The sequence below is a fragment of the Metarhizium acridum genome, assembly GCF_019434415.1.
Source record: "Metarhizium acridum strain ARSEF 324 chromosome Unknown scaffold_319, whole genome shotgun sequence".
Taxonomy (NCBI): Eukaryota; Fungi; Ascomycota; class Sordariomycetes; order Hypocreales; family Clavicipitaceae; genus Metarhizium; species Metarhizium acridum.
The window spans coordinates 95,371-236,583 of record NW_027094026.1 but is presented as its reverse complement, the minus strand read 5'-3'; the positions used below and the strand labels follow the sequence as shown (position 1 = coordinate 236,583).

At 40.5% G+C, this 141,213-nt stretch overlaps 21 protein-coding genes across 21 annotated transcripts; 15 read left to right on the top strand and 6 right to left on the bottom strand.

Annotated features, from left to right (window-relative positions):
- Positions 1–914: 914 nt before the first annotated feature.
- Positions 915–3,256, top strand: J3458_014311 (uncharacterized protein; the record flags this gene model as incomplete). The annotated part of the gene is made up of 4 exons (XM_066120487.1): positions 915–1,343; positions 1,395–1,811; positions 1,869–2,255; positions 2,313–3,256. The coding sequence occupies 4 exons, from the start codon at positions 915–917 to the stop codon at positions 2,547–2,549; spliced, it is 1,470 nt and encodes a 489-aa protein (XP_065974526.1). The 3' UTR covers positions 2,550–3,256.
- sfh5_1 (Phosphatidylinositol transfer protein sfh5) lies at positions 3,221–5,249 on the top strand. The gene is made up of 2 exons (XM_066120486.1): positions 3,221–4,234; positions 4,286–5,249. The coding sequence occupies exons 1-2, from the start codon at positions 3,720–3,722 to the stop codon at positions 4,869–4,871; spliced, it is 1,101 nt and encodes a 366-aa protein (XP_065974525.1). The 5' UTR covers positions 3,221–3,719; the 3' UTR covers positions 4,872–5,249.
- A 1,385-nt stretch (positions 5,250–6,634) lies between these two features.
- Positions 6,635–11,515, top strand: J3458_014309 (uncharacterized protein). The gene is made up of 3 exons (XM_066120485.1): positions 6,635–9,481; positions 9,565–9,944; positions 10,042–11,515. Exons 1-3 carry the CDS (start codon positions 8,377–8,379, stop codon positions 10,885–10,887), a joined length of 2,331 nt encoding a protein of 776 aa, XP_065974524.1. The 5' UTR covers positions 6,635–8,376; the 3' UTR covers positions 10,888–11,515.
- Positions 11,516–33,261: 21,746 nt separating this feature from the next.
- On the top strand, positions 33,262–35,168 carry J3458_014308 (uncharacterized protein; the record flags this gene model as incomplete). The annotated part of the gene is made up of 3 exons (XM_007817260.2): positions 33,262–33,959; positions 34,013–34,544; positions 34,597–35,168. The coding sequence occupies 3 exons, from the start codon at positions 33,262–33,264 to the stop codon at positions 35,071–35,073; spliced, it is 1,707 nt and encodes a 568-aa protein (XP_007815451.1). The 3' UTR covers positions 35,074–35,168.
- A 1,214-nt stretch (positions 35,169–36,382) lies between these two features.
- Positions 36,383–37,610, top strand: J3458_014307 (uncharacterized protein; the record flags this gene model as incomplete). The annotated part of the gene is made up of 4 exons (XM_066120484.1): positions 36,383–36,604; positions 36,681–37,189; positions 37,244–37,297; positions 37,343–37,610. 4 exons carry the CDS (start codon positions 36,383–36,385, stop codon positions 37,608–37,610), a joined length of 1,053 nt encoding a protein of 350 aa, XP_065974523.1.
- Positions 37,611–39,206: 1,596 nt separating this feature from the next.
- J3458_014306 (uncharacterized protein) lies at positions 39,207–39,659 on the bottom strand (the record flags this gene model as incomplete). The annotated part of the gene is made up of 2 exons (XM_066120483.1): positions 39,207–39,313; positions 39,380–39,659. 2 exons carry the CDS (start codon positions 39,657–39,659, stop codon positions 39,207–39,209), a joined length of 387 nt encoding a protein of 128 aa, XP_065974522.1.
- Positions 39,660–40,582: 923 nt separating this feature from the next.
- On the top strand, positions 40,583–41,494 carry J3458_014305 (uncharacterized protein; the record flags this gene model as incomplete). Its single annotated transcript, XM_007817258.1, has 2 exons — positions 40,583–40,991; positions 41,052–41,494. 2 exons carry the CDS (start codon positions 40,583–40,585, stop codon positions 41,492–41,494), a joined length of 852 nt encoding a protein of 283 aa, XP_007815449.1.
- Positions 41,495–41,506: 12 nt separating this feature from the next.
- J3458_014304 (uncharacterized protein) lies at positions 41,507–44,285 on the bottom strand (the record flags this gene model as incomplete). The annotated part of the gene is made up of 2 exons (XM_066120482.1): positions 41,507–42,550; positions 42,608–44,285. 2 exons carry the CDS (start codon positions 44,283–44,285, stop codon positions 41,778–41,780), a joined length of 2,451 nt encoding a protein of 816 aa, XP_065974521.1. The 3' UTR covers positions 41,507–41,777.
- A 4,866-nt stretch (positions 44,286–49,151) lies between these two features.
- On the top strand, positions 49,152–51,001 carry pfa5 (Palmitoyltransferase pfa5). Its single transcript, XM_066120481.1, has 3 exons — positions 49,152–49,450; positions 49,520–49,966; positions 50,039–51,001. The coding sequence occupies exons 1-3, from the start codon at positions 49,357–49,359 to the stop codon at positions 50,686–50,688; spliced, it is 1,191 nt and encodes a 396-aa protein (XP_065974520.1). The 5' UTR covers positions 49,152–49,356; the 3' UTR covers positions 50,689–51,001.
- A 209-nt stretch (positions 51,002–51,210) lies between these two features.
- Positions 51,211–54,518, top strand: J3458_014302 (uncharacterized protein). The gene is made up of 7 exons (XM_066120480.1): positions 51,211–51,781; positions 51,872–51,996; positions 52,097–52,164; positions 52,255–52,359; positions 52,414–52,791; positions 52,862–53,511; positions 53,619–54,518. Exons 1-7 carry the CDS (start codon positions 51,572–51,574, stop codon positions 54,093–54,095), a joined length of 2,013 nt encoding a protein of 670 aa, XP_065974519.1. The 5' UTR covers positions 51,211–51,571; the 3' UTR covers positions 54,096–54,518.
- Positions 54,519–57,832: 3,314 nt separating this feature from the next.
- On the top strand, positions 57,833–59,301 carry J3458_014301 (uncharacterized protein). The gene is made up of 2 exons (XM_066120479.1): positions 57,833–58,477; positions 58,546–59,301. Exons 1-2 carry the CDS (start codon positions 57,862–57,864, stop codon positions 59,214–59,216), a joined length of 1,287 nt encoding a protein of 428 aa, XP_065974518.1. The 5' UTR covers positions 57,833–57,861; the 3' UTR covers positions 59,217–59,301.
- A 182-nt stretch (positions 59,302–59,483) lies between these two features.
- J3458_014300 (uncharacterized protein) lies at positions 59,484–60,650 on the bottom strand (the record flags this gene model as incomplete). The annotated part of the gene is made up of 1 exon (XM_007817253.2): positions 59,484–60,650. One exon carries the CDS (start codon positions 60,648–60,650, stop codon positions 59,484–59,486), a length of 1,167 nt encoding a protein of 388 aa, XP_007815444.2.
- An 8,254-nt stretch (positions 60,651–68,904) lies between these two features.
- On the top strand, positions 68,905–70,202 carry J3458_014299 (uncharacterized protein). Its single transcript, XM_007817252.2, has 3 exons — positions 68,905–68,979; positions 69,050–69,145; positions 69,208–70,202. Exons 2-3 carry the CDS (start codon positions 69,074–69,076, stop codon positions 69,913–69,915), a joined length of 780 nt encoding a protein of 259 aa, XP_007815443.2. The 5' UTR covers positions 68,905–68,979; positions 69,050–69,073; the 3' UTR covers positions 69,916–70,202.
- A 2,201-nt stretch (positions 70,203–72,403) lies between these two features.
- J3458_014298 (uncharacterized protein) lies at positions 72,404–76,287 on the top strand (the record flags this gene model as incomplete). The annotated part of the gene is made up of 2 exons (XM_007817251.2): positions 72,404–72,618; positions 72,689–76,287. The coding sequence occupies 2 exons, from the start codon at positions 72,404–72,406 to the stop codon at positions 76,188–76,190; spliced, it is 3,717 nt and encodes a 1,238-aa protein (XP_007815442.2). The 3' UTR covers positions 76,191–76,287.
- Positions 76,288–91,081: 14,794 nt separating this feature from the next.
- Positions 91,082–91,637, top strand: J3458_014297 (uncharacterized protein; the record flags this gene model as incomplete). Its single annotated transcript, XM_007817250.2, has 1 exon — positions 91,082–91,637. The coding sequence occupies one exon, from the start codon at positions 91,082–91,084 to the stop codon at positions 91,610–91,612; it is 531 nt and encodes a 176-aa protein (XP_007815441.2). The 3' UTR covers positions 91,613–91,637.
- Positions 91,638–93,829: 2,192 nt separating this feature from the next.
- Positions 93,830–95,233, top strand: RPS29_1 (40S ribosomal protein S29). Its single transcript, XM_066120478.1, has 2 exons — positions 93,830–93,988; positions 94,054–95,233. Exons 1-2 carry the CDS (start codon positions 93,927–93,929, stop codon positions 94,205–94,207), a joined length of 216 nt encoding a protein of 71 aa, XP_065974517.1. The 5' UTR covers positions 93,830–93,926; the 3' UTR covers positions 94,208–95,233.
- A 713-nt stretch (positions 95,234–95,946) lies between these two features.
- On the bottom strand, positions 95,947–97,341 carry J3458_014295 (uncharacterized protein). The gene is made up of 2 exons (XM_007817248.2): positions 96,958–97,341; positions 95,947–96,899 (listed from the first exon to the last, which is right to left on the bottom strand). The coding sequence occupies exons 1-2, from the start codon at positions 97,105–97,107 to the stop codon at positions 96,318–96,320; spliced, it is 732 nt and encodes a 243-aa protein (XP_007815439.2). The 5' UTR covers positions 97,108–97,341; the 3' UTR covers positions 95,947–96,317.
- A 3,102-nt stretch (positions 97,342–100,443) lies between these two features.
- Positions 100,444–100,863, top strand: J3458_014294 (uncharacterized protein; the record flags this gene model as incomplete). The annotated part of the gene is made up of 1 exon (XM_007817247.2): positions 100,444–100,863. The coding sequence occupies one exon, from the start codon at positions 100,444–100,446 to the stop codon at positions 100,861–100,863; it is 420 nt and encodes a 139-aa protein (XP_007815438.2).
- A 1,627-nt stretch (positions 100,864–102,490) lies between these two features.
- J3458_014293 (uncharacterized protein) lies at positions 102,491–104,243 on the bottom strand. The gene is made up of 2 exons (XM_007817246.2): positions 103,663–104,243; positions 102,491–103,533 (listed from the first exon to the last, which is right to left on the bottom strand). Exons 1-2 carry the CDS (start codon positions 104,118–104,120, stop codon positions 102,867–102,869), a joined length of 1,125 nt encoding a protein of 374 aa, XP_007815437.2. The 5' UTR covers positions 104,121–104,243; the 3' UTR covers positions 102,491–102,866.
- Positions 104,244–104,249: 6 nt separating this feature from the next.
- On the bottom strand, positions 104,250–105,329 carry J3458_014292 (uncharacterized protein; the record flags this gene model as incomplete). Its single annotated transcript, XM_066120477.1, has 2 exons — positions 104,569–105,329; positions 104,250–104,412 (listed from the first exon to the last, which is right to left on the bottom strand). The coding sequence occupies exons 1-2, from the start codon at positions 104,781–104,783 to the stop codon at positions 104,250–104,252; spliced, it is 378 nt and encodes a 125-aa protein (XP_065974516.1). The 5' UTR covers positions 104,784–105,329.
- A 6,247-nt stretch (positions 105,330–111,576) lies between these two features.
- Positions 111,577–114,269, top strand: J3458_014291 (uncharacterized protein). Its single transcript, XM_007817245.2, has one exon. The coding sequence runs from the start codon at positions 111,906–111,908 to the stop codon at positions 113,346–113,348; it is 1,443 nt and encodes a 480-aa protein (XP_007815436.2). The 5' UTR covers positions 111,577–111,905; the 3' UTR covers positions 113,349–114,269.
- Positions 114,270–141,213: the final 26,944 nt, after the last annotated feature.

The following is a 141,213-nucleotide window of genomic DNA, read 5'->3' as shown; positions in this document are numbered from 1 at the left end:
GCAACTGGGTGTCTGCAGCTTTACTTTCGCGGCAGAACTTGCAACGAGAACCGGAAAGGTAGGCTACTTCGTTCCCTGCCACTTTTTGAGAGCTCGGACACTAGCTCTGATTTTTCTGTCACATTTGAAATTTCTTTGTGCTAAAGAACCATGCTTACTAGGGGTAGAAATCTTCTTGTCTGATTTGGCTGGGAATTGGCGAATTTGTCACGACCTTTTCCAGGAAATCCATAACACTACCTATCAAAAAGCTAGTTGCTAATTTCAATTCTAAACCGGCGCGGCCACAAACTGTCTCAACTACCCTGCCGAATTGATATGCGAGTACCAATCTGACCATGAGCTCCATCACGTCGCTTAACCCACAGTCTGCGGCCTGGCTTCCCCAGGAGACCAGCGTTTCCAGCAATGAAAGCGAGGTTAGCCGCTTATACCAACACTCAATGAGACTGGGCTGATCCGGAACTACTATAGTGTTCGCGCGGTACATCTGGCTACAGAGTTGGTGGCTCCGAAAATACCTGTTCCACTGCCACAAGCTTTACTGGCTCTTTGGAAGGGAGCGTGGCACTCGAACTGCTTTCGCATGTGCGACGTTGCGATGCTGAAAAGGACGCGGCTCTCTAGGAGGGAACCAAGTCCCAGACGGTTGACCAAGGTATCATTATCAACCACAGCCAGACCAGTTTGCTCGATCATCCTGCTGACAAGACTTGCAACACACAGCTGTGGTGCAAAGCCCCGAACATGCGCAGCACGACGTGTACCCGCAGGGTCAGTATAATGAACGAGCATTTTCACCTCCCCAAGCTGGTACTGGTTTGCCAAGCAGCTACTCTTGCCACTCTGCCTCAGCCCTGTTGAGCCCCAGCACCAGCGGCAGACCTAGCTACATTGGCTCTGTCTCTGGGACTATGAAGAGTCCTGATTATACCAGACTTGGGACACTGACGGAGCCGCGGAATTTCGCCCCTCAAACTTCTGGGCTTTCTGTAGCGGTGACGAGCGAACCGTCGCCAAAGTTCGACCTGAGCCTGGCAACTGGTGTTCGAAAAAACGACACCGTTTCCGCTAATGCACAGACTATCGTGCATACGACATATTACCCTCCTGGGATTGACCAGGATATTGGAAGCAGCGCAATTGTGCCATTTGCTGATCACCGCCATGCGTCTCCTCATAGCCAAATCCAGAGTTTACGCTCTGAACCCCTCAATCATTTAACGGCTACAGAATCTGGATTGCCTGTGCTCCATGATGCGCTGGACCCGCAATACTTCCCATTTCTTGAATGTGCTCGTCAGGCCGTGGCCACTAACCATGGTGTTGTGAAGCTGAAGAATGTGAGTTTTAAAGTGCTAGGACCTGAGGTTATTGTCTAATCTAGCTTGCAGATTCCTTTCGCTACGAAACGATCGGAAGTCATTGCTTTCTTGGGACGAAACTCCAAAATTCTCAATGACGCGGATGAACCTGTCCACATCATCATGGAGCGAGTGACGAGCAAGACTATGGATGCATATGTCGAGTTTGTTACCCTCGATGATGCGAATAAGGCAGTAGAGAAGCATCAACAAAATATTCTCAGCGGTCGCGTTAGCCGACTTGGCGATCGACCAGTTGAGGTGGAGCTCTCCAGCCAAGAAAGTCTAATGAAGGATTTGTTTCCTCTTGCCAAAGGCATCATATGGAACGGAGCGTCTCCTCAGTTCAAGCCGCTCAATCCCAACGAACCGTGGGAAAATTTCAAAGGCTTCGTGTCGGAAGAAGAGATGATTATGCTCGTGAAACATGTCGAGGTCCCTCATCGCGTGAGTCTCGTTGTAATTTCGGTTATTGGTCCCTCACTGATCCCTTCCTTGTTGCAGTCTCCATTCTCCAAAGACTGCCCACAGCGTCCCTACGAATGTTTGATCAGTACCCTGAAGAAGTTCCCTTGGTATGTCACGGATCGCATTACCATCAGCCAGAGGCAGGCTGTATTCAAGGCCACCTGCGAACTCGCTCGACTGCTCTCCCGTAGCATCCAGAAGCAGGATGACCAAGTCAACCTGACGCACCAGCTTTACCGGCGGCTTATAGCCACTGCCATGAAATGCCCTGGCTTTACACCCCTCATGAAGGACGATATTTCCTGTCTGGCCAACTTGTCCGATATGGAAGAGCGCCGATACAACCAGCCACGATTTGCGAGCTGCTGGCGTCATCAGTACAGCCTTGCTCCAAAACCAGGCATGCCACTTGATGTGATTGAAGTATGTTTTCTCCATCGACCAGCTTTTTGGGTCCGGTCAACACTAACGCCATCGCAGTGGTACATTGCCATGATCCGCGAGCAGACACATCGCGACATGGTGGCCCGCCCGCACGTGGAACGCACTATCCTCCTGGAAAAGGCTCAGGAGACTGACATGTACTGGGGATACTTTTGGGCTGAAGTTGGCTACATGTTTGGACCTGCGTTTGACCAAATGACTTTGTCGCAGGCAGCTCATGCAGAATTCACTGCCGTTGAGCGCATCCTCGCTCGCGCGCTGACTCCCCAGTAGTGGCTTGTATACAAACCATCGGAGACGGGGTCTTGTTGGGATGACTAATTGGTAAGTTTCTGGACAATGGGGACTTAAGGATATCGCAGGACTTGGGAACACATTGGGTTGTGGTGTTGTGACAAAAATCTTGGCCCTTGAAATTTTACGATGGTGCTGGGCTTTATCACCCCGGAAAACTTGGGCATTTTGAGAAAATGGCTGCCGTATGGGTCTCGAGGAGTTATGCTATTGCACCTGGGAGGATGTATTGGCACGGGTTTGCCCTACAGTGATTTGGCCACGATGATTGGCCTCTGGGGGAGCATGAAGCAAGGATTTCTGCCAACTAGGCTGCGATAGTCAGAGTCGGGAACAGGATTGCACTTGCTCTACAGTAGTAGTATCTCTTTTGGCAAATGAATGAAACTAGATGATGGCATAGCTGCTGCTTCTTGGGTATTAAGATGACGGTGATGGGGCGTAATTCCATTAAAGAAGGTGGTAGCGACTGGAACAGTGCGAAGGAGGACGGGTAACGCATCAACTGATGTCACCCGTGCCCGACTTAACTACCGATACTCGGCAATTACTGGACACCTCGCGTCAAGTGCTCCGTCTAGCGCTTCGTCTTCTCTATTGTTGGAAAAACAAATGCACCAGTCAATTGCGCGTCCTTTGTCATGCAATGGGCGTGGACGGGGTGACTGGACGTCGAGATTGGCTCGGGGCTAGTCGGTGAGCCGCGACGCAGCATTGCACGTTGATGAAGCCACAATTTAACGGTTCAATGTTGCGTCTGGGTCGCACTCACCCCTGGGCATGGCTGACCCACAGAAGCTTCCCCCGCCAGGTACGGGGATACCTGAAGCATGCACACAGATGGGCAGGTGTGCAGATGTACACGGGCTGGTACTGCCGGTACTCCGTACCTTCCAAGGTTGGTGTCATCAAACCATCTCCTGGTCAAACGCCAATCTATTTCTTCTCTCTGCCTTTTCTTCCTTCTTCTCATCCCCATACCTTTTTTGCCTTTTGCATTTCCAGCGACCCAGCCCTTCTGAACGGCGTATATATCTTATGGAGCACCGTTTTTAGCATCCGCCTGCCTATCTGCCACCTCGCTGATATACATCCACGGTCTTCATTCCTAACACGCCACCGTCAGCGTTAGTGTCACGCAACATCACCATGTCTGCCGAGCAAACTCCCGCCACTGAGCCCGTGGCTGCGGCCCAGGCTGCTGGCGATATGGGCACCGAGACTGCCACCGAGACTGCCACCGAAACCGCCACTGAGACTGCTGTCACTGATGCTGCGACTCCCTCTGCCACCGAAACTCCTCTCACCAAGCTGACTGCCCGTTTGCCTGACATCACCAAAAAGGCTGACCACAATGAGATGTGGGGCGTTGATCTGTCCACAGACAGTGCCCACGCTCCTACGCAAGTCATCCTCTTCAAGTTCCTTAAGGCCAACAACAATGATGTCGCTGCCGCCGAGAAGCAGCTTACTTTGGCCTTGGAGTGGCGCAAGAAGATTCAGCCAGGGAAGCTTGTGACTGAACCCTTTGACAAGAAAAAGTTTGGTGACTTGGGCTTTGTGACTGTTCACAAGGATGCCACCGGTGACAAGGAGACGGTCATTACGTGGAATATTTATGGCGCTGTAAAAGACAAAAAGGCCACCTTTGGAAATGTCGAAGAGTAAGCCAACCAACCTCTTGCCAGTCACTTGATATAGCTAACAGACAACAGCTTCATTCGTTGGCGTTCTGCGCTCATGGAGCTCGGCATCCAGAAACTCCGTCTCAATGAAATCAAGGAACCCCTTGCTTTGGACGCACCGGACACTCACCAGATGCTCCAGGTCCACGACTACCTGTCCGTCAGCTTCCTCCGCATGGACCCAGCCGTCAAGGCTGCTAGCAAGCAAACCATCGAGACCTTCTCCATGGCGTATCCGGAACTACTTGCCCACAAGTACTTTGTCAATGTGCCAGCCTTCATGGGCTGGGTGTATGGCTTTATGAAGATGTTCCTGCCCGCTGCCACATTGCGCAAGTTCCATCCCATGGCCTCGGGTACCACTCTCGCCACTGAGTTGCCAGGCATTTCAGCCTCTCTTCCCAAGGAGTATGGCGGCCGGGGCCCCAGTGTGAAAGAAGGCGAAACTGTCAAGCTGGTTGATTTGACACCAAAGGCAGAGGAGAAGAAGGTCGACGCTGCTCCCGCTGCTGAGGCTCCCGCTGCCGAGCCTGAGGCTAAGCCTGACGTTACACCTGCCGCTGACGTTGACCCCAAGGCCACGGATGAGGTGACAGAGAAGGAGACTGCCGCCTAGATGCTGACTGGTGGAGATAAGGCGACTTATCCTCTTGACGTTTGTTGTAGGTGATGACTTAGCGGTCCTTGTTTGGATGGAGATAATACCCTTTCCCGATTTGTTTGGAAGATAGATGTGGATTCCACAGCGATGCGCGACTTACCCGGCTGCCCTTGGGTGTCAAGATGGTGGGAGCAGGACTGGAGGTGCAGTCTGGTTCGACCTGCTGTTTAGCTTCGGGACGAGCGCGCAAGCGAATGTCTATTCTCGGCACTTGTTTAATTGTGCCGGACAATTAGATAGATTATATTATTTAGACGTCATGTTCTATAGCCACCTTGTGTCATGCTGTTGAAGGTGCCCAGAGGGCCATTTTCTGCTTCGTAGCATTGTTCTATCGGATGCTTCGCCCCTGTTGCAGAGTCCACGTGCCATGCGGCTGCTTGTGAATGACATATTGGTAAACAGTATTGCTAAGACTCTATTGCAGAAGTTGGTGTTTGGCTTGTTTCTGGTTTGGGCGGTGTACAAGTTGCACTCATGGGCACGTGGTGCAGTTTTGAAATCTCGGGAAGGGAGATGTGTGGAGGGAACTCGTAGCGGGCCGATACTAGATTAGAACACGAGGAGGTAGATGTATATAGTTTGACTGTGCTACGAATAAAGCGGCTTCATGAAGAGATGTTTCTGAGCTGAATCAGAGTTGAGAACCTGGGAGTTGTTTTGGTAGTGGAATAGATTCGATTACTCGGCCATGTCGCGGTGTCGACTGGTGGCGTGTGTCATGAGTCCATGACGATGGTCACTCGGGTATGGGCCCTTTTTGCTGCGGAGGATGCGAGCGATGAGTTCACTGTCCAGAAAGACATGGACTGCATTGCTGCCAGAGAAACACTGAAGCTTAAGATGGATTGGGAAGAACATGTTTAAAGCCCTCTGTCCCCCTTGGTGGAATTTTATTTGAGTATGGACGTTATTGCCAGTGAAGAAGCTTTCTGGGTTACAAAGCCGAGATGGTCGAATGCATAGGGGGTGCCGAGAACTAACAATTGCCGTATATAGATCTGATGCGTCGCAAAATGCCCGGCAACACGGCCTGGGTTGCGATTTCATGGAGTTGTGCGTGGCTACTAGCAAGTGCTGTTGCGGACGAAGCCTGCCTCGGGCATCGGGAAGGAGTGCGACCGAGGTCGTTCGTTTGTTGTTTCGACACTCGTCCTTTTATTTATTTATTCATTTCGGGGGACGGTCGGACAGGAGAAACACACCATCTTGCTGTGAGCTACGGCCCTTGTGCCTTGTTGGCGCGATGTAGCGCCTGTTGGTGCAGGATCAACAGGCGTAGCCCGACGAGGCATGGGCTCGACGGGGCACAGCGAGGTTGTCGTGATGATTGCCGCCCAAAAATCGAGCAGCAGAATATGCGCAAATATACAGAACTGACATGGGGGATTTGGCCGCAACTCTCGATTTTTTTCGGAACGCTGAACCTGCAAGATGCGCGTTGTATCTGTCAAGTGACTAGGTGATGGAAGCACAGGGTCCAGATAACCAAGGTCTCGGGACACTTGGAGACGAGATTAAACAAACAAGGTGAAATTTATGAAGGAAAACTGTGTTTGAAATAGGGTACTGGTGCAGCTTTGTGGGGTTTTTAAAGCGTGGGATGTTCACGAGCTTGCTGTACCTCATCAATGGATGCGCGCCGTGGGCTCTTGTCACTCCGCAGCAAGTCGGGTAGGTGAGGACAAGGCACAGATCAGGAGCAATTCCAATTGAGAGCCCGGTAGGCGACATGACTATGTTATTCTCATCTACAACCTAGTTTAAAAATAAATAAAATACGCCAGTCTTTGGAACTTGATACTAGCGGGAGGATGCAAACTCCAAGGCAGGGGTGATGTTGGAGTTGGAGTTCAGCTAGGACAGCCGGTGGCGCCAATAGTACCGACTCGATAAGTTCTGGGGATGGGCATTGGGGCTCCCTTTCTTTATTTGTGTGTGTGTGTCTTGGTGAAGAAGGGCTTCTGGTGGTGCCGTCTGGCGATGTGGCATTTGGAGGCGCGTGGCCAACTGCCGGACTGGGCGCTGCGGGGGGATCAATCGTGTTGATAGGGAGGTTATGAGGCATGGCAAATGACGGGGATTGATTTTTTGCTTCCAAATGTCTACTTGTTTTGTGCGGGTGCCGGAGCATAGACGGATGTTCGTCGAGGGTGAATGAGTGGGTGACGGCGTGTATGTTTCATCGCGATAGAGCAATCTCAAGCGTCGGGTTTGGGGGACTGAGGAGCAGGTGCCGAGCTGTGACTGCTCGTTGATAGTCGTCGACGTATGGGGGATATACATGTATATATGGCATCATTGATGTCTGGTTATATATACCTAGGTATGTATATCATAGATGGCAGCTGGTGGCGGTGATTCAGCTGTGGACGAGTTGCAGGCCGGAGATGCTCAGCAACAGCACGCTCAAGGCAACCAGGTTCTCGGACGGCAATGAGACTTGGATGGGCTCGCGGCCGTAGTCGTGACCTGGTCGTTGTTGGTCTTGCGGAGGTGCGTTGTTCTGTCCATGTCCATGTCTCTTGTTCACACATAAGGTCCAGCCCTCGTTAAAATAACCGGGCATCCCGTTATCCCGTTCCCACCTTTGACCAGCCAGTTTGCCCGCTTTTTCGACGGACGGGGGGACCTTCATCATCTTTCAAGTTCTGCTCAAAGCTCCTCGCATGAGCCTTGGGAGCAGAGGAGCCTTTTTCTCTCTCTCTTTCTCCTTACACACGCGCGCGCGAGCTGCTGCTTTATCGACCATCCGGGAGCGAGCCGCAACGGGACCGCCTACTGTTCTTTTCCTGCTGTCTCGCTCTCTTTTTCTTTCTGATCTGCTTCTCAGGAGCCAGCAGCCACTGTGTTCCTGACGCGGCGTTTCATGCGTGGCCCTGGTTTGCTGATCCTTTTCGGCCTTGGGAGTGGCCACTTGGAGTCTCGTGTTGCTGCTTCGCGAAAGTCGACTCTTTGACCTGAACACTGCACACTGCACTCTGCACTCTGCATTCTGCACTCTGCACACCGGACATTGGCACCAACTGTTGCATTTGCCTGTTTCGTTGAATACGGTCAACTGGTCCGCATTAAATTGGCTTTGGGTCCCGTCTCTCCCTGGCCACCAGGCGCGTCTGTTCTTGCTGCCCACCTTCAGCCATCCGCCGTCCACCATCCACATCGACCATCAGCTTTCGGCCATCAGCCATCAGCCTTTTACGCCCTTTACCCACCCATCACACTCTTTGCTGCTACGTCTTGGGCCTTTGCCCGTCTCTTGTTTGATCTTACCTTGGCCCATTGCTTGCTTGCTTGCCTGTCCACACAACCACTCCAATCCTCCTCATCCTCCACCCCTCGTCCACCTCCTCTTGCTTCTCCGGCTGCCCGTGCTGCTGGCAAGGCCCATTGACGCGGCATCCGCACATGAGCGCACCGGTTTTGTGAGCAACACGCGCCGTCCTCTTGTCTGCTGGCCATGTCTCTGTTTGCGGAGAGCAGCTTGTCCGGCGCCACGACCGACACCTCGTCGACCCTCGCGTCTTCGAGCTCGACGCCTCCGACCACCCTCTCCGACACTGACAGCCAGCACTCGGACGCCCCTAAACACGACGTAATCACCGTGGCCGACGATGCTATCCGCGCCGCGCCCGTCCAGGCCCAGGAGCCCTCGCCCTGCCAGTCGCCTCCCGCTCCGAGTCGACCACGACGCACACGTGTCTCGGAGCCCGTTTACAACCTGTCCAGGCTGAGCGGCACCGCCGACCACGGAAAAAGACGCGCCAATGGCGATGCTGTGGCCGACAAGCGCCGCCGGACCATCTCCGGAGACACCTTGGTTGGCAGCATCGAGGTTGCTGGTGACGGGTCCTCCAAGGCCCAGCATAAAGATAAAGCCCTAAAGGCAGGCATTGACGCGTTGAATCTTCAGTGGTCGCCCGAGAGCTTGCATACACCACGCACACGCCGCCAGGCTCAAGCTTCGCCGCGTCCCTTGCGGACCTCGTCGCGTCGGAATGCCGTGTCCTCCATTGCCACCACACTGACCAGCATGGGTAAGAAGGGGCGCAAGGCTGTCAACATGGGAGTCGCCAAGATGTCGCGTGAGCTGCGGCGGCTGCAAGACACCAATGAGTTCTCCGGCATCGACGACCGTCCCGTCATCCATACCATTTGGGCGAATGGCAAGTTTGTTGATCCCAATGCACCACCGCCCGAGCCAGCCCGCAAAAAGGCCAAGGTCCAAGATCCTGCCGAGGAGGACGAGTCCGACCAAGAAGAGCAGGAGCCCATCACCACCACTAAGAAGAATCGTGTCAAGAAATATCTCGACAAGGGCCTCTACGCCGGCCAGGAAATGCCCGCGGATGTGTTCAAGGGTCTCACCGCGAGTGAAAAGAAGAAGCTTGCCAGCCTGCCGGAATTGGCCCCCTCGGGCCGCGTGAATACTACCATGCCTTCTCCCATCTACACGGGCTTGCGCATGTTGATTGCTGGGCGCGATTTCAAGCTCCCCTTCAACACCTGCAACCCGCTCCCGCCTGGCCAACCCAAACCAGATGAATGGAAAAAGATGACCAAGAGTGAGTTTGTACCTCGCAACTAGTGTCAACCTGGAGGGAAAAGAGCGATATGTGAACCCATTGGCTGACAAGATAACACACAGACCGATTTATTGGTGACTCAAAGGATTATTGGCGCAAGATGCCTCACATGCACGACTTGTCAAAGTGTGTTTGCAAGCCCGAGGATGGCTGTGGTGATAACTGCCAAAATAGAATTATGCTCTACGAGTGTGATGCTGGTAATTGCAATATTGGAAAGGAGCTTTGCACCAACCGCTCATTCAGCGATCTAGCCGCTCGGCGCTCCAAGGGAGGCAAATATAGAGTTGGCGTAGAAGTGATAAAGACGCCAGATCGTGGCTACGGCGTTCGAAGCAACCGCTGCTTCAAAGCAAACCAGATCATCATGGAGTACACTGGAGAGATTATTACAGAGGAGGAGTGTGAGCGCCGCATGAATGAAGAATATAAGAATAATGAGGTGAGAGCAAAAAAACCAAAAAAGCACATGGCTCGAATGAGCTGTCTCTCTGACAATGCCGCTAACTCGTCTTTTTCTTTTCCTTTCTTTTCTACAGTGCTACTATTTGATGAGTTTCGACCAGAACATGATTATTGATGCCACTACCGGCAGCATCGCTCGATTTGTTAACCATAGCTGCAACCCCAATTGCCGCATGATCAAATGGATTGTCTCGGGACAGCCTCGCATGGCTCTTTTTGCTGGAGACCGGCCCATCATGACGGGGGATGAACTCACCTACGACTACAACTTTGACCCCTTCTCCGCCAAGAACGTGCAGAAATGCCTCTGCGGTGAACACAACTGCCGCGGAGTCCTGGGCCCGAAACCACGTGACGTGAAGCCTGCCAAGGCGGACATCAAGAAGACTGTCAAGGCAACTGTCAAGGCTGGGAAGCGCAAGCTGAAGGAGCTCATTGGAGAGGAGGAAGCCGAAAACGGGAAAGCAAAGAAGCGCAAGATTGTGCCTGCCACCGGTGTACAGCGTTCCATTTCGAATGCCAGCCTCAAGGCCGCCAAGGGTGCTGCCACGGCCTTGAAGAAGGGCGTGTCGTCCATTACGGCCAAGGGAAAGAAGACGATGGCGAACAAGTCTCCTGTCCAGAGACGCGCCAGCACGGGCGGCGCCGTCATCAAGAAGAAGACTACCACGAAGCTGGTCAAGAAGAATGGCCCTGGAGGCCGAGTTGGCCATGTTTCGTCGCGAGCTTCAAGCATGACCATAGTGGCTGTTGCTGATGAGGATGCCAAGCCTGGTAAGAAGGGCAAGGTGGTGTCTCCCGCCGGGGCTAAGCGGACGCTTACTGCGTCCAGCAAGGTCTCGCGCGTGTCGTTTAGCTCAACCGGGCGTGTTCTTAAGCCTTCGCCCAAGGCTAAGATTCGAATGGTGCCCCAGGAGTAGTCTGGAGCCAGATGAGCAGGAAGGGGAAGGCTCGGGAACGAGGGATGTGATGGGGGGAGGGGAAAACTACATGCCGGATCGATGGAGTAGCGGGCTCGAGAATTCCGTCGAATGGCCATGTTTTTTTTTCTTGTTTGCTGCTAGGAACATGTTTGGTTGAAGGGTTGTATTTGGCGCACAGGCGAATTACAGGATTTGTTGGCACTGTATAGTATATGGGTTGCTTTTGCTCAGCGGTCATGGAGGCGAACACGAGGGGGGGATATGTAGGCTTTTGAAGAATTACTTGTGTGGTTTGCTGGCCTGCTGTCCGTGTGATGGTGACTGGCATCGATTGGGTACGCTGTGGATTTTGGCTGTTTTGTTGCGGAGCTTTCCGGCTTGACTTGTGGCTGCTTCTCGGAATTTGGAGCTGCGCTGTGATGTCCACTCGTTGTTTAGTTATATCTTGTGCAAGTCTACCGTGTTGGTCATTTGATGCCCTGAAGGGCGGGCTTGTAGGCTGGATATTGGGATACTCGCCGGTTCTGCCCCGTGACTCGACGGGTAGTATCACGTTGACAGCTATGGAAGCAGATTGAATAGTGGAATTGTCCTTGATTGAAGCTATCTGGGTACGGAAAACAGGCCCTTATTTATAGATATTAAGGTCGTCTAACAGGTCACCTAAAAAGTAATCAATTTAAGGGGTTCTACGGTATCCAGCTATTGAAGGTCCGGCTTTAATGCGGTGGTAGCGCGAGCCTTCTTTTAAGGCTTTTCGTACAATTAGAAAGCAGCTATTTAAGGCGTTTTAGGGCTTATTAGAGACCCTAATAAATAGCAGCTATTTTCTATTAAAAGGGGCCTTTAGCGTTAACACACCCTTGTAAATTAGGTTAATAGCTTACTATTAAAGCTATTAATAGCTATTAAGGTAAGTTAAATTAGTTGATTTAAGCTCTTTTAATAATACTAATAATATTAATAAGCCTTAATTACTTAATAAAGCGGTTAAATTATTAGCCTATTAGGATCTTCGTTAATTTATTAGCTAAATTATTAGCGCTTTAAACGAATTTAATGTTAAAGGTCTCTTATTAATAGGCTTATTAAATTTAGCTATTATAAATATTAATATAATAAAGAGTAGTTTTAAGCCTTAAAAGATTACTATTAATAAGCTAAATTATTTATAAGTTATTATATTATATTATAGGCTTTAAATAATTTAGCTATAGGTTTAGCTATTAAAAAAGCCTTAATATTATAATAGTCTCTTTAATTATATGTGTAAAAGCTAATAATTTAGCTTTAATAAATAATATTATAACTGTATTTTACTTGCTAGCTATTTAACTAATAGGTTTATTAAATAGTTAAATTATTAAGCCTTATAATAACTTTTAGGTTTATTAATCGTTTATAAAAGCGGTATTAAAAGCTATTTAAAGCTTTAGGTTATTAGGACTTTTATTAAATTTAATTACTAGGTATCGCGTTAAATACAAGTATTTAATAACTTAATTAGCGACTTATTAGTGGATTTTTAACGAATTAAAAAGGAATTTAGCTAGCTTAGCTATTAGTTTAGCTATATTAGGTCTTCTAATAACTATAATATAATTAATAGAGCCGATTATTTATTAATATTAATAAATTTAATTAATAGTTATAATACTAGAATTAAATTCTAATTGATTTTTAGGTATTAGACTTTCTTTAAAGCTATCTCTTTTAGGGATATTAAATTTCGTAGCTAGTTTTTTAATATAGGAATTCTAATATAACTAAAGCTTATAAGTAGCTCTATCTTAAAGGACTTAAATACCTAGAAACTATTATAGCTTACTAAGGTCCTTTATATTATAGGTTAATTTAAGCTTTTAAATCATTTAATTAATAGCTTTAAAAGCTACTTAATAGTATAAAAAATTAATATTATTAACGTAAAAAAAGACTATTAATATTAAGCTATTAAAGATATAAGGGTCTTTTAAATAAGGTATTAAACCTAATAGCTTAAAGGTTTTACTAAGAGACTATTACTATAATAAGGCTAACCTTTATAACTCGTATAAGGCTTATAGTAGCCTTATTATCTAATCGGGCCTTTTAAAGCCTTTAGGAAATTTAACGTAGACTTCTTTATTAATTAGGCTATTTATAAAGGCGTTTATTACGTTAAGCTACCTAGCTTTAAGGTTAAATTTAACTGTAATAGCTATTAAGGTTTAAAATAACCTTTTAATTAAGGTTATAGCGTAGGTCTCTTTATTATTAGGTAGTTAAAGGTTACCTTATACGTATAAACGGGCCTTAAATTTATTAACGAATTCGTATTTATTATATTTATATTTAAACACCTAAGTTAATAGTAATAAGTAATATAGCCGTTTTATTTAATTAGGTTAAATAGGTTAAAAGGTCTCTTAGCTAATTAAGGTATTATATTTAGCTTAAGTAGCCTTTTTAAATTTAAGCTTATAAGAGTGCTTTTATAGCTCTTTTTAATATTAAGGTTTAGGCGGTAAGCTTCTTTTATATAGCCTTTTAAGCTATTTAATTAAAAAACTACTATAAAAGCTATTAAGAGCTCTATTAGAAATCCGTTATAACTATTAAGGCCCTTTAAATTAATTAAAAGGCTCTAATAGAGCTAGCGTTAAAAGGTCTTAATAAGAGCCGCTTATATTAGATTTAAAGTCTTTAAAAGTATTAGATTTAAATAATTAACTTTCTTTTTAATTAGCTTAAAGGCTTTAAGTGTTAACTTTAATAATAAATTATACCTTATTAATATTACTATTATTATTAGAATTAATATAGGTTAAAAATTTAAGCTATTATAGCTTTTATAGTTAAATTTAATAAATTTAGCCTTAATAAAAGGTTTTTTTATTAAAAGTTATATCTTTAACTCGTTTAACTTTTAATTTTAATGGAATTTATATATAAAAGATATTAGTTAAGTTATATTCAATAAGGTAGCTAATTTCTACGTAAGCTATTATCTTAAGAGCCTATTTTTAAATGCCTTAAAGGGCTTTCTAGGTTATTAGATAGGCCCTATAGCTATACGCAATTAAATGTGTAATATTAGGCCTGTTTAAATAACCTATATCGCGATTATTTAATTAAAGCTACTATTAAAGCTATTAGAAGAGCGTCTTTTAGTTTATATCTTATTATAGTAATAGATTATAAAGGTAGGTAATAGCTTTTTAAATCTTAGGCTATAATTTAATAGAAAGGTTAATTACTAGCTATATTATACGAGCTTTTAACTCTAGAATACCCTTAAACCTTTTAATAGGGCCGTTTTAAGCGGGTATATACGGTAATATAAGCTTATTAATAATACCTTTATAGTTAATCTAAGCCTTATAGGCTATTTAAAGGCTTTTATTATTATCTTAGTAGACTTAATAAATACCTAATTAATATTACCTTTAAATTTAAGCTTTAAATAATTAAAGGGCTAATAATAGAATATCTTAAGTAGTATTTTTAAGCTTAAAGACTATTAAAAGGCCTAAGAATTCGTCTTTAACTACTAGAGCTACTAACTTATTATTATAGCTAGGCTTAAATTAAAAAATATTAATGTAAATCCTTTAAAAGAGTCTTAGGCTTATTATTTAAGAGCTTTTATAAGAGATAACCCTTTTAGCCTTAGCTTTAAAATAGGCTTCGTAATTAATTTATATAGAGCCTTAAATCTTTAACCTAATAGTCTATTAAACTAAATATTTAAGGCTATTTACGTTTAAGTAGCCTAGCTATTAATGCTAGAGGTTAGTAAAGGCTATTTTTTAGGGTTAAGATAGCGTTAAATTAGATTAAAAGCTTTTAATTTAATGAATTTCATTGAATTTAATAATAAGCTACTTAAAGTAACGTCTTATATAGAAGATAACCTTATTATCCTTTAATATAGCTCCTATAACTAGGTTTTAATTATAGCTCTTTTCTAGAAAGCTATCTAGTAAAGCTATATTTATATAAAAGGTTAAAATAAAGGCTACTTACTTTAGCTAAAAAAGCCCTATTTATATTCGTAAAGAGACCTTTTTATAGCCTTTAATTTAAAGCTTCGTATCGCCTATAAAGGCTTCTTTAAGCTATTAAAGAACTTAATAGTCGGTAAATTAATTAAGGTTATTATAAATATATATATCTAACCTAGAATCTAGGATAAAAGAGTCCCTTAAAGGGTAAATATTCTTATAGATTAACTAGATAAATAACGCGATTACTTGCTTCACGTGATTTTACCCGTGCTTTAGTTAATTATAGCCTTTTTTATTAATTTAAGCGTTTTTAGCGTTTTTAGCGTTTTTAAGCCCTTTAAGCTACTCTTATTTTTTAACCTTTTAAGCCCTCTAATATTTAGACCTTTATAGGCTTTATTATTTATTGATTTTCTAGGCTTCTAATACTCGTAAAAAGCGTTTATTAGCTTCTCTAATTAGTGCTTATAGAAAGTATTTATAAGCTTCTCTAATTTAGTGCTATTAAGGCCTAGATTACCCTAGCGCTCGTAGAAGGCCTTTATCTTATAGAGAACCTTATTAATAAGGGCCTTTATTTTAAAGAATACCTTGTTATTATTATTATTAAGGGCCTTTAATTTAAAGAACACCTCGTTATTATTATTAAAGTTAGCCCGAAAACGCGATACTATAAGGTAGTTGGGGAACCCCGCCTACCTGTAACGCGATTAATAACGTCACGTGGAACGAGGGGTTTAGAACTATATCCCCTATATCTTATATAATTAGAAAATAGAATAAGCTTTAGTTATTATAATATAGCTACTCTTACTTTAGCTACCTAACTTCTAGTCTCTCTTATAATCTTATAATTTTTAAAGCTTCTTAAAAAGTTACTTAATTAAAATAATAGGGATAAGTACTTAAAGAACCCCTATTTCGTAGGCGCCTTTACCTTTAATAATAAAGAACCTAATAGAATTATTAAGTAACTAAAAGAATATAATAGCTTTAAGTAAAGGGAAAACACTTAAATAATTAAATAAAGCTATTATAACTCTTTAAAATTAAATCGCTTAATTAAAGGAGTTATAAGAGCTTTAAGAAAAGAAAAAGAAGCTATAAAAATTAATTCTTAGAACCACTTACTTAACGGTAAAAAAGAGATATAACTTTTATAATTTAAAGAAAAGTAATAATTAAAAAGTATAGGTTAAGAATATTAACTCTCTTTATTATTTAATAAACTCTTAAAAGTATAAGATTTAAATAAATAACTTAAATTATACTTTTAATAGAGTAAAATATAAGTATTATAAGAATTACTAGAAAATTCTCTTTACCTTAATTATATAAACTTAAAATATAAGGTAAAATAAGATTAATACCTTAATAAATAACTAGTAAATTAAAAGGAAAACGTTAAGAATAATTAAAATACGTTTTAAGATTAAACCCTTATACTTTTAAAAGACGCGAAAAATTATAAGGCTTAAATAGCTATATAGTTAAAATAAGTAAAGTAACGCGAAAATTAAAGCCTTATAAACTTTAATATTTACTTAAATTTATTAAAGAAATACCTAAAAAAAGCTAACGAAAAGTTATAAGCGCTTACTCTTTTTATTAAGTTATAACTTAAACTTTAAGATTATATAAACCTATATACCTTTATCTTTAAAAAAACTTAAGAAAAAGTAATTTAAATTACTTAATAATTTTAAGATATTATATTAAAGAGAAATAAGTGAAAGGTTAACTTATCTTAATTAAAAATCTCTTTAAAGATACTCTAATAAGAAAGAAGTAACTTATTAAAGGCTTACCTTAATAATAAGAGATTCTTATAATTAAATCTTTATAATTAAAACCTAAACTTAATTAGGTAAGAAAGGCTACGTTATTATAATTATAATAATAAGAATTACCTTTAACCCGCTTATAATAAACTACTTAAAAACAATTAAAATAGTTAAGAAAACGCTTAAAGGCTAAAGTAGCTACTTTTACTTTAGCTTTACGCTAAAAAGTACTAATAAGCTAGTACTTTAATATAAAGGTTATTATATATAGGCGTAATACTATAAAAACTCACGTTAATCTTAATAGTTATATAATACTTAACCTTATTAGTATTAACTTTATAAGGTAATAAGAACTACGCTAAGTAAAGGTAATAGCCCCTATTTTACAGTTAATTAAAACCCTTATAATTCCCTAATATAATATATATAAAGTACCTATTTAAGCTACTAACTCTTATAGGTGTAAGCGTACCTTAAAATTATTATATATTATTATTAAAAGGGACCTAAACCTAAAGGGAAACCTTATCTTAATAGGGATATATATACTAGCTAAATAAAAGATATATATAGTTATATATAGCTAGGAATAGTAATATAAGTCTTAAAAAGGGGGTTTCTTATTAAATAATCCCTATAAATTTACTAAGAAGTACTAGAATATAGCTTAAATTTATGTTATTATTAGTATACCTAAGAAAGACTTTCTTACCTTAAGAGGTAAAGAGCTAGTAAAAGGGTATAATTTTATAAATAATATTCTAATAGAGCTTTATAGCTTTAAGAATATCTTTATAAATAGTTATTTTAAGACCTTATTATTATATAAGAATATAAATTATAATATTAACCTTTTACCTAGTATTACGCTACCTTATAAACTTATTTACCTATTATTTTAAGCTAAGTTAAAGAAGCTTTACTAGTATATTAATAAGAACCTAGCAAGTAAACGAATAAGACCTTTAAAAAGCCTAATTAAGGTATTAATCTTATTTATACTTAAGAAGAATAAAACCCTAAGATTATATATAAATTATAGGGGATTAAATAAAGTAACTTAAAAGAGTTATTACGTATTACCCTTAATTTAAAAGTTACTTAATAGATACTAAAAGGTTAAGTTCTTCTTAAAGATTAATATTAAGAATACCTATTATAGAATATAAATAAAAGAGAGAAATAAGTAAAAGATAGCCTTTTAAATCTATTATAGGTACTATAAATACTTAATTATACCCTTTAGCCTTATAAACGCGTCTATTACTTTCTAGAACTATATCTATTAAGCCTTATAAGGGCTAATTAATACTATTTATATAGTATATTTAAATAATATTTTAATCTTCTTAAAAATAAAAGAGAAATATACCTCTTATATTACCTAAATATTAGAATAAATATAGGTAATTAAGCTATTTATAAAGCTATTTAAGTATATCTTTTATTAAACCTTTATAGAATTTCTAGGGTTTATTCTATTAATTAATAGCCTTTTAATAGATTTAAAACAAGTATAAACTATTTAAGAATAAAAAGAATTAATTACGTATTATAAGGTATAAGTATTTCTAGAATTCTATAACTTTTACTAATAATTTATATAAGGTTACTTTAAAATAATAGTACTCTTAAACGCCTTATTAAAGAGAAGTTAAAATAGTAAAAAGCCTAATTACCTAACCTTTATAATTAAAGAATAATTAGCGTTTAACTATTTAAAGAATACCTTTATAAGGGCCTCTCTCCTTTAATATTATAACTTAAGTAAGGTAATTTAAATTAAGATAAGCGCGTTTAACTTTATAATAATTAGAATTCTCTTATAATTAAGTAAAGAGAAGTAATATTACCCTATTATATTCTAGTCTTAAAAGTTTATTAATATAAAAAGAAATTATAGAATATTAAACTAAAAACTATTTATTATAATAAAATTATTTAAATACTAGTAATATTATATAAAAGGGGTAATAAACCTAGTTAAGATTTTATTAGATTATTATAACCTTTAAATATTTATAAGATAGCTTAAGTTAAACGAGTATTAGGCTTATTAGTATATATTTTTATTACCCTTTAACTTTATTATTAAGTATTAATTTAATAAGAGTAATCTAGTAAATAAGCTATTAAAGTAATCTAATTATAAAGGTAAAGCTATATTTAATAGAGAGCTATTATTAGACTTATAAAAGAAGCTAATAATTATTTAAGAAGAAGTAAAGAATACCCTAAGAAACTATAAAAACTATAATAAGAAGCTAACGTTTAATTAAATATATAAAGCCTTAAGGCCTTTAAGAGAGGGGTATTTAGCTTATATAAGCTAAGTAATTACTATAAGTCTAGTAATTATTACTTGTTTTACTAATAAATTTAAGGAGAAAGTAAGTATAATAAGTATAATTACGTAAAGCTAAGTAAAGTATATTATAAGGTAATAGTTAATTTATAAGAATAAACTAGCTATATTACTTAAAGAACTCTTACTTTAAGCTTAAAGCTATAACTTAAATATATAAAAGTAATTTACTAGTAAGCTAATAGTAAAATAAAGAGAAAAGAAAAATTAAATAAGAGATAAGAGTAATCTTTTATTATATAAGAATAAAGTAATTATACCTTAAGATTTAAAGATACGTTAAAAGTTACTTAAGCTATATTATAATAACTTACTAGTAGGTTACTTTAAAATAGAAAGAATTTTAGAACTATTATAATATAACTTTTATTAGCTATATATATAAGGTAAAGTAAAAGATTATATTATAAGTTATATAGTTTATTAAGAGGTAATAATTTAATAGTATTACTTATATAACGCGCTTAAATTACTATTAATTTTACGGTAATCTTAGGTTAAAATATTAATAGACTTTATAATAAAGCTACCTAAGATAAAGTACCTTAAGTAAAGCGTTAATATAATACTAGTAATAGTAGATTAATTTATTAAGTATTCCCTTTTTCTAGTAATTAATACTATTATTAATGCTATAAAACTAGTAAAACTCTTCTATTATAAGGTTAAACTTTAATTTAACGTATTAAAAGGTATTATCTTTAATAAAGAGCTAGTATTTACTAGCTAATTTTAATTAAACCTTTATTACTTATTTAAGATAAAAAGAAGGCTTTTAATAGCTTTTTACCTATAAATAAATAAGTAAATAAAAAGAATAAACTAAACTATAAAGTATTATTTACGCTATTTTATTATAAGTAATTAGCTAATATAAGTGTAATTATTATTATAAGCTTAATTCACTTATAATAATATAAAGAGTAGTATAATAGGTTACTCACTTAACTATAGCTTAATAGGGTATAACTTAAAGTTTCGCTTTTATCTTAAGGTTAAGGCTTATTAAAAGAGAGTATTTACTATAAAAACCTATATAATTAAACTTAAGAAAGTATAGGAATAACTTTAAATTAACTAGTAAAAAGCTATAAAATTCTAAGCGAAGTATTATAATTAATAGTATATACCCCTTACCTTATATAAGAGAGACTTAATAGGCTTAGCTATAAAGAATATTAAATTTAAGGTAAAGAAATAAAAGCTTATTCCCTATTATATTAAACCTTTTTAAATTCTAAAAACTATTAAAAAATAAATATACTATTTAATACTATTAGAATAATATAATTACCTTTATAACGTCTTTTATATTAGCCTATTAAAGCTATAAAAAAGGTAAGGAAATACTAGTAAAAACTTGCTTTTAATACTAGACCTTAAAGAGAATAATAAAGAGTATAAAGTTAAAGAAGTTAAGAATTAAAGAGAGTTTTAAGAAGATATCTATTACCTAGTAAAGTAAAAGGAATAGCTCTTAAAGTATAATTAATAGGTAATTATTAAAGATATAGCTAATATACTTAAGGTAATTATTACGTTTTAATAAAATAAAAATAAATAAAAAGCTAATAAAACGTTATAAGAAAACTATAAGTAAAAGACTATTATATGAAAATTAAACGGTTATACTCTTATTATTATTAATTTTATTTATATTAACTTTTAAGCTAATAAACTATTAAATAAAAAATAAATGAAATAGCACTTAAAGTATAAGAAGAATTAATAAAAAAGCACTTAAAGCGCTATTTTTAAGTAGATTATTATTAAATTTATTAGTAGTAATTACCTTCTTTATACTATTATAAAGGTAATAAATTACTATTATTTAGGTAATATAACCTAAGTTAAATAAACGTAAACGTAAGACTTAAGTCGCTTTTTATTTATTAAAGACTTAATTATAATCTACCTAATAATAATTAATAAGTGAAATAATAAGAAGTTACTAGTAAAGAAGTTTACTTATATTACTAAATTATAAAGAAGAAATTTAAGCAATTAAAAGCTACTCTTAAGCTATTATATACTAATAATAGGCACTTTAAGCGGATTAAAAGAAGAGAATTAACTAGTAAATATATTATAATAAATTAAGGAAAAACGCACTTATAAGCTCTTTATTATATTAGTTAGCTTATAGGCGATATAATAGGCGCTTTTAGTATAGTTAAAGCTATAAATAATTCCTAGTAAAAGCTAGGTAAAGCGTACGCGAGTTACGCGCGAAAAAATATAACTAGTATTATTATTATTACTATTATTCTTATCCTTTAAAACTAAGGTAATTATAAGCTATTAAAGGTAGCCTAAAAGGCGTAAAAGATTAACTATATCTTTAGCTATAATAGAAATAAGCTATATAAACGTTAATAAAGATATAGTAAAACTATAAGAAAACTCTTTAAAGTTATAAACTAATTAAATTACACGTATTAACGCGCGTAATATATTATTAATAGCGCTTAAAGAGGCTAGTATTTAGGCTTAAGTTACTATTAAAAGTATAGGAAATTTAAAGGAGTTTAAGCTTCTTTAAAAAGCTATAATAATAAGCGTTTACTATTATACGTAGGTAATACATGTAAAAATAACGCTTAATATTAATATTTACTATTTTGATAGTAAATAATAAGCGATTAACTTAATAAAATAAGGTTTCTTAAGTGAAAAAAGGGAATTAAATAAGTAAAATAAGAAAGAATAAGGTAAGTAGTAATATTTAAAGAAGAAATAATTAGTGAAAGTGCGAAGAGGCTACACTAATTTATACATATAATTAATCGCGTGGTAATATAATTAACCTTAACTAAACGTTTAAATTATTTATATATTAATTAATAATACACTACTATACAACTAATAAGCAACTATTAAGGCTATCTAATACCTAGTTAAAGTAAAGGGAGATAATTATAAGGTAATTAAGGAACTTTACTCACTTATAACGCGATTAATAACGTTACGTGAAATAGAGGCTTCAAGACTATATCCCTTATATCTCGTATAACTAGAAAATAGAATAAGCTTTAGTTATTATAATACAGCTACCCCTACTTTAGCTACCTAACTTCCAGTCCCTCTTATAGTCTTACAGATGCCTTTTATTTTCAGGTTTTCCTGCTACTTTTAATTAATTTAATTAGAAGCTTATTAACGGGCTTAATTGACTTTTACCTTAATAGACGGGTCTAATAGCTTCTATTAAATTTAAGCTTTAATTTTAGCGTTAAGCTTTTATATTAGATCTCTAAGAGGCTCGTTTAGGTATAAATACTTACGATAATAGCATTTCTAACCGCAGAGGCACTTTAGAGCCGTCTTTAACCTTTTATTTCTAGGTTAGCTAGGTGCCTGTAATGCATTTAGGGTCTCTAATAATAATAGGCTTTCTTAGAAGGTAGAGGATAAAAAACCGCTCTTACCTTTCGTAGCCTTTTAACGCTAGTAATACTATTTATATAGATTACTAATTTAAAAGCCGTCTAGAATCTTATTTATTTAACTTTTCTTATTAAGGTTTAAGAGGTTTAAGATATAATTATTCTAGTAGCTTAAAAATATAGGGCTAATTAAAGCTATTATAGCTATAAAATCTAGGGTTAATTAAAGCCCTTTCGTATTAAGTAGGTTAATTTAATAAGCTTCTACTAGTACCTTCTACTAGCTTATAATTTAAGCCTTAATTTTCATACGATTAACGCTCTTTAATACTAATTTATATTTTAATAGAACCTCTCTTTTATATTCCTATAATATAAGCTATAGCTAAGCTTATAGTAGCTTTAATTACCTTAAAACGTTATCTTTAATAGCTATTATATTATAATAACTATTAATAGTCTTTATAATAAATTACTAAGTAATTAAAAGGGCTTTTTAATACCTTTAATAGGCTTAAATATTAACTTAATAGTTATTTATAAGGAATTTAAGCCTCTTAAATTAAACCTTATTAAGGTTTATAATCGTTATAGCCTTAGGGTTAATATTACTAGGTTAGGGTTTTTTTAGAGGGATAATAGTTACCTTATTAGGCTATTAAGGGTTAATTAAATACTAAATACCTTAATTAATAGCGTACTTCTTAACGATAAAAATCTATTAAAACTAGCTTTCTAAACCTATTAGAGTTACTAATAAAGGATCTTTAATATCTATAGCTAGGTTAGTTAAGTCTTTTATTAAAGACCTTAAATGTGTTATAATTTAACGTTAAAATATCTTAAATTTAGTGGTAAACTAGGCTTATAATTATTACGTTAATAGCTATAAAAGCAGATTAAATAGTGGAATTATCCTTAATTAAAGCTATCTAGGTACGGAAAATAGGCCCTTATTTATAGATATTAAGGTCGTTTAATAGGTTACCTAAAAAGTAATTAATTTAAGGGGTTCTATGGTATTTAGCTATTAAAGGTTCGGCTTTAATGTGGTAGTAGCGCGAGCCTTCTTTTGAGGCTTTTCGTACAATTAGAAAGCAGCCATTTGAGGCGTTTTGGGGCTTATCGGGGACCCCGATGAATAGCAGCCATTTTCCATTGAAAGGGGCCTTTGGCGTTGACAGGTAGACCTGATACCCTTGGTGACGGTCTTGTCAACTACCCGTCAGCGAGTTGCCAAGAAGCACCCCGTATGTAATTGGTGGGTGGATGGGATACAGTGACGGTGTTTTGCCCTCGGTGTTGGTAATCTGATGGACGAAATAAACCCACGGCCGTCCTAAACCAAACAACCTTCCAGCGCTCCTATCCCAAACCCAACCCACCCCCTCAGTCAGTTGTCGACCTCATGTCGCTCCAAACGCATCCAGCTACACTTTGGCGTCTAACGGCGGTGTGCTATTTGCACGTTGTGGCTGACAGAATCTGAAAGTGGCTGGTTATACGGAAGACTTATGCTGGTGGACGATGGATTAGCCGGCGAAAAGACGGGGACTGCACCCGTTTGTTCCACGTAGGACAGCAACATGTTTTTCATGAATGGTGGATTATAAAACCATATGTGGAGGAACGCCGTGAACAAAATATGACGCAGCTATAACTCGGTACGTTGCCTTTGTAATTGGGAGTATAATACCAAGTTGGAAAGGAAGGTAACTTATTAAAGCCAACTTCCCCCCACCACCACCAAAAAAAAAAAGAAAAATGTCCAAGTCAATCATATAGATCAAGTCAACAACCACTGTCCGGAGTGTGCGGGAAACAGCAGATTATGCAGCAGGCTGGTAACGGCCGTGACTTCTCCTTTCTCAACGACACACGATATGCTTTTGTTGCTCGGCCCTACCCACCAGACCAAATTAGTTGTTCTCAGTATTCCGCGCCTCCTGTAAAATTCATACACAATTCCTTGAGATACCATGGCGATATTAATGCTGTTGTTCCCCAGCGTCGACAGAGCAATGCCAGGGTTGTGAATTGCACGCGCATCCTCGACCGTCACGACAGCCTTGTCCGTAAACACGCTCACACTTCCGCGACGGCGCAAGTCTCCAACAATGTCCTCAAGATAATTTTCCACAAGTGCGTATCCTTCTATTGTATTGACTCGAGAAGGAAACATCCTAGAGCGGAGTGACTCCGAGATGCACCCTGCGCTGGTGGGTTGTCTCCATGTCCAGTTTCCACTTGTCCATGCCGTGAAAATGTTGGCAAGGAAGCGGTGCATACGGAATCGCTCGAATGGCTCCACTTAGATTACGAGCATGTTTCGCTTTACTGTTGGCATGACTGAATTCCCGGGAGACGCAAACGCCACCAAATCTGGTTCCGGGAGTGCTTCCCTGGAAACATCGTGCTGCTCTTGCGCGTGGGGACGGGGATTTTGTTTGCCGTGACTTGTTGAACGGGTTTTTTGTGTAAATTCTCTGGATGTTGAGATGACGGACCTGTTTTCTCCATGGTAGCCGTCGAAAACATGCATAGGCTGGCGAATTGGCTTGCAAAGTTCTTGGATCAAAAAGGAACAACAGGAATGCTTGATATTTGTTTCGTGTGAGGTCATCTTCTAGAGGGATTGCAATGAGTTATTTCGGCGCATTATCTCGCTGTTTGATGCTTTTGCACAGCGAACTTGTCTCTCGATTCGGGAGATCTGAATTAGGGACGGTTTCAGGAACCTTGTGCTGCGAAGCAGGAGAAGAACGAGTTTGTTTCTCATATGCTTCGCTGTCTTGCCTTGAACGAGACACGGGTAGCACATGAGACGGATTGCTGATTATGAATGATGCGTGATATGACGTCCTGGTGCAGCAACAAACGAAAAGGCGCATCACATAATGTGGAAGAAACGTTCAATCTAGTCGTACTTATGTGGATCTACTGACGCAACAGCGCCGTTTTCTTCAACTGGGGTTTTTTGTCGCTGTAGTTATCCCGACAGTTTTACCAATGCCACTGCAATTGTCGCTTAGAACATAACCAAGGACCATGTTTATCTTGTAGATTAATCAATTATCTCACGAATGACTTGAATTCAACAGCGGCGTCTAGTCTCGCAAAACACCCGCCTAGTCGCCGCAATGCTGCTCAGCAGCGGCAAGGGCGTTGGCCAAAGTCTGACATGTAACATGTTTGTCCTCAATGCCAACACTTGTGCGGACTAGATGCTCCCAGACGCCAAACTGAGCTGCCCACTCCAACTCCTTGTAATGAGCCAGCACTGTGTAGGGACAAGCGAGAGTAAAATTTGTCCCGCGAAACTCGGAGCCTTGATCATCTCGAGAGCGCCGTGAAAGGCCACGGCAGCGGAAGGGTGGATGAAGCGGATGGATAGCAAGACCAGTCTCCATGGCCAGCACCGGGCCGCCTAAGCCTATCGTATTATGTATCGATGCTGTGAAGGACTTCCCTTGGGGTAAAGGGCTTCCCCCACAAGCCTATGATCCCGTAGCATCCCCGCAACGTGCTCGGGAAGAGAAACGCCTGCCGCCTTTTCATAGATTAGTTAGTACGCCGACCATTTTTCATTTAGCTCTTTCCACTTACGTGTTGCTCGCCAGGTGGGTACTGGGTCTCCGAATGGGATCGATGATGGTGGGAATCTGTACCTTCACTCAACAAGTCTTGTTGGGTTTCACAGGTGATGAACAGGTAGGCAAGATGGGCGTTGGTCCTAAGGGGAAAAGAGTAGCAACTTCTGGTGTTGCAACTTTTGAGGTTGAATTGCTATATATATGCGTTTATCCAGAGGACATCTTCTCTGTCGCCTGCGCGCTTTCACTAGGAGTAAAGAGAGCGGTATAGCGCGTGTCACCAAGACGGAGTTGGCAGCATATACATATGATACTTCTATAGTTAAGCAAGAGGGAGGTCTTTTTACGTCGGAAAATGCCCAGGCCTACTTCAGATGAGGTTATCCAAACGAAAAACCTCCCCGATCTTCTGTCTCCCGATCTGGATGCCAAGATCGAGAAATGGTACCTTTGTCGATCTTCATTGGCACTATTGCGGTAGTGTCAGGAGCCACGGTGACACATGGGTCTCGCGCCGGGCTCAATTCCCCGTTTTTGGTCTCAGTTGCCTTTTCAGCTATGTGATGTAACCGTTATACAATGATTACGGTGGACGATAAGTGTCAGAGGCGGTAAAGGCAAATTTTCCGTCTCTCTCTAAAAAATTATGAATACATGCTTCGTTGAATGATGCCGGCCTATGACGCAACATTTTCGAAGAAATCAAGTCCATGTTCGTCGCCACGGCTGGAACCTGCACTGCATTGATATCGATATTGCAGGCTTGGACTGCTTTCGTCGGCAGCTTGAAGCCCCCAAGGGACATGTCTGTCTTTATGCGATGGCTTGTACATACATCCCGTGTTACTTGTAATTAAGACCCGTTGGAATCTAGCTCCGGATCGGCCGTCCTGTTGTAAGCACTGCCGGAACCACGCTCGTACGGCCCTATTTCGTGGTCTCGGGAGGCGGCGCACTTATTGACCGATTACGACTAATACGCGTGTGGTAGCTCCCTGTATACGGACTTGTGAATGAGAGACCACGACAGCGCTCTGGATAGGCCGCTGAGTGCGAGAGGCAAGCCTACGGGTGAAAGACTCCAGATGTAGCATGAATACAGCATTCGGGGCGATGCAGAGAGATGTACAACTTCAACGTGGAAGTAGAGGCCAGTCAAATTCTGCGTGATCGCAGTGTACCTGCTGCGTTAGACACGTCTGCTTGACGTTCCGCGGTTGTCCTGCGTAAATTATGGCCTGGCAGTCCGTAGTCGGGGTTTCGTTTAGACCAACCATGTGCAAGGTAGTGAAGAGTTACATGACTGGGACCATTTATTCCAAATCATTGTACACGAGCTGCTGTTGCCTGAAGTCGCTTTGCATTTACCGGTTGCACACGCACGGCTCTGATACATCGGCACGTTTCGCAAGAACTATCATATCTTACTAGGACTGCCTGCAATTACAGCCCCGTATTGCTCTAGTATGAAGATTTTCAGAAGAAGTTGAGTTTTGGGCATCCTAGCGGGACTCTGCAAACGAAATGCAGTCAGTTACGGGGTCCAGACTGCAAACTCGAGACCGCAGAGTACGTGAGAATTTGTAGTGAATAAATGGGCTCTATGATCCATATTACGCCAGTTTACGAGTAATACGTCTCTGGCGAAGCTGTATGTCTTGTCAAAGATGCATCTCCTGTAGATTCGAGCAACAAGCCTGCCATTTCGGAATATCAGCTCGCACTTCGGATGCCATAGAAAGGGTATTAATAAATGTAGCGGACGGCCACTTCCAGAGATTACTTTTAATCTAGATTAGGAGGGCATTCTCTTAGAACAGAACAGCTGCAAAGTACGGCCCAACGATTCCATCTCCGGACCATATTAGACTCGCCTTCGTTACCCGAGGGCGTAAAATCTTTCTATTATGGACTTCTCAGTCAACAAGAGGCGGCCAACAGACCAAAAAAAAAAAAAAAAAAAAAAAAAAAAAAAATTAAGTGACAACGCCCAACCAATCAGATATTCTCCATGATTGGCAACATGAAGTGCTAGATATGCTGCCTTCTTCATACCATCAAGCGGCAGATGAAGTCATCGTGCATCGTTTTCCTCAATCGGGCATTTCGATGGGGCCGCAGCATCCGCAATTATTCTTGCATCATAAGAATTGAAAATTGGTTGAAGGAACAGTGCAGAAGATGCTTCGGATTATTTTCTTACGACTAGGAAACATCACAGTTCCCTGGAAACTGCCAAACAAACTCAGACATCCCCGATCTACTTGGCCCGATATATTTCAATTTGTCAGATATTCAGAGAGCGTCTCAGATCTCGAGGCCGTTCGGTGACAGATGACGCGACCTGAATGTTTGAAGCAGGTTGGGAAGGAGCCAATGCGAGCCAAGTGCCGATGGCGGAAATATCATCGTACCTGAAGCAGTTCTTCTTGTCCGACTCCATGAAATAGCACCTGCGCAACATGGATTTCAAGCGCCGCGAGATGACATTCTACCTATGGAATTGATCGAACCTTATTTTTGACATCTATATAAGATTAGACAAAATTGTGCCGCCGGAATGCTTAGAGGATGCTATTTTGTATAGAAGACGTCGCGGGTCAGCTCGATGAGGCAGATGAGGAGGACGTGTTGGCTGATGTGGATATTGTGACACCGCAGAAGCTAGAATATATTTGGACCTGGACTATGTCTGTTCCTGTGCCAATCCAGCGATGAGCTCATAACTTCTTCGGGAGAAAGTCGCAAACCAGATGCATCAGCGCTATGCTCTTGGGATGGGAACTTGACATATTCGAGCCAGACCAGCTTGGCTTATAGATATTGGTATTCATGAGAACACCGAATACTCTGGTTCCACTCTGCTCCGAGAAATCCAAATAGGCGGCGACGGCCATGCTTGGTGTGCTCGAGGCAGGAGGGGGCTTTGTTCTGCTTGATCCTGAGCTTCCAGAGTCTCGACTCCAGACGGTGCTTGAACAGACGGACTCAGACATACTCCTTTCTTCCGCTGAAAATGCCAAGCTCAGTTGACGTCTTTCAGCGAGGGTCATTGAAATTGGTCCATATTTGTACGAAGCCCCTGAGTCCAGTCCGGTCTGGCAGGCCAAGTCACTGTCATCTTCAACTGTGATGTTTGCAGTGCTCATGTATGGCAGTACTGGTGTGACAAAGGGGGTATTTTTGTTCGAGTCTCGGCCATCATCTAGATCTTATTGGATTGAACAGCAACACCAGACTCTTGAACTTTGCGGCGTACGCATTCGACATTGCGGTCCACGATATACTCGCCACCCTGAATTGCTGGAGATTGCTTGCGTATTCCGTCAAACAAAGATCGCAAGCACAATCTAGTAAGCGCTGTCATTGATATGAGAGCTACAATACTTGACCTCACGCCAACCGTTGCCCGCTTTCTAGACCCTCATAAAAAGCCTGACTTGAAGATAATTGTCTTTGCTGGCGAGGCCGTTGAAGCTGAAGAATGCAGACGAAGGCGGGGGAAAGGTCGCGTCATTAATTGTTATGGACCTGCTAAATGTCACTATTGCGTGGTCAACAGCACATCGTCGAGTCCCGAGGAAGCTGCGGGAATAGGAAAAGGAGCTGGCGCGGTGACTTGGGTGCTTGACACTGAAGACTCCGATAGTCTAGCGGCTCTTGGACGCAAAGGGGAGCTCTTGATTGAAGGACCAACCGTTGAACAAGGTCATATAAGGGATACTACGAAGACGGCTACAGCATTCATTAACGACCCAAAATTCCAACTCTGTGGGTCATTGGGTCACAACGGACGTCGAGGACGCCTTTATAAGGCAGGCGATTTCGGTATAACGAAGACGCAACTTTGACTTTCGTCGGCCGAAAAGATGCAAAAGTCAAGATTCGCGGCCGGCGAGTCGAGCTAGGGGAGATCGAAATGTCTGTTCAAGAGTTGATGCATAGCACCAAGCCGGTTGTGGTAGAGGTGATATAATCCGCAACGGACAGTTTGGATCCAATTGACAGAATTCTTCCATGTCGACAACCTCTTGGATGAAGATGGCCAGCCCACTGTGGCTAGGGTCTTTCCTACTACTGCTCAATTTAAGGACAAGTTGGCAAAGCGCCTACCGAACTACATGGTGCCGACTGTGTTGGTTGATTTAAGGCTCCCGATTCTCAGGAGTGGCTCGCCATGATCCGGCGGGACATGGAGGCGGCTCTAGAAACCACCCTCTTTGGCCGCTGGCAGACATGCTGGGCAATCAGAGAGTACGTCACGATGGTCATCAAGGAGGGGAATGGGTGGAGAAACTCCTTTGCGTTTGAAGGTTGCCTTGTGAAAGAGCGCCGAGTGCTTTTCTAGAGGAGGGTTTCTACCCGTGCCTGATTCGGCGACGGCTGCAGCATCTTTTGAGATTTCAAGTAAGTTGAATATTTTCTCGCGAAGGCCAATTTCGAAGGTTGGTGAGTGTTGAATGGAGCATTGAAGAAACTCCATAGTATGAATCCCGTTGGATTATAACACACATCATGCATTTCCTAGCTTAGTTATCATCCCATATCAACCGGCCCTTGTGAAATGGCGTGTCTTCTTCTTATATTCTTAATCTCTGTTCCTGAAAGGATAAAAGAAAGCTACCGGTAAATGGTCCCTTTATAGTCAATATGCTCCCATTCAGCGAAAAGTGCTAGTCTTATGGAGTACTTGTTTAGGCACGTCCTATCATCCATGCTATTGATAAGGTAAGGAAGACGGGGAAACAATTCTTCAGCCTCTCGATATTGTTGAGGCAAGTGGTTATCGTAAAGATTCCATTGATCGGCGACCGAGCTCTAAGGAAGGTCGGAATCCATTTTGCACAAGCATCGGAAAGCTACGTTATCACGCGCTTTCTTAATTGGTAGTTCAAGACGGTTATTCCAGGCAAGTAGCCGTGAAGGAAAAAGCCATCAAGCGCCGCTGCATAAGAGCCTTACGGACACAAGCGTCCCTCGGACTTGACATCATCGCAGTCACGGGGCCAGTTGGATCAGAAAGTTATTACATCAGAAAGTAGCATTATAAAAACATAAGTGAAGGTCAGCATGAATGGCTTTTACATCATAAATCGGTTGAATCATAATGTGGTATAAAACATCATAACCTGCTACACCGCAGCCGTTACGCATCTTGAAGTTTGGCCTGTATGGGACAATACATGTGACTGTGCTACGACATAGTCATGGCTCCATTTAAACATGCCATCATGCTGCATCATGGCAGGGCAGTGGCACGGAATATTGACATCCTGAACCACGGGAACCCTGAGCGGCTTGACGAGGGGAATACTGGTCTAAGACACGGGTGGCAGTTGGACGGATGGAGGCAACGGTCTGGTTTGTTTTAGCACACTAACTTATATGCTGTAAAGTCGAGTGTGACTGCGCTCCACCCATTCGATTGATTCGACTGAAGCTGTCTATCCCGAACCCAGGTACCACCGGTAGAAGAGACACCTCTGGCAGACTAACGCAGATCTGAGAAACACTTCGAATTGAAGGCTGAAGTTAATGGCAATTATTTGTATCCATGGAGAGACTTTCTTCGTCTTTTCTTGGCCACGAACGAGGGTTCAACATCATCTAAATTCTCATCCTCGAATCCAAGTAGATTCTTTGCAAAACCTTTCCGCTCTCTCCAATCTGTATCTCGTCGGGAAATATTGCTGGGCCAGCGGGCTGGCAGGGTCACAGCTGCCGAAATCGGTAGGAATATAACGACAAAACTCGGCATGAAAGGCCTTCCGGCAAACTGTAGATGTTGTGAGACGTCGTGTAGTTGGAATGCGGTGATGCGGCGTCTTGGCTTTATAAAGTAGTAATAAGTTCGTCTGAAGTTTGATTTAGGGAGATAACGACAGCATATTCGCGATTTCGGCATCTGATCGATGGGAAGAATCTGCTGCCCTTGGCAATGCGAAGATGTAGAAGCACCCAGCTTGGACTAGAGTCCCCAGAGTGACGCTTCCAAGCGTACCCGTAATCCCGACAAGGAGGACGTAGGCGATTGGGCTTGGTTTGATCTTTCCATTGTGAGGAAATATATAAGCTTAGATCGGGGTAAAAATTGAAATGAATGGACAGAGGCTGAAGAACGGCATAGTGAGGAGGGCAGTTGATTATGGGTGTCACAGGGTTGCACGAGGGCTATTATGATCACGAGACCTTAGGGCACGAGGCTCACCGACTTTCTTGTATATATAGAACTCCCTGGTCATCTAGGCTTTGAAGAAAACCAAAGAACTTTAATACCAAAGACTATTATAAGATGAATTGAGCTAGAGCTCCAAGCCCTCCTTAAGCCCTTGTCACATACCCGACCCAGAGAACCGTGACGAACCAAGAGAGATTGTTTGTATTATAACATCAATAGTGTGCAGAGCTTGACGATTTCGAAATGAAATAAGAATGGCTGTTGAAAGCTTTGGGCCCTTCATACGTCCGGAGATGGATTTGTAACTACTGCATGTATCGACTTTTCCTCTATGACAGCGTTTTTGACACAGGATACTCGTTTCCGACACGGCGGCGTGTTTGCTCAAGGATGAAGATATTACTGGAGCTGGAGACTACGCTATTAGTTTGGGTTGGTTTGTTAACTTTGGCTTGCCATCAACCACTGCACCCACAAACCTCCAATGAGCTGGGCCAAAATTTTGAAGGTCCTGTATCTTGACAACGATGGGGTGCGTAGGAGTTACCGGGCACATTTCAGAGGACGTACTCCGTGATCTTACTGCACAGCCATTCTCCTTGGGTGCCGCCTGACAGGGATGGCCTGAATCGGACCCTTGCCGCCAAACTCGAATGTATAATGTGTGCTCCGCAGCTGAGGCAGAATATGCTGCAGCCAGTAGGAATAGTGCCCAGCCGGATGAGTTCCCCAGCCCTGGTGAGGTTTCAGGCTTGTGGTACACACCGGAACTGGGATCATGATGCGGAGTATCGAGATAAGGCCATTGGCGGCACTTAGTACTGGTTATGCATCTGGCCAGATCAAGATATATCGAAAACCAAGACCCGCCGCGAAGAAAGTGCTCCAATTAAGAAACGTGATGTCACGGCAAAGGACATTATACCCCGCCTTCTTCACAAATGTGTTGATCATGGGAACTGCTGGTAAAGAGTTTCCGTGATTTGCAGTCCCAGTCTTCAGTCTCGGCCACGTATATCCACAACAGCTTGTCTTTTAAGCGTTGAATAGGTGCTGGATACTTGTGCACAGTTATGGCGAAGCCAAGCGTACCGTTGTTTCCGGACAGAGCTTCAGGCCCAGCTATTCAGCTGGGCAACGACACGACGAGTTCTAGCCCAGTTCCTTCCATGACAGAAGAAATTTCCGATCAGACGGCATCCACGAATCGACTGAGACCATACCAATCCCTTTACACAAAATCATGGAGCACACAGTTCGGCCAGCCATATACTGCTGGTTTGACCAAGAATCGTCTCCTGCTCTGGTCTACAATCACCTTTGCGTTAGGTCTTGTAGCTGCACTTTATCTCGCCAGAGTTGAGGATACTCGTCCATCCTCTCAAGTTTCATGCCTTGCCTCTAATAATATACCATTCGTGGTTGAGGGTTCCCATGGATGGGAGCAAAAGACTGTGCCCTGGAATCCAAGACTGAAATACACGCCTTCTGCAGTAGCAACCCCGCAGACGGCCGATCAAATCAAGGCCATCGTATCTTGTGGTATCAGAAACGGAGTGCGAGTCAGTGCCAAAAGTGGAGGCCACAGCTTCGGATCGTTTGGTTTTGGAGGCGAGGATGGACACTTGGTTATCGCCTTGGACCAGCTGAATGCCGTCACGGTACATACAGATGGTACAGCCAGAATCCAACCTGGTGCTCGGCTGGGACATGTTGCCACAGAGCTATACAAGCAGGGGAAAAGGGCAATACCTCTTGGCACTTGCCCCCGGTAGGTGCTCAATGATGCCGAAGTCTCGAGACGTGTGCGGCTAATAAAGGCAGTGTTGGCATTGCAGGGTTCATCCTACATGGGGGATATGGCATGGCCGCGAGGGCGTATGGCCTCACGCTGGATTGGTTAATAGGAGCGACAGTTATACTGGCAAACGGCACGAGTGTACACTGTTCGGCAACTGAGAATGCCGATCTATTCTGGGCGGTTCGCGGGGCCGGATCTTCGTTTGGCATCGTGGCCGAGTTTGAGCTGAAAACATTTGAGGCGCCTGAAAGCGTCACTCCGTTTGCCATTGACGTCTTCTGGGGCCAGACACAGGCAGTTGAGGGATTCGGAATTTTTCAAGACTTGGCCATGACAGCACCAAGGGCGCTCAACGCTTGGCTGGCTATAAGCGGAACGGGCCAGCGAATTCAAGGTGTATGGATGGGAGATCTCGCCGGCCTTAATGATACACTGCGGCCATTGTTGGGCCGTCTGGGAGTTAAACTATCATATGCAAGCACCATGAGTTGGATTGAGGCCCATGAGTACTTTGCTGATGGTGAGGAACTCGAGCCAGCATCTCCGTATAATTTGGTATGTTGCCTTGCATTGACGAAATTACCACAGGGGACTAATTGAGCTATAGGATGAAAGGTTGTACGCGACTAGTCTCATGGTCCATGCCATCACGGAATCTCAGATAGAGGCCTTCATGTCCGCAGTCTTTGCCCATATGAATGATACCTCGGGTCATCACTCTTGGAGCTTTGAAATCGCGTTTCACGGAGGAACATCGTCGGCCATTGCAGACATTGACCCATCCACAACGGCATATGCCCATCGAGATAAGTTACTTCTTTACCAGTTCTTTGGTGTTGGAACCCCCAGTCAATATCCCGATGATGGTTTCGCTGTTTTGCAGCGGTTTAGAGATAGTATCACGAATACATTGGCGGACGGGGACTGGGGAATGTATCCAAACTATATCGATACCCAACTAGATGTAGACACGGCACAGAAACTATACTGGGGTAAGAACCTGTTGCGGCTACGGAGTATTAAGGCGGACTTGGACCCCAGACAGGTCTTTTGGAACCCGCACGGTGTGCGTCCTCTATTGTAGGCCACACTGCGCATCTTTCCCCTAATTCGAGGGATCCTTTGTGCCGTGATTATATAGAAAATATAAGTTTCGGCCTTAGATACCCCGAAGCCGACGCCAACGGCTGGATCAAGATCGAGAAACAGAACCCCCCTTGCTCGGATAGGCGCTTTGTGAACGTTCCGGGCACCAGGGTCATTCAAGAGCCATCAACCTCGACGCTGAAAACGGAGGGAATCATCGAACGGAGCTCGTTGTCTTGCTTCCTTCTCATCACGTCGGCCTGTGTGCAACTATGGGAACTCATGGCAAGTCCTTAGGGACACCCGTATACTTGTCGGCTGCTCCTTTCCCGGGTCCTATCCCGCATTGAATCATCAAGTTCATCTTCGGCCCTCCAGGGCCGATCAGATGCCGGCGATCATGGCACCAGTCTGGTGCTGAACAGCCTTGTCTGATGAGCTTATACAAACATTCGACCTACACCTTGTACCTGAAAGTAATGATGTACCTGCGATTGGTCAGAATCAACAATTGGCAAGTTTACTGTGATAAATGTAAAGGTTGTGACTATGGCCGTTTCACCGGGACGTTTTAACGCGGTTACAGAAAGAGATGCAAGAAATAGTGCCCAGTGGAGAATTCTTGTCGCAAGAGCATGCCTTTTCAAGTTACTACTCGGATAATTCTGCACTGTGGTGGCTCTCCAACCCTTTCTATGTCTGGCATGGATCCCTTCCGGTTGATAAACTTGACCGACTGAAGTTGGCGCCTAGGCGTAGCTTCTGAGGGAAGATTGGATGATTTCCAAACAATCACGAGACGCTCCTTTAACAGCCTCAACTGATGGCAATGCCAGCGGAATAGCTGGAGAATACGAAAGAGCTTGGAACGAAATACAGTGTGCAACGCATTGATGGCTCTTGCTAGTGCGGCAGATCTGAAACGGCCACATTGAGCAAGGTCAAGAAGTCTCCCCCTCGGCGCAAACCTAATCCCAGCGCAATGGCCGGGGTTTTAGGTACACACCGAAACAAGGAATGGATCCATGGCTTCAAAAGTAAGCCGGAGTCTGCTCAGGCGCAGAAACCTGTTCTGCGGCTTGTCTGTAAATGCCGCCGAGATGCGAGTCATGATGGATGGTTTGAGGTCGGCATCACGCAGAGCTGGAAGATTGAAATACAGTCATCATCAGCAGTCCATGTCCATGGAATCCCGCGTTTGTTGACCCGCATTTCGCCGTCTTGTGACAATTCGAATTCCTCTACATCAGAAACTCTTCGCTTTTGCTGCTGGACGAGGCGTAGTGGCTAGACCCAATTCAAGGAAAATGAGCGACCCTCGGATCGATGAAGCCATTGCCGCTGGCCATGTGCCCCCGGATGTCCCCCTGGATGTTCTAAGAGAGTCTCGAGACACACCGGCCATCGCGAGCATTGTCGTCGTCGCTGTCCTGACATCGTTGGTCGTCATGTGTAGACTGTATTCGCGGAAGTACATTACAAAGAAGTACGGATTTGGCATCGACGACGGAATAGCTCTCGCGTCGCTAGTAAGCTGCCCTTGAGACTAGAACTGCTTGGCCTCGGCTGCTAACACAAACTGCCTCTCCTTCTCTCCTTTAAAAGCTGGTTTTTATTCCTTTTGCAGCTCTATGCATAGTGCTCATCAACCTAGGCGCTGCACGAAACTTCTTGTTCGAGTTTTTCGTCATGACCGAGGACGAGTATAGGAAAGTACAGCTCATGGATTCCATCGCGCACTTGGCTTATAGCACGGCGCTGGTGCTTTGCCGAGTATCGGGAATCGCATTTTATTACCGCATTTGCTACCTGGACAAAAAGTTCCTCCTAGCCATCAAAATCATCTTTGTGATTATAATGCTAGGGTACGTGGCGCAGCTCTGTCTCATCATCTTCCATTGCCAACCTGTAAATTTGATGTGGGCGCCTACCAGCGAAGAAGAAGCGGAAAAGTATCGGTGCATGTCTTGGTATGAGATATACACCATCATCTCCAGCATTTCGCTTGTCTGCGACTTCCTACTCTTCGGCATTCCAGCGGCAATGCTCAAGGGCTTGGAGCTGCCACGGAAACAAAAGCTTCAACTGGCTTGTACGCTGTTCCCGGGCATACTGTGAGTTCTCGAATCAGAATCGTAAATGGGGCAGTTTCTGACGACAAGTTGCAGCGTTATCGGCATCTCTGTCGCGCGGGTCGTGCTAGTCACCGACTATGCTGGTGAGTACAGCTCGTCCGAGTTGGGCTGGATCTTGTACTGACACACTAGATGTCAAGCCGAGACGGACGACGCTTTTGGATATGCCTTTCTCAAGTTGCTTTGTGTCGAGGTCGCCGAGGTCGGCGCCACAATTATTGCCGTGTCGGTCCCGGGAGTCAAGCCGATGGTGGACAAATATATACTGACAAAAGACAAGGAGTCCCACTCCAGCAGTTCAAATTCCAGGGGTTCAAGCATGTCTTCCAGGGATGAAATAAAACCGCATCGAGGCCAAGTGCACATCGTGGAGCTCTCAGAGGAAAAGGGCGGAAGATAGTCCTGTCGTCATACTGAAGGTGGAGCGACATGAGATCCCTAAGCCATCAGTCTGGTCGGGATGTATATAATAGCCAGTGCCGGTAGCTGGTGTCTAATACTTTACTACTCTAAGAAATTTTCTCTGCTTCTAGGTAGATTTATCAAATCAGTCGTGTATAATTGAGTCTATACCTAGTCACTTTGTGATACATCACTGGAGTTCATTGATGGTATCCTTTCGTCTAAATAAACTTGCCTTTAACCGTGGATATTTTTATTCATACGATATAGAAGTCAATTGTAGTAACACCTATTGTGTGGCGGCTCTTGTGGGCATAAGATCTGGAGAACACGGAGATTCACTGAATTGTAGCTTTTCTTAAACAAATTTCCACCTTTATGATTATTTTTAGGGTAAATTTGATTATAATCTTTCAATTTTCTTAACAAGCCTCGTGTAGGCACTTCTCTATTTAAATTAAGTATATACGCTATACTTTACTTTTGTAGTATTTATTGTATTCTTTTGATTATTAGTTAATATATTTTTAAGTATTCATGTAGTTATTTATGATTAATTGAATCCGAATTTAACGTCTCCATCTCCACGAAAGTGTCAGAGCAGTTATCGGGTCTGACTACTAGGCCGTGGACCAAAAAAACCTAGCAACAGCAGCCCAGCCGAATGTCCTATAAGCATGCAAATATTGGCTCTTTATCTTCACTATGGCTTCTGGCAGAAGGTGTCAGTGTTGTGGTGTTGTGATTTACATCACGGACATCGTACACTGTCAGTTGTGTGATTGGTAATTTGCTTTTGGGCTGACCAAGTATCAGAAGTGAGGCATTTCCGCTTTGCCGAGCCAAATCTATATGTCGCGTGTTTACTTTATAGGTTGCCATTCTTCTCAAAACTCACTGCCTTCCATCAGTGCGATCACAGCATCGTTACTCAATCCCTGACCCGTGACACTTTTCAGAGAAAGATATCGGTGAAAACTTATGCCCGAATCTTAAACACCACAATTACTCACGCAAGAACATAGGGGCCAACACTGAAGCTTTGTCTAGGACGGAGAAAACTCTATTCATTACCCTCAACTGAGCATAGAGAGACTGCTTTCGCTCCAAACGCTCTGCTGGGCCAGGATAGGTTTGACGTTTGGTTTCCCTGGCCATACAACAACACAATAATACTATAGGCGCGGTGTTGCCATCTGCTATACAGATTGCTTGTGTCGTCCAGGTGACAGCATAGTGCCATTGGCGTAGCGTGCAAATGTCACCAGCAACTGATAGAGTACTGCGGAATTAGGCCGGTTACACTCCAGATACGCGGTGCCAGTGTACATACCGTGTCATACGGTGCTTACGAAAATATCACAAGAAGTAGTCACTAATATTTAGCAGAAAGCTACATGATTCACTCATGCAACGAGATGACTTGACTATTGCTGTTGCATGAAAGCTTCTCCAGACACCTCCAGTTACCAGACTCAGCTGTGAGCTGGCCTCTCACAACTTAAACATATCCAGCCCCATAAAACTTCTCAAACTACATCCTGGGAGTATCGAGATATTTGCTCCTCGTCGGAATTCCCCGGCATCATCCACATTAGCATTTGTGAATTGTATTTCCAACACCGGGATCTTTGTTGGTAACACCAACAAATCCGTAATTCTCCTTCATAATTACACGAAAAGTTCCGGGACGATCATTCTCTATGAATCTCAAACGTCAGTAAAACAAGTTTGGGTTTGAGAAGAAATTGAAACTGGGAGATATACTGTTCCAGACGGGCTTCGTGAGAGGAAACTCCCAAAGCTGGCCTTTGGCATTGAAGAGAAAATTCCCCTTCCCGCCCCGGTTGGAAAACTTGCCAGGGTAGGTGAGATTGTCATTTCCAAGTTTACGAGCTTGTCGTATGCTCAGGTTGATCTGGTCCTTGGTCCAGTGAATGCGGTCACAGACGAGATCCTTGAGCCTAGCCCGGTCCTCCAGAATGGGTTGGGTAGCAGAAACAGCCACCAGGGAAAGGAACAAAAGGTTCTTGATATTGACCATCATGTTGAGGGCTTGTCGTTGTTTTGTTTTGTGCAGTTTCAAATATCAGAAGTGTTTGTTGTGTATTATCGAGTTGAACTAGATTGTACATGATGGTATTGCATCCTTGACTAAATATAAGTGTTTTGAGACATATGGAAAATCCTATACATAGGATGTCGGTATAGCCCCAATGGTATTTCGTGAAGGGATTACGTCTGTCTCTCTATTTCTGCTACTGCCAGCAAAGACCTGCCGATCAGCCAACTCGTCAAACTTGCGCCAATCTACGTCCCAAACAAAAACCGAAGTCGAAAAACCAACAGCAGGACACTCAAGAATCTATGGATTACGCTCTGGCTGTGCACTAAAATTAGCGGCCTGCTGCAGAATCTAAACAATTGCCTGGTCGCACGACAAAGGGGGGCCCGTCCTTTTCACCCATCTTTGGTCCCTCCCGTTTAATTTTAGCATGATACGAATTTAGTAGAGGAGCAAAATCAGGGGACAGATTGTTGGCCCAAATCAGCGCATCTGAGAGCAAAAGTTGAAACAAGGCTGCAGATGGATGCTGTCAGCTTACCATTCATGCACTCGCAGCACGGCCAGGATGAAAATAACTCATTCAATCTGGTCATAAATCATAAATTTGAGCCAACATGAAGTGCCACTGTATTCATGGGACAGCGCAAAATGATATTCGGTAACGGAATGGTTTAACTCCTGCAGACCTGCAACAACGCCACTGCTGACGTTGACATGCCCCCCCTTTCCCGGTCCAACAAACTTCTAATAACAGGCCTGAGGAATATGCGGGTTATTCTCATGCATAAATATTTTCGCGCGTCCCTGCGCGGAATCAGAGCATATGGTCGGGCTGCAAAGACAACACCCTTCTTCATTCCGTTCATGCTGTACATTCTTCCCTATCTCACACCACTGTTACCATGCCCCCGTTCGACCCAAACACTTCACATCCCTATACCATGCCTCAGTGGATTATCTCGATGCAAGACTACCCAGAGTTCAAAATTATCAACAGGCTCGTTCAAGAACCAGACTCTACCGTACGAGATGCTCTCGAAGAGTTCCAACGACTGACATTGTCGCTCATCGACGCCCGAAATCAGAATCTATTCGATTTGCACCCCTGGCACACATTCTGTTGTCTCTTTGAAGTGGCGAAGCGAACAGATCACGACAAACAAGACAAGTTGGTAGACTTCGCAATCGGTCTGCAACGGGTCACGGTCACAAACCCGGCAACGGGAGAACAGCCCAGACAAGACGGCCAGCTTCTTTGGACAGAGATGCCAGCGCTGGGGTACACTGCGGCTGACGATTGGCATCAGATTGGTAGGTAGGCTGTCTGACTGCTGTCTTGTCAATGTTCATTAACTTTGGGGCCGGACGTAGACGTCACGGATGCCAACACCGTACCGGAAGCTCTAGAGCGATACGAAAACTTCCTCGCTCTACTTGCACGACTGAGCTCCGCATTCGACGTCGACTACAGTGATTTCAGGGTCCCCGAAATGGACTTTTCCTTCTGGTCTATGCGGGCCTTCAAGGAAGCATTCGAGGAGCAGCCCCCGGCCGATTCGGCAGTGCGGACGGCATGCATGTGGCTGATCTACGCGTCAGATCGCCTGTGGTCGAATATTGTGCACGGCCGAGTATTTGGTCGGATTGACGATGACCCTGGCACTGTCATGACACAAGACATGTGGACAGGTTGGGAGCAGGGTCTACGGAGAGTTCGAGAGACTTGCGCTCTAAGAACAATTGGACTTGTTGATAGGGCCATCTCAAGTATGAGGCTTGCCCGCAGACTTCCGTTGGTCAACGGCTCGACTTGAGTATAGTATGCCCGGCAAAACCGACGACGTAAATATCTAGCGCGAAGTAGAGTTTAAAGATCCAGTCAAAAGCAGAAAGACAGTGTCAAGACACAGCAAATATATAAAGTTCTGAACGCTCAAAAAGACCGCGGTTCATTCCCAAGTTTAGCCCCTTCAACTCCCTGAACGCCATGTTGCCTCCTGTGTTCATCCCGTATCCAACGCATTAGTGCCCGCACGTGGGCTAGCCCGATAGTTTTTACAATCTTTCGCCGAGTGGCCAGCTACGTGAAGGTTCGACTCATCTTGTGCGTAGTGGTGCCTTCGACATTTCCGCAGGGTGCGTGAGACGATCTATTGTGATGCGTTGCTGGGATGTATATGTCGGCGAATATGATTTCGGGACTTCCGGCCGAAGCTCCAAGCCTGGCAAGGTCTCGTGAATTCGCCCAAAACTCTGTCTCAGATGTTGATTGTTGCTTTCGGGATTCCGTCCAACGTCTTCCTCCCTGGTAGAAGTGGCTAGAAATTCCGGCTGCTTCGGCGTGAAGATTGCCGTCGTGGTGTTTGTGCTGGGCGGCGGGGATTCGACCGTTGCTGCTGCAGATCCGACCGACGGCGCCTGAGTTTTCAATGATGATGAGTGATTTTGCTTTTCAGCAGTGCTTTCGCCATGGGCTGATGCTGGTCTTGCTGGTCCAGCTTGCTGCGTGGAACAGCATGTTTGACTCGGCTCCTTTGCGCCGTTGCCGTACTCTGTCGTTTCGCCCGGCAAATCCCAGGAATCCTCCTCGCAGGTACCTGTACCCATCCTGGCCACCGGGGGCTTATGTTGAGCTTGACGGCTCACAATGTCCGGCTCCGTGGAGGGATCTTCGTTCTCGTTCTCGCTAGGTTCGTGCGACGAGTCGTCTGTACTATAGCCGTCGTCGTCAAAATCGCTATCAGACTCGAAACATGGAGAAGCATTAAAGTATGAGTCGATTTGTGGGATGGGATGGTTATTATCTCGCACGGCTGGCACACTTGGTGTGTCGACCGCCATTCCCGTTTGAATATTGGCTCTCGTTGCTGCTGCCAATGCGGTTATTGCATTTTCTCCTTCCCGGCAGTAAGAATCAAGGCACGTACCATCATCTCCCAAGCCGCTTGCCAGGCCGCGGTCCTTTCTCTCCTTCAGAAACTCGGCCACAGTCTTGAGATAGGGAATACTAGTGTCTTCCGCATCAAACACCTGCAGGTCGGCAGCCATCACCCACCCATAACTAGCCTTCTGTGGGAACAGAGAGTTGTCGAAAAGGATGACTGGGAATTCTCTTTCGTCTTCTCTTATCCCACCGTCTTCATATCCCGGACTCCAAATATAGCCCCCAGTAATGGGATATATGGCATGGGATTTCCGCCGACCCTCTTCAAGCAGATTTGTGCCCAGGATACTCATGCCCGGAATCCCGACAGACTCGAACGACCCAATCGGCAGTACAATCACAGCATAAGTTCTGTCATCTCTGTGCGGGGTCACGCAGTATATTTCGCCGACTTTAGGGTTTGTAATTCGATTCTCCCAGTGTCCCGTCCCGAGGGTATGGCTTGACGCGCACCGACGAGATGAGCGCCTGGCTGGAGGAATCAGCGACTGAAGGGGCGCTCTCGTTGGTGTGCTATATAAATTGTAAACAGAGTCATCATCGCCGTTGGATTGGTTTGTCTCTCTTGCTGCCGCCTTCTGCTTTTGCTTAGAGGACCATGTGTTGCCCTTGAAGTGTGGGAAGATGGCGTCGTTGTATTCCCTGGCTAGGTCCTGGGTACAGTTCAGGACCCGGACGCCAAACATTTTGACCTTGACGGCAGCTGTCTTGGATTCATTCATGTTGTGCCTCCTCAAGTGTCTTCTTGCCCCGCTGAGAGGAACGTGCTTCATGAATTGATCGTGTTCTTGGCAATAGAATATATAAAATCGGTGGCTCTCAGGCGGATGCTCGAGGACCATACAAAACGACACCACTTGACCATTGTGATACAAGTTATGGAAGTCGACTGTGCCATCGTCGTTGATCAACGGATCCTCTGTCCATTCCGAGGACAAAGTCGCCGTGAACGGTCTGTCCACGTCCAGCTGTCTGGAGCTTGCCGTATTTCTCCTTTTCGCCACGTTCTCTCCCGAGGACGCTCGATTCACCTTATATTTGCGCTTTCTTTCCTGTCGTTCCACTCCTGATTCCTTTGATGTTTCTTCATGCGCTCTAATACGGCTGGTGTCAACAACAATCGAACTTCCACGGCGTCCGTGGCGTCGGGGGGTTTCTGCTGCCGACACATTCGCGTTCTCTGACATACCGGAAGACTGTTCACCACGCTCGATATGGCCAGTGCCATTGCTACCAGGGGCCTGCTTGCTTGTGGATGGAGAGGCAGCCCCATCTCCAATATCAGAAGGGATAGTTGTGCTGGTAGAGGCGTCCGTTGTGAAGGAATCAGGTGTTGATCTCGCTTTTGCCTGGGGTAGTTTTGCCCGCAAATTTGCCACAATTTTCTCAAGCTGTGCCACTTGAGCATAACCCTGTTGCCTCTCTCTCTCCAGTCTTGCTCCGTATTCTTCCTCTTGCTGAACGACTTTGTTATAGTCTCGAAACAGGGCGCGTTGTTGCGAGTCAAGCTCCCCCAGCTGCTTGACAAGTTTTTGTGTCTCATAGTCAGGTCTATCGTGGTTGTCCCGATTATCCTGGTTGGGCCTGGGAACCTGGAGCTTGCGGCGAACAACTGTAATCTCTTCCGTGATTTGCTGTATCTTACTATTAAAGGCAGCCATTGGAGACTCAAACGATTCCCTTGGTTGACGTGATTTATAAAGGCGTTGAATATGAGCAAAACACTCCTTCCAATTGTTGGCCTGTTCCCGACATTCCGCCTCTAAGAGAGGGGAAGGCAGCCCCCTAAGGATAGACATTCCCTGTAATTAGAAACGTTTGTCCTAATGGTCTTGCGACTAAAATGTAACCTATCCGCGTCTTGCTCACTTACTGGCTGCCCATTCTGGACGTTCTGTACCTGTTTATTAGCGTTAATATGCGAGCCCGTACGACAACTCTCGTGCCGTTGCGTGACGGGAATCTTGCGAAACAAGGGACACGAAAGTAGAAGATCCGTGCCGAAAGCTTCTCTGGAGTCTATATATTACCACGAGGCGGAAATTATTGTTGTCGAGGGGGAAAAGTCCGTATGCATGTCTATCTCGCCATGGAGATTGCGGGGGAGCCATTATAGTTAACATGGCCGCACAACAGTTAGGAATCGGATAGCTTGACTAAAGCTATGACCAGCTCCCAGGGTCATATCTAGCCGTACGCCATCATACGGCCTCGACTTCGTTGTATAACCGCCCGCCAATCAGTTTCAAATAAACCTAATTTCGACCTCAAGCCCATGCCGCTTGACCCTTGCCAAGCGACCTGCTCCAGAGACACCCTACCCTAGTCTTCAGAGGGCTAGACGAGCGTAGATGCCGGATATTAACTAATGGACAGGGAGCAGGGAGGACTTGGGTAGCAATTGCCAGCACCACAGTCATACGTAGCACAATGCAGTTGGTTGCGTCTTGAGTAAACCCTGCCAAAATGATTGGCGTTTAAGCCCCGAAAAAGATTGACGAATTCGCAGCAAGGCCCAAAGAACCACACCATCCGTGGCCCCCAACCATTCGAGTTTAGACGCTGTGACTATTGTGTTCTGGCACACTGTCGACAAATGCCGTCGACTGTGTTACCACGTCGCGGAGTGGCGATTGTCCCCGCGTGGGCCGGTTACCCATTCTGTTTTTGACAAAACCCTCAGAATCCAGACAGAGAGAGAATCGAGGAAATCAATATTTGCAGTCCGGGTTGATCAGCGGGCACATCCCCGTGTCACCCAGTAAGCAAACAAGTGCGTTGGCCACGCCTCCTAATCTCGCGAGTGCGACTGTCGTACGGAAGAGCACCCTATATCCACACCTAGGAGGTCATTGGATCAAAGCCCGAGCCACAAGACGGAAAAAAAAGACCGACTGCAAAGGGAAAGGGAGCAATTATTTGCCCAATGAAGGTCTTGCAGAGGGTTAAGTTAACCCGCTCATCTTGTGCTTCTGTTCCATCGACATGATCGAAGTCCCGAGAACCCACAATAAATGTACTTGGCAAACAAGTCATCTTATCGCACAACTGAGTTAAATGCTCGCAAAAGGCGGCTACTGTAACCCCTGTCATGCGAAGGGGAACTAGGATCGGGGTCCGGCCTGTCAAAAGTGGCACGGCGGAAACCTTCGGTCGTCAACATTTGAAGGTTGTCCCTTTATTCTCCCATCTGCGGGCCCTACGGCGGCCGTGTGGCAAGATTTCGGGATCTAAACCCTAACCATAGTTAAACCAGCGGTCGAATCTTGGGAAAATCATGCCAGTAGATGATCTCCAAGATTGGATATTTTCACCTTGGTCGTTGACTATCAGTCGTTCGATGAACGAATGGGTTAGGTCCTGAGCTCTTGACGACAAACTTAGTCTTACTTGGTTTACTCACGATGCTGTCTCACATTCCCAATCGCACGTCTCAGATCGCGAGCTTTGCTCAACCGACGCAGGGGAGCTGCAGTTCAGTGCCATTTGATAGGCACTTTCGGTTTATACAACTAAGTCGACTCCTTAATGCAACCAGCTGCCAAGGCCTAAGTAAGGTACGCGCTATTAAAATCTACGTGACTCTGGTTGTCGCCACGCGGTTGTCGAGCAACCCTGGCGCGCACGCGCAAACACCAGGTATCTACACTTAGACCGCCCAACACTCACTTGCCAGGCGGCATTCCATTCTGGCTTTTAGTCACAATGTCGCTGCATTTGGGACTCGAGTGCCCCGTAAGCGTGGCTAAGAAACGCAATTTACGTCTGTACGTAGCTGTCAGACCACAGAGAGAGAGCCAAAAGAGCACATCCATAAGCTGGATATCGAGGATATTCAGTCAAGGGTCATTATTGCTGGATTTTTTTTTTTTGCTCCCTGGCCTAATGGTTAAACACGCTAACCGTCGTGATAGTAGCAAGCGGCGACCAGCAGAGTGGTCTTGAGAGCCTTAACAGGTGAACTGGCTTGGTCACACCTACTCGGACGGCTACTTTGAAAAACTCCCGCGAACTAATTCGTCTCTTGGTTAACAGAGGGCCGTTACATGTGCATGTAGGCGAATTCACCACCCATGTTATATGACTTGGCACAGAAAGATGTCGAGAAACAATGTTGAAGTGGTATTGGAAAGAGTGTGCTAATAAAAACTGTGAAAGCAGAGAAAAACATGAAATTCCAATCACAATCCTAACTTGACGTCGCCGACGCCGTCTTCACCCAATGACGTGAGCCACATCTCGCTTTCTACGCATGTTTGTGCTGCGCTGCTGAAGAACATGAACTGGAGCAAGAAACAAAAAGGGGGGATGGGAAATGAAAACAAGGTAGAAGGCATCGCTGAATCGAAATGGTTTGTCATGTCCAGCATGACAATTCTGTTGATGAAGATGATAGCCAGTCATGTGCTGGCATTGGTATAGGAACAGGCTGACTGTTGTACCATTGTCTTTGCTGCCAATCTTGCCTTGACTAGTGCAGGATTGACCATGTATTGGTCTAGAGTTGATTCATGATGAGACCTCGCATGTCCAAAGCCATTCCTCAGCGGTTCTGAGGAATATAGTCTTTAAAGATGGGGCAATTGATGCATTTTGGGCGAGAGCAGTTGAGGCAGGCGGGTGTGGTGCTGTGGAGGAACATTCCCGCGCCGCAATAACAGCAGTTCCAGAAGTACTGAACATCGTACTGGACCGAGCCGGTCATGATGATTGTTTACGGCGGGTGGATGAGAGATTTGATTTCACAAGACCTTGAAGAGCTGCGTAGGACTATTGCCAGTTGCTTTGTTTGAGTTGCTAGTGATCTGGTTGTGATGATGAAACGTGATTCCAAGAAGGACGGCATAGCAACTTTTATACAAGAAAAAAGACACTATAATGTCTTCGGTCACTAGATATCCATCACAGCACGCCACGCGCAATAACACAAAAGATAATGAGGCTGCCGTGGAAACGAATTACAGAGCACCCACCCTGCGTTTAGTCTAAGAGTCAACTGCCCAGGGAAAGCACCATGGTGCTCAAACATCCAATAGAAACCTTGTGGTACGGTGTATCGACTCAATGAGGGAAGGGAAACAATAGATAACATCGCACTCACACAACTGGTTGGACATTATGAATTGTGACAACACACTTGCCTAGTCAAATTACATTACACAGCCTTGGACCGGCTGGGTTCGAAAAGCCCTGAAATAAGGAACGTGTTCTCGTGATGCCACGGCACGCAAAGGAGCGGTATCGCACTGGTTATGGACGCAATCCCGGGGGGTGGACTATGCTTTGAATATAGGGCTGTCTTGTCCCGTTTAATTGCCGGGTCGCCATTATAGACGGAGAGACTAAGGTAATGTCTAGTTTCACGATTCTTCTGTGTAAATAATGTAAAATCTTGCACGTGGCCACTTCAGTTGTCATGAGGCATTGGAGAGCGGTGAGGACGCAGGGGAAAAGATCAGGGCTTCAACGACAAAACAAACATGTTTGTGCAACAGTGCTGACAATGTCAATTCGCAAAGCGTGCTGTCTTGAGCCTTTTCAAAGACCCGGTGTTAGGATCCCCTTAAACGTTAATTGATTCCCTTGGGGCGAAATGGCACACAGGGGAGGGGTGAGTGTGTGAAAACGGATGCGTGGTCCGCCCAGCCTCGTCTTTCGATGCAATACCATATCAGGAAGGGAAGGCGTCTGTGTCCAGCTCCTACCACACGTGACGTGTTCAATGGCAAAACTAGGGATTGAGAAGAGCTGGCACTGGTGGGAATTATTGGTGTTGGACACACAGAAGCCGCGAGCCCGGTGTCGGCGGCCATGGTAATTGGTTTGATGATTTTGTGGATGGCAAGTTTGTCATTACAAGGTGGTCGTCGGCCGCTTCCGACCCTCCATATCCAGACCCTTATCTATGAACCTGAGGCTACGGTGGTCACGAGACGAAGAAATGATAACGGCCCTGGTACAATGACTGTAGTCATGAATGACTCCTAATCCGGGGGGTGGTGATGACGCATGTCGATTTGAGAGTAGAGAAACAACTGAAGCCGAGGAGAGAATTGGTGCTGGAATTGGAGCGAGACATCCAGCCTTAGTCACCGAGGAACCGAACACCCACTTTCAGGTTACGTCTTGAAACGGTGTTTCAGAGGTCGACTGGTTCGTTTCCTTGTTGGCCTTGGGCGGTGGCATCGAGGCGGCCCCGGCGTGACGCCACGGATCGTGCATGACGTAACGCATGGGAGGGAGTAGCCGAACTTGTTTACCCTGCGTAAAGGCCACAAGAGAAAATGATACCGAGGGCCATTGAGGGTCGGGGTCGGTGTCCAGAGTGGGCATGTAGGAACGAGGGAGTAAGAGGAAGGCGGTCATTGTCAAGGACGAGCGAGGACGGGGAGAAACGAGGAGAAAGCACGAGGGAGATTGCCCACGGAGAAATTCGGAGGGGAAGCTCCATGTTTCCTCCGCCTCATCTCCTTGAGGCTGTGCAGCTCACCCGTGAAAGCGCACAGCCACGTGCACCGTTTGCGCCAGACGGCTTTGTTAACTCGAGCTCCCGCTCGTCATCAACTCGGCTCGGCTTCGTTTGGCTCAAGGCCGCTTCATGGCATCATCGGTCCCTTTTTGCTGCTCCGCCATGCCGCCTTACATCATCGTCACTTGTCCAGACCACCGCCCAACCTCAAATCTTTTCGTGCGTCCACGTCTTGCGGCAGCCATGCCGCTATAGTGCGTGAAATGTCCAATACTCGCTGGCTCTTCAGCATCATCCCCGCCTTCATCGTCGGCGTCTTTGGCCTTGGGGCTTATGCCGTCGCGGGTCGTCTTTGTGGTGAGCCTGTCCCCCTCGTCTGATCACAACTCCGTTGGTTAGTGGTGGCCTGACTTGAATCAATCACAGTGGAATTCATCTTGCGCTACCAAGGCAAAACGGGTCTTGCTGCCGGCCTCTTGGTGCTGTTCTTCCCGCTGTACATCCTCGCGCTCGTCTGCTACGCCCGGCTCTTCGTCACCGTCCAGTTTGACCCCGGCCTTGTCCCCCTTACGAATGGCCGCGACGACAAAGCTCCTGAACCGGGCGAGAAGCGTCGCGGTTTCCGGTCGAGGCGCCATACGGATCCCGAGGCTCCGCCCTGGGTTCCGCCCGACTTGAATCCGGACAGCCCTGGCTTGGAGGCGTTTTACAGCAAGGATGTATTTACGTGCGAGGCGGACGGTCGGCCTAAGTGGTGCTCACAATGCCGGCAGTGGAAGCCCGACAGAGCACATCATTCTCGCGAAATGGGTCGGTGTGTCAGGAAGATGGACCATATGTGTCCTTGGGTAGGCGGCATGGTGTCAGAAACCTGTGAGTTTTGCGGCGCTCCTCGTCAGACATGTGCCATCGCGAGGAAATATAGCTAATGGACGAGGGTACCAGCCTTTAATTTTTTTATTCAGTTTACCTTCTACGCCTCTTGTCTTTGTGGGCTGTGCGCCGGAATCGCCATATACTGTCTCGTCGAGGAACTCAACTCTGATAGAATCCAAGTCGATGGTTGGGTTATTGCCATCATGGTGATATCCTTGTTCTTCGGCCTCTTCGCGCTCGGCATGACCCTCACAGGCGGGCGCTTCCTCCTCACCAACATCACCAACATTGACATGCTGCGAAGAAGGCAGACATTCAACTTGGCCGTTCGGATTCCGCCAGGAACACCCGCGTCAACAAAATACCAAACCATTACCTACCCAATACTGCCAAAAGTACTAGGTGCAACCAGGTCCGGTCAGCTGGACGACGACGCTGCGGCCTCGACGTCGGCCCGTGACCAAGACGCATTCCGCACCTTTGCCATTTTAAAAACCGAACCGTACGAAAATCCGTGGGACCTCGGGTTCTGGGAAAATTGGAAATCCGTCATGGGTAACGAGCCCTGGGAGTGGTTCTTACCCATTAGACAATCCCCTTGTTGTAACCATGATAGCATGCACAGCGACTACCGCCTCGGGCCCGTTCTCGATGATCTCAAGAAGCGTTACGAATTGCCAAAGTTCCCTGACCGGAGCGTGTCACCTGTCCATGTGTAACTTGAAGAGAAGCGTATATGATGGCCTTTTTTTTTTTTTTTTTTTTTTTTGGTGTCGCATTGGAGTTTTGCATTGCTTTGATAGGCGTTGCGTGGCTGCATATATGAGTATAGTTAGAAAACGGCATAAATCATTGATGCTTTGGAAGTTCATAGTGAGTATTAGCTAATGTTCGGTTTTGGAATAACAATGGAGCGTTGATGCAAGGTCACGAGCTTGTCCAGAGCGGGCTATCTCATCTTGCGCACATGATCAGACTTTTCCAGGATATTAACCGATCACAGCCCAGATAGCGGAGTCTTCAACAAACGCCACCACACAACGCATGGTGTTCCGAGCGTTTCATTGACCATTCTGGATCCGGCATTGGCCCATGTCCAAACGGCTGCGTTAGTCAAAGCCATAGCCACGCTTGGCCCATGGGCAGACGATGACTTATGCAACATGATTCGTCGCATCTGGTCTTCGTTTGCTGTTGGTACCGGCAACATTCCGGGGCGAGTTCGTCTCAGAAAAGTTTAAGGGATCACCGTCGAAATAAAGGTCCTTGGCGATGGATAGCTCCCGCGCCCGGCAGACATTGCACCATTCCTCAGAGCTCGACACGAAGCCGAGTCGGGCGGCACGGGCGCATGTCAACTCTCAACTGGCCTGACTCGTGGCTCCATGTACGGTTCAATTGCCGCTCTGGTAGATCGATCCCCGTTGCATGCAAAAGATCCACGGGAGGCGGTGCAACCTCAGCCCTAAGGGGGTTTAAGTAACTTGGTAGCAGCTTGGAGCTAGTTGACGGGTTGATCTTTTGTCACCTCCATTCGATCTGGCTCGTTGGCATCATCTCCTGGCAAAGAACCGACGTAACGGGCAGAGCGCAGCCGACAACATGTTGGAAGACGACTTCGACAACCGGCATCAACACCAGCACAAGAAGCTTCGCATCTTAAGTAGCCCGCTTGTCCGGCGTACAAGTAGACTTGGTCACCGTGGCTCGGCTCACGGAGGCAGCTGGTGTCGCATCGAGGATGGCCACGACGAGTCCAACAGCGAGAATCAACAACATAACCAAGACTACGACCTGCCGCATTTCCAACGCGTGTGTTCCCTCGCCCTCTGCCCTCCTTCCTGAATTGTCGACTCGTTGCTTGTGTGGAAGCTAACCCTGTCGCCTACTTGACATCAAAAGCACGAAGAGCCAACGCTTCTCGAAATATTCTACGATTTGTTCTTCGCCGCGAACTATAATGTCTTTAATGATACCCAGCAAGTCACCGGCCAGACCAAGTTCAAAGCGTCTGTTGGATATTTCTGGTTCGTGTGTTCCACCTCGCAATCCGTCATGACGCATTCGACTGTGTGTTTTGGAGAGAAAGAGATATAGAGGGAGAAACTAACCTCTTGATGACTGTAGCTTGCTGTGGTTGACCTGGTTTCAGGTCGCGCTATACGATGTGCGCTATGTCACTGATAGCCTCTTTGGTAGGCATTGAATTCCTCCCCAGCTGCCTTAATTTCAACACATCCATATTCATCAATATGCCGCATTGCTAAACAACGCCGATGCGCCAGCTCGCGCTACTAGGGCCATTCAACTCGGCGTCTTGGTCGGCTTCGTGGTCGTCGCTCCAAAGTTTAACCCCAACGACCAAGATCTCGACACAATGCGCGCCATGTGTAAGTAGGGTGTTCACCCCCGAATCGTAGCTTCCGGTTAACAAATAGTCGCAGCTCTCATTCTCTGCTTCTCGCGGGCATGTCTAGCCGTCGAGTATGCGTCGACGCTGTGGCATGTGCGAAGATATAAAAAGGCCCATGTGCCACTATACCAGCAAATTGCCCTCCACGCCGTCGCCTCGGCCATCTATCTCGGCGTCACTTTCCGCTTTACAGAAGAGAAGCAGAGCAGGGTGTACATGACGTGGTACTTTATCGCAGGCGGCGAAGCCATCCTCAGTCTTTTTCTGTCTAATCTATCCCCTGTCGCCAGTCTCACCAAGACACACTTGATGAAGCGAATGACACTCTTGACTGTCATGATAATGGGTGAAGGCATCCAACAACTGGCCAAAGAAGTCGTAACCATTGTCAAAAACCCAACCGCATGGGGTGAGTACGGCACAGCAGACGGCTGAGAAGTCAGGGCCTTGAGCCCTATGCTGACCGATTTGTTTCAAAGATTCTACGACGATTGGTCTCGTGACAGCAGGCACCACGACAATCTACTTGGTGTTTCTGGTCTATTTCGACTGGTTGAGGGACTCGTTCTATCTTCCCCGCCTCCGCCAGCAGCTTTGGACAAGCTTACACCTGCCATTCCACCTCGCCCTGGTTTTATTCATGCAGGGCTTCACGCAATATCTCTTGTGGTCCAAGATAACCAACGAGGCGAAACGGGCGCTCGAAGTTGCTGATCCATCAGACGACGCCAAGGCACTGACGAGCGTAAATGTCAAAGATTCTATCAACGCCTCGGTCCAGGCCTACTTCCAAGATTACCCACCTAAAATTTCTAGCACTTTTGAAACCGTCGACCAAGCATTGAACAATATCACCACCATGTCCGACAGTTTCTGGCCCTTGTTCTTGAACGGTAGTGTGCCGTCAGACCTCAGCTCCGCGCCACCGGGTTACGAAGCCGACTTGACGACGATTAGCGACTCTTTTATCGCTTTATTTCTCGCCATGAATAACGCTCTATTTGCGGCATTCGGCATTAACCTGGATGAAGACGTCTCCAAGAAATACCCCACAGAGGCTAAAGAGGTTAAAAACGGCGGATATCAGATGCTGATACAGGACAAGACGATGAACCGGTATAGGCTAGTGGTACGTAAAAGCGTGGCCCCCTTTTTTTTTCTTTTTCCCGTTTTTTTTTGGCTTTCTTGGATAGCTGTTAAGACTCCCCTGGCTGACTAGTTTACTCTGCACCACAGTTCGCGTACGGCTACATCGCTGCGGGATGTACGATTGTCCTGATGGTTCTTCTGACCATCATCGCGCGCACCACTCCATTTAAACCGTGGCCAATAGCGCGTCTTGCCATCATTCTCCTCCTGGGTCTGGGCACCGGCCTAGTCGCCACTTTATGGTACGAGCCAGAAGACAGGCTCGAGGAGTTCCTGTGGTCGCCGTGGGTGCTGCCAACCATCACCTTTGTCTGGGCCGCCATTTTCATCTTGACGCATCTGAACGGCCAAGGCATCAAGCGCAACAAGGACCGCTTAAGGCGCCGTAAAGCCGGTGGTTCGTTGCGCAACGAGGCTGATATGGCCATGACGCCCTCTTCGCAGTGGAGCCAGGGCCACAACAAGAGCACCGCCTATGGCCGCAGCTCTGAGACACAGTCGCGAACGCAGGCTTTGTATCATTCTGTTGGCGCCGGGCAAAGTGAACAAGATGATAAGAAATAGCCAATGATGAGCTACGTCGCGTTGTAGTGGTCGATTAATTAGCAAGAGGGGGCGGACCAAGTTTCGGATACAAGACGGTAGGTTAGCGAATGGCCTTGGGGAAACCAAATGTAGGCGCGGAATTAGATAAAAGTCGTTTATTGCTACAATGTGTACTTTTGACGGCGGAATTCCATGCTGAAGATGACGGGTATATGGGTATTTCTCACATTTAAAAAGTTGAATTCAACAGCATGTTAGCGTATGACGCATTGGGGTATATCACGGTTGCGTTACTAGTCGATATTCTATTTACAGTCTGGCAGAATATATTTGCCCACTTAGAAGTATACACTGATATGCCGTAGTATACTATGGTATAGAGCGCGATAGCTAGGTACCTGATTTGGTAAAATACTTTTTGCCCACCTACTCTAGATTAATCTAGACATTTTTACTACGCCTCGCTGTGGCAATCGACGAATGCGTTTCACAATGTTTGACTGCTTTGGTGCTGTGAAGGGAATATGTATGTTGGCCAAGGTATCCCTGTTGGTCCTAAAAGAAGTCATGCTGCTGGATTCGTGCGGTGGTTTGTGGTAGCTCTCAGGGCATCTACTTGAGATGTCTCAGTCGGCTGATCAGGACATGAAGGGAGATTAAACTGCCGGCATTTGGGAGCATACAGACTAGATCCATCGTTTCATTCTTAGTTCCTGGGCCTCCGGAGATGTTGTACAACATGAGAATCGCAGGACTAGTGAACAAGTAGTCTAAACACCCTATATTCTCGAATCGCGCTTATAGCTGTGGCCAAGCACATGAGCCGTGTGTTGAGGCAACGGTCTACTACTGCGGCCTCAGCTGTACCAAAAGTTACAGCAACTTCCTCTTTGCTATACATATGCTATGGTGTGTTTGGCCGAGGTGGATAGTTGTCGATAGGACTGATGCATGGGAAAAATCAGTGTGACAACTAATCCTATAGGATAGGGACTCACTTATTGGCCGTATCCGTATAGTTCTTACACTCTTTTAAAGCTATCGGTTTAGGACATGGATGTTTAGGCTTAAGCAATATAAATGATGGAACTAGAAGGATTGGTCCTCCTATCGTTGTAATAGCAACATGGTAACTTCTTGCCAGAAGATATGCAGCCAGACGCAATTGTGCATATCAAAGGGATTAAGACAGCATACATTGATGCACTGTTTTAAGGTTGAGAATAAATGATATGTATCACAGCCTGATTACGGTAATGAAAAAAATGTATAAAGAGAATCGTTGATATATGTTGTGCGTCCATGTTTGACTTTACGGTGTGAGTCACCGGCACAAGCTATATTTTGCTCCACGGAGTCAGTGGCTGAGGCTATCTCGCGAAGTCGCGATAGCCTTCGCCGGCGCGCGTTATAATAAATCACTAATCAGCTAGTGTGTTTAACGCATTACGATGCGTGTACTCATGGTGTCTTGCGTGGTTAGTGACGGTTCCCTGGCCTAGGTCCGGCCAAAATACAGTGTTATTAGATGCAATCCATTTAGCCCCCCCCCCCCCCCCCCCCCCCCCCACCCCCCCTTTTTTTTTTTTTTAAATAAGTTAAGAAAGAGTATCGCTATTTTGAGCTTTAAAGCTATTTTCTTGTTTTACTATCAAAATAGCCTTAAATTAACAACGGCTTGGTCATCTCGGACACCTCGCCCAAAATTCCGCAACATCTTTTGGTGGTTTTGGATTGGGTACTGAGATGGCTATTGTACGGTTCCAGCAGTTTTGTGCGCAGTCCCATTCCATTGTTGCGAGGTATTTCACGACACAAGCAACGCGGCTGCTTATCGATCAAGACAACGGACCAACAAATCCATTGTTCTACTGTAGAAAGAGTTAAGAACACATGACCCTTTCGACAGATGTTATAAAAGTCGCAAGTACATGCTGTAATGCTCTCGCACTGCTTTGATTTGGGTTTCAGGGTAGCTCAACAGACCAATGTTGCGACAACCAACTCCGCATCTAGACTACGAAACACTAACAAAAAGACGAACAAAGAAGGAACGGGGTCGTCATCGCCACACGCCAGCTCGATTTGAAGAGCATGAAAAGCATGATGCAATCATTGTTTCGACAGAAATTGTCCTTTGGGCCCTCTGGGTCGTCATTGTTTCCCGTGTTGCCGACCGTCCGAGCATTTCTCGTCACACTCTCAGGGAATCTTTCAAGAAAAGTGCTGAAATATTCAAATCTCTGCTACGAAAAGGTGCTTGCTCTAGTCAGCCTTCGATAAAAGGTCTGTTCGGGGTTGCATTCATCGCATAGGCAGCGCAAGCACAAGACCGCTCGGCCTCCTGTCAAATATAAGACGGGAACATCCGACTGGATGAAGAGAAATATGACAAGATGATTCCAACTTCCGAGGCGATTCGCTTGATTAGGCCCAAATCGGATTTATAACCATTATGTGTTTCTACGTTGTCCTAAAGAAGATGTATCAAAACTGTCGATGCACGCGACCCGATGGTGCCCCGTTTTATGGCTTATGCCTGGGCGTCAAGGAAGGTACGAAGAGCCAATGCGTGCCTCTTATCACAGACATATACGAATGCAAAATTGTTCGCGGAAAGTGTCCCGCGTGTTGTGTAGAAAGCAGAGCTAGGCAGCCGTCTGGGTTAATGTACTCATATATGAAAAGTCGCTTACGATTGAAGAAGGCATTTGCGAGCAAAGCTCTGAATATGCGAGGATTACGCAAAGTCGGCAGAGCTCGACCGAAATACGGCAAAGGCATGTCTATAAACGCAGCCTAAAGTATTATCCAGCGATCTACGGAGCAAATATCTGCGGTCAATGAGATACCTTGCGTGAATGACGGGGGATGACAACACAAGAGCGCGCGTTTCATCGACGTCAAGCATGGATAACAGCGGGCAATGAACCTCGGATGGTAAGCTTTCTAGAGTTGAGACTTCAGCACGCAACTGAGGTTGGGGTTTGTCAGATTTTGCTGGCGTGTTGGCGTCAGCCAACTCATCGTGCGGGCTCCTGCTAACCGTGGCTGTAGATCTAATTAGGCGCACTTCGGACAGTGTGGAGTGCAACGAATTCCCGACCCGTGACAAGATTCTTTTCATCTTTCTGGTTCCACGTCATGAAAAGAAAGCGATTGAAATGACTGCATGAAGTCAAATTAATACGTCACGTTCCAGGTCGCAGGCAATGTTGTTGGCCCTCTAACAATGTGCAAAGGCGAAGAGACGAGGTTAACGGGGCTGGGGTCTGGTGATTACATAAACAGCCTGGCAGGTACTCCGTAGACATGCGAGGCTATTAAACCCCGTACGACCATTTTCAAGACCTCTATTCTCGTGCTTGTCAAATAGAAACTGCTGAATACTCAGAGTCGTGATAAGTTGAAAAATTAGCTCGATAGCCGCCCGGGCATGACCATTGACTCAACGATGCAAGTTATCGGACAGACAAAAAGTCTGGTGCTTGTTGGAAGGCTATTACAGAGTAAACTTTTCAAAAATGTAAAGCTGAAACCTCGTTATACATTGCCAGCCAACCCATCTTTCCTTGGATAAGAGGTTTGTGTTTTTGTGTTTGTCATGGCTCGACCCCCTCAGATGCCAAGTACATCATTACCTAGGTGTGACCTCATTGGCTCGTTTGCGTTGCCCAATAAACTGACTAATCAAGATGTTTCCAGTGAATGCTTTCTTTGCATCGCCTTCTTCCCTACCAACCTTCCCCCCTTTCCTCCGCGGTCCAAAGGGTATTACAGAACTATGTCGTGCAAAGAATCGTCTCATTTTCCGCTCATAAATGGCACAGCCTCGGTCCGAGACGACGTCGTTAACTCAACCTCATCTATGTCTCTAGCTGTCGATGATGTTGTCACTGAAGATGGCAAACCAAATGATTTCGGGAGTTTTGTAAGCTCTGATGATGAGATTGAGATCGAGGAGATGTGTGAGCCTATCGAAAGATATGCAAATGGAATTTACTATCCCATATGTATTGGGGACGTTCTAGCTGGCACGTATCGGGTGATACATAAGCTGGGTTGGGGAGGCTTTTCCACTGTCTGGATGGCGCACGACCTCAAGCGCCAGAAGCTGGTTGCACTGAAGATTGGAATTCCTGGTGATACGGGAGAACGAGAGCTTAATATGCAAAGAGAAATCCTTCATAGAGTCAAGGATACCTCCCGCTATCTGACTTTTCTGGACACCTTTTCCGTCCCTGGCATGAACGGCACACACCTGGTAATGGTATTTCCTGTTCGAGGTCCAAGCCTACATAATTACATGAGAGACCTAGAGGTAAAGACTAGGATGATTGCTGCAAAGCAACTACTCTTAGCCTTAGAGTCCCTTCATGATGCTGGGATTGTACATTGTGGTGAGTATGGTTTGTTTTGGTTTAACACACCTCATATGGAAGATTAAGCTAATACAGCCTGCAATTAGATCTTAATAGCGGGAGCATGCTCTGGGATATCGGCAATATTGACGAGTGTTGTCCAAAAATGGCCTACCAAATCTTCGGCCGCCCTCGCAAGGCACCAGTATGGGTAGAGACTTGGAAACCTGGCGAGCTGGTCAGCCCAATTCAAGTGGACAAAAAATTGCTGCAAGGGAATATCTTTCTTGCTGATTTTGGGTTGGCGATCAAGACCGGATCACCAGTCAAATGTAAGTGGCAATCGCCTGCCGTTTACTGTGCCCCTGAGCGATTCCATGACATAGGTCCCAGCTTTGCCAGCGACATGTGGAGCTACATGTGCCTCTTCGCAGAGCTTCACCTTGGTTGCGTTCCCTTTCGCGGCAGAGCAAATGCCACAGCTCTCTCCAACCTAGTGAGGAGCCTTGGTCCTCTACCTCCGCAATGGGATGGCATGTATGATGCAGGCGATACACCAGAGGACTTCTGGTACGACCAAACGCAAACACCCCATACTCTGGTTACTCTGGAGGAAATCACCAAACGGGCGCGACCTGGGATTGTCGACTCCGAGCTGAAGCTGGTCGTCTCAGTATTATTGAAGGGATTTACATATTTGCCTGAAAATCGTTTGACGGCCGCAGAACTGTTGCAAGACAAGGATTTTAATGCCATTATGGAGTTATATGGATGCTGAAATTTCAATGGTCCTTGGACGGGTTCTTTTTGCTAATGAAATAAATGATGATTGAAATTAACCAAAGCATACTCTTATAGCTGAGATACAAAAAAGCAATATGCTATCAGATGACTTCATGTAACCGCTGTGTGTGCATGTGCCTTAGGGAGTCTGCGTCTTTGCATGATTCCACCAACGACGCGGCATCTCCTCGATGTCTGAGATGTCAAAGTCCTCTGCCTTGTTTACCAAATGGGACAAACATTCCTTTCCTCTGTTACATCACTAGCGGCTGTTTGCTTTGGGCCAACCCTGAGTATCCTGGAACCAGCGGGACTTATACAGCGCTGCAGAATACCGTTGAGGCGGCTGGAGCTTCCCGTTTTTCAGGAAATTGATTTGGTGCGAGATGACATCCCTCCAAGCTGCCTGGATATAAAGCGCATTACCCCGACCATCCAGGCTGAGGCACTTGATATCAGACCGAGGAAGCGACTTCCCGTCTGAACCAACACGTCTATCAACTGGCTGGAAGCCCGGCAAGAACTGCTTCGCCACAGACTCGCCGCTCCGAAACTTCTGCGATGGGATATCGAAGACGTGCAGGTCCGTATCAGTGGAGAGAAGGAGCTGGCGCTTATTAGGCACAGCGATCAAATCATGTCCCCCGTCCCACCAGCCGCTATACTGCGAGTTGGCCCATTCCGTTGTGAGGAGTATAGGATTGCCGACCTTGTACTCGTGAACAGGCTTCTGGGTAAACTTGCCTCCCCTGTATGCGTAGGCGTTTAGAGCGCTGCTGGACGGCGTCTTCCCAGCCGGTGGGTGGTTGTTTCCTACCGCCCACAGGAGATTGGCTTGTTGGTCCCAGACGAGGCCGTGGACGGCGGGTGTAGCATCGAGCTTCTCAACAGGGTTTGCGTACGCCTGCAGTCCGCGGCCAATGTCAAAGATTTGGATGTTTTCCGTATAAATGTCCGAGGCAGTAGCTATGGCTATTTTGTTGTCTGGTACGAGCTCGAGACTATGAGTGTTGCCCAGAGTGCCCCGGTTGATGCAAGTGCCAAACGTGATTTTCTTATCCTGAGGGCTTCCAGGAAGGTGGTTGATGATGATAGCAGCGCCGTTAAAGACTGTAAGGACACTCTTGCCGCCATTGGCCCACTTGGCCTCTGGGACGGCATAGTTTCTCTTGATACATTTGAGGAGGTCCGCAGGGATATTCTGCCTCTGGGCGTCGTCGGGAGTCCACCTCCACGACTCAGCGCCGTTGGCGTCATGGATGGAAACTGCCGCCAGAGAAGAGCCGGTGGCGAATAAGCCTGTGATGACCTTGGACAGAGCAGCCTCAGCCTCAAGACCTGACTGATCGTCCGTCTGCGCTATGGGACTGCCTTGGACAGAGGCCAGGTGCATGGCGCGGGCAGTAAGGGCTATAGCTGCGATTCTCATCTTGGCTTTGAGCACGAAAAGCGCTGCGGCAATTCAAGAAAGTGAAGGATACAAGAATATAGGATAATGGGTTTTTGATTGTGTCAGCCGTTGGTAGAAATATTCTTGTGAGCTTGATAGACCGCGATAGTTTGCACTCGAAGGGGGCAGATCAGGAAGTTTATATGCTGCAGAAAACAGTAGTAGAAGCCATGATCACTGCTACGAGTATCTGGATATTCTAGCATCTAGAATATCCAGATTGCAATGGGACCATGAGAGTCGATGAGGATCAGGAGCACCCACAAGAAATCTTTTGATAGCATTGAGTCCGAGCAACAGCAGCATAGCAATGCATGACCGCAAATGGGACATCCATAACACATGCAGCTTACATCTTCTGACGAATTGCAACACAAGCTGCGTTATATCCCTGGAGTTCCAGCCCACCGAGTCGTCCATACCCAGCGAGCCCAACAGGTGCTGAGATTCCTGTTCCGTACAGAATTGATGGGTGAAGATGGTGTGTAATGGAGGTTATTACAATTACCAAATTTGCCATGTCCGACTTGGCATCAGTGCCATGCTTGGCAGACCGCTAGCTTACTTGTAGAGTTTTGGAACTTCTTAGAGCGGGTTGATCATTTGATGCCGGCACAAGCCATGTTGTGATGCGGCATGCAACCCTCACAAGGGTCTTGACCAGCGGGGGCTAAGGCAGGAGCTGTTAGTTTCCATGCTTACCAGATGCATAGTACGGCTTGTGAAATGTTTTGTTTGCGACACCATAGATGTGTAGCTTTGGTGCTAGTACATGCTGTTACCCTTCTTTCAAACTACAGCTACGACGACTCTGGGTGAAATTGTCAGTCTTTCGCGTAGCCTGCATGCCATCGCAGCTTCATCGAAGTCAAAGCCGGGGTCCCAGAAGAGAACTGTTGGTACCGCAATGATATCGACTGAATTGTGTTGCATCCGGCATGCATCAAGTTACAAGTCATTTACTCGTATCAAGCACGGCTACCGCATGCAACAAACGCTTCATTCTACGCGCCAGGATCTTGTTCGAGCCATGTCCAGACAAATGACCCGGTCCCACCACTTAACATAACTGCAATATTATGTCATGCGCACACACCATTATCATCGCCCTTACGGTGCGGTTGATTTACAGCGAATAGACTCTGCACGAGACAACAAGCCTCCAACCATATCAAGCACGGCCATGACACGGACACAAATCCTTGGATCAACTTTGTCACATCCAAGGAAACCTGACAACGCTCTGGAGGGACGAGATTGGGCAAGGTTTATGCATATGTACATGGCAGGCACCGTTTCACGGCCAGGTTGATATCGTCCGTGCTAGTGACCTACACAAATACAATTTGTCATTTATTCTCAATCTTCGCTGAACAATGTTGGTGGTAGACCAAAAAATGCGCCAACCCACGCAAGAAAAATGTCCGAGGGTCGTGCATGAGGAAGAAAAAGGTCAACTGGCGACCCCTGCACTCGGCCCGTTGAAAATTACGGCAAAGAATTCGAATACCGTTGCACGGGCACAAGTGCCTGGATCTAGCCTGAGGTGCAATACTTGTACGTATGACATGCAGTGGTGCAATGCTGGAAAGGTGTCTGGTGTGAATGCATCACGGGCCATATATGCTCCTCGTAAAAATGAAGCGCGCTCAAGGAGGTGCCAGTCAGCTCAGCAAGTTCATGTCTACCCCCCAGATATCTTATCATTGTACCACAATTCTGTGCTTACTATTACGTCAACGCATCACCATCAGTAACAGCTTCTTTGCGAGAATCTACGTTGCAAGACAGCCCCTCCATCTCACCCAAGAAGGAGCCAGGAAGCTGCCTCTTAGCACGGCAATCATAGTCACCCAGAAAAACGCAAATGAAAACGACTTTGCGAAGAGCTTTGATTTATTAGCTTTCAACCTCTGGTTAAGTGGCCTTCATATGCCCCTTGCTTGGAGATTTCATCTCTTCTGGTCAACCTTGATGAGATGACTTCCTGAGGAATCCCCGAACCGCCTACTTGACCATTCGAGGCTCTATCGATCAAAGTATAGGCATCGTTCCTCAGATCTTCTCCATCTGAACTATTATTCCTGTTAGAACCTAGTAAGCTGGATAGCCAATTAGACTACGGAAAAACATTAGAGGATACCTTCCTTCGTGTCATCATCACGATTCACTACCCATGGCGCCTCTTATAATCTCACCTCAATAATACCGTGAACATAACTAATTTCATGTGAGTATTGTATTCATCCTTGTTATATTCAACAACCACATCTTATCTCTCGCCAATCAAGATGTGGCCCTCGGGAAACTCGCGAAGAATCAATAGTACCGAAGAGCCCAAAAAAACTTTCACCTTGTCGCCAGGCTCACAGTTCGGATGACCTACTCCAATATATCCCCGAGGAGCTATAATGAAGCGCAGGTAGAGACAGTGAGGATTGAGTCGGTTCAAGCTCTACAGTTCGAGAGCGACAAATTTTATATATGAGAGCATTTCACTTTCCTGCTCATCATTTTTGGGTGGGAATTCGAAACCATCGCTCCAGCCGAACACTCCCTGGACATTCACTTCGTTAATAACCTGTGGCAAGCGGGCAAGAGCAGGACCATGGTTGCCGTGGACAATGTTTTGCTCCAGGATTACCGTCCTCCAAAGCGCGTCGAGTATTAGCCCACCTGTCGGGCGGTACGTAGAAGCGCCCAGCTCCAAACACAGTCGTTTCCATCCCTTCATAATTGCTAACTGATAATAATGCACCTTGTGGTAATGCTCATGACTACGATCTCCAGGTGAATAATGCGCTAGCGATGCAAGTGCCAGATCAAGCGGATCACCGATAAAGACGATCTTGTCGACCATCGCCCAAGGGTCTCATCGTTGTCGGTGAACTTGAGACTTGATTAATGGTCACCATCCAGGTCAGCATTGAAGCCCCTCTGGCGAGTGTCACCAGTGTCATTTTGTATCAAGCTCATACTTTGTTAGTTAGACACAATTTCTGAAGTGCATTATAGGAAGAGAGCTGCGTGACGCTAATAGAATTGAACAGGAAGTTGGCCATATCTTGCGAGAATCCAAGAGAGAAGGGAGAGGTTCTCATTGTATGGCTTCGACCGGGCGGTAAGAACGTCCAATTTCGCAGTTGATATGAGGAAGGGTTTGGCAACACCAACGAATGTCTGCCGTAGTTCAGATCATAGCGAGGTTTAATCTTCAATATACTCATCGTTCCCCAATAGCCCAAGCAAAGCAAATATTCGGTCTGGGGGTTCTATCGCTTCAGAGTTCAATGTCATGGCCAACAGATTTGGGAGTGGCGGCAATGCTCCCAGTCTTAAAGTTACTGAGTGTTTTACAGAAAGAAGAAGGGAAAGCACTGTTTCACTTTTTCCAACAGTCAAAATTCAGTCTAGCGCTAGGCCGTAGTCCCCCGTTTTAATGTTTTGCGGCCCGCCCGGCCCGTCGGAGGAGCACATTGAGATAGATTTCTAGATGTTGCCATTCAAGAGAACTAGAGCCGTGAACAAAAATTACTTCTTTATCTAAGATAAATTCTTGGAGAACCCATACTCTTTTCCACCATGGACATTGTAAAAGTTCCATCAGGGCCTCTATTAGCGTTAGTTTTACAGCTAATTCAACATAATGTGGAATATCTTCCAACGTATTTTCTGGTCGATCAGGGGGGTTTCGCAAGAGGCACAATAAGCCATGGGAACGAATGGGAATGAAGCGTGCCCAATATTGGGCCTTCTTTGAGTTTCGTCCATAGCCGAGAGTATTTCAACGAGTCTAATACAATAGCGCTTGTGCTAGACTCTTCGCCAGGCCATACAACGACCCGAGTTGCATTTTGGTACATCAGACTCATCCGAGAAACTTTGCTGTTCCCTTCATAAATGTATGACTGATTTACAAACAGCATCGACACGCGAGACTTGAATAGATTTTAGAAGTCTCAAGCTACGCAGTGCAGCTGCGAGGTTCTTTGTAGCTCTGAACAACTTGCCATTGGCTTTGAAATCCCTTGTTGGTGTTGAAGGACCCCAGGCATAGGACAGCGCTTCATAAGGTAATTTTCGGCTCAGTTGAACTTCTTCCAGAGTGCACTTGATGGGTGAAGCAGCATTGGTGTTTGAAATTAAATGTAACCGGCGAATGTGCTTACTTTTTGCCAGTTCGGAGTATACGTCGCTTGCACTATTGAGTGTTCTAAGATCCTCGGCCTCGCTTTACAGATGCAAGTCGTGCCTTGTGCAGATGACGCTCCATCTTCGGGGTAGTTTGCGGAATTCAGCAGCGAGTCTTATCTGCCGTAGTTTTGTAGGTAAAATTGTTGGTTGTATGATTTCGGAAAAGACTACCGCTTGTAGACATTGAACACTGAATCGCACTCATCTACGACGACCCGAAGTCCTCAGACGAGATGAGTTTGAACTTCAACTCTCTTCCTGCATCGTCACTGAAAATATCTGTGCCATCACGAATCGCTGACCAATTGTGGGAGAAGTTTGGTACGTGTATCCAGGGGAATATCTTGTTGGCCCAGAGTCTTTCAACGTCATTGCCGCAATAGCCTTGGTCAAGCCGCTCTAGGAAACTCAAAAGTAACTCGGCAACAGAGAAACTGAGATTTGAGGCTCCATCGATTATCATCCATCACACGGCACGATACATGCAGAACAAATGCGAAACTAGCGTACCATGATGCTCCACGATCAGTGTCAAATACCTGGTATGGTTCAAGTAGGTGTTTCGAGTACATATAAAACACATTAGCCGACATGTATGACGCCCTTCTTTTTTTGGAATATTGAATCAAGTACGAGTCTGTAAGTCATGCAATGACGTGGGCAAGTGGTGAGAGCCTTAGTCTAAGAACTGTCAACGGAATATAAGGGGGTATAATTGCTATTCGATTAGAGCGCGTTCTTTTTCGTGATAGTTATGAGCCCGGTTAGCGTAATGGTATAATTTACCGTAATTCCACGCACCTCTTATTTGACTACCTTCCAGTTTGAGACCTACATGCGGCATATTTTAAGGGATTTTCAGCTGCCTAACATGAATAACCTTATTAAGCCTACTACTAAGCCTAGCGTAACTAGCCACAAGCACTATAAAAAAAGCGCTACTAGTAGTAGCCAACCACTATCCAGCTTACATTATAGCTGTAATACCACAACTTCAATCTAAACTGCGGGGGTGTGTCAACGGAATATAAGGGGGTATAATTGCTATTCGGTCAGAGCGCGTTCTTTTTCGTGATAAGAACCAACCCGACATCGTTCATAGGGATCTGACTGAGATATTTTACAATCTGTGCAGTTTGTTTTTCGTCCCGTATGTTAGAAATTCGTGCGTCGGGCGACAATTGGTTGGTGGCCAGCTTCTTTACCCGGTTTCTTGTGTGCAGTGCTGCCTGTTCGCCTCAACTTCTGCAGTGCAACTTCAAACGCCCCAGATGAGTCCCTCCACATTCCGGTCTCACTCTTGGAAGAGGAGGCGGGCACTTGAAGGTCTACCGAGTTGAGTGATGATTATATTAAGCCACGCTTTTCCTCCTGATTTCTTGCTTCGGAACTCATGGACTACATCAAGTCGGCATTGTCAGACACTTGTTCCAATCTATTCGACAAACAGCAGACAGCTCCAGGTCTAATATCTACATGTCTGAGCCTGAAGAAGAAACCAATCAAGTCGCTATACGAGATCTTTCAAGATATAAAATCAAGCAATGCCTCTTCCAAGACACAAACTATTGAGCAACTAAAGGAGGAGGTTGGGAGTGGAACAGAATGCGATGTGCGGACCTTACATGAAGGACCAGCTCAATGCCAGTGCCGCAAAAATTAGACTGACGTTTATCCGGATGACCTCAGAAGTTCCATGGAGCAAGAGGCCGAGACCAAGAAGAAAGTCCTAGTGATTCGACTCGGGAAAGCCATTAGGAGGACAAACCGCTGGTTCTGGACTCCGTAGTCGTACAGAACGAGCAGCTGAAAGAGCTACTAGGTCGGGTCTTCCACGGATACGAGGGGATTACGGAAATTCTGAAGGAACTTGTGTTTAGGGCCCCTTTTCGCCCTCTTTTTCACTGCTGGAGCTTGTTCAAGAACCTGGTTGCTTGTTGCAGAGCAGAAAGCCAATGGAGAGGATGCATCACCATACTCTCAGCTTTTCTACAGAATTCTTCAGATCGAGCTATGAGAGACAAAACGAGGTCAAGGACCTATACAGCAAAGGAGTCATTACGTATGGACTTTCTTGGGCGTTATTCCAAGCTGGCATGCGCCTCTACGCACCTATGTATCGACCCGCTCAGTGGAATCATGGAAATTACCGAGCTGAGTACATATCCTTCAAAGTCGTTGACGTAAAAGATGTGACATGAAGCGACGACGCCTTTCCCAGTTTGATACTTCCCTGATGCCAAAAAGGCGTGACCCTCGCATTTATGGACGGCCAGCTAACATATCATGAATTTGATGATGTGATCAACGGAAAGGGGCCAGGTCTTACCATTCTGCTGGTAGGAACACCGGTCACTGGCAAAACGCTTACCGCGGAGGCTGTGGCTAGCAGTGCCCAGCGGCCACTGTACATCTTACGCGCAGGTGAATTCGGACAAAGGAGGCTCAGAAGGTAGAGGAGAAGTTGAAACGTGTACTTGAACTGGCGGAGAAGTGGTGGGCCGTCCTTCTCCTCGACGAGAGTGACGTCTTCCTAGAGAAACGAACTCACAATAACCTCAACCACAACGAGGTTGTTGCCGCATTTCTTCAATATGTTTATTCCAACCTGACCGTACTGTCTGAGCTGACATTATGCCAGGTTACTGGAGTTTTACCCCGGAAAGCTGTTTCTTACAACCAACCGGGCTAATGCAATCGATCCTGCCTTCCAAGTCAGAATCACCTGATGCGGCAATATCCCGAACTGGATTCGGAATCTCGGAAGAATATTTGGAGACAATTCAGCTCGCGCTACTTGCAAAGTTCTCTTAGCAACGACCACTTGACAAGCTTATCTGAACTACCTCTACACGGGCGACAGATAAAGAACATTATCAAGATCTTTTCGTTGTTGGCTAGACAAGAGGTTACAGCGCTCAGGCCCGAGCACATTCAGATGATGCTGAGTGCGAGCAACGAACTTGGCTATGACGAATAGGACCATCTAGTTCTGTAGACTTTCCGCTCCTCACTAGTTGACGCAGTATATTCCTATGAGGCCTAGGATTCGCCGACGCCTCCACATCGCTTGACCTCAAAAGGCCACATTGTGTCGTTTGGCGCCGCCGTTTAGTGCGACTTTAAATTTGTCTCTGCACAGCTCTTTGGAGCTCACCAGTCATCATCTTCACCAGTCATCATCTTCACCAGTATACACTCGGTCACCGGCATTAGTCTAGTTGCCGTGGGACACTTTCACTCGGCTTCACGACAAACCCTTTTCGGCATGGCCCGTCCGCATATCTCCTCTGCCGTCAACTCTGTTATAACTATTCCATCCCGCACGCCATCGATTCTTTCGTGAAAGTCTCAGCAAAGGCACATCAGTAGCTGTACGTGACTATACTTGTAACTATTTAATGTTGCTTCCCACAAGACACGTTCATCATCTTTACCCTTTCTTCATCAGCGAATGCTTCCAAATACAGTCGTCAAATATTTTACTCTTGGGACAGGGCACGTCAACTAACAATCCTCCTCCCGCGCTGCATTGGCAACCCACCTTGACGGTATCCCACTCGGAGTTTGATTGGGGGTGTGCCCGGTGGTACGCTGGCATTTATTATCATCGACGGGTCCCCCCGGTGCTCCTGCCGGTATAGTGCTCGGGAGTACAGCTGGGAAAATAAGGGATGTAAGGAGGAAGAGTGTACATGAGGTGTATGAGGTGTATGAAGTGAGTATCTCTTGGCCTTGTCTAATGTGACATGTGCTAACGAGTGGTGCTTGTCTAGTTACTTGACCATGAAGAGAGGGAGGATATGCTTCATAAACTGCGTAGGAAATTATTTGGCCTTTTGCCAGAGAGTGAGTGCTGGCATACAGAAAAGGCAGTATCATGACACGGAAGACACAAGTCTCTGCAAATATCCGTGGGCGAAAATTTCTACCCCGATGCGTTTCCCAATGTGGTATTTCCTACGACGTAACCCCAGCATTCCCCGATTTTCCCAATTTCCCGTCCCCTCCCTTTTTCTGCCCCAACTCTTGTTCCCACCAAGTCGCCAACTCGACCTGCCGTGCCAAACATCTGTTGTCATCAAAGACTAGCTCCTAGCATAAAAATTTAAAGGTAACGTCGTCGCTGGGACACTCAGTATGAAAATCTAGTCAATCTGACACACCATGTTCCATCTTCTCAGAACCGCATTCACATTATCCACAGTATGGCGTCGAGGCTGGCTCAAAAATATGAAATCAATGCCGACATAGGGGAAGGGTTCGGGCGATGGAAGATGGTAAGCTCCGTAGTCTAACCCCCACGTCGTCTCAAGGGTTTCTCGTTAACACAAACACCTAGGGCCCGGATGAGGAGCTGATACCCTTTATCGATGCCGCAAACATCGCCTGCGGATTTCATGCCGGCGACCCCTCCATCATGCTCAAGACGATTCGCCTGTGCAAGGAACACAATGTCAGAGTGGGCGCGCACCCCGGGCTGCAGGACCTCTTCGGCTTCGGCCGGAGAAAGATAGAGACTGACCCCGGCGACATGTATGCCATGATTCTTTACCAAGTCGGTGCTCTCAAGGCCATGCTGGATGCCGAGGGCGTCCAGCTGTCCCACATCAAGCCACACGGCGAACTGTTCTTTTACATGCAGCGAGACCGGGGCATAATGAAGGCCGTCTTGGAAGCCTGCGCTCCGTTCAAAGTCCCCGTTTATGCCTGCCAAAACCCGGAACAAGAGGCCATGTGCGCCGAGATGGGAATCCCCTTCCAGGGCGAATTATACGTCGACATTGACTATTCGCCAGAGGGGAAGCTCGTCCCCGTGTCGCAGTCTCATCCTGTCACGCCGGAATTGTGTCACCAGCGCGTCGTTGCTGCAACCACGACTGATACTGGAAGGGACATTAACGGCACACCGTTTACTTTTGGGTTTGGCGGCAAGCCCTTTAGCATTTGTCTTCACTCTGACGCACCGACGGTTTTGCAAAACGTCAAGTTGGTGCGTAAGGCCGTGGATGGAGTCAACAGAATCAAGTTTTTTAAAAAGGAGAATTAAAGTTCATTAATGATCCTAGCTAAATACTAGTGTAAGCATTATATTAGCTGAAAGCCAGCGATTGCATCTACGTTTCAACCGAGTGGTTTAGCGATGCGGCTAAGGAAGTTCCTAGCAAACTTACTAGAAACCAAACCGAGTTCTGCTTTTATGATGTTACTTTTTATTTTAAAACGAAGTTAATATATATCTTTGCTTACTAAATATTAAGCTAATAAGATTTAGTAGCAGGGTATTAATATATCCCCTTGTAATTATTGTAGTTGCTTTAATAATTCTTGCCAGCCCTTTTTATTGTCGTATTATAGGCCTGATGAGAACAGCATTCACAGACTTTCATTTCCCTGAACGCAATATAGTGTGCTTTATATGATGCCTCCTACTCGGGCGAGCCCAGAAGCTCTTTTTGGAAAATCTCGAATTTAGCCCAATGGCTGCGGACGGCTTCCATACACAGTGTAGTTGACTGATTCCCGAACGTAAAAATAGGTCGTGAATCAGAAACACCATGGGCGCCTAGCTTGGGCAACCCCTTGAGTTTTGACTTTGCCAAGATGGCATTCTCCGTCTTCCTAGCTAATATCAATTGCTTTAATTTTCTCATCTTCTCCCTTTGAATGCCTGTACACCATGCAACATGGTCAAATGCAACACTTCAGGTACATGGTGGGAAGGCCCTACACTGTGGCCTAGGTATGCGTTGGGCCGTCAGTCCAAGACTCCCTTTAAATGCTTTCTAGGGCTTTTTTTTGATTACGATGTCTCCTTGAAATCACAAAAGTCTCACCCAAGAAGTCAACGAAGCAGCAATTCTTCCAAGCTTGTCCATGTCTGGTGCATTCTCTTCATCCCAAACTATCATTCAATGGCCCCGGCCACGGTATGCAAACGTGCCCAAGCGCAAGTTTCCACGTCTATCTACCAAAGGCTTACATGGATCGATACAATGTTTTGTTAAAGGCCAAGCCGCCTGGCCACATATACCTACAACTGAAGCAACTAACTACCCGTGCCTTCGTATCCCTTCAGGTGCCAAGGACCTTGTGCATCGTGCCCTCATATCTCTTTATCCACAGGACGGATTATGTCACTTGCTGTATCGCTTAACTAGGGGAGTGTCGCACGTACTACATCCAAGATAATCCACCCTCATTAGTGGAGCTTCACTTTTGGCCCAGTGGTGTGATTTTTGTGTGACAGGGAACGGGCTCCCCACAAGGTCCTCAGCACCTAAAGAGATTAATTTAGTAAGAAGATGAGCAACCTCCGGAAGCATACATACGTAAGACTATGAGATCAATCCTGCTATGAATACAAATCAAGCCTAGATCAAGAGTTTAGTCCCTATCATTGTAAATTATGCATTTAGTATTCGGCTACCTGCCTCAGATAAGTAGCAGTTCTCACCACATTAATAGCACAGATATGCATTGTCCTCTATTACCCTGATCTGCGAGGTTCATTTCCACCTAGAATATGCGGTAACGAGTTGCTTGATGAAAATAAGATTCCCCAAGCTTACTCTTGCATATATTTGTCCCAAATTTTAAATATAAAAGGCCCTGTATCGCTTAGATTGTCTATCGTGCGTCCGAATAACTCTTTCTCCTTTATACTAGCCTTTGTGCCTCTATGCTAGTTCTCCAGGTTCCGGTTTCTGCTAAAGTTAATTAAGTTCAGTTTAACTGTGAGAGATTCGATATCTTGTGCTGTGATGTGAGTATGGGGGTGATGAAAGAGAGTCCAGGCTCCAAGACACCTGGCAGGTTATATCAAGTTGTTACGGCGTAGCTAGACAAGCAAACCACGTGACAAAAGTACCCTATAAAGGGTCAAATCCAGCAGAGAGAAAAAGGTCAGACTCAGCCAATTGCGTACATTTGAAGAATAAAGTTCTTGTTTCTTCCCTTGACCAATTCAGCGCATCACACGTCGTTTCCAACACTCTAGTTGCTGGATCTATCCAATCTCACATATAAGGAACGTAACGCAAGCATAGTGCATGGACCGGATCTTGATAGAGCCTGAACTGCATCAGATGATGATGACACAATCACCGTAAGTTAAAGTACGTGTTCCCCTAGTCGACATTAACGAGTCCAGAGGGATTCAAAATCCTTCAGCGTGATGCGAACTCTTGTGTGTATTTATACAGTCTCTAAAAACGCCGTATGAAAAAAACACCAACGAATATCACATGCTTGGCAAGATGGCTGTAGATGAGAAATAAGTACCCCGCTGATATTACCGCATCGAGCACACCCCGCAATCTTCAAGGACGGGATAAACGTTTCATCTTCCGCAGGTCCGGACCCTTCCCCGATGTTATCGCAGCCAGTACATCGCTTGATAACTCCCCCAAGACAGACGACGTGGTCGACTGCCCCTCCTCAATGTCAAAGCACTCACTCGCCTATATGAATTGCTAATTCCTGCCTTGATGCGTTACTATTTGACTCATTCTTCCTCGCCCTAATTCCCCACCACAATGGGAAGCATTGAATCCACTTCGCTGCGCAACATCCGCAAAGTCTTGATCGCCAACAGGGGCGAGATTGCCGTCCGATGCATCAAGGCTTGTAGAGAGCTACGAGTCCACAGCGTGGCTACATTTACACATTCTGACGCAACTTCGCTGCATGTCACTCTGGCAGACGAGGCAGTGCTGCTACCAGGAGACGACGGCACTGCCTATACAGACGGGTAAGCTCTCAGATTTACGCTTCGTCACGCCGGTGTGACTACAAAAGTAACTATGCTAAGCGCCGATTAGTGAGGCTATTTTGGAAATTTGTAAAAAAACGGGTGTCGATGCCGTTTTCCCCGGATACGGCTTCTTGAGCGAAAATGCCGACTTCGCTAATGCTGTTTCGTCAGCCGACATCATCTTTGTCGGGCCTTCTTCAGCGTCTATCAAGGCCATGGGCCTCAAGCACGAAGCCAGAGCCATCGCTGAGGCCGCAAATGTCCCCGTTGTCCCTGGCACCCAGCTTCTGTCATCTGCCGTAGAGGTCGTCAAGGCCGCGAGGAACCTGGGGTTCCCGGTGATGCTCAAGGCAACCGGTGGAGGTGGTGGCATGGGATTACAAGCTTGCAACACCGAGCTTGAGGTTGAGAAGGCCTTTGCCGTGGTTGAGAGCCGCGCGAGCAAACTCTTCCAAAACAGCGGTGTCTACTTAGAAAAGTACTATCCGCGGTCTCGCCACATCGAGGTCCAGGTCGTAGGCAACGGCGAGATTGTTGTAGCATTTGGAGAGCGTGAATGCTCGCTACAGCGACGATATCAAAAGGTGATTGAAGAGTGCCCTAGTCCCTTTGTCGAGCGGCACCCTGGCCTCCGCGAGAGGATGCTGGAGGCAGCCACCAATTATGCAGCGCAGCTCAAGTACAAAAGCGTGGGCACTGTAGAGTTTCTCGTCGATGACGAGACCGCCAACTTCTTCTTTCTCGAGATGAACACGAGGCTGCAAGTCGAGCACGGCATCACCGAGTTGTGTTATGAAGTCGATCTTGTCCATTTGATGCTGCTGCAAGCCGACTTCGAACGGGAAGGCCATGTAGGAATACCCTCGGAATTTCTCAAGGGTCTTGAGAGACATTCCCCGCGAGGATCAGCGATCGAGGTCCGAGTCTATGCCGAGGTGCCGCTGCGCGACTTTGCTCCGAGCCCTGGCATCTTGCAGTTCGTCCACTGGCCTGAGGGCGATGGCGTGCGAGTCGACACGTGGGTTAGAAGCGGCCAGCGGATCACACCTCTTTACGACCCTTTAATTGGAAAGATCATGGCTCACAGCCCTGGTGGCCGAGCCGCTGCTCAGTCGAAACTGCTCGCGGCACTTCGCGATACGACTCTTCAGGGGACTCCATCCAACTCGGAGTATCTGATCAAGATTGTCGATTCCAGCATCTTCATCAGTGGGAGTACATTGACGAGTTCTCTATCCACGTTCAAATTTGAAAGTTGCTCCTTCCAGGTCTTGGATCCTGGCGTCATGACAACCATCCAGGACTACCCGGGTCGCACCGCCGTAGGACACGGAGTGCCCCCGGGCGGTCCTATGGACGACCTCAGTGCTCGTGTAGCAAACAGCCTTGTTGGAAACGATTGGGGGGTTGAGCTTTTGGAAATCACTCTAGCCGGACCAGAGTTGTTATTTCATGAGGCGGCTGTCGTTGCGATTTGTGGCGCCGAGCTGCCAGTTACTGTCAACGATACGCCCCAGCCCATGTGGTCCAGGGTCATTGTCTGTAAGGGCCAGATACTAAAGCTGGGCAAGGCTTCTGGAAGTGGCACCAGAACCTATCTTGCTGTCAAAGGCGGGTTCCCCCAAATCCCCAAGTTTCTTGGCTCCAAATCCACTGTCCCTGAGCTGGGCTTTGGTGGCCTCCAGGGACGGAAACTACAGGCCCATGACATTCTCGCTCTCGCGTCAGAGTCTGGGTCTTGGGCCGCTGCCTCTGCACCATTGTCTCTGCCGGCAAAGGCAATACCAGACTTCGCATTTACGAGTGTGTGCTGCATTGACGGGCCATTTGGCTCCGACGATATCCTAACCCCTGAAGGGCGCAAGACTTTATACGAGGCTCAATGGGCAGTCAGCCATAACAGCGGCCGAAGTGGTGTACGTTTGGACGGGCCACGGTTGAAATGGGCTCGGACCTCGGGCGGCGGCGGCGGATCTCATCCGTCCAACGTCTTTGATTACGGGTATCCCAACGGCGGAGTCAACTTTACGGGGGAATCGCCAATCATCTTTGCGCATGACCGACCGGATCTAGGTGGATTTGCCTGCCCAACTACAGTATGTTCCGCCGAGATGTGGAAAGTCGGCCAACTCAAGGCCGGCAACACGATACAACTTCGACCCGTGTCGTATGACACCGCTCTGGAGATTACGCGGAAGAAGGAGGAGTATCTCAGAGCAATTATTCTGTACGCACAAGGGACTGCCTGTCAGATATCCCCACTGGACGTTGAGTTCAGCGACGAACCTCCGTGTTCTATTCTCCATCAAACATCACCTTTAGGGAGCCATCCTCAAGTTACATATCGCCAAGGCGGTGACACCAGCATCATCGTCGAATACGGCGATCAACTACCGGACCTTCGGAACACAGCTTGCGTCCAACTGCTTGCAAATGGACTGTTGGCCGCAAACCTCGACGGCGTCCGAGGGGATCCCAACTTTGCTACTCTGACCGTACGGTTCGACCCGTTCCTCACGGAGCGATCTAAACTTCTTGCACACCTCATCGAGCTCGATGGCCAGATTGGAAAGACCACGGGTATCAAGATACCGGCTCGACAAGTACGACTTCCCGTCTGCCTCGATCACACATCGCTTCGAGAGTCTGCGCAGCGATATATGGAAAATATTAGGCCCTCGGCGGCTTACATGCCAGACAATGTAGAGTACCTCCGCAAGAATAATGCTCTCAACACTCGACGCGATGTTTTTGACGCTATCCTCAAGGCTCCATGGCTCACCGTGGCAGTCGGCTTCTATGTAGGAACACCAATCATGTTCCCTCTTGATCCCTGGCGTGTCCTGACGAGCCAAAAGTACAACCCAAGCCGCGTGTATACACCCGGAGGCTCTGTTGGCCTGGGCGGCTCACTGGTAGCAATCTATCCCGTCGCTGCCCCGGGAGGGTACCAGCTAATGGGCCGAACCTTGGGCGGTTGGGACTCGGGGAGCATTCGCCCCGGCTTCTCGCCTGAGAAGCCTTGGCTCTTCAACCATTTCGATCTGGTTACGTTTCATGAGGTGTCGGAAGAGGAGTATAGCAAGATTGAGCAGGAGTTTGAGACTGGCCGCTATATTTTTGATATCACAGAGACGACGATAGACATGGATACATATATTGCGAGGTTTGACGAGGCAGCCAAGGACCCCGAGTATCAGGCTTGGAGAAGACGCCAAGTTGCAGCATCACAAGAGATGGGAGAGTTGGAACAGAAGCTTTTCGAGGAATGGACCCAGGCCAAAAGCTCGGATAAGGGCGGCTCCGTATGTGAAGATGACGATGTTGATTCTGGCGAGGCTATCTTCATCGAGTCTCCCGTGGATGCCAATGTCTGGAAAGTACGAGTCAAGCAGGGTGATGTGCTGGAAAAGGGGCAGACGGTGGCAGTTCTCGAGGCAATGAAGATGGAGATCAATGTGGTTGTGAGCGACGATCAAGCAGGGGCCGTGGTAACTACGATAAGTCAGCCTCCAGGAAGCGTTGTCAGGCCTGGAGCAGTAGTGGTGAGAGCTGCAAGACCAAATTGAAGAATGACCGTATTGATGTTGGGAGTGGGGCTTGCGTTCATCTGTGGTAATGATGTAATTCAAGACTGGTGGCTAGAGTATTCAGTTATTTGTCATGGGGTAGACTCATCTGCATGTCTAAGTTGCACACATCGACACAATATGTCCATTTGTGGAGTTACCCTGACCTGATCCATCCAAGTCATTTAAATAACCCTCTCCCCCGTGGCGGTACATAAAATGATACAATTCAGACCCTGAATGCTTAGCCAGGTGTGACATAGCAAGGGGGGTTAAAGCTAATGAGATGTTACTATTATAAAGAGCATGTGGGGGTTTAAAGTACCTGATAACGCGATAAAATCTCTTATCAATAAAGGGTACTCTTACAAGAGCTACTAGTCCCCTATTATCTAACCTATATTATAGTTAACAGCTACTAATATAAATAAAAAGAGCTTCTATTAACAGAAAAGTCCCTGTAAATAACCCCCACTAACTTCCTTGTCAGGTCACTCATAGCTAAACTTACAGGGGTTGGATTGTAGTAGGTCGCACTACTCATCCGATAGTAGCTCCACTTTAGTTCATATCCTATCACACGAAAGCGGGTATCACTGCTAGATAACACACAAAATGATAGTAAAAAGCCTTTATTAAGCTATAAAAGAGAGAATTGTGTGCGCCCCTTAAAAAGGGGCGCTCGGCTCCACGAATGCTGTGCGCGTTATCTAATTTCCGTGCGCATTACGTGGCTAGATGCCCAATACAGCTAGTGGGCTTGTTGTGCCGTGTGACATATCCCATAGGCTAACCAACCCTAACACGTATATGAACCCTCTCTGTCACACAAAAAATGGGCGTGGCCACGCCACAGTATTTTGTGTGTTATACCCCCTTATCCTCTGTGACACTCTCCCCTGTTGCAACTGTATGTATTGTCCCGTTATGTGGGATATAAAGTACAGGTTACACCGGTACATATTATAGGCGATATAAGCCCTAATATACACCTTACCTATTAATCTAGTTAAAGTAACTATAATTAATTATAAAAATTAAACACCTCTTTTTAATGTAATTATAAAGGCTTATTTATTAAAATCTAATATATATATTTTATTACCCTTATTAAAATCTTATAAAAAAAAGAGTAATAATTAATAATTATTAACGTAGTATTCTTTACTAGTATTATTCTTTTAAGTAATAGTCTTTTTCTTCTCTTTCTTTTACTTTAAGCTAATAAACTTAATTTACTTCTTTAACTTTAATTATAATAGCGCTTTTATTCTTAAATTTATTAGGTTTTTCTCCTTAAAAGTTTAATTAACCTTTATTTATCTTCTTATATAAGCTCTTATATCTTATAATATTAGATTTAAATATACTTAATTTATTTATAAAATTTAATGTTATTAGAGATTATTATAATACTATTATTATTAGTAAATAGTTATAATAGTATTTACTCTTTATATATCTCTCTTATTAAGCCTCTTAAATATATAGCTTTTAGTCTTATATTAAAGAGCTTAATATACTTAAATTTAATGCTTAACGTAGCTATTATACTTTATTTTCTTACTCTTTTAACTAATAATAGTATTAATTAATAAAAAGATATAATAGTTTATAAATCTTAAGTTACTTTTATCTTATACTTACTTAATATTAAAGTAGCTTATAATCTATTAATTATTATTATTATTAAATTATAATAGTAAATTAAGTGTATATTTAATATAATATAACACTTACTTTATTATAAATAAGTGTTTTATTAATAGGTTTATTATAAACCTATTAAGCTTTATTATTAAATAAGTTAAATTAATGTAAGTATTAATTATTATAAATATTAGCGTTTTAAGAATATATTAAAATAACTACTTATTATTCTTATTATATTTCTTACTCTTTTTATAAGGTTCTAATACTTTAAAGACGTTTATAAGCGTATATTAAAGCTTTATATTTATTTATGTTTAATTACTTAAGTAATCTTTTTAAGTATAATTATTATAATAATAAAAGAGTTCTCTTCTTATAATCCCTTATTATAATTATACTTAAAAAAACGTTATTATATTTAAGTTAACTATCTTAAACTTATTTAATAACTTACTCTTTACTTTTATAATAGCTTTCTTATTTAAGTTAAAGAATAATAGGTTATTTACGTAAATATTAATAATAATATTATTCTTAATAAATATAGCCTTATTATATTTAAATTATTTAAACCTATAAAAGATTAGTTTAATAAAGAGTATCTTAAATTATACTTTAAGAGCTTATTTTAAGCTATATAATACCTTTTTTAATTATTAGATCTTATTAAATTTCTTAAAGTTATTTAAAAGTTTAATATAAATTATTTTATTTATATAGCTATATAAGAAGACTATCTTTACGTTTATTTATTAATCTTTTAGTTTAAGAGTATAATTAAAGCAAATAATAGGTAATAGATCTTTTATTAAACTATTAAGGTAAAGGTTTTATTATAATTAATACTATACTTTTATTTAAAGCCTTAAATTACGTATTAGGCCTTATAGCGTTTAATCCTACTAATTAAGCCTAGCTTAGCTTTAAATACTTACTTATTAGTTAATACGTGTATATTATTTATTTTATTTATCTTATTATAGGTTTTATTTTCTTTTAAGGCGTTAACTTTATTTATAATAATTATCTTTTATTTTAGTTAATTAATTAATTATAAGGCCTTTATATAAGTCTTAGGCTTCTTATTCTTTATTACTTTATTTAATATTATAAGGTATATTATTAAAAGAGGTATAATATTCTTTAATACTAAGAGAAGCTCTTAAAGTTTATTTATAAAGGCGAACTCTTATAATAGAGTTTTTAAGTAAAGCGTTTAACTTAATACTTTTTATTTTTATATTAATAGGTTAATTATATAATATATTATTAGGTTTTTTAAAGGCTTATTAGTTAATTTATTAGCGTAAATAATTAACTAAATTCTCTTTTAAACTTCTTACACTTAATAGCTAAGCTAATTTCCCTTTTAAGTCCCCTTCTTAAACTAATTAATAAGAGCTTTTATAATTAACTTTACCTTAAAATTAATTAAAAAGTATTATTATAATTATTTAATTAAGAGAATCTCTTTTATATAAGGTAATATAAGTAAGTTTACACTTTATTAAGGGAGTTTAAATTTAACCTTTAAGTTAATTTACGTTTACTTATTAAAGGTAATTTTCTTAGCTTATTTAATTAATTTAATAATTAAATTTTATAATTAATAAATATTATTAGCTTTATATTCTATAAGAAAGTATAAATATATTTAATTATTAAGCTTCTTTAAAAACTTAACCTTTAATATTAGCTTATATACTTTATAGCTTAGCTATTAAAGGTGTAATATATATAATTTAATATTAGTTTAAGCTTTATAAAGTATTATATTACTTATTACGTTATATAATAATCTTTTTTAGGTATAAATAATCGCTTATAATATCTTTCTTTAAAGCTTTTTAAGTAATTTATTATTATAAAATATAGCTTTAACTTAATTTTATATTATTTAGTAAGTTTACTTTATAGGGTTTTAATTTAATTAATATAATAAGATTTACTTAAACATAATTTCTTTATACTTAAAGAAGTTTAAAAGAATTATATTCTTAAATTTATTATTATTATTTACCTATATTACTAGATTATTTTATACGTTTACGCTTTTATTATTATTACGTTTACTTAAATGTATATAATAGCTTATAACTTCTCTTATAATAAGTAAACTTATAGCTTTTTAGTAAGATTATTAATTATTAATAGATAATAAGCTTTTTTTACTAGAGTTAATAAGCTAATAAATCCTTTAAGGTTAGCTATTTATCTTTAGCTTTAATTAAGTATCTTATAAGTTACGCTTTAAGCGTTCTTAGCCTTACCTTTTTTTATAATATAAGCTTTATAAGGCTTTACGCTTTTATTTATTACTTAAATACTTAAATTTATTATTAATTTAATATAATTTACGTAATTAAGGTAGCCTATTTTAAGAGATAATACTTATAAAGAGATAAATTATAAGTTATTATTTATAAAGAAAGCTATTAGGTTATTAAACACTTTAAGGGTATTTTAATACTTTATAGTTTACGTGTATAAGTAATTTAAGTAATTAAACCGTTTATACGCTATACTTTAAATAATAAGATATTCTTTATTATATATTATACGCTTTTTATAGTAATTTTATATATACTTAAAGCGTAGCTTTTTAGTAAACACTTTTAAAGCTAGTAAATTTATTAATAATATTAAGATATATAACACTTATTAAAGCTTAATAAGCTTAGTATTATTAACCCTTTAAATTACTAGGGAAATTATACTATTATTAAGTGCTTAAGTATTATTACTTACTTTATTTATAGGGATTAATTTATTAAATACCTTATAATTACTAAATATATACTAATTATAATAAACGTAATACTTTATAGTATTATTAAATATTTAATTAAAGCTTCTTATATTTACTTTATAACCTTTAACTATTATATTAATAATTTTATTCTTATTAATTATTATTATAAAGAAGTTACCTAAGTCTTATAGTTATATTAGAAATACTTTTATATCTTAAGGTATATTAGCGTTTATATTATATATTATTAGGCGTTTATTTATAGTATTCTTATTAACGCGTTATTTATCTTAAATTATACACTTATTATTATTATAATTACTTAAAGTATTTAATTATTTATATATATTATAAACCTTTTAAAAGAGCCCTTAATAATTATTAGGCTTTAAGGCTTTTATTCGCTTTTATAAAAGCTAGTTTAACTCTATTATATCTCTTTTATACTTACTATTAGTACTATTATTAGTATAATAGGTAAAGAGATTAATAAGGCCTTTATTACTTTAATTAATAAGCTTCTTTTTTATCTTTAAGTGTTAATACTTATCTTAAGTAAGGTTTATTAGTAAGTTTAAGGTAATATTTATATTATTATTAATACTAGCTACCTAGTATTATTAATAGACTTAAAAACGAAAAATATTAAAGATATTCTTTAAGTTAATAAGAAACTATAGCTAATAAAGCTTCTTAGATATTATTTAAGTTAATTATATACGTTTAAGTTTATATAGCTTTTCCTTAAATACCTAAGCGAATTTTTATACGTTATTATATTTTTATAAGGTATTAATAATAAGTTTAATAATAACTTTATTAAGAATATTAACTTTACGTTATTAATTAAGTTTTTATAACGTTAAGTAAGCTTTATACGCGTTTATTTTAACTTTAATCTTTTCTATTATATAAGTAAAGTATAATCTATAAATACCTATAAGTAAGTTATAATTATATTATTCTTAGAATATAAGTTATTATACGTGCTTATTTTAAATTTTATTTAAATAAAGCTTTATTAAAGAAGTAAATTATAAGAGTTCTTAAAGAATAAGCGTAATAAATTTAATTATAATAACGTTCTTTAATACTTTATTTTACTTAACTTAATTAATAAAGTTCTTAAGTTTAAGTATAATTAAGTAATTATTATTATTATTAATAGCTTTAATTATTAAGCTTTATATATTAAAGTTATTAACGTTAACTTTAAGTTTTTTATTTAATATTAGTTTAAAGAGTATAATATTATTATATTATTAAAGAGCTATTATACGTAATATATTATTAGAGTATTAACTTAATAATCTTAGTATATATTAATATTTTAAGGGAATAAAAGCTAATAATAGCTTAAAGGCTTAAAGGTTATTAAATTATTTAATATAATTAGGTTTCTAGTTTATTTAAGTATTTAAAAGATATTAAATATTTTAAGTAATTATATATACTTATAAGGTATAAGTCTTACTTTTAATCTCTTTTAAATTAAGAGAGAAAATACTTTAATATATTACTTAAAGCTTACTTTTAAAGATAAAATACCTATTAATAAAGGTATCTTATTAATTTTACGTATAAGTTATAGGTAAATATTTTAATTTAAAATTAATACTTATTAAAAGAATATCTTTAAAAGCTTAAATATATTAATTTACCCTTAACTTTTACTTAAAAGGTATTATTAAGCGAGAATTACCTGCGTTTAAGATATTACTTCTCTTAATTATATTAAAGAGTATTTACTAGTATTAATAATTACTTATATTAATATTCTTTTTACGTATAACTCACTTAAGTTTAAAGTTAATATTAATTATTAAAATATTAATAAGCTTATTATACTTTTTATTTAAAATAAATAATAGGTTACTTACCTATTAATTTAAATTCTTAGAGTTATATTAAGTCTTTATAATAGTAATAATAGTATTAATAATAGTAAATTTAATGCTATTTTAATTTAAGATTTAGAGTTACCTTACCTTAAACTTACTCTTACCTATAATAAATAATAATAGATTTAATAGAGTAATATTTATTATATAATAATTATTCAGCCGAAGGCTGACTCTACATTAATCCATAAGTTTTCCGAATAATGAGGGTTTGGTGCAGGCTTGACAAATAAGTTTCTATTGGTCCAAATTTTGTATGGGAAATCGCGAAAGAAGGCTGGATTGGTTGGTGGCTCTAGAAAAGTGGGTAAAGGACAGCCACCGTCTGTCGGTGCTTCTTTGTTTACTTCTCTGTTTACAATCGTTTACAATCGTTTACAATCGTTTACAATCGCTAAATTTGCCCAGCGATCTGTTCGTTTGCTTGGCCAGCAGCCTTTCTTCCATTATTGAAACAGATGTACCGCATGGTTGGGTATGGATTATGATTCTAGGGGTAATATTAGTCCTAGATCTGAATTGGCAGTCCATTGCCCGTCTTGCGACCGAACAAAATCACCAAGTAATTTCGTTAGCAGGAGGAAATCTGCCAATCCAACTACAACCTGTCTGGAATGCCGGGACCACCGCAATTCCGAGGTAACTGACACCATTGATATACTATATATGCCTCCCTAACCTGATCAAGCGTGCCAGGTCCAAAGGTGCCGTCCTTGCATTGAGAAAGCTGGCTGTCCGTCCTACCTCAGCTGAGAGATCTGCCCCGAAAAGAACCGACAGAGACGCTGGCCTATCGCCTCCTAACCAGAGATCTGGAACCCAACCTACATCGCCAGAGAAGCTACGGCAACAACATACAGCTAGGAGTTTGTTCGGAGAGCCAGGCAGCCAGCCGCAGATAGTGCTGGGGACGCCGATCCCACCAACCCAAGCGAGCTCGCGGCTCTTCCGGGCTCTAGCTCCCTCACCGCCTGTGCCGCCCTCGACCGATCCTGTCGCCTCACATTCTGATCCATCTACTGTCCGAAGCAGCACGACTGGTGTGGACTACTCTTACCTGGCTGTTAGGTTCCACAAGGGCGGGAAGGACTCGCAAGATGATGCCTCCAAGGCCGGCGCCAGGGCCAAGCAGGCCACTATTCGGCGCGACCATCGTTCACGACGCCGTGCAGGGGAGGCTGTGTCACTAACTCCCACAATCTCTCAACTCGGCGTCTTTGAAGGTTCTGATGGTCCTGGAGAAGGTATCCTTGTGCTGTGGTCCCGGCAGTTTGTTCAAGCTAACCACGGAACGTAGCTGGGAGTCAAGATCGACTACAGGCAAATGAGCTCCCAGATGGGGATGGAATGACCAAGGAAGCGGATGACAGGGGACAGTTCTCTGAATCTGATGTTGACGTCGAGGACTATTTCAACTTGCTGCTTTCACCTGCTCGACCACGGAAGTACCTCGAACACCTAGGGGTAGAGTCTGATTCCGATCTAGGGGACGAAGACGGGAACGATAATAGCAATGCCTTGGACGAAAGCCCTCTTCGCTATTGCTCGCGGCAGCCTTCCAGAAAGTCAGGGCCTCGTCGCCGTGCTCGCCGTGGTCCTGCCCCTGGTACAGGAGGGCGGCCAAAAAAATCTCAAAGGCAAACTCGATCGTCGGGGCCGCCACGACGGTACCGGAGTCCAGTGATGATTCCACCTGAAGAATCGGCCGTATTTCACGCACAAGATCCGGTGTGGAATGGGGACCTGGACGCTTGCGCCTTGACCTGTCGTGATAAAGCAATCCTCCGTGAGTTCTGGACAAAGCTGGACAATGACCAAATGCAATTTTGTGGTCGATGTCAAGAGCGTTGGTTCCAGATGAAGATCGATTCTGATGGCATTTGTGCGCGTTGCTGTCGAAAGGATGATAAACGCGGCCCTGAAGAGCCGTACTTCTTCTCTGTGGACAACCAGTTGGATTTTGGCTCCGTACCGACTCAATTGCCTCAGCTTACACCTACTGAAGAGTCTTTAATAGGCCGTGTTCACGTCCACGTGAATATTATGCTTGTGCGGGGCCAGCAGTACAAATATCGGGGACATGTTGTTCACTTTCTCCGCGAGGTTGGCTTGGTGTACAACCAACTCCCGCTTTTGCCGCGGGAGTTGAACACTGTATTACTCCGTCCTTCCAATACGTCGTCCCATGCAAACCTTAGCCGGCAATTCACCCGCCAGTTCCGTGTACGCCGCCAGCCAGTTGCCATATGGCTTAACTACCTCCGGCGCCATCATCCTGGCTATCGATGCATCGTCATCGACGAAGAGCGGCTGAGTCAATTGCCTCAAGATGGCAATGTCCTGGACGACATCCCCCAGAGCCAGGTGGAGGCTGCCGAAGTTGGACCCGAGGAAGATGAGGAGGCAGAACCGGACCTGGAGGACGAGGCTGCGGTGCCGGACCTTTTGGCCAAGGACACGGAGCTCGATGCTCTGCGGTCTATTCTTGCCGGAGAACCAGAAGCTGAACCAAGGCTTTCCACAAGCTTCCAGGAGCAGGTGCAGCACGAGCTGCAGCTTCCGAATATACGGCGCACACCCATTAATGAGTTCAATCGCTCTCATGCCCTACTCTCCTTAGCTTTTCCCTGCCTCTTTCCTGACGGGAGAGCCGACTTTGTTGAGCCTCGGCTACGGTCAATCGACTACAAGGACTACATCGAGCACGCGATGCGCTGGCATGACGGGCGTTTTGCACGCCACCCGACCTTCCGCTTCGTCGCCTTCAATACTCTGATGCGGTCACAGGCCCGTGCACGGTCCAAATTCTTCGTGAAGCAACACGATGGTAGTCATGAACCGCTCACACGGGAGCAGCTTGTTCAGGCACTGGAGCACAGCGAGGACCCTGAGGCGCAGGTGCTAATCAACTCAATCACAAGACATGCGGTACCTATTCGCGGCACGCGCCCCTTCTGGAACAGGAAGAGGCAGGACCTCGAGGCCTATGCCTACAACCTTGGATGTCCTGGTGCATTCATCACATTCAGCCCGGCAGATTTACACTGGCGGAGTCTCTACCAGCACATGCCCCGATATGATGAATGGCTGGCTGCGTCCGAGTCCGAGAGGATGGGTCTCTCGCGCCAACTTTTGCGTCAGAATCCTCACATTGCTGCTTTCCATTTCTACCGCCGATACTGTTTCTTTCGAGATATCGTGTTAAGCAAGAAGTTCAACATTACGGATTACTGGGATCGGTATGAATGGCAAGGGCGTGGCAGTCCGCACAACCATGGCCTGTACTGGATGGAGAATTGCCCAAGAGTCGACATGGTGGATGAAGCCGCTCGTGATGTTTTTGCACGCACGTGGGGATTCCACATCACTGCCATTAATCCTGAGCCGACTAGGACTATGCCCCAGGGTGAGGGTAACCCCCTGAGCGTAGATCCACTGAGTACAGAACTGACATTCCTGCGTCTCTCACAAATCGTCAACCGCTGCCAGCGCCACAGATGCAATACCACATACTGCTTACGCGTAAGGAAGAGAACCGTTGATCTGGCGAGGGATATGGAAGGCGCTGCTGCAGATATCGAGGCGGCCAATGCGGCCAATCCAGAGCGGGAGTGTCGTTTTGACTTTCCTCGTGCCTTGCGGGAGCTGGCCGCAGTGATCAGGAAGGAAGGCAAGTCGTACTATGTCTTCGAGGCGGCGCGGAATGACAACCTCATGAATCACTTCAATCCCGCCATTATACTAGGCTGGCTAGCCAATATCGACATATCTCCTTGCACCAGCCTACAGGCGGTTATTACGTACGCTGCCAAGTATTGCAGCAAATCTGAGAAGAAGACTGAGCCTTACTGTAAGCTTGCAGACCAGGTTTTGCCGCACACGGCACACCTTCAGCCGCTATTATCCTTCTCCTCTCGCCTGATGAATAAGCTGATTGCCGAGAGAGATTACTCGGCGCAGGAGATTTCCCATCTTCTCCTTAACATTCCTCTGCAGGAAGGCACGCGGATGGTGGTCTCTGTCGACTGCCGTCCTTTGGAGCAACATGCACGTTCGTATCGCGTGGATGAAGATGTCAACGAGACCGTCGGCAGCTACAGGAGGTATCTCGAGAGAAATGACCAGCACGAGGATGCAACTTACCTCGAGTACCTGCAATCGTATAATCTCAAGACGTGGAGGAGACTCGCTGCCAACGCGAAGAAGAGAGTCCTGTCTTACTTTCCTCGATACAGGTCCGTGGAGGCATCTCCCCAGTTTGGTGACTTCTGCCGTGTTAAATTGATGATGGCTCATCCGCATCGCTCTCCAGAGGAGTTGCTCACCGTGGGCGGGCAGCGGTTCGATTCCTTCGCGGCTGCGTACAGGTTTTGCAGAGAGCAGCACCGTGACACCCATGCGGACGATCATTATGGGGAGCCAGATACAAATGAATTGAGGGCTGAGGACGACGAATTTGAGCTTGAGGTCCATGAAGAGCCCATTGTGGATGAAGACTGGCATGAACTCGCCCGCATGCTTCCCGACCGCCCGCTGGAGGAAGAGGATATCGACATGCTCGGCCGCCGAGACATCGACATCAATTATGATTGGACCCCTCACGTTGGACGGTATACTGATGACGGTATTCTCAAGGGCGACTACTGGAAGCAACGCAAGGCGGCAAACCGCCTTGACCTTGATGTGGATCATCAGCCCTTGGAAGCTCGAGATTCCCTAAACCGGGATCAGCGCTTAGTATACGATACCGTGATGGACCACTTCCTGAATCAGGAACCCTCTCAGTTGCTGCTCCATGTGGATGGTGGAGGTGGTACCGGGAAGTCATACCTCATTAATTTGCTCTCCGCGCACCTCCAAGCCGCTGCTGCCGGGAGAGGGACACCTGTTTGGCGTGCCGCGCCCACTGGCGTCGCGGGAAATCAGATATCGGGCACTACTTTGCACTCCCTGTTACACCTTCCAATCAACAAGGACTTCAAGCCCCTCTCGCCCACTGACATGGCCCAGCTCCAGAAGAAGCTGAAGGACATCAACTACCTGATCATCGATGAGAAGAGCATGCTGGGACTGCGACAGCTTTCTTGGATCGATGACCGCCTGCGCGAGGCGTTCCCGAGTAGGAATGAGGAGTTCTTTGGTAGTCTTAACATCCTTCTGGTTGGCGACTTCTTCCAGCTTCCACCCGTGCTACAGAAGCCGCTCTATTACGATAAAGAGGTGCAGGGAGTGGAGATCAAAGGCAGGAACGCATATAGACGCTTCGATAAATCAGTCTTCTTGAAGGTTGTCCAACGGCAACGGGGCGACGATCAGAAGGCGTTTCGCACAGCTCTCGAGGAATTGCGGCTCCTCCAACTGTCAGTCGAGTCCTGGAAACTCCTTTCCGGTCGAGTACAGGCGAAGCTAGATGATCTGGAGGTCGCCAGGTTCGCCAACGCCTTGCGAGTATACGCCACGAAAGATAGGGTGAACGAATATAACCACTACCACCTCGACCGCCTCGGCCGGCCAGTCATTCAGGTCAAGGCTAAGAATGTCGGCCTTGGCGCGGCTGCGGCGCCTGATGACAAGGCGGGCAACCTTGCGAAGCAGATCCCTATATGCATTGGCGCCCGTCTGATGCTGACATCTAACCTTTGGCAGCCAGTTGGTCTCTGCAACGGCGCTCGCGGTACCGTTTACGATATCGGCTGGGCACCGGGGGCTGACCCAGTCCAAGACCCCTGTGTTATCATGATGGAGTTTGACAAGTACAGTGGACCTGTGTTCCTGACCACCGCTGATGGCAGAAAGATTGTCCCGATTCTCCCAGTAGACAGGGACTTCCTCATCGGAAGCACTCTCTGCACTCGCACGCAGTTTCCCCTGATCGTATGCTACGCCATTACGGTTCACAAGTCGCAGAGCATCACTGAAGATGTCATCGTGACAGATCTCTCCTGTCGGGACTTTCAGACTGGTTTAAGCTACGTAGCTGTCTCTCGCGTAAAAACGCTCCAGGGCTTGATGCTGGATGCGCCCTTTGATCGTGGTCACCTGTTTTACGAGTCTCCACCAGAGGGTATGAAGATGAAGATGAGGGATGAGCGGCATAGAAGACGACAGGTCCTTACACGGAATCCATATAGGTCAGACCACGGCTCTGCATAACTAGATAGCTAGCTAAATGTAATGGCTTAATAGTTGCTTGGCCCAAGGACTCCCAGCCTTCGGATGATCGTACCCCTTGCACCCACAGCTCTAACGTGCAAGGGGTGGCGTAGTATTTTATTTAATATAAAAGAAAGAGAATTATATTTAAAGAAAAAGGTTTAATCTTTAAGATACCTATTAAGAGAGCTTTTTATAGACTTAAAAGCAGAGCATTAATAAGAAAACTATATTTTCAATTTTTAAAAAAGCTTATATAATTAATAATAAATCTAATAAAATACTTGAATTATAATAATAAATACATAAAATAGCTATTATTATAACCAATTAGCTTATATAAAAAAGTGGGCCCTACTAGCTTATTATAAGCTTAAAAACTAGATTATGTAATTTTCTAAAAACACACTACACTACACTACACTATAAAAACTACAAAATGTAGTTTTCTAAGTTTTAAGCTTATAATGCTATATAAGGACCCACTTTTTTAAATACTAGCTTATAATATAGGATTTATACTAGTTATCCGTAAAACTTATAATTCTATAAGTATTTTATTAGATTTAATATAATTTTTTATATTCGAAACTACAAAACTATAAAACTACACTACAGTTAATGCTCTGCTTAAAAGGAGTTTAAAGTAGCGGTAAAGGCTTTAAAGCTACTAAGCTTATAACCTATTATAATTATATGTATTATCCCGTTATATGGGATGTAAAGTACAGGTTACACCGGTACATATTATAGGCGGTACGAGCCCTAATGTACACCCCACCTACCAATCCAGCCAAAGTGACTGTAATTGGTTGTGGAAATCGAACATCCCCCGCCCGCTTCCTCATTCTAGGTCAGACCCACCCCCACCTCTACCCCACACTGAGCCACACGGCTTGAGCCGTTCACCTCAACGTCGGTCCTGTAGCTTCTCGCCGTTCGGTCTTGATTTTCACCCTTGGCCAATAACCAACACGCAAAGATTTACGCAATCCTGACAGAGAAATTCGTAGCAAAGTTGGTTGATTGGGCCAAGTGAGGTTCTGCCTGTGGGCAAAGCGAATAGAGGCTCTCTTGCCACACCCGACCTCGGACGGCATACCCCTTCCTCAATATGTTGGCCACATGGTCGCACCTTGCAAGTTCTGTCATAGGGATCTCAAGCGGCAAGAACACTTGTTATGGCATCTGCGTACCCGTGAAAATCGATTTCATGCTATTTTCTGGGGTATTGTCATGCTGAATTGTATCCAGACACTCGAGAACGGCCATTCGCGTGTTCTTGTGGGCGAATGTTTACAAGACAGTAGGTCATGACGCCAGCGGTAATTTCATATGTGTTGATAACGGTAACGCCTACTTGTTACCTTCGTCTCTGGAGACTTTCTCAATCGTCAACCTCCGCTCCCATAGTGCTCAGAATCAACTTCAAACGAACATCCCAATACACAGACATCGGTCTCGAGTAGAATTCAGGGCCATACATCATCCCACCGCTATTTGTCTGAACATGAAGCATGATTTATATCCCAAGGCACCAGCTCCGAGGCGGCAATACAAGCTAACACGAGACCCGACCGCGAGATGGGCAATGTCACCCCCCTTCCGAGTATTCTCAGGAGCAGCTGATGGGCAAGTTCTCAATACACGATGGCACCATTGATGATCAAGAGCAAGACTTCTGTGACGATTCTGAGAACACAGGCCTACCCCCCTCATAGTCATCATGAGACTGACTTGGCCATTGACACCGGCCCTCATTTCATGCAAACACGGCCTCTTGACACTGAGTTTCTTTCAAAATAATCAATATCTTCTGGATATATTCCCGCATATGGACTATCAGGAAGCATCGTTCAAAGACGACTCTGGTCATGACGGCGGCACCAAAGCATCGGCTGAAGCACCAAACTCTAATAGGCATGTTCCTCCCGATGTAATTCAAGCCGGCGGGCCACCAAGACAGTCTAAGGTTATGACCGACCAATCTCGTGTTATTAACCACGATCAAAGCTCAACAGAACACATGGATGAGGAGCATATCACGGTCAACAAAACACTCGACGCCATTGATGACATTTTACTAACGAATCGGCGGTCCGTTTCCGCCACAGCTTACGAGAGATTAACTGCTGAGGTCATGAAGCACAAACACGTCTTACCAAGTCCCTACACTCTTCCCAGTCGCCATAGCCTGTCCAGATTTGTCACAAGCTGATTTCGCGGCTTTCACCCTCACTTGCCCTTTCTTCATCTCCCAACAACCAGTTTGGATTCCATGACGCCCATGTTGTTATTGACCCTTGCAGCTCTGGCTCATTCGGCTTTGAACACACTCACGGATACGCCATGTATTGCCAAGTCCATCGTCACAGCAGAGCTCGAGAAACGTCGCCATACGTTAATCTGTACCTGCTTTGGAGCTTTCTTCGATGTGCCCAACATCCCACCTCTCCAGAGTCGCCACGACATTCCGACCAACGCCATCCGCCACCACTGACATCGAACTGCTCCAAGCTTTGCTAGTACTTGTCCTCACCATGTCTTGGCTCGATGGACCTCTTGCTCAAAATGCACTCGCAATGAGCAGCCAGCTTGCCTTACTCACTCGTGAAAGCCTAGCTTGTCTGCAATTGATAGACAACCACGATAACTCAGTGGACTGGACTCGCGACGAGGAACGGCGTCTCACCATACTTTCTGCCTATTTTGTTCTCAACATTCAGACTATTTGCTTCAATGTACCACCCCAAATCACCGTTTCAAAGATGAACCCGCCACTCGCATGCTCGGCTGCAGAATTCAAGGCCCCGAATTCCAAGGCCTGGCGTCGGCTGCAGAAAAAGGATCCTCGCCGGCCAGTATTTGTACACTGCCTCAAGCAGCCTCTCTCCGGTAAACCCGTAGCTAAGCAGGTGCCAGAACGGAATTCGGCAACTACATGCTTCTTCAAGACCTATTGATGCAAATCTACTTTGAACGCCAGGCCGCATCAACTCTAGTAAACCCGACATCAAGCCTGCTGATAACTACCATCTCACTATATGATTCAGCTCTCGGTGCATGGCAATCCTGTTGGGATCCGGCCCTAGAATCTGAGCTGCACCCATCCGGTTCTTCTCATGGACCGCTAGCCTTCGATTCCACCACCACGCTTCGCTTGGCGCATATCCATCTTGCCGTCGGCCTACAATGCCAGTGCGCACTTCGCTCGCACAACCCCAAGATCATCGCGCAGGCGTTTAAAGCACATAATGCCATTCCGCTCCGTTCGCCACATCTGGACCAGGCATCTTCACATGCCATCTACGCGCTAAGGATACCAATGGGAGTCGGGATCGCTTTCGTAGCTCGAGGGCGAACGGGGCACTGAAGTGTTCAGCAGGCGATTAGCAATTTTACTTGTACTCTGTTCTTGACCCATTGGCTTGAAAATATTTTCAGCCTGGTTCCTTCTAGTCTTAACGGACTGGAGAGCCTCAGGTCTGAGGAGACGTGTCTGCGCTTCACCATTGAGCGGCTCATTGAAGAGACCGATTTGGAGGGCTCTCCGGGCCCAAAGGACCTCTACCCTACTCCGTAGTCGCATACGACGCCTGGCAGTTGCTGTAGTGGGACTCTGGGCCGAGACATGTACAGGCATGCAGGTTTTTGAGATTGTACATGCTATTGAGGAAACGCTTACCCTGGTGGCAGAGATGATTGAAAGCATTGAGTCTATAACACAGGCGGCGTCCCATGGGGCAACCCATTATTGAGCATCTGTGATGGCTGCTACGTTTCAGTAGCTGTGTTCTCCTGAATAATTCATCGGAACTCAGTACTGCGCGTGACCAGCTTGGCCGGGCCTTTGCATATAATGGCAGTCAGTACGTGGCTGTAGTTGTAGAGCATCACCTGCAGCGGCACGGCCTGCACCAAGCACAGCCAAGCACAGCCAAGCACAGCCATCGATCTTTCCGCTGTACAGCAATGAAGCCGACCTTTCGGCATGGGGCTGGACTAACAGGCTTCGCAACCCGTTCGACCAGACGGCAACAGAATTCTACAGCGTGGGATCAGCCTTCTGGCTAGCTTCCGAACCAGCCTCTACAGCTGAGAGGATGAACAAGTTCAAATCAAGCGACTTGCGTATCAAAGGTCTCTGAGAGACCGTAGTCGCTAAGGTGCTGTAGGGTTGGCAGGTCTGTAGCCCAACGCTCGAGAAACAAACACCTTGGTGAAGGGCCCGATTGGATCTTATTGCATGGGGTGTGTACAAAATAGAATATTATACGTCGTTACCAGTGTTCCAATGGCCCTACCCGGGACTGAGTCGACATCTGGAGGGACAAATGTTGTTAAACGAGTCCACTCCTTATCCACGCATATTTCCACCATGATCTTCTGCTTGACGCCGATGCATGTCACTACGATGGTTGGAATTGTGAGGTGAATGGGTTGGGGCCATGCACCGACCATGCCATCAGTTTGTTGGGTGACAGGCTCATAGTATTCCCTTGCTCTCCGCTAAGGAGGCAACACGTCATCAACCCGCCGGGACAGCTACTAAACGTAGCGAGGCTTTCTTCCATGTTAGTGCATCATAGCCAGAAGCTTGGCGAGAGAGTTTGTACAATCTAGTCGTTTATTGGATCGAGAGTTTGGTCATGTGCGCTGGGATTCGAGGTTCGAGGATCAATCCAAGCTCGATATTCTGTGGAGAATGAGGAACCCAGATTTGCATACGGAGTACGGAGTACTTGGAGGGATAAACACTTGCGCAATCGTGAAAAGACAGGTCCGGCTCTTGCTAACATGTCCCGCCAAGTTGAGCGGCATCAATGCGGTTAAATGTTTGAAACTGGGCGCACAGACTGGCTGCGTCCAATTTCAGGTCGGAAACATGGCGGTACCAGATTGTTGACATTGTTAAAGGAGTGAACAAGACATCTGGAGCTTTAGTCATTGACCAGGGAGTGAGGAAGAGACAAAGGTTGAAACTCTAGCCAGTATTTATCCACAAGTGGGTCTGCCTCGCAGCCTCAAAATCCATTCGTTTCGACGCACACAATTGCACCGACCCACCAGGAAAAACCTTTTATCCGAGTATCTAGGGCTAGGGCAAATCGCAAATTGGGCGCACTGTGGGGCGCTTCAACAGATCCGACATTTGCATTGCATCTTTTTCGTTCCCCATCCAGCACACCACGCCAACCGATCGTGACCTCGACTTCACGCCCAGCAAAGTCATCGGTAATTTGCGACAGCAAACGATACGTCTCCTAAACCGCCATCATGTCGCACGAGTCTGTTTGGTACAGCCGCCCTCGCGAGTTCGGCAAGGGCTCCCGCCAATGGTTCGTCTCTTGAACAGTCCGACCCTCGCGATATTTCGAATATACTCACAAAAGATGGTGTTTAGCCGAGTCTGCGCCCACCAGGCCGGTTTGATCCGCAAGTACGGATTGAACCTCTGCCGTCAGTGCTTCCGTGAGCGTGCTGCTCAGATCGGATTCCAGAAGGTAATTTTGCATCGAAACGAACCTCGAAATATCGCAAGGACTCGCCGAGATTGACTTGGGGAAACTAGTTCCGATAAAAATTTTGTGTTCCGAGCATTTCCATTTTCCGTTAACGACATGCAACATGCATCTTGGGCTGGCCGAATGTGACGAATAGATCAGGTTTCGAGGGGATTTGCAGGATGATTTTCCGGCGCTATTCGCGAAAAATTGCGGCGTAGCGGTAAATTGGGTCCAGCTAGCACAGAGGGAAAAAATAACATTTGGAATCATTGTGGACAACCACCCCGACTACTTGCTCCCACAAGATAACACTCTGCCTCGTGCCGCTAAGCAGTGCTTTCGACTTGATGCTTCACTGTGGAATCTCCCTGCGATATGTCGCCTAGCAGTAATGCTAGCTTCATATCACTCGACTTTGGTTGATCGTTGTGGGCTGCCATCCATGCATGGAATCATCTGTCAGGATCATAGCGGCGGACTCTATTGCACGGACTGTGCTGCGTTTTTTTGGTCAATAGTTGCCATTGTACCCCAAAGCCATTGTCCCTCGTCCTGCGATGCGACAACGGCGCTTCCAACGACCTACCCAATAATGCGTTGACACCCGTGTGCCCAGTGTCCAGCTGTGAATATTTTGGGAACTGCTCATCAAGCCTGGCAGCCAAATCAGCGAGCATCCTGACATAATCAGCAAATTTCTTGGGCGACACCCAAGATAACCGAACGTTCTTGATGCCAGTTGTAGTTATTGATGCTCTATAAGTAGAATCATCTGTATCATGGCATTACAATACTAGTCCCATGGTATTGTGATGAGAGTATATCGCCGAGTGCGATGTCGAGTTCGATACGCAGCCCTATTCCACCTTTCTGTTTCTTGATAACGTATTTCGCCTGACAAAATATTAAAATTGCAGATAATATAAGTACAAGACAAAAATGAGTGCATAGAAGAAACGGTTCAGGTCAGTCTAATCAAGCTACCAGCTGAGGAGAGTAGTTTGCGTTGGTAAGCATTGTACTTGCGTGACACGGATGTCAACTGGTGGTACTTTTAGGTTAATGTGGATATTCAAGAGCAATAAATGCGACAGAGGTGAAATCCCTCTCATGCAAAACCGCTTTATGGTCCGCTTTACATAAGTGACTTAAAATAATACCCAAGCTATCTCGGCTTGCATTCGTTACCTAGACTGCTACATATATAATTAATACACGATAAGCGCCACGTACACGACCCAAAGTTTCTACTGCTTGCTTTAGGGTAGGGCCACCCATAAATCTAATCCCCTGCCAGCACCTAATAATCGAGTTCTGCCGAGTGCGTATATTTGATATTATCCCGTCCCATTGATCCCATTCCACTGAAGAAGAGTGTTCCCAGCCGGACTTACAGGTATCATCTCAAACTGCCAGTAGCCAGGGAGCAAGCTCCTTGAACTACACGAAGACGTTGGCCAGGGTTAGGGTTAGGATACCCCCAGGACCATCGTGTTGTCAAACTCACATGTCTGACGTCTTGTCGCATTAGATTCCAGCACACCGAAGCGCAGATTCGGACTTTCTAGCTTCTTTCTCTAGTTCTCAGAGTGCATTCTCAAGTCCCCCATACTGCAGCGTGCCCTTCAAAGTCTTGTCAAACAATCGAGGAACAGAGGGTACGAAGTGGTGTGATGGCTTCTAAATGCACGACTCTGGAGTAGAAGGAAGCGACACGGTCGGACCTCCGTAGTTAAGATTGTTAGAGGCCAAAGAGCCAGCCAATATCCGAAACGAATTAAACAACTTTTGCCGCTCACGCTGTTGATACCATCGACCATGCGAAACTGTGCATGGCTCCCCATTCTTTGCTCTCATTGTGCTCAAGCTCTATAATGTTGATATTCGAAAAAAGAAAAAAAAAGGTATTGGCGAAAACACTCATCTTTCGAGTCGCGATTTGTCATTACCACATCTTTTGCTAGTCTTTGCACATGCTGAAAACCGTGCGGCAAAATTTACCATATTCCACAACTAAATTGGTGTGATGCCATGAACCCAAGGCCGTATGGGCGGGTCTTGCGTCCGGGTGGTCCCATGGCTTTTCGCCCATTCTGCTATAACTCTCTCTTGTCGGGCTGCACCATGTACTTGTCAGCAATTGACGCGTGCGTCGAAAAAACTAGTGCCTTAGTAATGTGTAGTACACAGGGGTGGATTGATACCTGAATCCCGTCATGGGAAGAACCAAGACGTCGCCAGCGAGCTTCGTCCTCGCATTGTCCTTCAGACCCGTCAGGGCATTCCACCTCAATCCTTGCCGTTCTTCCAGCCACTTGCGCGTCACCTCTGTAACGGCCGCTGGCCCCGTGCGTGTGAGCGGATCGTAGTGCAGCTGGGAGAGGCTGCCGGTAGAGGTGTGCAGCGCAGCTTGTTTGGCCTCGTCGGCCATGCCAACAAGGCGGTCGAGGAACCGCTGCAGGATGGGATGGCGAGGGGCGGAAGCAAACGCCCAGTTTGTGAGCTGGATCGCGTACGTGTATCCCATGCGCCAGTGGGCGTCTGTTTTCGGATCCGAGTCGCATTCAATCCCCCAGATGGCGTTGACGGGTTGAGCTTGCGCGGGTGTATGTGCGAGCTGACGCAGCGCCGAGCTGTCCAGGCCGTACGTCTTGCCCGTCGATTCGTCGGTCCATGCTGAAATGTCGGATTGCTGAATCCAATGGGCGGGATGTTGGAGAGGCTTCGTGTCAATGTCCCCGTACTGGAGTTGTCAGCCCAGGTTTTGGCCAGGACATGGCGGCAGGTTGCTCGGCACTTACGATGCCTCCAAACCATTTACACACCATGATTCTAAAAATATCGACCTTTTCCACTGGCGAAAACACGTTGGTGAAGTCATCTGCCAGAGATGACTCAAGTTCCTTCACCAGGGACAAGACGCCTTGGTCATCCCAGAGAAAATACGCCATGGGTCTACTCCCCCCCTCGGGCAACGTGGAGTGTGCAAGCGAAGTTGCAACGAAAGAGACGATTCTTGTGTCTGTGCCATTGAGTCGCGCTGTATTCCATTTTTGATGAACGATTAACGGGATATTTGAAAAGAGGATACGGCGCTCGGGATGCGATTGAGCTGCTTTGGAAGCTATGCGTGCAGCCTCGACAATGGTCCGTGGTGGGCTTTGGTCATTTGCTCATCCATTCGCGGGGGATGTACCATGCTGTTGGTGAGTATCAGCACCCTGTATTTGTCCTGGAATTTGGGGTGCCAAGTACTTAAGTAGTCTGGTACTATATCGGGGACCAGCCGGTTTGCGCTCACCTCCCCCTTTGCCTCGGAAAGAATGTATATGCTTGTAAGCAAGAGGAAAGCTTCTTCGCAAGGCTTCCTCATCCAACGGCTACGCTGTAAGGCAGAGTACAAGAGCCGAGATGATTGAAAGCTTATATTGGAACCGCCGTGCCAGTCGAGGAGCAATCATGTTCAAGGTCGAGCAGACGTACCAGATCAACGTGAGCAGACCGACAGGAGCAGGTTTGGTCCTCGGAGAAGAGAATAAACTATCCAGTACCTGGGTAGCTGGCGAGTGGCTGTTGTAATAATCCCAACTCATTGACGTCTATCGCAGCTTTACGACGCAGCTCAGGCGGCATGGATGCCCCTGACGATGATTTAATTGGAGGAGATCATCCCCAGCCGTCATACACGGGGCACTCAAAACGCAGGGTGGAAACAAGGCTGGTTAGATATTGAAAGTAACTATGCCTTGTGGAGAAGCCAGGGAACTCTGAGCGGCCATCGGCAATTGCCCAGTCAAGTCCACTTCTAGATGAAGATGCAGATGTCGTTCACGCCTTGAAAAGTTGGATGTATCTTTGGCCCTTGGCTAAACAGAAGCATGCTCATGGTTCACCAAGCTACGTGCTGGGGGCCGACCGACGGCTCTTCGACTGAGACAGATTTATTCGTCTCTTATTGTACACCGTACCAGGGTTCGACCAACAAAGCAGTAGCCCTGGTCTTTTCTTCTTCTTTTCGTCTTGCCCCGTTTGACAAGACCTGCGCGTTGACGTAGGAATCGTCCATCTGTCAGACAGCAGGGCTTGCATGAACTCGAAATGTGGCGGGTCAATCTTGAGCCTCATCGCTGGTACCCTTGACCATGTATAACATTCCTACTGTCTCCCTTTAATGTACAATTGTATCTACCCGAACTAGCAATGCACGTTGACTCATGCCCTGGATGCAATGGAACAATCGTTGCGTAGTCTTCTGCCATCCGTTTCCAAGCTTTCATCGCGGCTTCCCCGAACTCAAGGTTGTCTTGCCCGGAGCGAATCGCTATCTTGTATAATAGTCTTTTAATATCCCGATATACATGTATATACCGGCTCTGGACAAGGCTGTCAACCATGGTGAGCGGGTCATCAAGCAAGCTAAACGTACGCAAAAATTAAGGCGCCAACGACAAAAGGCATCAATTCATAAATGTCCCTGTGAGATGATTTCATGTTGCGAAAGGACTCGTAGTAATGATTGTGATTACATGGGAGTTGTAACGGGCTGAGCCAAGTCCTATCGTTGGCTTTTTGTGCTCTTGTATGCAATGGGATATATCGGTGGGAGATGACAAGAACCTGGCGAAAAAAAAGCAATTGGTAAAACGAAAGTGCCGTGTTGGGCGCAAGGTTCCTAGCCCAGCTTTTTATGCTTTGCAACGCAAAGATTGGTTGGGATTTTTTCCCATTTTTGACGTTGGTCGACAATGCAGACTTGCAATAATGAAGGTCCGTGACAAGATCCACGAGATTTGACACATCAATTGACCTCAGCGCCGATCATGAGAGAGATGGCACCTGTCAACTGCACTACCAAAAAATGGAGAACTCTCTTGCATCTCTCCATGTTTCTATATATATTTACATACATATTACAGATCTCATGGGCTGAATGCTCTAGTATAATTGTCCGTCTCAGCCAACACAGGTAATTTTGGTTGGTTGGCTGATGAATTGTAGTCCGTGTGGACAAATTTAGACTCATTTACTGTGATGCTCGCCAGTATCATAGCCCTGTGGCCCATTCTCTTACTTGCGCAAGTACCTTCAAGCAATGAACTAATCCCACCGTGTCCTAGAAAAAAGTTGACGAGTCTGTTCGTCTGTCTTACTCCAACGATGTGGCGAATTTCCTGAAGCGACCTCAATGGCACAACGTGGGTCAGATTTAAAACAGACAAGTCATTTCAAGTATAGCTGTGCTGTTGCGTCAGACTTGAGTTCTTGTTCTTGTCTCGGGGATTCGCCTCGCCTCACTTCACCCTTTGCCTGGATGTGTGTCTATTTCAGTCCCCCTTGCCTACGTTGTCAGGTGTACCAATTATATGTTTTTTCTGCAACGACGCTGCATCCACAAAAAAGACACGGGGATGGCTTGTATAGTGCAATTTTTAGGTACAATCAATGTTGGCTCCCATCAACCAACTGCGAGCCATGGCCATTTCCCGAATCCGGGAATATGTACCAGTTGACATGTATGCTTCAATGCTTTTAGGCTTACCAACTACTGATTTGGACATGGAACGGCAGTTATCCTCCCCAAAGAAAACAAGCGAAAGAACGAGGATGAAAAGTCTGCAGCTTGCTGTCGCACACGAGCAACAGAGAACGGTGGACTTGCTAGTTTACCCACAGAGACTACACGTGTAAGCCACTTCACCAACTTGTCCTCCCCGGGTAGTGTGCGCGAAGCTTGAATGCGTGTAAAGATGTAGACGATAGTGACCAGCAGAATATAGCTTCCTATTACCATTTACTGGCGCACATGAGTACTGCGGTAGCCGCGAACCTGACCTCGTGTTCTAGCATCAGACTCTCAAACCAACCACAAGTTATTCGAACAATGGTTATCACAATTCACAATAAAGCCGAAGAATGAGACATTGTGTAGGGAGAAGCACTGAATCACGAACAGCTTCACTTTCCTGCCCACCGATGCCGTGGCGGCCCTATTTTCTTTCTTCCATGGCTGGCTCTATTCCTCCTTTGACAGTTGGCATGGCGGTGAGGGACATCGTTGGTGCATCCTCACCTGGTCCTGCTGCATGACGTATCTATTTCCGGAACTGAACTCATCATGGCGGAGAGAAAAGTATAAATATGCTCTTATATTCCAGTTCGTCCTCCGAATTCAAACATCAGCTCACAATCTACAAAACGATAGCCAATCAAACATCTTGTTCAACATTCTGCCCCCTCTTGCACTCAATCGACTTAGCCTTGCGGCAAATACATTCTCTCCTATCAATATGAAGTTCCTCCAGGCAGTGGCTGTTGCCATTATTTACGCTCAGGGGTCGCTCTCTGTGCCCGCAAGCCCCGAAGCGGAATGCGGATCGCTGGGAGTCATGAAGGTTGACCCAGCCGAGCTCCCAGAGGGCGTCAACGCCTCCCAGGCCCGCAAGTGCCTCGGCCACCCGGAGGGACACGGAACCGGCCGTGACGGAAAACAGCTATTTGCGCGCGCGTGCCAGTTTAAATCGGCCTGGGGATGCAGCCATGGCGGCTACTGCTGGAAAGCCTGCGACGACGAGAACAACGGAAAGTGGTGCTGGACGGCTGAAAACTCGGGCTATGGCCCGTGGATTCGATGTGCGTCTTACCTAGACTGCGAGAGGAGTATGTCTTGTGGCCAAGGGAAGTGCGACGAGTGCGGATGTGGCTGCTAGACGTCACTGTAGTTGTGAGCATTGCTATCGGAAACTTGGATGCTCCCCGATCCTTGGCAATATGGTGTTAGTTGCGGATTGTATCAGTCCCCAAAGGCCTTGTCACTGTTTTTCGGCACCGGCATGTGCTTTGCTGTTCTTTGGAGGATGCGTCGCCCTGGTTGATTTCATGGAACGAGCTTCGTTTGTCTACAAAGCACTTGAACAAATAGTTAAATAGCACCTAGGCGTCTATCTGACATTGGCATATATCTCATTCACCGCCGTGGCAAAGCACGTCTTGACCCTCGACTATTGGCTCCCGTGGATTCTAAGCGAGAACCTGCTTATTGTCCAGGATAACGCTGTCTATCGTGCTGGGGCTCACACGGCTGCACGAGGGCTACGATCAGGAGACCTGGGGCATGAGGCTCTTACCGACTTCTGGTATTAATAAATCTCTTTAGTCTCTCCAGGCCTTGAAGAAAACCAAGGATCTTTAATACCAAAGACTGTTATTAGATGAATTGAGCTATTAACTTTAAGCCCTTGTCACATCGCCCGCATTGTCTACTTTACCGTTACGATTGGAACATGCTAGGATGATGACTCTGAAGTTGTCGATGTTTGCAGCAGCAGAGGCAGCTGCCTGATATTGAGGTATTGTGCCAGCGAGGACAACGCGATAGAATAGATGCAAGACACATGTACAAAAGAAGGCCGAAAAACAAAAAGTGTGAAATGTTTGACGTGGAGACGCGATTAAATGAGCGAGGGATTTGAGAGTGCGCAAATCTAGGATGAAGAGCCAGACACGCGTACGAGCCTCTGGTATTGCGCAATATTTGTCAACTAGTGAGTCATCAATCCGGCCTTCTATCTCGTACGGTCAACAGCCGGGCGTTTTATCCAGAGCGTTCAAACTGGGTGGCAAGAGCGAGGTTATCAGGTTCAAATTAGAAGCTGGATAGCTCATCAACTAGCTACGACCTTGAAAGGTAAAAAGGGCTCCGTTCCTTAGATGGATTAACGTATCGCGGCGTAAATGTGCCCGGTGTCCAAGTCAAAAAAGTCAAATGTCATAATAGTTGAGCTTGTCATCCACACCCCAGAGCGTAAAGATTCGGAACGGCATTTGTGTATACTTAAAGGTTGCCCAAGTCAGTGTAAACCTTGTATACACGAGGCTTGAGGCAACTTGATAGGTAGTTGAATAATAGCAATAACCTCTCTGGGTGTCTCAGGAAAGACGGGTAGCTTGAGGCACTTATCTAACTAGAAGACCTCTATTACTCAGACCGGCGGGTGCTGACCGGATGGCAAGCCCTGGGACCAATCCACGGTTCAGCACTACTTTGGGGTGAGTTCTGATTAGCAATAATTCCGTTCGCTGAGCCATTTAAATGCGGTCACCGGCCGTTATGTCGTACCTTGGCGACCAAGGAACGATGCTTCCCACGATTGAATACTCCGGCAGTGGTGAATTGCATTTTTTACAAGAAGAATATTGCCCCAAGCTGGAAGGACCAAGAATCTCTGCTTGCCATGTCGTTGCGAACCTCAATCGGTTCAATTGGTCTGACCCCCTGGAAGAGCCTTGTGGAGTGAAAGAGCAAATAAAGTTAAGATCGACCACGGATGGGCTTCACGTCACGATTGGCAGCTGCGGATCGAATTGAATAGTGGAGTAGGCTTTCGGAATTGAGACCAGAATCTTATACATATTTGGCGTTTGTGCGCTTGTGGCGCCAGGCGTTTGAGTGACTTTGGAGCTATTGAGGGATTTCCCAGCTATTGAGGCATTTGCTCCATTTGCTCCGTTGACATTACAACAGACTGATGCAAGTACACTACTAGCAGCGGAAAATGTGATTAAAGAATGGCTACGCGGAATATTTCGGTTGACAAGCCTCTTTAGTTGCTCGAAGTCTCAGACGGTTGCTACAGTAGCCAAACTGACGGTGGTGCTGAATTACTCCTTTGTAAATGCCGGCATCTCTTTACCATTTATTACAGGTTACAGGTCAGCCAGGCATCTCTATCGGAGGGCTTTTCCTGGCAACTGCCGGCATCTCCTGTGGGATACAATGAGGAATGCTTTGACTTGGATATGCCGCCTCGCCATCTGACTTGGGTTCCTGCACAGCGTCTTCCGCCCGGCGACCTTCCTGCTGGCTTTTGGACGCCCGCCTCTTCCTAACAAATAACCAGATGGACGCGGCACAGGCCAACGCCGCCACTGCAGCACCAACCGCTATGCCTGCTACTGCGCCAGACGAGAGCGTGGAGTTGCCATTGTCCCCAGACGCCCTGTCCGTTGCGGTGGTGGGACCGTTTGCGCTTAATGACGCCGTAGGTGTGGTAGCACATGTTTTGCTGGGATCAAAGACCTCGTTGTTATCGTTGACTGCGACCAAACTCTGGTCTGTGGTCGGATTTGCTTGCCAGATGGTGAATTTGCCGGCGCCAACATTTCCCATCAGGTACGCTCCGGTGAGGAAATAGCGCCCCAAGATGGGCAGCACATTGGCAGTTGTATTCTGCAGAGAGTTGATGCGGATGACGGGCCTCGAGGCATTCACATACAGATTGCCATCCTTGTCTATTTTCCTCTCGGGAACCACGAGCTGGTGGTTTGGTATTTTTATACTGATACCGCCACCTAGCTTGAAAGTAATGCCTCCGTTGTAACTAGAGCGGTCAGCATCACCGTTGCGAAGAAACAACTTTGATATTTGACGTGGTAGGAAAATTGCCACGACGTGAGTCGATAAAGGAAGCGAGTTTCGTGGCTGCCAGGGCGAGGGAATTTCAACTTACATTCCGAGTGAAGGGTCCATGATAACGGTCCACCAGTCAATGCCTGTGGATCTTTGAGCCTCGGTGTTGCCGATAATACTCAGTAGATTGTCAAAGTAGGGGGATCGAGGCATGTCCATGAGAGTTGCTCGCTGTGGCAGCACACAGGCCAGCAAGGCCGTGCCGCCGTTTTCTTTGGAAAAGATGGATGCGTCTGTGCCGTTTGGTAAATTCAGTGTGATGTCTTGGATGGTGACCATCATGCTCGTCGGGCAGTCAGGGTGGTGGCTTAGAAGCATCGTGGTGCCGTCGCCATACGTTTTGGCTTTGTCATAGCCTCCTAATACAAATGAGCCCTGCTGCTGGTCATCGTCTTCAACGCCGTCAAGTCCCCACCAAAATCCAAATGCTGAAGACGCAATATGCCCGGTGCTTCGTAACGCGGACATGAGGGTTGAGCCTCTGTCCATGCCAATCATATTCAAAGGGTCGTAGCCCTGCAAATCCCATCCTTTATAATCGACTGGATTGGCAAAGACGAAATTCTCCAAGCTCACGTTGCTGGCCACGTTGAATTTGTCCGAGAAGAACTTATACGTCTTGGAGCTTCACGCCTCCATAGGTGGCTTAAAGCTTGATGGCGGCGCGCCCTTGGTAGTTGAATCGGCTGGCTTATAGACGCCTCCTCGAAAGGTCACGCACGAATCCCCTTCCCAGCTAAGATTCAAGGAATCACAAGCGGGACCGTACAGGAATGTGTTGTTGACTCGCCTTGTGAAGAGTCCAGTGTTAGTTCCTGAGCTGTTGTCACCCAAATTCACAAGAGAGGACAAGACGAGGGAAAGTAGGATAAGTAAAAGTCGAAAGATTTGTTTTTGGCTAAAAGATGCAAGAACTCGGCGGTAACAAAGAAGGGTAAACTCTTACCAGTACGGTAAAAAGGCAAAGTTCTGTTCGGGCTCAGCAACAGTGAGGAACACACCGCGCTGAGTCTTGCCCGTCGATAGAGTGACGTTTTTGATAGGAAGCGAAATTGGCGGCGGCACGCAGTTTTGCGCGACTACGCCGGCGATCTGGGAGATAGCAAGCAGCAGAGTCCATGATGCCTTAAGCCGCAGCTCTGAAGCAAAGAATGGCATCATTGTATGCCAGTTTCCTGGCACTCACGGTAAAGATTATCTTACACAATACTGTCCAACGACTGCGAGAAGACATGACAATCCAAGTCCAGAATAAGGGGGGGAGAGTGAGATTCGACCGGCAACAAGAAAGACTTTCGTGCAACTATAAAGAATCGATTTGTGCGAGCACGTCTACAGCATCCAACGGGACTTGGGTTGCCTCGATACCCATGGCGCGCTGACGAGAACATGAGCTACTCCGTACTTCACCAAGCAATACGGAGTAGCACCAGCTTACTGCAGAGTACATAGTAACAAAATAACGACTTTTTACAGGCCAATAGTGGGACGGGAAATTAGATTCCTTGGCCAGACTTTTCCAACGCATCTTGCCGCCGACTTTGATGTGTATTGTGCAATCCAACTGCCCTTTCCTTACGGAGTACGGGAGTACAAGACTGGCCCCTTTGGCTTGGGAGGATCTAAAATACTACGCCACCCCTTGCACGTTAGAGCTGTGGGTGCAAGGGGTACGATCATCCGAAGGCTGGGAGTCCTTGGGCCAAGCAACTATTAAGCCATTACATTTAGCTAGCTATCTAGTTATGCAGAGCCGTGGTCTGACCTATATGGATTCCGTGTAAGGACCTGTCGTCTTCTATGCCGCTCATCCCTCATCTTCATCTTCATACCCTCTGGTGGAGACTCGTAAAACAGGTGACCACGATCAAAGGGCGCATCCAGCATCAAGCCCTGGAGCGTTTTTACGCGAGAGACAGCTACGTAGCTTAAACCAGTCTGAAAGTCCCGACAGGAGAGATCTGTCACGATGACATCTTCAGTGATGCTCTGCGACTTGTGAACCGTAATGGCGTAGCATACGATCAGGGGAAACTGCGTGCGAGTGCAGAGAGTGCTTCCGATGAGGAAGTCCCTGTCTACTGGGAGAATCGGGACAATCTTTCTGCCATCAGCGGTGGTCAGGAACACAGGTCCACTGTACTTGTCAAACTCCATCATGATAACACAGGGAGGGTCTTGGACTGGGTCAGCCCCCGGTGCCCAGCCGATATCGTAAACGGTACCGCGAGCGCCGTTGCAGAGACCAACTGGCTGCCAAAGGTTAGATGTCAGCATCAGACGGGCGCCAATGCATATAGGGATCTGCTTCGCAAGGTTGCCCGCCTTGTCATCAGGCGCCGCAGCCGCGCCAAGGCCGACATTCTTAGCCTTGACCTGAATGACTGGCCGGCCGAGGCGGTCGAGGTGGTAGTGGTTATATTCGTTCACCCTATCTTTCGTGGCGTATACTCGCAAGGCGTTGGCGAACCTGGCGACCTCCAGATCATCTAGCTTCGCCTGTACTCGACCGGAAAGGAGTTTCCAGGACTCGACTGACAGTTGGAGGAGCCGCAATTCCTCGAGAGCTGTGCGAAACGCCTTCTGATCGTCGCCCCGTTGCCGTTGGACAACCTTCAAGAAGACTGATTTATCGAAGCGTCTATATGCGTTCCTGCCTTTGATCTCCACTCCCTGCACCTCTTTATCGTAATAGAGCGGCTTCTGTAGCACGGGTGGAAGCTGGAAGAAGTCGCCAACCAGAAGGATGTTAAGACTACCAAAGAACTCCTCATTCCTACTCGGGAACGCCTCGCGCAGGCGGTCATCGATCCAAGAAAGCTGTCGCAGTCCCAGCATGCTCTTCTCATCGATGATCAGGTAGTTGATGTCCTTCAGCTTCTTCTGGAGCTGGGCCATGTCAGTGGGCGAGAGGGGCTTGAAGTCCTTGTTGATTGGAAGGTGTAACAGGGAGTGCAAAGTAGTGCCCGATATCTGATTTCCCGCGACGCCAGTGGGCGCGGCACGCCAAACAGGTGTCCCTCTCCCGGCAGCAGCGGCTTGGAGGTGCGCGGAGAGCAAATTAATGAGGTATGACTTCCCGGTACCACCTCCACCATCCACATGGAGCAGCAACTGAGAGGGTTCCTGATTCAGGAAGTGGTCCATCACGGTATCGTATACTAAGCGCTGATCCCGGTTTAGGGAATCTCGAGCTTCCAAGGGCTGATGATCCACATCAAGGTCAAGGCGGTTTGCCGCCTTGCGTTGCTTCCAGTAGTCGCCCTTGAGAATACCGTCATCAGTATACCGTCCAACGTGAGGGGTCCAATCATAATTGATGTCGATGTCTCGGCGGCCGAGCATGTCGATATCCTCTTCCTCCAGCGGGCGGTCGGGAAGCATGCGGGCGAGTTCATGCCAGTCTTCATCCACAATGGGCTCTTCATGGACCTCAAGCTCAAATTCGTCGTCCTCAGCCCTCAATTCATTTGTATCTGGCTCCCCATAATGATCGTCCGCATGGGTGTCACGGTGCTGCTCTCTGCAAAACCTGTACGCAGCCGCGAAGGAATCGAACCGCTGCCCGCCCACGGTGAGCAACTCCTCTGGAGAGCGATGCGGATGAGCCATCATCAATTTAACACGGCAGAAGTCACCAAACTGGGGAGATGCCTCCACGGACCTGTATCGAGGAAAGTAAGACAGGACTCTCTTCTTCGCGTTGGCAGCGAGTCTCCTCCACGTCTTGAGATTATACGATTGCAGGTACTCGAGGTAAGTTGCATCCTCGTGCTGGTCATTTCTCTCGAGATACCTCCTGTAGCTGCCGACGGTCTCGTTGACATCTTCATCCACGCGATACGAACGTGCATGTTGCTCCAAAGGACGGCAGTCGACAGAGACCACCATCCGCGTGCCTTCCTGCAGAGGAATGTTAAGGAGAAGATGGGAAATCTCCTGCGCCGAGTAATCTCTCTCGGCAATCAGCTTATTCATCAGGCGAGAGGAGAAGGATAATAGCGGCTGAAGGTGTGCCGTGTGCGGCAAAACCTGGTCTGCAAGCTTACAGTAAGGCTCAGTCTTCTTCTCAGATTTGCTGCAATACTTGGCAGCGTACGTAATAACCGCCTGTAGGCTGGTGCAAGGAGATATGTCGATATTGGCTAGCCAGCCTAGTATAATGGCGGGATTGAAGTGATTCATGAGGTTGTCATTCCGCGCCGCCTCGAAGACATAGTACGACTTGCCTTCCTTCCTGATCACTGCGGCCAGCTCCCGCAAGGCACGAGGAAAGTCAAAACGACACTCCCGCTCTGGATTGGCCGCATTGGCCGCCTCGATATCTGCAGCAGCGCCTTCCATATCCCTCGCCAGATCAACGGTTCTCTTCCTTACGCGTAAGCAGTATGTGGTATTGCATCTGTGGCGCTGGCAGCGGTTGACGATTTGTGAGAGACGCAGGAATGTCAGTTCTGTACTCAGTGGATCTACGCTCAGGGGGTTACCCTCACCCTGGGGCATAGTCCTAGTCGGCTCAGGATTAATGGCAGTGATGTGGAATCCCCACGTGCGTGCAAAAACATCACGAGCGGCTTCATCCACCATGTCGACTCTTGGGCAATTCTCCATCCAGTACAGGCCATGGTTGTGCGGACTGCCACGCCCTTGCCATTCATACCGATCCCAGTAATCCGTAATGTTGAACTTCTTGCTTAACACGATATCTCGAAAGAAACAGTATCGGCGGTAGAAATGGAAAGCAGCAATGTGAGGATTCTGACGCAAAAGTTGGCGCGAGAGACCCATCCTCTCGGACTCGGACGCAGCCAGCCATTCATCATATCGGGGCATGTGCTGGTAGAGACTCCGCCAGTGTAAATCTGCCGGGCTGAATGTGATGAATGCACCAGGACATCCAAGGTTGTAGGCATAGGCCTCGAGGTCCTGCCTCTTCCTGTTCCAGAAGGGGCGCGTGCCGCGAATAGGTACCGCATGTCTTGTGATTGAGTTGATTAGCACCTGCGCCTCAGGGTCCTCGCTGTGCTCCAGTGCCTGAACAAGCTGCTCCCGTGTGAGCGGTTCATGACTACCATCGTGTTGCTTCACGAAGAATTTGGACCGTGCACGGGCCTGTGACCGCATCAGAGTATTGAAGGCGACGAAGCGGAAGGTCGGGTGGCGTGCAAAACGCCCGTCATGCCAGCGCATCGCGTGCTCGATGTAGTCCTTGTAGTCGATTGACCGTAGCCGAGGCTCAACAAAGTCGGCTCTCCCGTCAGGAAAGAGGCAGGGAAAAGCTAAGGAGAGTAGGGCATGAGAGCGATTGAACTCATTAATGGGTGTGCGCCGTATATTCGGAAGCTGCAGCTCGTGCTGCACCTGCTCCTGGAAGCTTGTGGAAAGCCTTGGTTCAGCTTCTGGTTCTCCGGCAAGAATAGACCGCAGAGCATCGAGCTCCGTGTCCTTGGCCAAAAGGTCCGGCACCGCAGCCTCGTCCTCCAGGTCCGGTTCTGCCTCCTCATCTTCCTCGGGTCCAACTTCGGCAGCCTCCACCTGGCTCTGGGGGATGTCGTCCAGGACATTGCCATCTTGAGGCAATTGACTCAGCCGCTCTTCGTCGATGACGATGCATCGATAGCCAGGATGATGGCGCCGGAGGTAGTTAAGCCATATGGCAACTGGCTGGCGGCGTACACGGAACTGGCGGGTGAATTGCCGGCTAAGGTTTGCATGGGACGACGTATTGGAAGGACGGAGTAATACAGTGTTCAACTCCCGCGGCAAAAGCGGGAGTTGGTTGTACACCAAGCCAACCTCGCGGAGAAAGTGAACAACATGTCCCCGATATTTGTACTGCTGGCCCCGCACAAGCATAATATTCACGTGGACGTGAACACGGCCTATTAAAGACTCTTCAGTAGGTGTAAGCTGAGGCAATTGAGTCGGTACGGAGCCAAAATCCAACTGGTTGTCCACAGAGAAGAAGTACGGCTCTTCAGGGCCGCGTTTATCATCCTTTCGACAGCAACGCGCACAAATGCCATCAGAATCGATCTTCATCTGGAACCAACGCTCTTGACATCGACCACAAAATTGCATTTGGTCATTGTCCAGCTTTGTCCAGAACTCACGGAGGATTGCTTTATCACGACAGGTCAAGGCGCAAGCGTCCAGGTCCCCATTCCACACCGGATCTTGTGCGTGAAATACGGCCGATTCTTCAGGTGGAATCATCACTGGACTCCGGTACCGTCGTGGCGGCCCCGACGATCGAGTTTGCCTTTGAGATTTTTTTGGCCGCCCTCCTGTACCAGGGGCAGGACCACGGCGAGCACGGCGACGAGGCCCTGACTTTCTGGAAGGCTGCCGCGAGCAATAGCGAAGAGGGCTTTCGTCCAAGGCATTGCTATTATCGTTCCCGTCTTCGTCCCCTAGATCGGAATCAGACTCTACCCCTAGGTGTTCGAGGTACTTCCGTGGTCGAGCAGGTGAAAGCAGCAAGTTGAAATAGTCCTCGACGTCAACATCAGATTCAGAGAACTGTCCCCTGTCATCCGCTTCCTTGGTCATTCCATCCCCATCTGGGAGCTCATTTGCCTGTAGTCGATCTTGACTCCCAGCTACGTTCCGTGGTTAGCTTGAACAAACTGCCGGGACCACAGCACAAGGATACCTTCTCCAGGACCATCAGAACCTTCAAAGACGCCGAGTTGAGAGATTGTGGGAGTTAGTGACACAGCCTCCCCTGCACGGCGTCGTGAACGATGGTCGCGCCGAATAGTGGCCTGCTTGGCCCTGGCGCCGGCCTTGGAGGCATCATCTTGCGAGTCCTTCCCGCCCTTGTGGAACCTAACAGCCAGGTAAGAGTAGTCCACACCAGTCGTGCTGCTTCGGACAGTAGATGGATCAGAATGTGAGGCGACAGGATCGGTCGAGGGCGGCACAGGCGGTGAGGGAGCTAGAGCCCGGAAGAGCCGCGAGCTCGCTTGGGTTGGTGGGATCGGCGTCCCCAGCACTATCTGCGGCTGGCTGCCTGGCTCTCCGAACAAACTCCTAGCTGTATGTTGTTGCCGTAGCTTCTCTGGCGATGTAGGTTGGGTTCCAGATCTCTGGTTAGGAGGCGATAGGCCAGCGTCTCTGTCGGTTCTTTTCGGGGCAGATCTCTCAGCTGAGGTAGGACGGACAGCCAGCTTTCTCAATGCAAGGACGGCACCTTTGGACCTGGCACGCTTGATCAGGTTAGGGAGGCATATATAGTATATCAATGGTGTCAGTTACCTCGGAATTGCGGTGGTCCCGGCATTCCAGACAGGTTGTAGTTGGATTGGCAGATTTCCTCCTGCTAACGAAATTACTTGGTGATTTTGTTCGGTCGCAAGACGGGCAATGGACTGCCAATTCAGATCTAGGACTAATATTACCCCTAGAATCATAATCCATACCCAACCATGCGGTACATCTGTTTCAATAATGGAAGAAAGGCTGCTGGCCAAGCAAACGAACAGATCGCTGGGCAAATTTAGCGATTGTAAACGATTGTAAACGATTGTAAACGATTGTAAACAGAGAAGTAAACAAAGAAGCACCGACAGACGGTGGCTGTCCTTTACCCACTTTTCTAGAGCCACCAACCAATCCAGCCTTCTTTCGCGATTTCCCATACAAAATTTGGACCAATAGAAACTTATTTGTCAAGCCTGCACCAAACCCTCATTATTCGGAAAACTTATGGATTAATGTAGAGTCAGCCTTCGGCTGAATCATCTTGCTAGCCGCGGAAACAGCCCCTTGGCCGAGCCATTTGATCCTATAGGCCGGAGGCACGGGTGAGGTGGGCTGAGCTGGGATCATGATGCATATTTGCGTCTCCACGCCATGGGCGCAGTGTGTTCATTATCAGACTGAGCCGTGCTCACAGTGTGCTACCTACCTACCTATCTGCCACAATTTCGACACTACAAAATGATGAGACAAACAAGGCATCGCCACAGCGGTAAACTCGCGCTGTCTCCCCAGTGCCTCTATCCGGCTTCGTGCATGCTGAGTGGAACCACACAACCCATATCGTCTGGTGCGACTCCGTACCGAGTGCAGACTCGGTCGGGTAGGGGGGCCATTTCTTTTCATTTCTTTTCGTCTTTGTGTTTCTCTTAGAAGAGATCGTTCCGATTGGCCAACAGCGCTCGGTTGGAGAGCGGCTGGCTGGCGCTGACTGCCATAAAGCAGCCAATTTCCGTGTCCGCCCATTATGAATTATCGACGGAACCATGGGGTGAGCTTTTTCGGCGCGGTCGCGTGCATATGCTAATAATGCTTCCTGCTCGTTCTCGTCGCTTTCGAGTGCTTACTTTGGCAATAGTGGCACTGTTCATCTTCGCGATACTGTACCAACACAACCCTCTGCCATCTCGCACTTGGCTTCCGCCATGGGAGTCTCTAAAGAGTCCGAAACCGCACAAAGCCCAAAGCCTGCGGCCGAGCCTCGACTTACCATCGGAATATACACCAAAGTCCTCCGATACCGAATGGTGCCAAGAACGCTTCGGCGTCAAGTTTCTCGAAAATGTTCGCGAGTCCTCCATCTCATACTGCACCCCGACCTCCCCTAGCTTGTCTTGTTTCTGGTCGACAACTACTGAGGAGCGACATGATGCCATGTGTCATGGAAAAGGTGCCACATATGACGCTGGCGAGTCCAAGTTCCGACTTGGATGCCGACTGAGAGACCTATCACCAGAAGAAGTTCAGAGTGACATTCCACGAATACCAGACAACCTGACTCAATATTGGTATGACACCGGGCCTGGGCTAGTTTTCAACGAGGCTGTACTCCTCGATCCAAATTCTCGCATCCATAGGTCCCGCACAATAAGCATTTTGGTAAAGAGAGAGGGGCCTAGCAATCTTTGGCACGTCATGATGGAGTTGTTAAGCCTCTCGTGGACTCTGGATGTACTGCAGATCAGCGTGGATCCAACCTCACAGAAGCCTTATCTGTCACCAGCCGCGGCCTCTTCAACGCAGGTCATATTCCTTGACGAATACGAAGACGGCCCCTTTGTCGATATGTGGAGGCTTTTCGCCAAAATGCCCATTCGGCGGATCCACAAACTGAACAACTCTGAGCCTGCCACGGACATTATCATACCCTTTTCCGGCGGGAGCAATACGCTCTGGCAAGGAGATTGGGTCGAACTTGACTGCCGTGAATCCGCACTAGTCAAGGCCTTTGTTTCTCGCGTTTTGCACCTTTACGATGTGCCCACGCCTGCCCGCAGGAATAGAGAGGTCGTCGCCAAGTTTGTCCGCCGGACGAATACCCGGAAACTCATTAACGAGACGGAGCTCATTGAATCTGTTCAAAAGGCTATTCCTCACTTGGACCTAGAAATCGTGGACTTTGCCGGCTTCTCTTTCGCCGAACAGCTGAAAATCGTCCGCGAGACGGATCTTCTCATAGGTGTGCATGGAGCTGGCCTCACTCACACCATGTTCTTGCCGCCGGGATCTGCCGTGGTCGAGATTCTACCCGGCGACTTTGCGCACATGGGCTTCCGGAATCTAGCGCAGATCCTGGGCCACCGATATTACCGTACCCATGCCGAGATGCATGGGGATGCCTCTGGAGAATCGCAGTGGCAATTCGATGCGGTGGAGATGGAAGAGCAGCAATTCATTCGCTTAATCGACGGCGCGGTGCGAAGCTTGTACAACAATGGAATAAGGACCTACGACGCTGCATGAGTATTGGATAATCGGATGGAAACAGAAGGTGAGAGCCTATAGGTCAAGACGAGCCTGGGAAAGGATAAAGCCTGATGAATCAATTGTCCGACTTGCACTGGTTTGTTCGGTGTCATTTGCATTATTAATGGGGTTGGCGGAACGGTATTCTCTACCTAGCAGCATAAAGTCCTTTTGTGTGAGTCTGCGGACGGGCGGCTCGTGGACCATGACCATGATTACAAGCACCTGTTGGCAGTTTGCATCGCAACTCCGGGCTTACCAAGAGGAAGCATCAAGACCTGGGGCGTTTTCCACCATTGATGCTGAAAAGCGCCATTTTCAATGACGAGGACTTTTCTGTTGAAGATGGGACTTTCTCTTCTAGCTTGATCTAGGAGTTGCGTACGGGAAACCTCTGGAAACTGTGTCGTCTTAGCGTGGTGTGGCAAATTCATGTCAACCTTCGTCTGGGGTCGACGTTATTCACTCGCGCCATCAAGTATCAACATTGGTCGGGCAACTTATCCCCGCTGATCCCGGTTGCCGGGCATCCAACATGCCGATGGCTGCTCTTATGATTCATCACACGTGGCAAGCGAAGTGTTGGCCCAGAGCTGCACCGCCAGCTATGATTATTATCGTCATCTTCAACCGATGGCCTCCTTCCGAGGTCTCTCGACTCTCTGCTAGCTTATAGACCACGGTAATAAGATATCACTGACCGTAACGCGAACTGTGCACAGAATAGAAAAACGACTAGCTTGTGCAGCATGGTGGCAGGATAGCCATTAGAACGGCTCGATAAGAGGGTTTTGTATTTTTTAGACGATACAGAATAGTAATTTGGTTGTTATAGTTATCAACGCGTATGTCGCGAGACAATGTACCCATAGGCGTGCCCGCTATGAAGTTTTGCTATTACCAAGCACTGAGTCATTCATCCCCATGCATCCCTTGTACAGTCGGTCCCAGTAATTCCGAAAAAAAACATCCACTTAAAAAATAAACTCATGCTTTTTAAAATTTTATATTAAATAATATATAAAAGTAAAGTAAATACTAAAATTATTATTTAATAATTTAATACTTAAATATTATTTATATAAATTTTTAATATTTTATATTATTTTATTTAAAGTAGAATTTAAACATAAAAATAAGTTAAAATTTTAAGAATATTTAATTATTTTAAACTTAAATAAAATTAGAAATAAAATTTTAAAAATATTATAAAAATAATATTTATAGCTATTAAGTATTTATTTATATATTTAACAAGAATTTATATTTTTAACATATTTTTTAGTAGAATTATAAGCTTTTAAAAAGTGTAATTTTTAGTGTAAAAGTGGGCGTTTTTCGGAATTACTGCGAACCCACTATACTTTGACCCGCACTAACTCACCGCATCACCGGAAGAATTCTAGCTTAGCCGGAGACTTGCACTGCCACGGCTAATATACTAGTTCAAGGATAAAGTTTGGACTTTTATAAGCATGGAGGTGGGCTTGCCGCGGTCGCAAAGGCCCATTAACATGAGGCCGGCCGGGACTAAGTCCGGCAGCATATAAGTGGAGAAGTCGACCGAGCTGAGCCGTGAGGTTATTCACGGTCTACGGTAGGGTGTAAAAGGTCTACGGGTACGGTGGTATATTAGCTAAGGTCAGAGCATTAACAAAAAAACTACACTACATGTAGTCTTTTAGTGTAGTTTTTAGTGTAGTGTAGTTTTTATAGTTTTAGTGTAGTTTAACTATACTATAATTACATTTATAGTGTAATATATAATTATAAGGGCTTTAAAAGTAGACTTATAAGCTTATAAAAATAACTAAAAATACTATAATTTTAGCTTATTATAATGCTATAAAAATATCCTTTATAAGTTAATTAATAAGTAAGATATTAAAGTTTAAAGAATTCTAAAAATAAAGATATTAACTTAATTTATTTTAAGTATTTAATAAGAAATAAATGCTTTTTAAATGTTATTTATATATATATAATATATGTAATTAATATAAAAATTTAAAATATATTTTCTTTTACCTTAATTATATGTAAATAATATTTTAAAATATTTTTAGTTTTTATTTATATTTTATTTAATTAAAATAAATCTATAAAAATAAGTAATAAGTACTTTTATATTTAATATAGGTTATTTTAGTAGTTTATTAATATAAAACGTATAACTTTATTTCAAATATATTTAATAAAATTTATATAAATTATTTCATATATAATTATATATGTTTTTTAATTTAATTAATATATATTATTTATATTAAAGTAAAATTATATATATTATTAATTTATAGATTATAAAGTATTTTATAAGCTTAAATATATATTTAATATAATTAATTTTATATATATAAAGATTAATATAAATATTAAAAACTTTATTCTTAAGTTTTTTTTATTTTATATATTAAATCTATTATAACTTTATAAAGAAAAGGAGTTTAAAAATAAGAGTAATATTATTTTAAAGCTTATAATCTTAGCTATTTGAAAATTTTAACTCCACTTAATTTCACCTATTAATTATAAAGATAATAGCCGCGGTATTTAGTAAGGTAAGTTAACTAGAGTAAAACGCTATAGTATTTTACTTTACTTTAATAAAAAACGCTATAATTTCTATTTCCTAATATCTTTATAAATACTTAATTAAAATTTATAAGCTTATAATTAATTAATAGCCCTTAAAAAGCCCTATCATTTAATATTAATTATATAATTATAAGTCTAGTATTTTAGAAGTTATATTCGATTAAAATTTTAAGATATAAAGATTTCCTATAAGCTATATATACATGTTTTAAGTGATAAAATAGCATATTATTATATAATATAACGCCTTTAATACATTATAAGTATACTAGCTTTTTTAACTATTTTACTATAATTACATTTTCTCGTAAAATTATTCTATTATTTTCTATACGAATATATATATTTAAGGGGTAAGTTAAGCATTAAAAAAATGCCTAAATTTTAAGGTTTTTAAAACCGTTTATATTATAAATTTATTCTATATATTAATTGTATTCTCTTACTTTAAAGTTTAAAACCTTACTTTTCTATATTAATCTTCTTACCCTTATAACTCTATAAATACTTAATTTTTATTTAAACTTTTTTTATTATTAAATAGCCTTAAATTTAAGCTATCTTATAAAAACTTTTTATTATTTAAAACCTACCTTTATAATAGATTAAAATCCTCTTAGAATTATATCTCTTATTATTATAAATAATTTAAGCTTTTCTTAGTAAACTTTAACTAAAAAAGACTATATAAATAATAAAAGCTATTAATTTTATATAAAATTATATATTATTTAATATAACCTTTTTTCTTATAAGGTTTTAGCAGTTAATTTAAAAAAACCATGAGAAATCACCTTTTTTTATAGTTAGTTAAGCTATAACTTTACTTTTACCTGCTTAGCTAGCCGTTTTTAGTCCTTTAATAGTTTAGTATATTATAGGAAAAAACATTCTACTATTATAGTATTAAAAGCTAAAGAAAACGATAAAATAACTAGTAAGTTACTTCTTTTATTATTTTATATCTTATTATATTATTAATTTATATATTTATAATATTATAAATTTATAATTTACTAATTTACTTATAAATAGTACCTGCTACTATAAAGTTACCTTTAATATTTGACTTTTCAACTAAATCTAGCTTTTTTAGCTTTTTAAGAAGTAATAAAAGACCTAAAAATAATACTATTACTAGTAGTAGTAATGGATTTTTTAAGGATACTATTCTTATATTAGCTCTTAAATTTATGCTCTAAAATAACCTATCTTTTACTATTATAACTAGTAAAAGCTTTAAAAAGCTTTTAAGTTATTATTACAAGTAAGTTTATATTATATTATTATATTATTTATATATAAGTTATATATTATACTAATATTAAGTTATTTTAGCTATAATATAAGCTTTTTTCATTATAAAGGCCTTATATCTCACATGAAAATATTATATTCTAATATAAAAAAAATATAATAAATAAGATTCAAAATCAAGTTAATAAAATAGGTTTTATATCTATTTAACTTAATATTTAAACTTTAATTAATTCTAAATTATATTTAAGGGTTATAGCTAATTGGTTAAACCCCTAATTTAACTTAGAATATTATTTAATTAGTAAGTATATTTATATTTATATTTATATTTATATTTATATTTATATTATTATTATTATTATTATTATTATTATTATTATTATTATTATTATTATTATTATTATTATTATTATTATTATTATTATTATTATTATTATTATTATTATTATTATTATTATTATTATTATTATTATTATTATTATTATTATTATTATTATTATTATTATTATTAATATTATTATTATTATTATTATTATTATTATTATTATTATTATAATTTAAAAGCTAATTATATATTAGGATTTAAATATTTACCTATTAGCTATACTAGCTATTTAATTAATTTAATTTTTAATGAATTATTAACTAAATATAATATAAACCCTAAAAAAATTATAAGGTTAATAGTTTATATATAAAATAATATTAATTTACTAACTTTTTAATTATTATAGCTTTATTAAAGATAATAGCTTTAATAATAACACCTTTTTATCTTCTTTTTTAAACTTATATTCTAAAAGGTATAAAAAGCCTTTAAATATTTATTATATAGCTTATATTTTTAAATATAATAGCTAAAGATATAATATTTATATTTATTAACGAAATAATAAATATTAAAAATATTAAAGATTATATAAATAGCGAATTTTTATATTATTTTACTAAAGAATTCAATGATTTATCTGCTAAAAAAAGAATAAAATTTAATAATTTAATTCCAGGTACTTATTATAATTTATAATACTTATTTTAAGTTATTTTATATAATTTAAGCTAATTATAAAATAGAAATTATTAAAAAAGTTAAAAGAATAGCTATTCTTATTAAAAATAACTAATAACTTTATTTATAATAGTTAAAAGCTTTAAAAGAAGCTAAAGATAAAGGATTTATTACTAGAAATAATAATCTTATAAAAATACTATTAAGTAAGTTATTAATTTTATATTATAAATATTATTTAAAGCTTTAAAAGCTTATAAATATTATTATTAATATTAATAAGTTATAATAAGTATTAATAACTAACTTTACTTATATTAGTAAACGTAATAAGATAAAATTTAACCTATAAAATGCTTTACACAGCTATTTTATTAGTAGAACCTATTAAAATATTATAGAAAAAAACGAATTTAATAGCTTTTAAAGATACTAGCTTAATTACGTAAAAATAGGCTAATTTAAATACTTAAATAAGTATTTTAGAGATTTTTAATTAGCTTATAATATAATTATAAAGCTAATGTTATAATACTATAAGTTTAATATATTTTTTCTTAATAAGAATTTATACTTTACTTTAAAATATATTAAAAGATTAAAAAAGCTAGCTTAAAAATATAAGTTTTATAATTTTATAATTTTATTTTAAATTATTAATCATTTTATAGCTAAATTATAAGATTATAAGAGGGACTAGAAGTTAGGTAGCTAAAGTAAGGGTAGCTATATTATAATAACTAAAGCTTATTCTATTTTCTAGTTATACGAGGTGTAAGGGATATAGTCTTAAAGCTTTTATTTTACGTAACGTTATTAATCGCGTTATAAGTAGGTAAGGTTCTCTAATTACCTTATAATTATTCCCCTTTACTTTAGCTAGGCGTTAAATAGCCTTAATAATCGCTTATTAGCTATATAATAGTATATTATTAATTAATATATAAATAATTTAAACGTTTGGTTAAGGTTAATCGCGTTATCACGTAATTAGTTATATATATAAGTTAATATAACCTCTTTATACTTTTATTAATTATTTCTCCCTTAAATATTATTACTTACCTTATTCTTTCTTATCTTACTTATTTAATTCTCTTTTTTCACCTAAGAAACCTTATTTTATTAAGCTAATTACCTATTATTTACTATTAAAATAGTAAATATTAGTATTAAGCGTTATTTTTATATATATTATTTACGTATAATAGTAAATACTTATTATTATAGCTTTTTAAAGAAGCTTAAACTCCTTTAAATTTCTTATACTTTTAATAATAACTTAAGCTTAAATACTAGCCTCTTTAAGCGCTATTAATAGTATATTATACGCGCTAATACGTGTAATTTAATTAGTTTATAACTTTAAAGGGTTTTCTTATAATTTTACTATATTTTTATTAACGTTTATATAGCTTATTCCTATTATAATTAAAGATATAGTTAATCTCTTATACCTTTTAAGTTACCTTTAATAGCTTATAATTACCTTAATCTTAAAGAATAAGAATAATAGGAATAATAACGTTAATTATATTTTTTCGCGTGTAACTTATATACGCTTTACCTAGCTTTTACTAGAAATTATTTATAGCTTTAACTATATTAAAACCGTTTATTATATTACCTATAAGCTAACTAATATAATAAAGAGCTTATAAGTGCGTTTTTTCTTAATTTATTATAATATATTTATTAATTAATTCTCTTCTTTTATTCGCTTAAAGTACCTACTATTAGTATATAATAGCTTAAAAGTAGCTTTTAATTACTTAAATTCCCTCTTTATAATTTAATAATATAAGTAAACTTCTTTATTAATAACTTCTTATTATTTTACTTATTAATTATTATTAAGTAAATTATAATTAAGTCTTTAATAAATAAAAAGTAACTTAAGTCTTATATTTACGCCTATTTAATTTAAGTTATATTATTTAAGTAATAATAATTTATTACCTTTATAATAGTATAAAGAAGGTAATTATTATTAATAAATTTAGTAATAACTTACTTAAAAAAGGTGCTTTAAATGCTTTTTTATTAATTCTCTTTACGCTTTAAGCGTTATTTTATTTATTCTTTATTTAATAGTTTATTAGCTTAAAAATTAAGATAAATAAAATTAATAATAATAAAAGTATAATCGTTTAATTTTCACGTAATAGTCTTTTACTTATAGTTTTCTTATAACGTTTTATTAGCTTTTTATTTATTTTTATTTTATTAAAACGTAATAATTACCTTAAATATATTAATTATATCTTTAATAGCTACCTATTAATTATACTTAAAGAGTTATCTCTTTTACTTTACTGTAACGGTGGCTTAGGTTCTAAGGCATAGTAGGTCTATTTCTTAGGAAGTAAGTTAGGTTAAATGCTATAGAGTAGCTTTTAAGTAGTATTATAATAAGGCTATTAAGAGTATAACTCTTAATAGTAAAATTATTACTTAAATTAATTAATAGAGATTTAAATTACCTAATTATAAAAATACCCTCTTCTTAAGTACTCGTTTATCTCTTTATTATAGTTTTAAATTATTTAAATCGCCTAATAATCCTAATAATCCTATCTTATTAAATTATTTACATAATCTAATAAGCTATTACGTAACCTAATGTTCTTATTAGTTAACGGCTATACCTACCCTTACTAGTACGGCCTAGCTTCCCGCGTCTCGTATAGTAACGTTTATAATATAATACCCCTTCTTTATTAGTCTTATCCTTAAGGCTATTAAAGTAGGTTAACTAGGGGTTTTTAGGTAATTTTCCCTTCTTTATTCTCCTTATATATTATTATATTAACTAATTATATCTTAAGACCTCCTATTTAATCCCATAAACTTTCTCGTAAAATAAATAAGCGAAACGCCCTTCTTAAGTTAATAATTAGAAACCTAGTTAATATACTTGCTTATTTCTTTTACTAAGATTAAGGCCTTTAAAATTATAAGGCGTTTAACGTAAACTCGTTCTATTATTATAAGTGTATTTATTTAAATAGGTTTTACTATAACATGAATTCTCTTACCTTATAGTAGTTACGTTATATTGTACCTAACACTAAAAAGCTAAGTTTAAACTAAAAGCTACTAAGAAAGAACTTAAAAAGGCGAGCGTTAAGATACGTTACTTACGAAAATAAAAGAAATTATAGCTTAAGAAAATAATACGTATAGTTACACGCGGTATTAATAACGTTAAAGAGTTAAAGCATATAAAACGTAAGGAAGCGGAATAGCTTTAAAAGACTATAAGGGTCCTTTTTACTTCTTTTAAGAATCTAAATCTTACTTTAATTTATTTCTTAAATACTAAGTTTAATATTAAGTTATTAGGCGGTACTTAAAAGATTAATTAGAATACGTTTCTTAAAAATAAAATTATTTAAGTAACGTTAAGTAATTCGTAAGATTTTTAGCTGGTTCCTAGGTATTTTTAGAGTTTAAATATCCCTTTTATTTAATAAGATAATAGTAATTCTTTATATCTTTTTAAGCTTTAAGTATTCGTTTAACTTTATATTTATTAGTATCTTCTATTATAATATTTATAGCAATTATAGATTTATCTAGTGCTTTCTCTAATAGTAATATATAAAATATAGGATAGATTCTCATTTTATTTAATAATAATAGTTTATAGTTAATATTTAAGATTTTTCATTTAATAAGAAATAGTTTAATCTTCTTTTAATTAAGTTTATTATTAGGTTGCTTAGTTTTAATGTTTTTACGAATAAGGTATACTTTATATCTCTTCTTTAAAATTAGCGCTAGTAATCTCTTTTTATTCGCGTAGTATTTTATTTAGTTCTATAAAAATATCTATTCCTATTATAAGTGTTTTTATATTTCTATTATAGTTACTATATACGTTATAGCTGCTAGCGCGTTTATATTCTATATTATATATGTCTTAATAATAGGGTTAAATTTATAATTTACCCTAAATAGTAATATCTTTATATTATTAATCTTAGAGCTATTATAAGCCTATTATACTAGTAGTAGCTATTTTACCTAATTATTCTATTAGTAGTTAATATAGCTTCGTAGATATTATTTAAGTATTTAGTTTAAGATTTCTATTTATCTATTTAATTATAGGTAAAATACTATTAATAAGCTTTATTTAATCTTTATAGTTTCTATAAGGCATTTCTAAAAGTTTAAGGTAAATAATTTATTATAATCTAATATAAGCTTTATTAGTAATTCGTGTTATATAATAATTATTTTAAAGAATATATACGCTAAGTCCTTAGTGTTACTTAATTTCTTATATAGAATATAGTAGGCGTATTTTATAAGTTTATCTATAATAACTAAAATACTATTATAAGCTACTCCTATTATAGGTTCTTTTAACTTTAGTAGTTTAACGATAAAGTCTATTATAATAGTTTACTATACTCTTTTAGGTGGTAATATTAGTTGTAATTCTTCGTATAATACGTGTCACGCTAATTTTGCTTTATTACATGTATTGTATTTCTTAATAACTTCTTATATTATTTTTTTACTTTCTAGGAAGTCGTATAATCTTTTTAGCCTATTAATCGTTTTCCTTACACCTTAATATTCGTGTAATAGGTGCTCATGTATTTTCTTAATAAGCTATTCTTAAAGTATACTAGAAATATACTACTATTTATTATATAAGAAGGTCTTACCTTTCTTAAATAAATACGTTTTTATTTTTTAATTATTTAAGTAGCTATTATTCTTAATATATAATACGATCTATTACATTTATATTTTATTTAGCTTAACTTATTATATTATATTAATTTCTTAGGTGCCTAATATAAGGTTTTTATTCTTAGTAGCGCGTAGTAAAGGTATATTACTTACTTACTTATTTAATTTTAAATTCTCTTTTTAGCTAAGCGCGTTTACTCTTTCGTTTTTAAATCCTTTATAATATATAATCTTAAAGTTATAATTTATAAGGGTTTTATACTATTTAATCTATTATTTATTTAAATCCTTTATAGTTAAGAATAATATAAGATTCTTATAGTTAATATAAACCTTAATTTAATACTTTACTTCTATAAGATAGTATCTTTATTCTTTAAAGCACTTAATAATAGCTATAAGTTCTTTATTATAGATTCTATAATTAAGTTTAAGTTTATAGAGTTTCTTTAAGAAGAATATAACTAGGTGTAATCTTCCCTAATTATCTTATTATTTAAGCTATTTACCTAGTATAAAGTTTAAGGCGTTTATTTTAAGCTTATAAGGTTTATCCTAATTAGGTACTTTTAATATAAGTTCTAACGTAATTAAATCTTTTATTTTTTAGAATATTATAGCTTTTAGTTTATTTTATTAAAAGTTAACTTCTTTCTTTATTAGGTTTATAAGAGGTTATAAAATATCTTTATATTCGCTTAAGAACTTATAATAGAAGTTTATAAATACTATAAATTCTTTAACTTCTTTTAAATTCTTTAATATAAGCTATTCCTTAATAGTTTTAATCTTATTTAGGCTTATTTATATTTCTTCGTGTATAAGCACGTACTCTAAAAAGTGTATAGTATTCTAGTAGAACTAGTATTTTAAGGCTTTAATTAAGAGTTTATTATTCTATAGAGTTTATAATACCTTATATATATGTTATTTATATTTCTTAAGGGTATTTAAGTAAATAAGAATATTATTAAGATATATAATTATAAATACTCCTAGTTATTTTTATAAGATTATATTAATTATTCTTTAAAAGGTTACTAGTATATTAGTAAGCCTAAAAGATATTACTAGATATTTATAGTATTCTTTACTAGTTTAGAATGCTATTATTTACTTGTAGCCTTCTTTTATTCGTATAAGATTATAGGCTTCTTTTAAGTTAAGTGTAGTAAACCATTTAGCTTTTTTAACTTTATCTCTAATTTCTATTATAAGTGGTAATAGGTATTAATTCTTAATTATAATTTTATTTAAGTGTTAGTAATTAATATATAATTATAGTTTCCCGTTCTTCTTTAATACCTATAGGATTAGGTATTCTATTAGGGACTCTAATAGTCGTATATATCCCTTTTATAGCATATCCTTTAAATACTTCTTAAGCGCCTTATCTTACTTAGGGTTTTAAGGATAAATTTTATTAAATATTAGTTTAATATTAAGCTAGAGTTTAATCTTATAATCCTAGCGTAAATGCTCTAATAGTCTTATTTTTAGCTCTTTATTAAATAGCTTACTATACTTTAAGTATTTCTTAGAAATCTTTATTATCTTAGCTTTAGGCTCTTTAGTAATTACGTATATTCCTAGAGGCCTATTATAGTTTAAATAAGGTGCTTTTTATAGGCTACTCTCTACTTTATAATTGTATTCTAGTAAATTCTATTAAAGTTAATTAGTTCTTTAATTAACTTATAAATTACTCGCTTATAACTAGGGTATCCCTAATATAATATTATATTTTAAGATTACTATAATATTTAATGTAACTTAGTGTTTTATACCTTATATATTAACTAAAAGCTACGTAACTTTTATATTAATTACTTCTTAGCTATACTTTACTATAGTTTCTTTTATAATTATAAGTTAATAGAGCTTATCTTTAGGTGTTTAAGGTAATTATAATTTATTAACGAGATTTAGCGAGATAAAATTTCCTTATACTCTACTATTAATTATTACCTAAATCCTTTATTCTATTATAGTTATATTAATTATAAGGTATACTATACTATTAATATTTATAGTATATAAAGACCTGTTAAATCTCCGTTAAGAAATTAGTTTTAATTATAATAATAGCTGTTATTTTCTAATTTATTAATTCTATTCTTATATTATTCTTTAGCGCGTTATTTTAAGCGTTATTATTAGTGGTTATTCTTTAACGTATTATTAAAGCTTTCTTAGTAATTACTTAATCTACTATTTATATTAATTAAACTTAAGCTAAGCGAGTTACTTATAGTTATATAGTTCTCTTTCTCCTTATATTATAAGGTTATAGCTTAGGTAATATATACGTTATTCTTAATATAATATAACTCCTCGTTTAATATCTTTAAATTAATTCGTTGTAATTTTAGTTGTATTATAAGGGTTATTCTTCTTCTCTTTTATTCTCGTAGAAACTATTTACTACCTTACTTACTATTAAGGTGCGTGTAGTAATTATTATTATAATAGAAGGTTTAATTAAGGAGTTTATATTTAATTTTAGGTTTATCTTTCTTAATTAAATAATTCTCTTTTTCTTAAATTTATTCTAGTAAAGGTTTACTTTTTAGTAAGGGTATCTAGTGTTTCTAAAAGTTATTAGGTACTAGTTAGGTTTTAAATTTCTAATCTTTATTTAAACTAGTATTATTTATTAACGTATAGTTTCCTTTATTACTTATTATACTAAGATTTCGCGTAGGTAAGTTTTCTTAGTTTATGGTATAAAGCTTTCTGCCTTTAGGAATTAGCTTTTATAGCTTCTTTAAGGCTCTATATTTATTTATAAAGTGTTTAGTCTTACTATAATTATAATAAGTCTTTCCCCTTTTCTTATTTATAGCGTTAAGTTCTATAGGTCTAGCGTAGTACCTATATACTATTAATATTTAGCGTAGCTTATTACTATTAGGTTTATTAAACCTAGTATATAATCTGAATTTCCTATAACTTTTTTCGTAATGTTACTTGTATAAACGGTTATTTACCTTAATAATTATTTTAATAAAGTTATTAAATAACTTAGAATAATCTTCTTAATAAATATTATTCTTTACTTCTTCTTTAAGTTCTTAATAAAAGACTTCTATTTTAGGTTTAATATTCTAGTTAAGTTTTACTATAATACGTTTAAATTCCCTAGTATAATAAGCTATAGATTTAGTTTACTTAAGTTAAGTAAGCTATCGTGTAGCTTCTTTATACTTATTAGGGTTTTTAAATGTAGTAAGAAGTTATTCTTTAAAGGTTTTATAATTAAAGAAGATATAAATAACTTTTACTTTAACTTTAACGCTATACTTAAGATATACGCGAAGAGTTAGCTTTTACTACTCTATTACTTTTCTAGTTAAAAGGTTACTAATATAAAGAATTTATAACTTAGATATTATATAGATTTTTTTATTAACTTATAGGTAAGCTTAGGCTTATATAAGAAAGTTCCTTACATTACCCTTATAATTATTATATGATTTAGGCTTAGAGAATTTTAGTATATTATTATTATTAATAGAGAATATAAGTGTAAGATTTTAAACTATTATAAGTTTCTCTTCTTATACCTTAAGTTTTTCGTAGAGATTATTCTATTAGTTAAGAAGCTATTAATTCTACTTCTTAAGCTTAGTAATCTTATTATAAAGGTACTTTATTATCTCCCTAGAATTAATAGTCTTTTCGCTTAAAGTAAATATCTTAAAAGTTATTACTACTTAAAGTTTTAAGGTAACTTATTAAATAAGATTAATTAAAATATAATAATAGCTTAGGTTCTAAGGTATAATAGGTTTATTTCTTAGAAAGTAAGTTAAGTTAAATGCTATAAAGTAGCTTTTAAGCAGTATTATAATAAGGCCGTTAAGAGTATAACTCTTAATAGTAAAACTATTACTTAAATTAATTAATAAAGATCTAAACTACCTAATTATAGAAATACCCCCTTCTTAAGTACTTGTTTATCTCTCTATTATAGTCCTAGATTATTTAGATCGCCTAATAATTCTAATAATCCCGTCTTATTAGATTATTTACATGATCTAATAAGCTATCACGTGACCTGATATCCTTATTAGTTAGCGGCTGTGCCTACCCTTGCCAGTGCGGCCTAGCTTCCCGCGTCTCGTGTAGTGACGTTCGTAACATTTACTAGGTAATAGGTATTTTCTTAAAACTCTTTTTAATTCTTAACTTCTTTAACTTTATACTTTTTATTATTCTCTTTAAGATTTAGTATTAAAAGTAAGTTTTTACTAGTATTTTCTTACTTTTTTTATAGCTTTAATAGGCTAATATAAAAGATATTATAAAGGTAATTATATTATTCTAATAGTATTAAGTAATATACCTATTTTCTAATAGTTTTTAGAATTTAAAAGGGTTTAATATAATAAAAGATAAGCTTTTATTTTCTTATCTTAAATTTAATATTCTTTATAATTAAGCCTATTAAGTTTCTCTTATATAAGGTAAAAGGTATATATTATTAATTATAATACTTCGCTTAAAATTCTATAGCTTTTTATTAGTTAATTTAAAGTTATTCTTATACTTTTTTAAGCTTAATTATATAGGTTTTTATAATAAATACTCTCTTTTAATAAGCTTTAACCTTTAAGTAAAAGTAAAACTTTAAGTTATATCTTATTAAACTATAATTAAGTAAGTAATTTATTATATTACTCTTCGCGTTATTATAGGTAAATTAGGCTTATAATAGTAATTATACTTATATTAGCTAATTACCTATAATATAATAATATAAGTAATACTTTATAATTTAATTTATTCTTTTTATTTACCCGTTTATTTATAGGTAAAAAGCTATTAAAAGCTTTTTTTTTATCCTAAATAAATAATAAAGGTTTAACTAGAATTAACTAGTAAATATTAGCTTTTTATTAAAGATAATACTTTTTAATACGTTAAATTAAAGTTTAACTTTATAGTAAAAGAGTTCTATTAGTTTTATAGCGTTAATAATAGTATTAATTACTAAGAAAAGAGAATACTTAATTAATTAATCTATTATTATTAGTATTACATTAATACTTTACCTAAGATACTTTATCTTAAATAGCTTTATTATAAAGTTTATTAATATTTTAACTTAAGGTTACCGTAAAATTAATAGTAATTTAAGCGCGTTATATAAGTAATATTATTAAGTTATTACCTCTTAATAAACTATATAGCTTATAATATAATCTTTTACTTTACCTTATATATATAGCTAATAAAAGTTATATTATAATAGTTCTAAGGTTCTTTTTATTTTAAAGTAACTTACTAGTAAATTATTATAATATAGCTTAAGTAACTTTTAACGTATCTTTAAATCTTAGAGTATAGCTACTTTATTCTTATATAATAAAAGATTACTCTTATCTTTTATTTAATTCTTCTTTTCTCTTTATTTTATTATTAACTTATTAATAAATTACTTTTATATATTTAAGTTATAGCTTTAAGCTTAAAGTAAAAGTTCTTTAAGTAGTATAATTAATTTATCTCTATAAATTAACTATTACCTTATAATATACTTTACTTAACTTCACGTAATTATACTTATTACACTTACTTTCTTCTTAAATTTATTAATAAAATAAGTAATAATTATTAAACTTATAATAGTTACTTAACTTATATAAGCTAAATACCCCTCTTTTAAAGGTTTTAAAGCTTTATATATTTAATTAAACGTTAGCTTCTTATTATAATTTTTATAGTTTCTTAAGGTATTCTTTACTTCTTCTTAAATAATTATTAGCTTCTTTTATAAGTTTAATAATAGCTCTTTATTAAATATAGCTTTACCTTTATAATTAAGTTACCTTAATAGCTTATTTATTAGGTTACTTTTATTAGATTAATACTTAATAATAAAGTTAAAGGGTAATAAGAATATATACTAATAAGCTTAATACTTATTTAGCTTAGGTTATCTTATAAATATTTAAAGGTTGTAATAGTCTAATAGAACCTTAATTAGGTTTATTACCCCTTTTATATAATATTACTAGTATTTAAATAATTCTATTATAATAAATAATTCTTAGTTTAATATTTTATAATTTCTTTTTATATTAATAAACTTTTAAGATTAAAATATAATAAGGTAATATTATCTCTTATTATTTAATTATAAGAGAATTTTAATTATTATAAAGTTAAACGCGTTTATCTTAATTTAAATTATCTTACTTAAATTATAATATTAAAGGAGAGAGGCCTTTATAAAGGTATTCTTTAAATAGTTAAACGCTAGTTATTTTTTACTTATAAAGGTTAGGTAATTAAGCTTCTTACTATTTTAGCTTCTCTTTAATAAGGCGTTTAAAAGTGCTATTATCTTAAAGTAACTCTATATAAATTATTAATAAAAGTTATAAAATTCTAAGAATACTTATATCTTATAATACGTAATTAATTCTTTTTATTCTTAAATAATTTATACTCGTTTTAAATTTATTAAAAGGCTATTAATTAATAAAATAAACCTTAGAAATTCTATAAAGATTTAATAAAAGGTATACTTAAATAACTTTATAAATAGCTTAATTACTCTTATTTATTCTAATATTTAGGTAATATAAGAGGTATATTTCTCTCTTATTTTTAAGAAGATTAAAATATTATTTAAATATACTATATAAATAGTATTAATTAACCCTTATAAGGCTTAATAAACATAGTTTTAAAAAGTAATAGGCGCGTTTATAAGGTTAAAGAGTATAATTAAGTATTTATAGTACTTATAATAGGTTTAAAAGGCTATCTTTTACTTATCTCTCTCTTTTATTTATATTTTATAATAGGTATTTTTAATATTAATCTTTAAAAAAAACTTAACCTCTTAATATTTATTAAGTAACTTTAAAATTAAGGGTAATACGTAATAATTCTTTTAAATTACCTTATTTAATCCCTTATAATTTACATATAATCTTAAGGTTTTATTCTTCTTAAATATAAATAGAATTAATGCTTTAATTAGGCTTTTTAAGGGTCTTATTCGTTTATTCGCTAGGTTTTTATTAATATACTAATAAACTTCCTTTAACTTAACTTAAAATAACGGGTAAATAAATTTATAAGGTAGTATAATACTAGGTAAAAGGTTAATATTATAGTTAATATTTTTATGTAATAATAGGGTCTTAAAATAACTATTTATAAAGATATTCTTAAAGCTATAAAGCTTTATTAAAGTATTATTTATAGAATTATACCCTTTTATTAGCTCTTTACTCTTTAAGGTAAGAAAGTTTTTCTTAGGTATATTAATAATAGCGTAAATTTAAGCTACGTTCTAATACTTCTTAATAAATTTATAAGAATTATTTAATAAGAAACCCTTTTTTTAAGACTTATATTATTATTTTTAATTATATATAATTATATGTATCTTTTATTTAACTAGTATATATATTCTTATTAAAATAAGGTTTCCCTTTAAGTTTAAGTCTCTTTTAATAGTAATATATAATAGTTTTAAGGTACGCTTATACTTATAAGAGTTAATAGCTTAAACGGGTACTTTATATATATTATATTAAGAAATTATAAGAGTTTTAATTAACTATAAAATAAGAGCTATTACCTTTACTTAACGTAATTCTTATTACCTTATAAAGTTAATATTAATAAGGTTAAGTATTATATAATTATTAAGATTAACGTAAGTTTTTATAGTATTATACTTATATATAATAATCTTTATATTAAAGTATTAGCTTATTAATACTTTTTAACTTAAGGTTAAAGTAAAAGTAATTACTTTAACCTTTAAGTATTTTCTTAATTATTTAAGTTATTTTTAAGTAGTTTATTATAAGTAAGTTAAAGGTAATTCTTACTATTATAATTATAATAATATAGCTTTTCTTATTTAATTAAGTTTAGGTTTTAATTATAGTAATTTAATTATAAGAACCTTTTATTATTAAGATAAGCCTTTAATAAGTTACTTCTTTCTTATTAAAGTATCTTTAAAAAGCTTTTTAATTAAAATAAGTTAACCTTTCACTTATTTCTCTTTAATATAATATCTTAAAATTATTAAGTAATTTAAATTACTTTTTCTTAAGTTTTCTTAAAAATAAAGGTATATAAGTTTATATAATTTTAAAGTTTAAGTTATAGCTTAATAAAAAGAGTAAGTACCTATAACTTTTTATTAGCTTTTTTTAGGTATTTCTTTAATAAATTTAAGTAAATATTAAAGTTTATAAGGCTTTAATTTTTATATTACTTTACTTATTTTAATTATATAGCTATTTAAGCCTTATAATTTTTCGTATCTTTTAAAAGTATAAGGGTTTAATCTTAAAATATATTTTAATTATTCTTAAGGTCTTTCTTTTAATTTATTAGTTATTTATTAAGGTATTAATTTTATCTTACCTTATATTTTAAGTTTATATAATTTAAGGCTAAAAGAATTTTTTAATAATTCTTATAATACTTATATTTCGCTTTATTAAAAGTATAATTTAAGTTATTTATTTAAATCTTATACTTTTAAGAGTTAATTAAATAATAAAGAGAGTTAATATTCTTAACTTATACTTTTTAATTATTACTCTCCTTTAAATTATAAAAGTTATACCTTTTTTTTATTATTAAGTAAGTAGTTTTAAGAATTAATTTTTATAGCTTCTTTTTCTTTTCTTAAAGCTCTTATAACTTCTTTAATTAAGTGATTTAATTCTAAAGAGCTATAATAATTTTATTTAATTATTTAAGTGTTTTCTATTTACTTAAAGCTATTATATTCTCTTAATTACTTAATAATTCTATTAGATTCTTTATTATTAAAGGTAAAGATACCTATAAAATAAGGGTTCTTTAAATGCTTATCTCTATTATTTTAACTAGATAACTTTTTAAGAAGCTTTAAAAATTATAAGATTATAAGAGAAATTAAAAGTTAAGTAATTAAAGTAAAGGTAATTATATTATAATAATTAAAGCTTATTTTATTTTCTAATTATATAAGGTATAGGGGATATAATCTTAAAGCCCCTATTCCACGTAACGTTATTAATCGCATTATAGGTAGGTAGGGTTCCCTAACCACCTTATATAAATACTTATAATCTATTAATTAAGGTCTTTATTTTAGCTTTAAAAAAAGGCTTATATAAATTAAATTACTATTTTCCTAAGAATATTAATAGTATTTATAATTTCTTAAAGCCTTATTTATTTACTATTTTATTAAACCTTAAACTTAATTTATAATTCATTAAAAATCAATTAAGTATTAATTCTAATACTATTAATTAACTATTAAAAGACTTAAAAGCTAAATATAAAGAGTAAGTTATAATTTATTATATTAATATATAATATATATTTTAAATTTCTTAATAATTAATTTTATAATAAAACCTATTATAAATATATAAAAGACCCTAAAAATAAAGCAATTTCTTATATAGAATTAAAAGAAATTTCTTCTAATTCTAAAAAATCAACTAAAAATACAAATAATACTTAAATTAAAGTTAATTTATAATAACTAGTTAATTTAGCTTCTTATAATAATATTAGGCTTTAAAAAAAGCCTAGCTTATTGAATAACTTATTTTTAAAGTAAAAAACTAAAGCTATTAAAAAAACTAAAAAAAATAAGATTTCTAGTTATTTAAAGCTTAATTTTAAAGAAGATATAGTATTTTTTATCTTTATAATATTATTTATACATTTATAATTATAAGCTAACTTTTAATAGTAAGATATATTTGATTAATAGGTTAATTCCACTAAATCTTTTTTAATTCCTTTTATAATAGCTTAAAAATATTTAGCTATTTTAGCTACTTTAAGAGCTATAAAAGGGAATTTTAACTAAGAAACTAATATTATTATTAAGCGAAGAACTACTTTATTATATGAAAATATTTAAATTATTTTATTATTAAAAAACTAGGTTAAAAATAAGAATAAAAGGGTGGAAAATAAGAGATATTATAATTTATTTTTATATTTTAGTGGAAATTTAAAAGAAAAAAAAGAGAAAGAGAAAGAGAAAAAAGAAGAAGATTAAAATAAAGTTTTAACTAATTCTAATATAAATAAGGATATTTTTAAGTCTAATTATATAGATATTAGTAAGAATATAAAAGAAGAAGAAGAGAAGAAAAATATTTATAATTCTAATACTTAATTTAATATTAAAAGGGTTTTTTTATTATTATTTTTTATTTTATATAAAAGAGTGAAATTTTAACGTTATAAAAGTTTAAAAAGTAATATTTAAAGTTAATTATATAAGAGTTATTTAAATTTATATTTTATATAAATTTATATGTATAATATAATTAAAAGAATATAATCTCTTATATTTATAATAATAACTATATTACTTATAAGGCTAAAGCTAATATATTTAATTAAGAATATTATTTATTACCTTAATATATTTCTTATAAGCTTTATATTTAATATTTTTATATTTAAGTTATAGGGTAATAAGTTAAATCTCTTTTTTTATAAAATATTTATATATAAATAATAGGATTTTTTTCCTTTATTAAATTAAGTAAATTTTAATTATATTATAATATAAAATAATACTTACTTACCTAATATAAATCCCTTAATTTTCTCTTATACTTTCTCTTATTTTTATATTTTTATCACGTCTTTAATCCCTATTTTTAGCTTATTTAAGCTAACTAATTCTTGCTTACTAATACTAATATTAGTAAATAGATTTAGCCTTATTTTAGCTTCCTAATTATATTAGCTAATAATAGCTTATAAATTTATTAATACTATATATTATACTAATTTTTAAAATGTAATGTAGTATAGTAAAACTACACTACACTACACTACACTACACTAAATTTCACTAAAAACTATAAAACTACACTACTTTTAATGCTCTGGCTAAGGTTTACAGTTACTACTATAACTTTATATCTAGTATTTTAAGCGATTTTAATAGTTTAAGTAATTTAAATAATTTAAGCTATATATATAAAAAAATCCCCTTCTTAATTCTTTTATATAAAGAAATTAATTATTAACTTAAAATATTATAAAAAGATATTATTTATTATTTTAAATTAAGTAAAATTATTATTTAATACCTTTACTTAAAGCTACTTGACTTAAAACCTCTTTAATTATATAATAAAATAATAAGAGATATAATATAATAAGTAATATATATATAATTAAGTAAATAATAAATAAAATATATATATAAGCTTATAATATTATAAGATTTTACTTAATTTTATTCTTATTTAACTTAATTAACTTATTTTAAGTTCTTAGCCTTTTAATTAAATTAATTAATTATTCTTAAAAGCTAATACTTAATTTTATACGTATATTTACTATAAGTAATTTACCTTAATTTTTATTAAAGTGAAAAGTCGTGTAATTAAATTATTTATAGTTACTATACGTATTATTAAAATAACCTAATAATTATACGTAAATAGGAAATAAAGAGGTAAATATATTTATATTTTAAGCTATTTACTTATAGTAGTAATTATAAGAATTCTTATATATAATACCTTTTAAGTAAATTAAAAAGGTATTAATATATAAGAGCCTTTTACTTTTAATTTACTTAAGTTTAATATAATTTTTAAGAAATTATACGTTTTACTTAAAAAGCTTAAGAATAACGCGTTACTCTTATAAAAAAGCATATAATTTAAGACTATTTTTACTTATATAAGCTAAAAGTAATTAAGGTATATTAAGAATAATACGTATAAAACTCTAATAAAATTATTAATTATTATAATAATAGCTTTATTAAGTTATTTATACGTATAAGATTTCTTATTATATTAAAGCTATAATAATAATAGCCTTATTATTATTAATTATATTACTTATTTTTAGCTTAATAATATAATAAATATTAATAAATACGTATAAAAATATGTTTTTTTATTCTATAAATATTAATTATATAATAATAAAAAAAAGAGAGTATTATACGTATAATACTATTATTATTATTATTATTTTAAAGGAAAAAGAAGAGAAAAAAATCATATAATTTAATAATAGCTAGTAGAGCCTTTTAAGGCCTTAAGTATATAATCTTTTTTCTTTTTTTCTTATATTAGCTAATATTTAATTATTTATAGCTTATAAGAGATATTTATAGTTATTAATAAAAGAAAGGTACGTATATATTATACCTTATATAATTAATATAAGCTTTATTATATCATATAATATTAAAGCTATAATATATTAAGGTATAATAATACCTTTTTTTATACTCTCTCTCTATTAAACTTTTCATCTTTTTTTATCTCTTTTTTTTACGTACGTATAATTAGAGCTCTTACGAATATAGTAAATACAAGTGTATTGTGTATTGTATTTTATATTGTATTGTATTTTCGTGTATTGTATTTAAATACATTACATTACATAACTAAAATACCTATAAATGTATTATAAGTAAAAAAAACCCCTGTTTTTTTAAACTTAAGATTATAAGGCTAATTATAAGGGTTATAAGAAAAAAATTTATATTATTTAAAAGAGCTAAATTAGCTCTTTAAAATGCTCCACTTTTTATTACGATAAGTTATTATCTTCAAAAGTTATAAGCAATTGAAAATTCACCCCGCTTTACTTACTTTTTATTTTAAGACATAACTTTAAAGCTTAATATCTCGCTTAATATCCACATTTTAAGGTTAATTTTTAAAGATTTAGAGTCACGTGATTTTTAGCTTTATTTTGATATATAATATACTTATGTAAGCATTTATTTCTATTATTAGATATTTTATAGCCTTATAATACATTTATAGGTATTCTTATCTTATAATGTATTGTAATATATTACAATACAATACATTATAACATAGTATAGTAAAAAATATAAAAAATATAATACATTTAGAGGTCTGCGTATAATAGGTTAAAATAATTAAAAAAAATAATGCTTAAAAGCGCTATTACATATATATAAAGAGATTTAAAATAAATACCTTAACTTACTTTATTATTATTATTATAGTAAATCTTAGCTTATATTAATTTTAATTAATTCTAATAATAAAAGCTTTTTATTACGTATAAAATCTTAAGTATTAATATAAGTTTTTTAATTAATAGCTTTATAAATTATACTATTATTAAATATAAAGTGTAATTATATAATAAACTTTTTAAAATTCTTTTAAGCTTAAACTTAAAAAGCTATATAAGTAACTTATTAATTCTTATATAAGAACCTATAAGAAAATCTAATTAAATTACTTATTTAAGTAATCTCTTTATTATTATTTAAGATTATAATAAGTAACTTCTTTATTTAATAATATTTATTAGTTTAAAGCGCTTAATTATAATTACTATTATTAGCTTTTAATACGTATATTTCTTATATTAAAGCTATATATATAATAAAAGCTAATTTAATTCTCTTAGGTATAAGAATATTAATTTTTATTTATATTTTTATATAATATATTAATTAAACTTACTTAAACTAATATTACTTATATTATTACCTATAATAAGGTTTTAATATTATAATTAAATCTTATAAAAAATAGTTATATTTAAAGGTATTATATTATATAAAAATACTACTTTAATATACTTAATATAATTATTATAAAGTAATTATAATAAAATTAAATAATATAATATAAGTATTTATTAATATATATATATACTTAAATATTAAATCTCTTTAACTTCTTATAATTATTAAGGTATTAAAGAAAGTTTAATCTTAATATATAAAAGTTTATATAATATTTAAGATTTCTCTTTTAATACTATTCAATCTCTTTTAAGAAAACTAATTAATAAAAGCTATAAAGCTAATTTTATAAGATTAAAACTTAATCTTATTATTATATATAATAATATAAATAATTATAATTAAAGCCTTATATAATTAATATTTATTAAAGGTTAACTTTAAGAAATTAAATTATATTTTAAAGAGTAACTTCTTACTTTTAACTTATATAAAAATATTACTTTATATTATATTATTAGTGAATTTAATAAATAATATAAAGTATATATAATAATTAATTTTAAACTTAAAGGTTTTAAAGAATTAACTTATTAAAGTAATTATATAAAAAGAAGTAAAATTATATACGTTTAATTAATTTATTTATAATTTACGTATAATATTATTATAAAAACCTTTAACTTTAAAGTTATAACTTAATAGTTTATAAGTTAATTATTAAGTTACCTTATTATTAAAGAAACTTATTTATTATATACAGAATACTTTATATTATATAACCTTATATAAAAAGCTTAAATATCTCTTTATAAAGATTAAAGAGAGATATTATAGTAAATATACGTAAAAAACCTTAAGAAGAAAGCTAATATTAAAAGATATAAATATTAATAGCTTATTACTCTTATATAAAAAATTAATTATTAAGGTAATTAATAATTTATTAATAGGTAAGTTCTTTATTTAAAAGAGTATAAATCTTCTCTTATATATATTTTAAATCTCTTTATAATAATAGTATTACTTATATATAGGTAATTTACTTAAAATACTAAAAATCGCTTAAATTACCTAAACCGCTAAAATCGCTTAAAATGCTAAATATAGGGTTATAGCAGCAACTGCAAACCTTAGCTAATATGCGACCGTACTACGGGTACCCGTGTGAGTTACTTACCCGTAAGCTTTAGGTAGGTATAAGCAGAGCATTAACTGTAGTGTAGTTTTGTAGTTTTATAGTTTTTGTAGTTTCGAATATAAAAAATTATATTAAATCTAATAAAATACTTATAAGATTATAAGTTTTACGGATAAATAGTATAAGTCTTATACTATAAGCTAACATAAAAAAGTGGGTCCTTATAAGCTCTTATAAGCCTAGAACTACAAAAACTATAAAATGTAGTTTTTATAGTGTAGTGTAGTGTAGTGTGTTTTTAGAAAATTACATAATCTAGTTTTTAAGCTTATAATAAGCTAGAAGAGCCCACTTTTTCATGTGAGCTAATTAGTTATAATATTAGCTAATTTATGTATTTATTATTATAATTCAAGTATTTTATTAGATTTATTATTAATTATTTAAGCTTTTTTGAAAATTAAAAACGTAGTTTTCTGTTAAGGACTAGCTATACTATACTATTATAAGTATACGTCTTTAAAAAGTAAGCATAAACTTAAGAAGAAAGAGAAAGAGAAAGAAAGGTTTCCCTCTTTTTACTCCCCTTTATATCTCTATTTAACCCGTAAATTATTTAAGTTAAGTTTAAGTTACCTTTATATTAGGCCTAGCTTAGGCTTAAGCTATTAGCTTAAGCTTATAATATACCCTTTTACTTATTTAAGCTCTTTTAATATTTAGCTAATAGCTATATAAAGCGTGTTATACCCTTTTTTTACCTCTTATATTTATTTATTTTTATTTCTTTATAAGAGTAGGGTAAGCTAGGTATAAAATAAATCTCTTATAATATCTTCTTCTTATTCTTTATAAACCCTTATTTTTACCCCTTTCTTAGAATAATTTTAAACTTTATTATATATATTTTCTTATAAAATTTATTTATTAAGCTCTTAAACTAGTCTCTTTATTCTCGCGTTAGTTTAAAAAAAGAAAAACGATAATATAACTAGTATTATTACCGCTTTTTTACCCCCTTTTACCTTACGCTTTAAGCGCTATTTAAGTAACTTTATTATAAAAGGTAACTCTAATAAGAACGAGATTTTAAATAGTAAAAAGCTTATTAACCCTTATATGTAATATTCAAATTAACTTTTAAATACTAGCTATTATAAATATACCTTTAATTCTAATATAATATACTAACCTTACTATAATACTCGCTAATAGTGCGATTAAAAGTTATATATTTATACGGTAAATTTTAAGCTTTACTATTAGTAGAAGAAAGTTAAGCGTATTACTACCTATAATAATTATATTACTATTAAGGCTATTAAAAAGAGCGCTAATATTAAGGCTGTTTAAGCTAAGTTCTCGTATAAGTTCTTCTTTATAATAAAAAAATTCTAGTTTATACTTACTTATACTCGCGTTAATTTTAATTTAGTTGTAAGGCGATTAGGAGACCCCGCCTACCTATAACGCGATTAATAACGTTACGTGAAATAAGAGCTTTAAGACTATATCCCCTATATCTTATATAACTAAAAAAAAGGATAAGCTTTAATTATTATAATATAATTACCTCTACTTTAATTACTTAACTTTTAATCTCTCTTATAACCTTATAATTTTTAAAGCTTCTTAAAAAGTTACTTAATTAAAATAATAGAGATAAGTACTTAAAGAACCCTTATTTTATAGGTGCCTTTACCTTTAATAGTAAAGAATCTAATAAAATTATTAAGTAATTAAGAGAATATAATAGCCTTAAGTAAAGGGAAAATACTTGAATAATTAAATAAGACTATTATAGCTCTTTAAAATTAAATTACTTAATTAAAGAAGCTATAAAAGCTTTAAGAAAAGAAAAAGAAGCTATAAAGATTAATTCTTAAAACCGCTTACTTAATAATAAAAAAGAGATAACTCTTATAATTTAAAGGGAAGTAATAATTAAAAAGTATAAGTTAAAAATATTAACTCCCTTTATTATTCAATAAACCCTTAAAAGTATAAAATTTAAATAAATAACTTAAATTATACTTTTAATAAAGTAAAATATAAGTATTATAAGAATTATTAAAAAATTCTCTTTACCTTAAATTATATAAACTTAAAATATAAAGTAAGATAAAATTAATATCTTAATAAATAATTAATAAATTAAAAGAAAAGCCTTAAGAATAATTAAAATACATTTTAAAATTAAACTCTTATACTTTTAAAGAACGTAAAAAATTATAAAACTTAAATAATTATATAGCTAAAATAAGTAAAGTAACGTGAAAATTAAAGCCTTATAAACTTTAATATTTACTTAAATTTATTAAAGAAATACTTAAAAAGAGCTAATAAAAAGTTATAAGTACTTACCCTTTTTATTAAGCTATAACTTAAACTTTAAGATTATATAAACCTATATATCTTTATCTTTAAAAAAACTTAAAAAGAAGTAATTTAAACTACCTAATAATTTTAAAATATTATATTAAGAAGAAATAAGTAAAAGGTTAACTTATCTTAATTAAAAAGCTCTTTAAAGATACCTTAATAAGAAAAAAGTAACTTATTAAAAGCTTATCTTAATAATAAGAGATTCTTATAATTAAATTACTATAATTAAAACCTAAACTTAATTAAGTAAGAAAAGCTACGTTATTATAATTATAAAAGTAAGAATTACCTTTAACTTACTTATAATAAACTATTTAAAAATAACCTAAATAATTAAGAAAATACTTAAAGGTTAAAGTAATTACTTTTACTTTAACCTTAAGCTAAAAAGTATTAATAAGCTAATACTTTAATATAAAGGTTATTATATATAAATATAATACTATAAAAACCTACGTTAATTTTAATAATTATATAATACTTAACCTTATTAATATTAACTTTATAAGGTAATAAAAATTATATTAAATAAGAGTAATAGCCCTTATTTTACGGTTAATTAAAACCCTTATAATTCCCTAATATAAAGTATATAAAGTACTCGTTTAAGCTATTAACTCTTATAAGTATAAATATACCTTAAAACTATTATATATTACTATTAAAAGGGACTTAAATTTAAAGGGAAATCTTATCTTAATAGAAATATATACCTTAATTAAATAAAAAATACATATAATTATATATAGCTAAAAATAGTAATATAAGTTTTAAAAAGAGAGCTTCTTACTAAATAACCCCTATAAATTCACTAAGAAATACTAGAACGTAACTTAAATTTACGTTATTATTAGTATATTTAAGAAAGACTTTCTTACCTTAAGGGGTAAAAAGCTAGTAAAAGGGTATAATTTTATTAATAATATTTTAATAAAGCTTTATAATTTTAAGAATATCTTTATAAATAGCTATTTTAAGACCTTATTATTATATAAGAATACTAATTATAATATTAACCTTTTACCTAGTATTACGCTACCTTATAAACCTATTTACCCGTTATTTTAAGCTAAGTTAAAGAAGCTTTACTAGTATATTAATAAAAACCTAATAAATAAATAAATAAGACCCTTAAAAAGCTTAGCTAAGGTATTAATTTTATTTATATCTAAGAAGAATAAAACCTTAAGGTTATATATAAATTATAGGGGATTAAATAAGGTAACTTAAAAGAATTATTACGTATTACCCTTAATTTTAAAGT

Bases quoted from the DNA above. Each gene is read 5' to 3' on its own strand.
- sfh5_1 (XM_066120486.1), top strand. From the start codon at position 3,720: ATGTCTGCCGAGCAAACTCCCGCCACTGAGCCCGTGGCTGCGGCCCAG. The intron at 4,235-4,285 runs GTAAGCCAACCA...AACAGACAACAG, and splicing joins ACCTTTGGAAATGTCGAAGA to CTTCATTCGTTGGCGTTCTG.
- J3458_014309 (XM_066120485.1), top strand. From the start codon at position 8,377: ATGTCTCTGTTTGCGGAGAGCAGCTTGTCCGGCGCCACGACCGACACC. The intron at 9,482-9,564 runs GTGAGTTTGTAC...GATAACACACAG, and splicing joins ATGGAAAAAGATGACCAAGA to ACCGATTTATTGGTGACTCA. The intron at 9,945-10,041 runs GTGAGAGCAAAA...TCTTTTCTACAG, and splicing joins AAGAATATAAGAATAATGAG to TGCTACTATTTGATGAGTTT.
- pfa5 (XM_066120481.1), top strand. From the start codon at position 49,357: ATGTCCAATACTCGCTGGCTCTTCAGCATCATCCCCGCCTTCATCGTC. The intron at 49,451-49,519 runs GTGAGCCTGTCC...AATCAATCACAG, and splicing joins CGTCGCGGGTCGTCTTTGTG to TGGAATTCATCTTGCGCTAC. The intron at 49,967-50,038 runs GTGAGTTTTGCG...CGAGGGTACCAG, and splicing joins CGGCATGGTGTCAGAAACCT to CCTTTAATTTTTTTATTCAG.
- J3458_014302 (XM_066120480.1), top strand. From the start codon at position 51,572: ATGTTGGAAGACGACTTCGACAACCGGCATCAACACCAGCACAAGAAG. The intron at 52,165-52,254 runs GTAGGCATTGAA...CCGATGCGCCAG, and splicing joins TGTCACTGATAGCCTCTTTG to CTCGCGCTACTAGGGCCATT. The intron at 52,792-52,861 runs GTGAGTACGGCA...TTTGTTTCAAAG, and splicing joins CAAAAACCCAACCGCATGGG to ATTCTACGACGATTGGTCTC.
- J3458_014301 (XM_066120479.1), top strand. From the start codon at position 57,862: ATGTCGTGCAAAGAATCGTCTCATTTTCCGCTCATAAATGGCACAGCC. The intron at 58,478-58,545 runs GTGAGTATGGTT...GCCTGCAATTAG, and splicing joins TGCTGGGATTGTACATTGTG to ATCTTAATAGCGGGAGCATG.
- J3458_014299 (XM_007817252.2), top strand. From the start codon at position 69,074: ATGGCGTCGAGGCTGGCTCAAAAATATGAAATCAATGCCGACATAGGG. The intron at 69,146-69,207 runs GTAAGCTCCGTA...ACAAACACCTAG, and splicing joins GGTTCGGGCGATGGAAGATG to GGCCCGGATGAGGAGCTGAT.
- RPS29_1 (XM_066120478.1), top strand. From the start codon at position 93,927: ATGTCGCACGAGTCTGTTTGGTACAGCCGCCCTCGCGAGTTCGGCAAG. The intron at 93,989-94,053 runs GTTCGTCTCTTG...GATGGTGTTTAG, and splicing joins GGCAAGGGCTCCCGCCAATG to CCGAGTCTGCGCCCACCAGG.
- J3458_014295 (XM_007817248.2), bottom strand. From the start codon at position 97,107: ATGGCGTATTTTCTCTGGGATGACCAAGGCGTCTTGTCCCTGGTGAAG. The intron at 96,900-96,957 runs GTAAGTGCCGAG...TGACAACTCCAG, and splicing joins GTAAATGGTTTGGAGGCATC to TACGGGGACATTGACACGAA.
- J3458_014293 (XM_007817246.2), bottom strand. From the start codon at position 104,120: ATGATTGGCATGGACAGAGGCTCAACCCTCATGTCCGCGTTACGAAGC. The intron at 103,534-103,662 runs GTAAGTTGAAAT...TGACCGCTCTAG, and splicing joins ATGGACCCTTCACTCGGAAT to TTACAACGGAGGCATTACTT.
- J3458_014291 (XM_007817245.2), top strand. From the start codon at position 111,906: ATGCTAATAATGCTTCCTGCTCGTTCTCGTCGCTTTCGAGTGCTTACT.